At 44.1% G+C, this 135,764-nt stretch overlaps 1 protein-coding gene, 1 long non-coding RNA gene and 2 pseudogenes across 2 annotated transcripts; 2 read left to right on the forward strand and 2 right to left on the reverse strand.

Moving 5' to 3' along the window:
- Positions 1-28,840: 28,840 nt before the first annotated feature.
- Positions 28,841-38,258, reverse strand: LOC116661540 (annotated as a pseudogene).
- A 15,882-nt stretch (positions 38,259-54,140) lies between these two features.
- Positions 54,141-80,429, reverse strand: LOC116661579. Its single transcript, XR_004317523.1, has 3 exons — positions 80,360-80,429; positions 63,019-63,025; positions 54,141-54,153 (listed from the first exon to the last, which is right to left on the reverse strand). It is a non-coding gene; the product is annotated as an uncharacterized LOC116661579 (long non-coding RNA).
- On the forward strand, positions 74,227-96,358 carry LOC116661577 (melanocortin-2 receptor accessory protein 2-like). The gene is given in 7 exon segments (XM_032474001.1): positions 74,227-75,647; positions 79,782-80,160; positions 80,778-80,913; positions 83,385-83,611; positions 91,646-91,728; positions 91,731-92,200; positions 95,288-96,358. Coding segments are annotated over 4 exon segments (657 nt in total). The 5' UTR covers positions 74,227-75,647; positions 79,782-80,160; positions 80,778-80,871; the 3' UTR covers positions 92,036-92,200; positions 95,288-96,358.
- A 9,223-nt stretch (positions 96,359-105,581) lies between these two features.
- LOC116661576 lies at positions 105,582-111,233 on the forward strand (annotated as a pseudogene).
- The last annotated feature ends 24,531 nt before the right edge of the window (positions 111,234-135,764 follow it).

The raw sequence follows: 135,764 nt of genomic DNA on the forward strand, positions 1-135,764 counted from the left end.
GAGCCTTCCTCTCTTGTACGGCACATATAGGCCATTTAAGTAGTATGTATTTTTTAAAAGCCTGCATAATTTTTTAAATTATATATTAAGTAATCTAATAGTTAAGATTCTTTAAATGCTTACTATTGCTTCAGCACACATCTATTTTTCTAAATCCTCACAATCTCCCTGTGGGGAAGGTAATATTATATCTCTTTTACAGATGAGGAAATAGAGCCACATAAAGATGACACAATTTGCCCCAAATAAAGCAACTATTAAGTGAAAGAACTGAAATACTCAAAGAGCCCAAAGACACACTAACTCCCTATAGCACTGCCTCCTACATGGTCTATGAAATCAATTCTAATTCGTTTCAGAATTTTTACAAACTTGACACATTTACATTTTTCTTCCAAGCACTTAATGGGTTCAATATTTCTTAGGAAACAGTAAAGCTTTTCATTCTCCTTCCTCAAGTTTCTTCTTAAACATCATCTTTTCTGATCATAACTTTAATATCTGCTTATTGAAGAAAATTTGAAATTACTCAGTAGTGGACAGAACTGCTGTCCTGGATCTGTCCCCAGTCTTAGAAGAGAACACAGATTTTGCTTTAGGATAAATAACCTCCCTTCTGTTTTTAGTCCTGTGATTTGGGCTCAATTGACCCACTGTTGCCAAGGCACCAGAGGTAAATCCAGTTGGTCTAAGACAAATAATATCCCTCATTCTATTGGCCTTACACATGATTTGAGAATTGGCAAATAACCCAGTAAGAGCCACTGTTATGTGAGGAGATACATGCTGATGCCCATGTGAATGATGAGCTTCCTCTGTCAAGAGAGGAAGCTGCCAAAAGAGACCTCTCTTGGCTTGGATGGATGTGTGATCTGGGATGCTGAGTGCCTAGAAGCAGCATGCTGGGACACCCTTGGACACAGAATGAAGACAGGACAAAACCAGCCCTTGACATCATCTGGGCTACAGTATCTCTCCTTGACTGAAGCCAGACCTCAGACCTGAGGTTTTCAGTTACAGGAACCAGTAAATCCCATACATCCCTATTTTTTGGTTGTTGTTTAAACCCATTGGAAATTGATTTTGTCACCTACAATCAAAAGACTCCAACTCTAAAAATGAATAAACCATAAAAATAAGAAAAATGCTTCTACCTATAGGCATAACTCTTTCAGAACTATGCATTGTTTGCATATTAAAAATTATTTTATATATGAACTTTATTCTCAAGCCTATCATAATCATAATATTTTGACATATCATAAAATATTTTCATGAATTCAACACCCATTTATGATAAAAATTCTCACCAAAGTGGATATAGAGGGAAGATAATAAAAGCTATATATGACAAAACTACATCCAGCATAGTATTTAATGGTGAAAAGCTCAAAAGCTTCCCACTGAAATCTGGGACAAGACAAGGATGCCCACTATCACCACTCCTATTCAACATAGTCTTGGAAGTCCTAGCCACAGCAATCAGGCAAGAGAGAGAAATAAAAGGGATCCACATTGGAAAAGAAGAGGTAAAAGTGTCACTATATGCTGATGACATGTTACTATATGTATAGAAAACCCTAAAAGGTCCAGACAAAAACTACTAGAGCTGATCGAAGAATTGAGAAAGGTAGCAGGTTACAAGATTAATGTTCAAAAATCAGTTGCATTTCTTTACACTAATGATGAATCAACAGAAAAAGAAAGTAAAGAAACAATCCCCTTTAAAATAGCACCCAAAGTAATAAAATACCTAGGAATAAATCTAATCAAGGAGGTGAGAGAATTATACACAGAAAACTATAAACCATCGATGAAGGAAATTAAAGGAGACTTTTAAAAATGGAAAGATATCCCATGCTCTTAGAAGGAAGAATCAATATTGTTAAAATGGTCATACTGCCTAAGTCAATCTACAGATTTAATGCAACCCTTATCAAATTACCCAGGACATACTTCACAGAACTAGAACAAAGCATAATAAAATTTATATGGAACCATCGAAGGCCTAGAATTCCCAAAGCATTACTGAAGAAAAAGAAAGAGGCTAGAGGAATAACTCTCCCAGACTTCACACAATACTACAGAGCTACAGTCATCATGACAGCATGGTATTGGTACAAAAACAGACATATAGACCAATGGAACAGAATAGAGAGCTCAGAAATGAACCCACAAACTTTTGGTCAACTAATCTTTGACAAAGGAGGCAAGAATATACAATGGAATAAAGACAGTCTCTTTAGCAAATGGTGCTGGGAAAACTGGACAGCAGCATGTAAAGCAATGAAGCTAGAACACTCCCTTACACCATACACAAAAATCAACTCAAAATGGATCAAAGACTTAGACATAAGACAAGATACAATAAACTTCCTAGAAGAAAATATGGGAAAATATTATCTGACGTACATCTCAAAAATGTTCTCCTAGAACTGTCTACTCAAGCAATAGAAATAAAAGCAAGAATAAACAAATGGGACCTAGTGAAACTTACAAGCTTCTGCACAGAAAAGGAAACCATAAGTAAAACAAAAAGACAACCTACAGAATGGGAGAAAATCTTTGCAAATGAAACCGACAAAGTCTTGATCTCCAGAATATATAAGCAGCTCATATGACTTAATAAGAACCAACCAAATAACCCAATCCAAAAGTGGGCAGAAGACCTAAACAAGCAATTCTCTAAGGAAGACACACAAATGATCAATGGGCACATGAAAAAATGCTCACTATCACTAATTATCAGAGAAATTCAAATCAAAACTACAATGAGGTATCACCTCACACCAGCCAGAATGGGCATCATTCAAAAGGCCACAAATGACAAATGCTGGAGAGGCTGTGGAGAAAGCTGCTACACTGCTGGTGGGAATGCAGTTTGGTGAAGCCACTGTGGAAAACAGTATGGAGTTTCCTCAAAAGACTAGGAATAGACTTGCCATATCATCCAGGAATCCCACTCCTGGGCATATATCCTGAAGGAACCCTACTTCAGGAAGACACCTGCACCCCAATGTTCATAGAAGCACTATTTACAATAGCCAAAACATGGAAACAGCCTAAATGTCCATTAACGGATGACTGGCTAAAGAAGATGTGGTATATTTATATAATGGAATACTACTCGGCCATAAAAACTGACAACATAACGCCATTTGCAGCAACATGGATGCTCCTGGAGAATGTCATTCTAAGTGAAGTAAGCCAGAAAGAGAAAGAAAAATACCATATGAGATCACTAATGTGTGGAATCTAAAACATACAAACAAACAAACAAACAAAGTATAAATACAAAAGAGAAACAGACTCATAGACATAGAATACAAACTTGTGGTTGCCAAGGGGGTGGAGGGTGGGAAGGGATAGATGGGATTTCAAAACTGTAGAATAGATAAACAAGATTATACTGTATAGCACAGGGAAATATACACAAGATCTTATGGTATCTCACAGAGAAAAAAATGTAACAATGAATATGTATATGTTCATGTATAACTGAAAAAATTGTGCTGAACACTGGAATTTGACACAACATTGTAAAATGATTATAAATCAATAATGTCTTAAAAATATTTTCATGGACACTTTTTCATGGCTGCATAATATTCTACTATGTGAATGGTTTCAAGGACAATGTTTTGGCTGAGATTTTTTATATATACATATAAAAATATGCCTGTGACTTACACCCATACTGACTTTACCGTTCCATTTTGAAATACTACGTGATTAAAAGTTTTTCAAAGCTGAATTAGTGGATTAAAACACATGAATATTTTTGACTCTTGATACGAACTGCCAAAACTGCTTTCTAAGAAGGCCAGAGGAGTACACCAGAAACTAACACAGCATTGTAAACCAACCACATTTCACAAAACATATGCAGTAGCCTAGGCATGAGAGCTGCTGATCACTGGCGCTTCATCCTCAGAAACCCAGAGCTGTGTCACTAGAGAGGTGGAAAACTGTATTTCATTTTGATATGCACTGACAGAACTACCATTGGAGACTGACATCTATTTTTTCCTTTGTGAATGTGTGTTCATCTTCTCTGTCTTCTTCAGTCCTGAGATTTTTTTGGTGTTATCTTTGAAGTGATCTGAACTCCCTATGTATTGAAGGAATTAGCCCCTTGTCGGATTTGTTAACAAATAACATCCTCTGGTGTTTTGTTTAAACTTAGGATGCTTCTGATGCATGGAAATCTTTATATATTTTCCTCTGAAACTTATTGCACATCTAGAGGTTGTATATTCATCCATATTTATTTCTAGTTTTTCTCTAATTGTGTTACTTTTTAAAATGTTTCTGGAATTTATCACAGTATATGATTCACTGTATGATTTCAATCTTTACTTTTCCCCCCAAATAGCTAACAAGTGTTCCATTTATTGAATAACCTTTATTTATCTCCCTGATTTGTAATGCTTTCCATCTCATATATTAAGTTATTATTGATATCAGAGCCCATATTTGGACTTCCTGTCCTATTCTCTAATCTGGCTATTCTTGAGCTAGTGAAACTCTCATTATCTTATTAATTATTATATTACTAATATGATTTTATTCACAATAAACCCCAAATTAATTTTATAAGTTCTGATATTCTGGAGCTATGGTCTTTTAATCTAGTCATGTGTTTAAATCTTCTTTTAAGTCTTTCAGTAGTTTTCAATGTTTTCTTTTCCTTTTTTTTTTTTTTTTTATAGTTCCTGCTAACCTTTTGTTAGGCTATTCTTAGACATTTTACCTTGGTTGTAACTCTTGGAAAATTTTAGAATTCTTAATGCCTCCCATCTGGTCTCTTAATCAGATCCTGGAGAATCCTGAACCACTGATCTGATTTGAACAAATGAGGTGAAAAGAACTGGGGGAAGCACTGTGAGCAGAAGAGACTGTGAAACCTCCAGAGTGGCTCCCTGTGTTGGCTCAGATGTTCTCTGGAAACAGTTTTCTCTATGAGACTACATAGTTCCCAGATTGACTTTCAGTTTTCTCAGCATTTAACACCAGATACTAAAAAGTCTGTGGCAGGTTCTTACCCAGAAAAAGAGCACTTGCATAAAGGGTTATATGTATACACTTTCCCCAGTTGGTAAAGGGAACACACTCTTCCTCCTAGTTAAAAAAAGAAAAAAACAAATTTAGTCAATCAAGGGATTAAACCAATGAAATGATTTTTCTCCTAACTGGTCACTAAATCCTAAGCTTAACTTTTAAAAAAAAAATTAGTTTTCAGACATAGCCTCCTTATTCACAACTGCATGGGTTTCTTTTTGTTTTTGTTTTTTTCTGTTAACTATGTCAAACACACAACAAAACACATACAGTGTTCATTTTAATGCTATTTTTTGAAAATGCACATGTGAACAGTAAACTGTTTCCCTGCCATAGCCTGAGCTTAGGAGTCTGGGTACCTGATGAGGCCAAGCTGTAAGACTCTATTCCTGAGCTTGCATTAGATTTCAGAAGTGAGTGTAGTGACAGCTTAGAGTCTATGCAAGACAGTTTCACAGGTGTCTGCAGCTAACTGGTCTCCACTGTGTGTTTCTTTGTTGAGCTTTATGTGTTAATTAGCTACAACTATGAAGTTTTAGAGTTTCCATTTTAGAGTTTATATTTAGATTTTTTTTAGAGATAAAATCAGTAAGACTCAAGACTTACCTGGATTATAACAAGTGCAAATAAGTATCTAGCCCTCCCTCTGTGCCAAGTGGTCCCCAAATGGATTCTGTACATTAACTTGACCCGTCCTTACCACAGTCATGAGGAAGCTACTCTCTTAGTCTTATTTGATAGGAAACTATGGCACAGAGCAGTTAAGTTGTCCAAGATCACACAGGCAGCAACCTGCTGTGTTCAGATATGAATTTAGGCAGCTTCATTCCCAAGGTCTCACTAGCACACTGTTGGCCTCTCTAAACAATGGAGCATGCATTCACAATTAAAGTAAAATACTTCAATTAAAAAAACTAAAAACAAAATTAAAACAATTTTTTAAATAAGGATGAACGACAGAAAGATATCTGCTGACTGCAAGATAAAGAGACATGAGCCTTCATCTTCAATTTTTCAACAATCATGTTGCAACAGAAATTTAAACTTATTAGTTAGCAATTTTAAATTTAAAATTGGCAGTTTAAATGACCAAAATGGCTTTTCTTCAGTATTTTTTGTATGCTGCCAATATATGTTTTTGTTATTCATGACTCAAAAACATTATGAACATCTAATTTTGTCTAAGTTTCAGCTTTCATCTCTGAATGTACAGTCTTTCACCCACACATGTTTTGACCCCCATCTTCAGTTGTAAACAATGGGAATTATTCATAATGGAGATTGTTAGAAGCTTATTACATTGTAAAAGACAAATGTCACCTTCTGTTGGTAGCTGAACCTCATTTTTTTTTCCATTTATAAAATGAGGAGGTTGACCTGCTCCCTCCAGACCTTTTCAGTGCCAACATTCTGTAGGTCTGTGATTCAATTTATAAAATCTATAGTTGGAGACATTTTCACATGCTCCTGGTAAAAGCATTTTCTTTCCAAGAGTTATTCATGCTCACAACCTACTGTCCTACTGCTGCTGACTGCAAGTACCATCAGCTCTAAATTGTCTCAGCTGATGGAAAGAAGCAATAATACAGATGACTCAAAAAGTCATCTTTCATATCTCTGGAATGTTTATACAAAGATACATAGTTTTATTTTTTAATTTTGCAGCAGGAGTGACAGCAATAAATTTACTTTTCCAATTATATAAAATGCCTAGCTCAGTGTCCGAACACAGTTGGCCACTCAACAAAGATTTTCCTGCTTCCTCTACCCTTTCTCCAACTTTAGGATGAGAGCCACGCTGCTTTGTACATATCCCAATGAGAAGGGGGAGCAGTGATCGAGGCTTAGTTCAAGACAAAAGGTCACCTAGTCTACGATGAAAAGGAGGCTGCAATAATGAAGGCACATGTGAAAAATTGGGAATCAACTATAAAAACCAATGTGTCTTTCCTTCTACATCTATGTCATAGCGGCTAATCTTTTTTTTGCATTTTTTACTGATCTTATGAAAGGACACAAATCAGTGTCTCTTTCCTTATACATTTATATCAGTCTTTTTTTTTTCCCATTTTTACTGTTATTATGAAGGAAGGACCACACTTCTCTTCTGTGTCCACCATTCCCAAGTAGTGATCCTTCACCTTGGCTGCCCATTAGAATCACCAGAGGAGCTTTAAAATATTCCCTGTGCCAGAATGCACCCCAGGCTGCTAAGTACCATCAGAGTTTGCAGGGATGGAATCCAGGCACCAACATTTTTTAAGGTCCCCTGGTGATTCCAACATGCAGCCAAGGCTGAGAAGCCCTGCAGTAAACAGACTAAAGTGCATCTCAACAGTGTCCTCTCTACCTGAGTAATCTCATCTACCCCATGTGGGGACACCACGCCTCCTATTCTGGCCGGGCTTGTTCTTCCTGCTGCAACTCAACCGTGTCCCATTCGTACTCAAGTTCTGCCTGGCGCCGCTTCCAGAGCTCCAGAAACAAGGTGACTAACAGAGAGAGAGAGCAGCAGAATGTGGATCTTCAGTGATGACTGATGCTTCAGAAATCTGTACTTAATATTTATTACCCTTAACACTTTGGTACATGGTTAATAAAATCACATTTTATTTATAGGTGATACTAAAGAGAAACATGAGTTAATGCCTTTTTTTTAAGAAAAAAGAAAATGTAGATAATTTATTGAACTTGTGAAAACAGACTCTAGCTCTCTAGCTCAGGGGAAAGGTAGTAATGTGATGGTCAGAGGCAGGTGACTGTGTCTGATGCTAAAGCACCTGCTACCAGCACATCACACCCACTAAAAACACAAGGATCGGGAGGAAGGGTGGGCATAGCTCAGTGGTAGAGCACGTGCTTAGCATTCACAAGGTCCTGGGTTTAAGCCCCGGTACCTCCATAAAAAAAAAAAAGTTAAAAAAGCACATGTAACTGTCATGATTTAAAAGCAGTGCATGGTCCACCTTCCAAGCCTGCTCCTTGTCACATCCCTGTCTCTTCTGTCCAAAGGACCTGAGGGTGGGGGAGGGGATGAGAATGCTTTAGTAGCCCCTGTATTTCTATTTTCCACCACCCCAGTCACACAAAATTAAAATAATATTCTTAAATATGGAAAACTGTCATTTTTCTCAATCTTCAGTAAAGTAATTTTTAGAAATCATTATTCTGTTTTAAGGCTCATAACTTCAAATAGTAGACAAAAACAACATGAAATGTTAATTGAAAATGTGGTTTCAGGGTAAATCCCCTAAGTCCTTCTTCCAACCAAACTCTTACCCCTAGGCCTTTCCTACAGAGAAATTCCGGAATAACCACTGTTTCCTCTGCCATTATATCTGAGTCTCTACCATGTTCTGAGAATACAGAGAAAAAAGACACAGTCCTGCTTCCAGGAGCTCCTAGGTGCACAGGAGTCATCGTGAAGTGATGGCTGCAGAAGTGTGTTAAGAGGGCTTGGATAAGAGTCAGCACAGTGTGCTCGGGGCACAGAGAGCCAGACTGTAGCCAAGGCTGTCCCAGAGGAGGGGACCACTCTGGTGAGTTTTGACATGCCCTAGAGGTGGCCAGGTGAAGGTAGAATGTTAAGGCCATTTCTCCCTGGGGAGCTGCACATGCAAAGGCGAGAGACCAAAGAGAGCCAGGTCCCTTCCAGGAACCTCAAATAGTCTGGAAGTGAGTGCAGGGTGTGGGAAGCAGGTGAGGCAGCCAGGTGGAGAGATCGCAGGCGCACATCACAAAGGACTCTGTGTGCCTTCAGGGAGAAGGAGACATGAAAGATGGTCTAGAAAGACTAGATAGAGACAGGGAGACCCACTGGCAGGTTCATAGCAAGGCCTGCTGAGGCCTGGCAAGGAGAGAGAAAACAGCATTTCAGCAGGTGGACAGATTGGCCACAGGTGTGATGGAAGGGCAGGAAGATGTTAAAGATGCCAGCCAGCTTTCTGGCTTTGGCAGTGTCCTAAATTCTAGTGCCATTCCCTGAAATAAGAGGGGCAGGAAGAGGGGCAAGTCATGAGAGGAGAAAAAAATTCAGTTCTGACTGGGTGCCTGTGGCTCCAGGAGAGATGTCCAGTAGGCAAATAAAAGTCTAGAAATCGGAAGAAAGTTCTAGGCTGAGCCAAGAAGTTTTCCTATTTCAAGATGCTAACAGGTTTGAGTGGACAAGCTCGTGAGATGAGGTGTGGAGGGGTAGCTCTCACCCTCCTGCACATGGGAAGCATCTGGGAGCTTTTGAAACATAGTGAGCCCCAGCACCGCCCCCACTGTTCTGATTTTACTGGCCTGGAGTGGGGCTTTTGTGTGTGTGTGTGTTTTTTTAAATACTTCTTTCTTTGTTGGGGGGTAATTAGCTTTATTTATTTTAATGGAGGTACTGGGAATTGAACACGTGCTAAGCACGTGCTCTACCACTGAGCTGTACCCTCCCCACCTTTTTTTGGTTTTAAACATTAGCTCTACCGAGCAGTCAGGGTTGAGAATCAACCTGTAAAGAGTAGAGAGCCTTGAAGTAGAGAGCAAGGAGAAGCTGCCCAGAGTCCTGCAGACCCCACCAGGGGCAGCCGGAGACACAGGGAGCCTCGGACAGGCTGTGAGGAACATGAACTCAACACTCCCCAATGGCGAAGATGACAAAAATGTTTCAGGCACCCACTTCCCAGTAGTGTTTGTTCTGACTTTACTAATTTTCCCGTAATACTGAGTGAGAATAGAAATAATCTGGACACAGGGATCAAATTTGAAAGCTGGTTCTGACCATTTCTAGCTGCGTGATTACTGATTAAAAGGTTACCCGTCTGCCACATGTAAAATGGGGGACCTAGAACCGTGCTCGTGGTCTGTTGTGATTGTAATGACATCACATCGATAAAGACCCTCCTGAGTCTCAGAGGCAATTGCTACTACTGTCCCCATTTGGGACACCAAGAAACAGAGTCACAGAAAGCTTCAAACATTTGCCCAAGATGAGGGTTGGGGTCAGGAATCAAGCCAATAACTTCTTGGCTCCAGAGCCCAGGATCTTCTTGTGAACAACACAGCACTGCCCAAGCTCCCTGCTTCAAAACCTGCCTCTTTTTGGCTTGGTTCTGTGGTGCCTGCTCTGCACAGATGTCATCACTGCCTGCCTGCCCGCCCAGTGTCTGACCCCGACACTCCTCCCTCCATCCCACACACTGCCTCCATGGGCACACCAACCCTCACGAGGCCATTGCTGTGGTCACTTGGATGTTTACAGGGAAACGCAGGTGGCAGCCCAATTTTTGCTATAGATGCTGCTGTCAGTGGAGGCAAAGAGCTCACAGTTTGTGGGGGAGGCCACTTCTGGTCTCCTCCTTGGCTGGAGAGCTGGATGGAATCTAGTTCCCCTCTGCAACTTAGACATCCAGCATGAGAGCTATGTAAGGCCATCTGGCCTCTCAACATAGAAACGATGCCCCCGCAGTTGTACTTAGCATTGTAATCTCCTGACTCCACCAGGGAGCAGAGGCCATGGCCTGTTGTCCACCAAGTTCCGTCTCCCTGCATGACAGCTACAATTGGGTGAGTTAACACTGGGCCGTGAAATCTATAAAGCCCTTGGGTATCATTTCCTGACACTTGCACATCACCCAAATAGCCCAAATCCTCCAAGTAAACAACTTATAAGAGAAACTGAGCTGGCTCACCTGTCAGACCCCTGACAGCAGGACAGATTTGGCCTCTCCTGCTCTCAGGATGATCCTTTTTCTCCCTTTGTGTGCCCTTCCCCAACTGAGTCTATTCTTTGTTTATGGGTAAGGGAGTATTTTTGGCTCCCTGACCAGAACTTTCAAAAGTAGAGCTCCTGGTGAGAATGGAGGCATGGTACCCACATCTCATGAGCTCAGATACCCAACAGCCTCATCTAGCCAAGACTGTGGCCAATGCCAGGGGTCCATGCTGTTGAGTGTTGGGTCTGGAGAGCAATGTCTCCACCACTGAGAAGCTGCCCCACCACTTATGCTCTTGTCCCCATCCGGGGGGAGGTGACGCATCCATGGGATGAAAGCCTTGAGGGCACTAGGTGACTGTGGACCAAGCTGTGACTGGCTGGTCCTGCTCCCCATGTGACCCATGTTAGCCTCTTGTGCAGAGAATCCCCAGAGACCCCTGCTTGAGAGAATGAGTCACCTATAAGCCAACTGTCCTCGGGCAGCCTAAGAAGCAACACAGTATTCACAGTGAGCAACCCACTCACTGAAGTCCCCTAGGCTCACAGCTCCCTGATGTGACACCAGGTACCCCCAGCAAACAGAAGGCCCTTACTTTATAATTGACTTGAGAATCCTACTGCCAACACTGCCTTCCACCTTCCACACATGAAGTTCTTTCCACTCTGTCCCCTGCTCTGCAACTGTGCAATCAGTCCAGCACTCCTTCATGAGACAGGAGGGAAGGGGGCCGGGCACAGCCATTAAAAGAATGGGACAGCCATTAGCACCAAGATGGTGGAAAAGTCAACTCCCAGTAGAGCTTGAGCTTCAATACACACTCACTGAAATACAGCAGGATGCTAGATGGCACGCCCACAGTTGGCAGGACAGGTTCAAGGCTGACCATAAAAGGTCAAAGGGTGAGTGGTGGCCCAATTTCTCGGAATCCCAGCACCTTCCCCAAAGCAGTTGGAATATTCCTCCCACTTATTAGCATATGAAGATACTGAGTGCATAAAAACTAACAACCCCGCACCTCGTGGCTGCTTTCCCTGCTGAGGGAGACAGCCCACACTCTGTCTGTGGAGTGTGTATCTACTTTTACTTTAAACTGGAGCACCCAACCCCCACGCCTCATGGCCTTCCTCTTGCCTTCTGAAACAGCCCACTCTGTCTATGGAGTATATATCTCTCTGAATAAATCTACCTTTACTGAAGTGTGGCTCTCTCTCGAATTCGTTCCTGTGCAAACCAAGGACCCATACTTGGTGAGGTGCATCCCAGGGACCCAAATAAGACCTGAGATACGGCCATCCTCTCCCCCACATTCTCCTGTATCGTACATTCCTTCCCAAAGGATCTCACCTTGTGCACTCCAAAATAGACAGCACTCATGTGTCCTGACCTAGATCTGCTTCTGCGTGTATCATTTCTCATGTCCACCAGAGTGTCACCTTCATGAGGACAGGGATTTGGTTCTGTTCACAACAGAAGTACCAGCACACCGCAGGTGCTGGAGAAGTATTAGCTGAATGAATGAGCTGTGGGAAGTTCTGGGAATTCCACCTGGAACTCCTAGCCACTTGGGTCCCAGCTGGCTCCAGCTGCTCCTGGCTACTCATGGCTGACCTCTTGCCACCACTTTCTGCTCTGCCATCACCTGAGCCGGGATGAGCTGAGATGAGCACACATCCCGGAAAGCATGGCGGCTGGTTCATGAGGTTGCAACACACTCACCCCTTGAATGCTAGGGGTTACTCAGGATGGACAAACTGAAGGCAGCACCATGTGCACCGCCCTGCCCCACAACTCACTTGAAGCACCAGGACTGCACACAGGGGAAACGCTGGCCCTTTCCAACCTAAGGAGAAGGACTATGGGTGAGAAGAGGGTCTCTGTCAACTAACAGTCTCTTTACAAGCCCAGTCTTAGAAAAGCTCTTTAAAAGACACTTTGGGTATCATCCTTGTGTTCCTGTAATCCCTCTAGATCTTCTCATTTTAATCTACACATCAGAAATACAGATGCTCTTGAAATCTCTATTGATTTTCAATGAAGAAAATCCTCAATTTCCTTCTCTGCTAAGGAAATTACTGCACTTTATATAAAAAAAAGCAGCTTCCTTTCATGAGTTTCTATCTTCAAACACATAATTTCACAAGAATCAGTGATGCAGGACATGAAAATTGTGCTGTGCTTTAGCACCTACAGGTGGGCAGCGGTGAAACGAATGAGGACTGATCTCATGAGGCGGGAGGGCTGGGGCTGTCTTATTCCTGCTACAGACGGGAGGGCCCATATCTGTGAGGGTGAGGGAGGACTAAGGATGAGAAACCAACATTTTCTAACCCATTTCTATTTTTCAGAGTCTCAGACAAAACAGTGTGATTGTATCAACAAAAACAAGAACATCTGCACCCTTCTAAAAGCATGCTACAATTATACTACTACTACACACGGCACTCTGTCACTGACCTAAAGGCTGATGACATCCAAGAAATTTGCAGGGATCTTATTCTGTGCTCATCCATTTTTGGCTTTGGAACCTCAGGCAATTTGCCTCCTCTCCCTAAGTGTCATTTTCCTCATCCTTCAAATGGGAGTGTAACAGTCATTCATTTGCTCAGTGTCTATTCGACAACAGGAGATGGCTTATGAAAACAAACAAACAAAAAAGCAAAACAGCAATTCTGATCTGTGCTGTCTTCCTCCTCCTCCCTGAACATGAACTAACTGTGTAAAATGGCATCTTTCACTAAATCCCGAACCTAAGGAGCAGTTCTGATAAGGAAGTCACAGGACTGCCATGTAACCGAGAAATGACCTGGTGAAAAAGAATGAGTTGCCAGCAAATCCTCAAAACCCATAAGGGTGCAAACCCTGGGAGCTACAGGCATGGGTGGGAGTTCCTTAGTTCCCCACTTCACAAAGCCGAGAACTTTGCAGGGTCCTTGAAAGACACAGATAGCCCAGTACAACCACACCATGTTTTGGAGTACACCGGGGCCACGTCGCTGCTGACCTGTACTTCTTTGTGTCCCAGAGCAAGAGCCCTGGGCGGGGGTGACTGTGTTTGAGGATAGACAAGAAATTCCTGTTCTGTCTCTTTTGCTCTCTCTCTTCCTGCAATAAAACAACTGGTAGGACTCTGGTGGGGAGCACTGCACCCACATTCTCTGGCAAACCACACACCAGGCAGCTCTAGCTGATCTGAGAGAGGACTCTTCAATGAACATATATACACCAAAGTCAGGCAGAAGTCTGCCTGTGACCTTGGGAATCCAAACCAGCTTGTCCTGTTAATCAGGATATTAGACATCTAAAGAAAGTGTGCACCAGATGAAGACGATGCCCAAGACAGTGTTGGTGGTTGTGTCCAGCAGTGTCTAAGGACAAGTCATGCTCTGGTAGATGGGAGCATTTTGATTGCTTTAAGAGTTTGCTACTGAAGGGCTAGGACATTTCATTGGGCCTTGAAATTCCAGACCTCTTTACCCACAAAGGCAGACAAGGTAGGTGAGCCAGCTCAGCCTTTATTCTAACTTCCTAACCAAAAGGCTATGAGGTTGAAAATATATTTCTCAGACTCTCCTGCAGCAAGGGTTCCAGGTGTGACTTTAAAAACGCCCATCAGAGTTTCAGATTTGCAAATATTAACTACTATGTATAAAAATAGCTTAAAAACTAAATTTCTTCTGTATAGCACAGGGAACTATATTTAATATCTTGTAATAACCTTTAATGAAAAAGAATATGAAAAGGATTTCATACAAATATACGTGTATATGAATGATTGGAACATTGTGCTGTACATCAGAAATTGACACATTGTAACTTACTATACTTCAATTAATATATATATATATATATATATATATATATAATGCCCATCAGCAGCATCTGAGTGTCACTGAAAGCAGAAACCCAGATGAATGGAGGCAGAGGTGGTTGGAGGAGCTACATTATTTTGCTGGGGTGGACGCAGCCGGCATGGCAGAGATCTAGAAGGAATGCTCACAACAGCCACTCACTGATCTGCAAGCAAGTTAGGGTAACAGCTTCCTGAAATCCTCCCCACCCCACCTGATGAGCCAGGTGTCTGATGTTTCCCTGGAAATCATAGCCCCAGCCTGGAACTCAGGTAAAAATTAAAAACTGTAGTCAGGCAGTGAAGAGACTGGCAGGATGCTTTGGACAGAAGTAGGTCAGAAACAACAAGGAATGGGGAGGGGAGAGAATGTGTGCTGATGACCCTGACTTCAGGGGTTGGTTGTCGATGCTGAGGAATCTGAGTCAGTATGAGTAGATGGATTGGTGTGGACTAAAAGTGTGGCCATTGATCAGATAAGTGTGTGATTTGGCCTATATTTATTAGAAGAAGTTTTTTTTTTTTTTTTTCCTTCAACATTGATCATTTCTAGGGAGCAGAAAAATACTCTGCCACATAAAGTCTAAGTGTGAAAGAGATGCTACGGGATGATGGTGGTATGAAAAATTTCAGTTCTGCAGTTCCAAGGTTTCCTTAATGAGGTGCACAGCAGTAGGTACTTAAAATAAAGACATCATCATATGTACATATCCTTAAAGATACACATATGGTGCTATAAGTGGGCCTGAAATGTGTTCTGCATTTTAAAATCCGATGAAATATAATCAGTAGCTCAATATGCTTGTCGGCTCTATAAACATGATGTAGCTAATGATCACAGAAAGCAAGATCAGCTAGGAAATTTGAGACTTGTCTTTTCCAGTGTTAAAATTAATTTTTTTTGCTTTACTTAGAAAGCATTTTTTAAATTAGGGCTGTCAGCATCCATTGGTATACAGGGTTCAGTAGATGGGTTCAGATGTTCTAGACAGTGAATCAGAGTAGACTGAGGTTTAGACAGTAGTTAAATGTCTCTCCCGTGTGATCTGCACCCACATATTGATATACTGAAAATCCTTAAAAGTGAGAACTTCATTAAAGCAAAGAAAAGAGACAAAAAAAAAAAACAGCCACAGACTTGTGGAAGTTTTGTAACATGTAAAAATGACAAAGGGCTATTCATGAGCATATTTTTAAAAACCCCTACACTTTAATAAGAAAAACAACAAACTGACAACAGGTTGCACACTGCTCCCTGTAGGAGAAGCCATGCAGATGGACTTTTATGTGAATGGGGATGGAGCTGTAGAATTAGTCTTGCAAGTAACTCAGTTAAAAACAAATGCAAATGCAAATGGGATACACTTCTAGAATATCTGAGTAAAAATCTTGGAAAACTTACTCCTCTGTGAAGCAATGACAATGGCAAAATTTGTCAAAATTAACCTCTGCAGAATTCTGGAACTTAAACAAAGGCTTCCTGCAATCCTGGGAGTGTTTATTTGAGGAAAAAAACAGCTAAATCTCCATAAAGATAGTGAGTTTTGTGGCATTGTAACTTGATCTACTCCCATCCCCGTATCCTCACCTAAATGGTGGCCTTTAAAAGCAACAGTCTCACAATCAAGGTAGGGGCAGAAGTGATTTGAAGTCACCCAAAAAACCCATCCCCAGAGAGGTGTCACTATTTGACCTATCTCAAACTCATGCTGTGCAAACAGCCTATCCCCAGAGTGTTTGTGGAAAACAATCAGCAGTGAGTATTTAACATTACAACTGCCTGAGGCAGTGGTACCAGTAGAGGCTAACTAGATCTTGACTAGGAAACTTATAAGGCAAAATTGAGTAATAAGACGTTCTGGGGGTGGAGGTAGGGTTAAAAAGCTCCAAAAAATTCTGAGAACTGTAGAAGGCCGTACACATGTGTGGCACATGGCAAGGAAAGTTCTGAGAAAATCTTGAGCCTTCAACTCTGGCTGAACTTGAAGTTCTGCATAAGCAAGAACTAAAGGCTACAGAAGAGCTACAGACTGCCTGCTGGTGCTGAGGGCATCCCTCAACACGCAGACACACAGCCACCTGGCAACAGCTCAAACGATTGGCTCTAGGCATTGAAAGAAATCACTGTCCAATCATTATTACAGTGATGACAGCTAGGCTTTCTGCACACATACTGATCTCATGGCCATGCATGATAAAGAATACAGACTTTACAGAATTTGCTCAGGAAAGTAACTAAATAAATAGCTGCAGCAGTAATGACAATGGAAGCAATGATAAACCCTGGAGATGAGGAAAATCTGGCTTTCAGATCCACCACATTGTAATATTTTAAATGTCCAGTTTTCAACAGAAAATTACAAGATATACAAAAGAAACAGAAAAGTTTGGCCATAACACAGGGGAAAAAGTAGTCAATAGAAACTCCCTGAGGAAGCCCAGACACTGGACTTACTTGACAAAGACATAAATAAGCAATTACACATATGTTCAAAGAGCTAACAGAAACCATGTCTAAAGAATTAAAGTATGTGAACATCTCATTGTACAGAGAATATCAGTAGATAAAATTTACATTAAAAACCAACTAGAAATTCTAGAGATACAAATATAATGACTAAAATGAAAAATTCAATAAGAGGTTTCTCTGTAGATATGAACTTGTTGAAGAAAAAGTCAGTTAACTTAAAACAATTGAGATTATCCAGTCTGTGGAACAGAAAGAAAAAGGAATGAAAAAAAATGAACACCATGTCAGAAGTAGGTGGGACACCATCAACAATACCAATACACACATAATGGGAGTGCCAGAAGGAAGGAGAGAAAAAAAGGGGAAGCAAGAATATATAAAGAAATAATGGCTGAAAAACTTCCCAAATTTGATGAAAATATTAATTTGTACATCCCAGCAGCTCAACAAACTCCACGTGGTATAAACATAGAGACATCTAAACACAGGCACATCAGAAACAGTGTGTCAAAGACAAGAACAAAGAACTCTGAGAGCATAAAGAGAAAAGTGGCTCAACATATACAAAGGCTCCTCAGTAAGACAGTTGATTTCTCATCAAAAACCACGGAGAACAGAAGGCAGTGGGATGGTATCGTCAAAGTGATAAAAGGAAAAGACTGTCTACCAAGTATTTTATAGCCAGCAAAATGATTCTTCAAAAAAAATTAAAGGAGAAATTAAGACACTCCTATGAAAACAAAATCTGAAAGAATCCATTGCTAGCAGGCCTGCCTTACAAGAAATTCTAAGGATAGTCCAGCAGGTGTAAATGAAAGGACACTCACCTGAAAAATAAAGAGCACTAGTAGAGGTAACTACATGAGTAAAACAATAAAACAGTATAAATAGAGTATACATGTAAGTGTTTTCTTCTATTTCATGTAAAAGACAACTGCATAAAACAATACTTATGAAACTGTGTAGATGGGCTTATAAATGCATAAAGATGTAATTTGTATGACAGTGACAGCATGAGGAGGGGGAGGGAAAAGATTGACACCAAAGCAAAGTTTTTGTGTACTATTGAAATTAAGTTGGCATTCATGTGAACTAGATTGTTTTAAAACAAGATGTTAATTATAATCTCCAGGGCAATGGAGAAGGAGAAGAAGAAAAAGATAAAATAAACAACAAATTAAAATAGTACACTTGAAAATGCCTACTTTGTACAAAAAAGGGTAGTAATAAAGGAATGGGAAAAAAAAGACATATAGAAAGCAGATAGCAGCTGTAACTTCAACCTGATAAGAAATTACATTAATGTAAATGAATTAAACATTCTAATCAAAATACAAAAGGCAGAAATAAATGGAATAGAGAATAGATGAACAACAGAGAATAATCAACAAAAAGAAAAGTTGGTTCTTTGTAAAGATCAACAAAATTGAAAAATTTTTAGCTAGTACTGAAGAAAAAATGAGAGAAGATTCAAATTACTAAAATCAGAAATGAAAGGAAGGATGTCACTACTGCCCTTACAAAAATAACAAGGAATAAAAGGGAATACCATGAATAATTATATAGCCAATAAATGAGATAATCTAGATGAAATGGATACATTTCTAGAAGGACATAAATGCCTGAAGCTAATTCAATGATAAATAGAAAACTCAAATAGTCCTACAATAAGTAGTGGCTGAAATAGTAATCCAAAACATTCCCATAAGGAAATGCTAGGCCTGTATGGCTTTGCTGGTGAATTCCATCAACTACTTAAAGAAACAAAAACAAAAACAAAAACAAACAAACAAAAAAGCTTCACAAACTCGTCTAAAAATAAAGAGGTGGGCACACTTCCCAATTCATTCAATGAGACTAGTATTACATTGATATCAAAACCAGACAAAGGCATCACAAGAAAACTAAAGCCTGTCTCTTATGAATATAAATGCAAAAATCCTCAACAGAATACAAGCAAATCCAATCCAGTAACATATAAAACAGACCAAAATTAAGTTGGATGTATCCAGGTATGCAAAGGCAGCTCAACATACAAAAGTCAATTCATGTAATATGCCATATTAATAGAATAATGGATAAAAACTAGGAATAGAAGAGAACTTCCTCAACTTGACAGAGAACATCTGTGAAAAACCTGGAGCAAAGATCATACTTAATGGTGAAAGACTGAATTATTTCCTCCCAAAATCAACATTGTACTAGAGGTTCTAGTCAAAGCAACCAGACAAAGAAAATAAAGCCTCTAGGTTAGAAAGAAAGAAATAAAACTATTTCAATTCCAAATGACATGATATTGTATATTGAAATCACAAGGAATCCACCAAAAAACAAAAAAAAAAGAGAGAAAAAATTTTAAAAAACCTATTAGAATTAATAACCCAGTCCGACCAAAATTGTAAGACACAAATCAATATACAAAAAAGTAATTATATTTCTATACAAAGCACTGAATAATCTAAAAATAAAATGAAGGAAACATTTTCATTTACAATAGCATCAAAAAGAATAAAATACTTAGGAATATTAAGAAAACTGTGTGGAATATTGAGAAAAATGTCTGAAACTTGTATATTGAAAACTAAAATACTATGGATAGAAGTTAAAGATGACCTAAAATAAATGGAAAGCTCTTCTGTGTTCATGGATCAGAAACCTTATTATTGTTAGGATGGCAGTCGTCCACAAAATGACCTATAGATTCAATACAACTCTGGCTTTTTGGCAGAAATGAACAAGCTGATCCTAAAACTAATATGGAAATGCAAGATACCCAGAATAGTCAAAACAATCTTGAAAAAGAACAAAGTTTTCAAGTTTCCAGATTCAAAACTCACTAACAAAACTATAATCCATACAGTGTGGTACTGGCATAAAGGACAGACAAATAGATTGAGAGAAAAGAACTGAGAGTCCATAAACAAACTCTTACATGTAGCCAGTGAATTTTTGACAAATGTGCCAAGACAATCCAATGGGGAAAAAACAATCTTTAAAAAATGATGCTGGGACACCTGAACATACACCTGGAAAGAAAGAAAACTGACCTTTTATCTTAACACCATTTATGGAAATTAACTCAAAATAAATCACAGACCTGAAACTATAAAACTTTTAGAAAGTGAACAATGAGAAAATCTTCAGGACTTTGGATTACAAGTACTTCTAAGATATGACAACAAAAGTACTAACAACAAAAGAAAAAAAGTCAAGTAAACTGGACTTCAGTAAAATTAAAAACTTCTGTGCTTCAAAGGACTTCATCAAGAAAGTAAGAAGACAATCCACAGAATGGGTGAAAATATTTCCAATATTTTCCCTGATATGGGACTTTTATCCAGAATAGACAAAGAATACTTAAAATGTGACAATACAAAGACAAATAAAATTAAAATGGGCAAAGAATTTGAATAGATGTTTCTCCAAAGAAGACATACAAATGGGAAATAAGCACATAAAAAGATGTTCAACATCAGTAGGCATTAGGGAAACAGAAATCAAAAGCACAATGACATGCCACTTCATACCAACTAGGATGACAAATATATATGATATATGATATATAAATATGTATCTATAAACCTGGTAATAAAAAGTGTTGATGAGGATGTAGAGAAACTGGACTCCTCATACATTACTACTGGAAATATAAAATGGTGCAGTCACTTTAAAAACTACTTTAGCAATTCCTCAAAATGTTAAAAGTAGAATACAACCCAGCAATTCCATTTTTTGATATATCCTCAAGAGAACTGAAAATATGTGTTCACACAAAAACTTGTCCATGAGCATTTACAGCAGAATTATTCATCATCAACTGATGGATGGATAAGCAATATGGTGTATTTATAACAATGACATATTATTTGAACACAAAAAGGAATGGGGTACTGATATACACTACACCATGGATGAGACTTGACAACGTCACACTAAATGAGAGATGACAATCACAACAGGCAGCATACTGTATGGTTCTACTTATATGAAATGCTCACAACAGGCAAATCCGTAGAGGCAGAAAGTAGAGCGGCGGCTGCTGGGGGCTAAGGGAAAGGAAGGTAAGGGAGTGACTTACTAAAGGGTACTGGTTCCTTTTGGGGATGATGGCTACACAACCCTGAAATGTACTTAAAACCTTAATGCACAATTTCAAAGGCTGCATTTTATAGTATGTGAATTATATCTCCATAAAGCTGTTATTCTTGAAGCTGAGCCCACCTATGGAGCACCTGGCACAGCACTGACTGCGGCATCCAGAGGGGGAGTGACCCACCCACCCACCTTGAAGGAGAGCAGCAACTGACCCAGTGTTGGAGGGGCGCAATCTTCTTGCCGACAGACACTGTGAGCAGCACAGATGACGGGGCCAACAGGCGGCCTCTGGAAACAGCAAACTGAGTTCATAAAACAGGGCAAAGACACAAAGACCTCTCAATAAAACCATTAAGAGTGCACAGTCTCTAGGAGAACACATCTTTGTTTTTTAAATCTTTTTTAATCTGTTTTATTTTCTATTACCTTTTTAATCTTTACTTTTTAAACAGTTCTATATGTTTACAGTCCTCATTTCATTTTTAATTCTCTTGGTTTTGATCTGTTATTGATTATTCACAGGTTTCAAATATTGTGTTTTGATTTTTTCCTTCTTTTTATTAAGGTTTTTAAAAGACATATATTATTGATTATACACTGTTTTCAAATCTTCTTTTCCTCCATTCTTTTAAAATTCTCTCTCTCTTTTTTTTAAGTTTTATTCCAGCATAGGCTTTAGATAGATAAATAAATAAACTCCTTTTAGGACCACAATAGATAACTGATACACCTTAAGCCACAGTGCCAGAGAGATATGAGCAATATGAAGAAGCAGAGGAACTACTCCCAATTAAAAGAGCAAGAGAAATACCCTGAAAGAACAATCAATGAAATAGACATTGATGGACTACTAGATCAAGATTTCAAAAAAGAATTATTGAAGGAACTAAAAGAGATAGTGTTTAGAGATATAAAATATGTCAAAAACAAAATAGAAGCTATAAAGAAGAGCCAAGTAGAATTGATAAATTCATTGGCTGAAATGAGATCTGACCTAAAGGCTGTACAAAGCAGGCTAGATAATGCAGAGGAACGAATAAGTGACCAAGACAGGACAACAGAAACCACCCAATCAGAACAGCTGAGAGAAAAACAAATAAAAAACAATGAAAACAATATAAGGAACCTATGGGATAATATAAAGCATGCCAATCTATGCATAATAGGGGCTCAGAAGGGGAGGAAAGAACAAAGGGGATGGAAAAGGTATTTAAAGAAATCATGACTAAAAACTTCCCAAACCTAAAGAAGGAATCAGACACCCAAGTACAGGAGGCTCAGAGGTTCCCAAACAGGAAGGGCCCAAAACAGACCCACACCAAGACATATCATAATCAAGATGGCCAGACTGAAGGATAAAGAAATGATCCTAAAGGCAGCAAGAGAAAAACAAAGAGTGAGTTACAAGAGAACCCCTATAAGGCTCTCAGCTGATTTCTCTACAGAAACACTACAGGCCAGAAGGGAGTGGCAAGATATATTCAAAGTCCTGAATGAAATAAAGATGCACCCTAGGATAATTTCTCCAGCAAGGCTATCCTTTAGAATAGAAGGAGAGATAAAGAATTTCACAGAGAAGCAAAAACTAAAAGAGTTTAGCAACACTAAATCCATGCTAAAAGAAATATTGAAAGGTCTACTCTAAATAGAAAAGAAGCAGGATGCTACAGAAATGAGAAACTCATAACTGGAAAGGTGATAACTACCATGAACTACAAATAGAATAAACACAAAATTGTAAAAGAAGACATCTAAATCATTGAGTGGGAGAGGGAAGCAAGAAAACATAGGGTATTTTTTTCTTTCTTTTTTTTTTTTAATTTTTTGTTCTCGGTAGGATGGGTTTGAGACTACATTACTATGTTTAGTACACACAGTTACAGTAATTGGTTAACAGACTTACAAAAAAGTGTAACCACAAGCCAAAAACTTACAAGTGAGTCACAAAAACTAAATACAATCCAAGATAATACAAAGGAAAATTATCATACCACAAAAGGAAGAAGAAAGGAACAAAGAGGAAATACCAAATCAACTGCAAAAATAAGTTCAAAATAGCAATAAACATTCCTCTATCATTAATTACTGTAAATGTTAATGGACTAAATGCTCCAGTCAAAAGACAGAGTGGCAGACTGGATAATAAAGCAAGAACCTTCAATACGCTGCATACAAGAGACCCCCTTTAGGGAGAAGGACACACATAGATTGAGAGTGAATGGATGGAAAAGGATATTCCATGCAAATGGAAATGCCAAAAAAGCAGGTGTAGCAGTCCTTATTTCAGACAAAATAGACTTTAAAACAAGGACCATAAAGAAAGATAAATAAGGACATTTTATAATGATTAAAGGAGTAATACAAGATGAGGATATTATAATCATTAATATATATACCCCTAACATAGGAACACCTAAGTACATAAAACAACTACTAACACAGATAAAGGAGGAAATTGATGGGAATACAATCATTGTTGGAAATTTTAACACCGCATTAACATCACTAGACAGATCTTCTTCCACACAGAAAATAAATAAGGCAACAAGAAATTAAATGATACAATAGAAAAATTAGATTTAGTGGATATTTTCAGAGCATTACAACCCCCCAAAATAGGATATACATTCTTTCCAAGTGCACATGGAATACTTTCTAGGATTGATCATGTACTTGGTCACAAAAGAAGCCTCAACAATTTAAGAAGATAGAAATTGTCTTAAGCATCTTTACTGACCACAATGCCATGAAACTAGAAATCAATTACAGAGAAATAAAGGAGAAAAAAAGGAAAGCATAGAGATTAAACAACACTCTATTAAAAAGCAATGGGTCAATGATGAAATCAAGGTTGAAATTAAAGAATACCTTGAGACAAATGAAAATGAAAACAAGACCACACAAAAATTATGGGACACAGCAAAAGCAGTGCTATGAGTGAAGTTTAGGGCGATACAGGCCTTCCTCAAAAAAGAAGAACAATCTCAAATAAACAATCTAACCCACCAGCTAAAAGAACTAGAAAAAGTAGAGCAAAAACACGCAAAAGTCAGCAGAAGGAAGGAAATAATAAAGATCAGGGAGGAAATAAATAAAATAGAGATTAAAAAAACAAAAGAAAAAAACCAATCAAACCAAAATCTGCTTTTTTGAAAGAGTAAATAAAATCGACAGACCTTTGGCCAAACTCACAGAGGAGAAAAAAGAGAGAGCACAAATACACAAAATTAGAAAGGAAAATGGAGAAATTACAACAAATAACATAGAAATACAGAATATCATACAAGAATATCATGAAAAACTATGTGGTACCAAAATGGGTAACCTAGAGGAGATGGACAAGTTTCTGGAAACATACAGTCCACCAAGACTGAATCAAGAAGTAACTGCCCACTTGAACAAACCAATCACTAGAAATGAAATCGAATTAACAATAAAAAAACCTCCCTACAAATAAAAGTCCAGGGCTGGACAGCTTCACCGGGGAATTCTACCACACATACAAAGAAGAACTCATATCAGTCCTTCTCAAACTCTTCCAGAAGATTGAAAACGAAGAAATATTCCCAAAGTCATTCTATGAAGGCGCCATCACCCTGATAAAAAAAACCAGGCAAAGGCACCACCAAAAAAGAGAATTACAGACCAATATCACTGATGAACACAAAGGCAAAAAGTCCTTACCAAAATACTAGCAAATAGAATCCAACAGCACATAAAAAAATTATGCATCATGCTCAAGTGGGGTTCATCTCAGGGACAAAAGGGTGGTTCAACATATGCAAATCAATGTAATACATTACATCAACAAGATAAAGGACAAAAATCACATGATCATCTCAATAGATGTAGAAAAGCTTTTGATAAAATTCAACACCCATTTATGATACAAACTCTCACCAAAGTGGGTATAGAGGGAACATATCTCAACATAATAAAAACTATATATGAGAAACCTACAGCCAGCATAGTACTTAATGGTGAAAAACACAAAAGCTTCTCACTAAAATCTGGGACAAGACAAAGTTGCCCACTATCACCACTCCTATTCAACATAGTCTTGGAAGTCCTGGCCACAGAAATCAGGCAAGTGAGAGAAGAAAAAGGGATCTAAATTGGAAAAGAAGAGGTAAAAGTGTCACTATATACAGATGACATGATACTATATATAGAAAACCCTAAAAGATCCACACAAAAACTACTAGAGCTCATCAAAGAATTTAGCAAGGTAGCAGGTTACAAGATTAACGTTTAAAAATCAGTTGCATTTCTTTACACTAACGATGAATCAACAGAAAAAGAAAGTAAAGAAACAATCCCCTTTAAAATAGCACCCAAAGTAATAAAATACCTAGGAATAAATCTAATCAAGGAGGTGAGAGAATTATACACAGAAAACTATAAACCATTGGTGAAGGAAATTAAAGAAGACTTTAAAAAATGGAAAGGTATCCCATGCTCTTGAATTGGAAGAATCAATATTGTTAAAATGGTCACACTGCCCAAGGCAATCTACAGATTGAATGCAATCCTTATCAAATTACCCAGGACATATTTCATAGAACTAGAACTAATCACAATAAAATTCATATGGAACCATAAAAGACATAGAATTGCCAGGGCATTACTGAAGAAAAAGAAAGAGGCTGGAGGAATAACTCTCCCAGACTTCAGACAATACTGTAGAGCTACAGTCATCAAGACAGCATGGTATTGATTAAAAAAAAAAAAAAGACATATAGACCAATGGAACAGAATACAGAGCCCAGAAATGAACCCACAAACTTTTGGTCAACTAATCTTTGACAAAGGAGGCAAGAATATACAATGGAATAAAGACAGTCTCTTCAGCAAGCTAAACATAAGACAAGATACAATAAACCTACTAGAAGAAAATACAGGCAAAATATCTGACATACATCTCAAAAATGTTCCCCTAGCAGTCTACCCAAGCAATAGAAATAAAAGCAAGAATAAACAAATGGGACCTAGTGAAACTTACAAGCTTCTGCACAGCAAAGGAAACCATAAGTAAAACAAAAAGTCAACCTACAGAATGGGAGAACATTTTTGCAAATGAAACCAACAAAAGCTTGATCTCCAGAATATATAAGCAGCTCATATGACTTAATAAGTAAAAAACAAACAACCCAATCCAAAAATGGGCAGAAGACCTAAACAAGCAATTCTCCAAGGAAGAAATACAAATGATAATAGACACATGAAAAAATGCTCAATATCACAAATTATCAGAGAAATACAAATCAAAACTACAATGAGTTATCACCTCACACCAGTCAGAATGGCCATCATTCAAAAGGCCACAAATGACAAATGCTGGAGAGGCTGTGGAGAAAAAGGAACCCTTCTACACTGCTGGTGGGAATGCAGTTTTGTGCAGCCACTGTGGAAAACAGTATGGAGATTCCTCAAAAGACTAGGAATAGATTTACCATATGACCCAGGAACCCTGCTCCTGGGCATATATCCTGAAGGACCCCTACTTCAGGAAGACACCTGCACCCCAATGTTCATAGCAGCACTATTTACAATAGCCAAGACATGGAAACAGCCTAAATGTCCATTAACAGATGATTGGCTAAAGATGATGTGGTATACTTATACAATGAAATACTATTCAACCATAAAAACTGATGACACAATGCCATTTGCAGCTAACATGGATGCTCCTGGAGAATGTCATTCTAAGTGAAGTTAAGCCAGAAAGAGAAAGAAAAATACCATATGAGATCACTCATATGCAGAATCTAAAAAAAAAAACAAAAAACAAAAAAACAGAAAAAAAGCCCATAAATACAAAACAGAAACAGACTCATAGACATAGAATAGTGGCTGCTAGGGGGACAGAGGGTGGGAAGGGACAGACTGGGGTTTCAAAATGTAGATAAATAGATAAACAAGATTGTACTGTGTAGCTCAGGGAAATATATATAGGATCTTGTGGTGGCTCACAGTGAAAGAGAATGTGAGAATGAATATATGTATTTTCATGTATAACTAAAAAATTGTGCTCTACACTGGAATTTGACACAACATTGTAAAATGACTATAACTCAATAAAAAAGTGTTTAAAAAATCAGTATTTAATGTAGTTGTTAGTTTCAGAGTGGAAAGTAAGGGGATGAAATTGAACAAAGCACTTCATGGGTAACATTTATGTTCTTTTACTTAAACTGGGAGATGGATCATTATTCTTTACAGCTTAAATACATTTCTACTCTTGGGAATCTACTCAGTATGGAATAAAATTAACTAAAAAGATTTAGGGGGTAGAACTCAGCAGTAGAGTGCACGCTTAACATGCACAAGGTACTGGGTTCAATCCCCAGTATTTCTATTAAAAAAAAAAAAGATTTAAAAAGTATTTAAAATGCATATATTTTAAATAATCAATATTATTTAAAAATTAAATAAACAGAGCCCAAATAGTTTTGAGCACAGAGAGATTATCCCCAAGACACACCCTACCTCTGCCCTCTACATTTTGTGTAAATTAATCTGTGTCAAAGAGTAGGACATTGGTGGTGTGACTGCCATTTCCTAAAATGAACTATAATGAGAACAACTACCATGCAAGAACCTTATAAAAATACTACCTTTTCACTTTGCCGCCGTATTTCTGAGGTGCCTTTTCCTAGTTGGAACAATATACAAAACAATGGAGAAGCCAAAGACAAATTTAGGCAAAAGACATCAACATTCAGCCTTTGGCCCCGAACTCTTTTTTTGGTGAAGAGAGGAGAGTACTTCAGAGACCATCTGCAGCTTTCTAGCTAAGAAGCCATGCTGGGCACACACCCTCAGAATCCTGTTAAACAGAACGGATAATTATGCCTATATATCAGAGTTACCATGTAAGCTTCTGCCTGCGGAGCCAGGCCGATAGGCTCAGGGCTAGAGAAATCTGGTCAGCAGCTCATTGCTGGAGCCCAGAAATGTGGATCCAGCCATCACAGCTGGACAGAGGCCAGATGAACAAGAGAAAATGCCTGGTTCGGTGTTGCACCCCTCTGGAGGTTGAGGCCACCAAAAGCAAAGGACTAATCACACAATTCAGAGCAGTGGTGGTGAAATTCAGGGTTCTGGCACCCACGTATTTCCCTTCAGAGAATGCAGCTGGTATTTTAATTTTGACATCAAGCACAAAATAATTCTTTATCACTTTTTTGCCTTCCTAACACTGTAAAGGCTGTTGGGTTTTTTTTTTAGTAAAACAATAAAATTTTGCTCATTTGAGTTTTTGCTCACATGCATTTCTCCATATATATTAAGAACTCATTTCTAAATGCAGAAAAGCACCAGTTTTACCAGTTTTGCCATTGAACCTGAAGAAATCAGGGCTGCTCTTGGCCCACATATGTAGGGCTGTGTGAAGCATTCCTCTGGGATCCAGAAGTACAAGGATAAGCCTCCCTTGAGACCTCCTTTCTTTTTCAAACAAAGTCTTGTCTTAAGACACTAGGGTGTTTCCTAAGGGTAATATTCCTGTCAGAGGCTGGACTGCATTATCTAAGAATTTTTTTTTCCATTTCACTTACTTATTATCCTCAGGACAAAAGGGATGTATCATCCAAAGCAGAAAGTGCTCTGCAATGAGTCTTCTTTTACTAAACCAGTTGGAGACCCTGAATATCATTTTTTTTTCTAGTCAACTTTTCAGCACGGTAACAAGGAATAAAGAGAAGTTACCTCCAGGTAGTTATTTTGATTAAGATATCCATACAGAAAGCAAGCCACCCCCACGACTGCTGCCAGGAGGAGCATCTGAGTGTAACAGTCCAGCCAAGCAAAGTAGATTCTGACCTTCTCTTTCCTGCAGAAAGACAAAAGGTAGTTTCAGAAGACACACATAATCACTCTGTAGCTTCATACTCATATTAATTTCTTTTTTATCTTTGATTTTTTGGGGGGGCATAATTAGGTTTATTTATTTGTTTTTTAAATGGAGGCATTGGGGATTGAACCCAGGACCTCACGCATGCTAGGCCTACACTCTACCACTGGGCTATACCCTCCCTCCATCATATTAATTTCTGATTCTCAATCAAGGGGGCTTTAAGTTTAAACCTCTGACTCAATTCACACTTAAAACATACGTGTTTTCATAGCAGACCCCAAAGTCTACCGTGAAATAAGAAGTATTTTATGTATCATCGAAGTACTGATCACTGGTTCACCTGCTGAAGCAAGATAAATGAGAACAGAGAAAAGGAGGGGACAAGGCCAACTCTGGAGCAGATGCAGGGGATCATCACCACTCACTGGAAAGCCTGGCACATTCAACAAATCCCCCTAAAGATCTTTCTTAACAAGTGTGACACAAGTGTACATCAACAACTGGCTCAGTCATCTGCTCCTGCCTTATCTCGGGAACTTCCCTGGAGCAAATGCATCGTAAACCACAGATAATAAGGAAATGGCTGATAATGATAACAACTGGGAGTGCAATGTCTCTCTGACAAAATACTTATAAAACTCATTGTGGGAATGGGAGAGGGCAGGAGGGATGTGACTGAGGAAGGTACTGCCTTGTATTCTTTGCATCTAGTACATCTGTTTTTCCTAGGTTTTAAAAACCCTTCAATGTTTCTCAGTTAATCTGGAGTAGGTGGAACAGGCCAGGGAGGCAAGATTAGAAGAAAGGAGGCAGGGCATGAAGCGGTGCCAGGCTGGTCCTGAAAGGGAGACAGACACAGACAGGCAGACACAGAGGGCTTAGGGACAAGGGGGAACAATGAGACGGCTGCTCAGGTGTGTCTTGTTGTTGCTGATACTTTCCTCAACTGGCGCACTGCTGACTCAGCAGTGTTAATTAAAACCTGTGGATTTCCTCAGCTCTGAGTTCTCTCTGAGGCTTCCGGCTCAGACTGGAGCTGGGCTCAGCTCTGTGGGCTTAGCCTATGGGGGACTCAGCTTTGAGAACAGCCTGGAGTCCTGGGAAACTTCACACAGGAATACCCTTGGGCTGGACCAGTGCTCACAGGGCAGCTGTGAGACCAGCTCCATCGTCAGAGACCTGGGCGTGGACCATTCCATAGGGAAAAGGGCTGAGCCTGATGCCAAATCAGATAGGGGGGACAAAGTGTGTTCATTCTCATGTGACTGGGCTTTGTGGCCTGGCTCATGGATGGCAGGCTCAGGATGGTGTCTGGCAGAGAAAACCCTGGCAATTGGTTTGAGATGTCTTGGACTCTTTCTTGTTAAGCTTTTTGTAATATATTCTTATCAACTATCTGTCCTGGAAATGCCACATTCAAAACTGAAAGAATGTTTGAAGTTGCCTACTCCAACTGCCCAATGGTAAACACACCCTGCTACAGTTAGGGAGCTGGTCAGGTAGCCTCTGTCTGGATATTTACAGTGATGGGGAGTTCATTACTTCTGAAGATTACTTGTTGGCAAGAAGGTGAGAAAGAATTTTTGAACCTTAACAGATGTCTGCCTCCTAGTCCTTGCTGAAAGGCTAGGAATAATGAGGATCCCTGCAAATGTAGTTTTGTCTGATTGTTACCTCTCTCTGTCAAAAACACCCCAATTCTTAACATCAATTTTTCAAAATTCAGCTTTGATTTCTTTTTATCAAAGTTATACCACACATTCATTAAAGTGTCAAACAGTTCTAGAACACTGATTGTAAAACAGAGCAGTCCCCAACAACTGCCCCATTTCCTGGCCAGAAGCAACCACGTTCAGCTCCTACTGCTGACTCTTGGAATAATTGCCCCCCTGTCTCTGACTAATATCCTTGTAGCACAGCCTACTGACTTTTTCAGCTTTATGTATTACCTATTTGACTTTCTATTTTGGAAAATGAGGATTAAGCTATCTTTCAAACCCCATCTCATCTACACAACCAAACCTTCATTCTTCCAACATTTTAACACAATTACATTATAATTTTGATCAGCTCAGTATCCTTGCTTTACATTATCCAGACTCTGTACAGACTGTTCACAGCTGTAGCAAGTTGTATGCTAGGCTTACTTTTTTCTTCCCTACTTTGTTTTTCCTGGAGTTAATACTTGTCTTGGTGGTTCATAGCTTAGTTTTCTGGGCACTTAACCATTCAACCCCAGACCTTCTCCTAATGAATAACTTTCTCACTACTTTCTAATACACTGATACAAATTTTATCTCCTTGAATAAATCTCTTCAGATCTCCTTCAACCTGGATTAACGGCATGCTAGTCTTGTCACAGAGCTCAAGGGGCCACCAGTGGGAAGCAACAAGGGAATACATGGACCAGGAGCAGGGAACAGATCAACGTATTTTCCTTAGTAAAACATACTTTAAATAGTGGGAAAACTGTTTTCTTTACAAACACAAACAGACACACAAAAGCCCATAAAGAATGATTAAAGAGCCATCAAACCCATGGCACTGCCATCAAATACTGTATAACATAAAACAAAAATAACAGAAGGAAAACATCATATAAATATGAATCTCAAGGGGGATGGGGTACACTCAGTGGCAGACTGTGTGCTCAGCATGCATGAGGTCCTGGATTCAATCTTTAGTACCTCCATTAGAAAAAAAAAATTTTTAAAAAAGAAAAAAGTATCAATTTTAAATATTTACATATGTACAAACGTCCTCTTTTAAAACTGTGTTCTAAGGATAACCCGGGTTAATGACAAAGCGCCTCTTCATGACTGTGATCTTGCTGATAAATGAGGGAGGAAATTAGAGTATGGCCACATGAAATAAAATCCCTTATGAAATAATGAACCTTGGTGACAATCATTACTGGCTACTGTCATCACAAAAAAGAGAGACAACTGGACATTATGTACCTTATGACAGGAGTACAAAACTCAACGTAATGAGTATTCTTGCACAAAGTTCAACCTAAATCATATCAAGCTTTTAGGGGAGGATCAAATCACTTAGCTAAAGCAAATACATAGGATGGAGAAACAAGTCTAACACCACAGGGGAGAATGAAATCAGCCAAACAGAAAATAGAGAAACCCCTCAGCAATTTCAAGGAAAACGAGAAACAAGAAAATTATAGATTAGAATCCACTTGAGAGATATGTTAGCTGCAATGTCTGAACCTAGTCTGGATCCTGATTTCAACCCCAAAACTACTTGAAAGTGTATTTTTGTGACAATCAGGGAATTATTTTGTAACCCTAAAAAAAAGGAATATTCCAATCGTATTTAAAAGAGATCTTGTCATTTCACTAATGAGTGGTTAAGCTATGTAGGATTGTCTTCAAAATGATCCCGTAGTGGTGGAGGGGAGGAGGCGGAGATAAAAGATGCAACAACAGTGACTCTGAAATTATAATTCTGGAGCTGGATGACCGATGCAGGCAGGCTGGCTGTGCTGTTCTCTCTACTTCTGTACATGTTTGAAACTTTCCATAAAATGTGAAACAAACAAAAAAACATCACAGTATTTTAAAGCTCTCACTTTGAAGGTTAAGAGGTTTGCCCAAGTAGGTGGGCACCTGCATGGGGCACTGAGATTAGAAAGAACAGGGACCTGGCTCCAGGCCTAACTGGGGCTACCCTGACCCTCCTCTTCTCATCCATCCACAGCCAGCCCATAACTGCATCCTGTCAGCTCCACTCCCCAAACGCATTCTCCCTGGCTCCCACCATCTCTCATCTGGCCCAGTCCAAGAGCCTCCTGCCTGGTATCCCTGCTTCCTGGGCCCCTGCATCCCATTCTCCACATTATCTTTGCAAAATGTGAGTGAGAGAAAATTACTTTAGTGCTTAAACTATCATGACTGCTTCTCACTGCACTTAGAGTCTACACTCCTTTCCGTGCTCCTGATGCCCTTCTAAACCTCGCATCTCATTATTCTCAGCAGCACTGGCTCCAGTATCTCCTCAAACCTGCCAAATGCATTTGTACCTCGGGGCCACTGGACAAGCTGCCTCTATCCCTGGGATGACTTTTCCCAGATCCTCAAAATCTGGCCTCCTTTTCACCATCCACATCTCAGCTCACATGTCACCTACTCAAAGATAGCTTTCTTGACTCACTTCCCCCCATGTCTCCCCATCTCAACACTGTGCTATTTCCTTCATTTCAATCAGATGTTTTGTTTCCTTATTTGCCCAGTTATGTTTGTTTGCTCAGTTGTTCTTCATCTCCCTCTCCCCAGCTGCCTTGCCAAACAGCATAATCTCCCGGGGAGCAGCCAACGTTGGTGCTCTGAGAAGACCCATGCTGAGCAAAATGTAACAGTCACGTGGTGTAGTGGGACGGTGTCAGACAGCAGATACAGCAAAGCAGTGAGAATTTCTCTCTTATTTTATAATTTAAGTGAAATCTAACATTTACTCCTGTTTAATGAAGAATTTGGTAGGTCTTTGGTCCCAGTTCCTGGAAGGCACCTCTAAAGCCTTGACATTTCCCAAGATAGTAGTGTCTTTGTTATTCATGGTGGACACCTTAGATGGCTTGTGCTCATGAGATGACTCAGGATGGGGACTGGCCAGCCAGAGACACCAACCATGTGATTAGAGGAGTAGGGCTATGAGCTGTGTGACAGGTGAGTGATCACCAGGAGAGGAATGGGCTCAAGGTTTAGGGCTAAGGAAAGGTTTGAGTTACAGTTAGGGTTTGGGTTAGCCATGTCAGTAGTGACTCAATCATGCCTTTGTAATAAAGCCTCCAGTAAAAACTTGGGGCAACAAAGCTTAGAGCTCCTGTGAGCTTCCTGGTTGGTAACATTCTTGGAGGACTGTCACACTCAGATGCCATGAGGGCAACCCTGAGCCCTTCCCACTGAAGTGCTCTCCACAGCAGCTCACCTGACGAGATCCAAGGGCTGCTTCTTGTCTATGCTTCGAGGAGGAGCCCATTCCCTGTACAGAAGGCCCTGTTCGCTGGGCAGCTGAGGTCCTCTGATGGAGCACTGAAGTTGCACTGGGAATCAGAAGCAGACAGGTGAGTGCCACAATCACCATGTGTTCCTATGTTCTGTTGATAAAATGTGGTGCTAACACTTTGCGGTCATTTGTAAAAAGGGGCCTTCACTTGCCAGAAGGGATGGAAGTACTATATAATTTTTCATAATTCTCACCCAGAGCTGATACTAACCCTTTGAGGGTCATTTGCAAACTTGGGTGGAAAGGAATGCTTGGATGTTACAGTCCTGGAACCACCGTGGGTACCTGGTGAGAGCCTTGCAGATGCTATGTCCTACAAGTGAGCCAGTCTTACACAGCAAAAACAAGGCCAGCCAAGTGCCCAAACTGCTGTAGTGGAGGGACACTTGATGGTCCAGCCCCCTCCTTGGACACCCAGAGGAACCTAGACTCTGGCTGGTTAGGGGCAGGGTCAATTCTAAAACCCAGGCTTTTTTGTCCCCACAATTCAGTGGTTATCCTGTGACAGCACATGGAATATAAACAACAGAGAAACTTGATGTGATGTTATAGATTTAGCTTACTCAAGAGACAAAGTTTAAATCCAGTCATTCTCCTTCCCACCTGACCTAATTTCCTTCCTCCTGTACTAGAAACAGATTATCACCCACCCAGCCTTAACATGGGTCCTGACTCCACTTACCTTCCTCCCAAACACCACATGAGATGATTCCTCAGCCTGGATGTGGGACCAGCAATTACAAGAGGCTTTAGTGGAAAAGGACTTGTGCGCAGATGCCAACTAAACACTGTAGAATCCTGGTGTCCCACATTAGTAATCATGACAGCTGTTTGCAAGTGTCCCCAAAGTTCATTTCAGACTCTGACTGCTAATTTTGCTTGGGCATAAATATAAAACATGTAGACTGCTGGGCTGGACTGCTATGCTGGGTCTCTGATCCAGGAAGCTCAGTGTTTGCTCCCTGCACCCAGCTCCCTGTTCTGTTCATGCATGTGTATCAAAGAGCTGTTTAGTGTCCATTTTAATACCTAAAACAGTGCATTTCAGTATTGTCTTCATCCACAAATATGTGTACCACACAGTAGTAATGATCAATCTCAGTCTTTGCTTTCTTTGGTCTTAGAGAGTCAGATAAATGGATAGCGAAGATAACAAAGTCATGGAGTGCTATAATATAGTATTTCCTTTATTTCAATGACAGGATTTATTTAAAGAGCTTAGATATAACATCCTTGCATTTATGGCATCATTAAGCGTCGGAAGCAGTCACATTTAAAAAACTTCATTTCATGAGAGATGTTATCAGTTAGAGAAGTGCTCCTGAATTTGAGGGGTTGCTGTCATCTCAGACGGAGTCCCTAAAAAATGTCAACACTCTGCAGTATTGACATCATGACAAGAACCCAGACAGATGAAATTTGGAAAGCCCTGTGGCTTTCTAGTGCACAGACAGAAAATGGTATTTCAGAGGGAAAAGCCTGAATTACAGAAAATGATAAATGAAATGGTCTAACATGTATTTCTCTTACAAAGAACTACTACTTCTTTGGTTGATAATAACATCTGTCAGTAATTATTAAAAGAGCTGACAGATGCATAGTACTTACTATTAGCCGGGGCTGTTCTAACATTGACACAGATTCATTAATCCCCATAGCAATTATATGAGTTGGGTAGTATTATTGTCCCCATTTTATTGATGAGGAACTTGATAAAAACAGAGGCTAAATGACTTTCACAAGGTTGACAGTGAGAAACCAACACAGGTGTTCCAGCCTGAGTCTATGCTCTTGGCCACTTCTTCTTTTTTTTTTTTTTTTGGTGGCAGGGAGATAATAAGGTAATTCTGGTAGGGGGTGGGGAGGTAATTAGGGTTATTGGTCTATTTTAGAGGAGGTGTTGGGGGCTGAACCCAGGACCTTGTGCGTGCTAAGCATGTGCTCCATCACTTGAGCTGTACCTTCCCCTCTCGAGTCTATGCTCTTAGCTGCTAATCCGCACTGCCCCACATGGTAACTCTGGGGGAACTACAGTTCATTCATTCACTTGTTAAACTCAGCCTTCCCGGTGCCTGGGATTCAGCAGTGAACAAGACAACATGGTTCCTGCCCTAAATGAGCTTGTCGCCTCCTGACATATTATCTTCATTTTACCCAGGAAGAAACAAAGTCAAGAAAATTAGCCCTTTCCTGTTAACACTGGAGGAGACATGAGGTGCTTTATTTCATCTTTGCCATTTGACTTACACCATAGGGAGGGAAAGCTGCCTTGCAGATCCCGGAGCTCACAAGCCTGTTAATCCTGAATTTTTTTGACACTGTCCCTTACTTGATACTTGATCTGAGAAAGGATGAAGTAAACCTAAAAAGATTCTAAAAGAGTGTGTGGTTTATACAGGGTAACTAAACAGCCAGTGTTTACTGTCCTAACAGGAATCTGTAGGCATATTTATTTTCTTTCTCTTTTTTCCTTTTATGGGCAGCTTTTAAAAAGCCAAACCAAACCAACCAAACCAAATCACTGATAATTCAACAGCAGGTTCTAAATCACACCCAAGACAGCAGCTAAACTCGGTTTAGACTTACAATGTGGCTTCTGGTGTCTGGATTGAAGAATGCATCTCTATCCTGAATATAAAAGTAATTCACGCAGCTCTTCTCAAACAGGGCAGTGAAAAATTGTTGCTCTAGCTTGATGATACCTTCATCCACTTGGAGGACTTTCATAAAACAGCTGAAATTATTGAAGGCTGAGGACCGGGTTTTCAGATCATTGGGACATCAGAGGAAATTTGATGTGCATTATCTCAGCGTATATACACAGCACCTCCCACAGGGTGTGTACTTTTACAAATACAAGCTTGTCATCCAAAACTTATATTGGGAGAATGAAAATACAAACTAGGAAACTATTTTCATATTTTTAGTACACAGATTTTTCTTACATTACTGGTAGTTAAAGCACGTGTGCAAACACACACACACATATGACACTGGTAAAAGTGAAGATATAATAAAAATAGATTTGCAAACCATCATACATTTTTGCCTTAAACATATTTCCTTTGTTGAAATTACTGAAAAGTTATTTAAAATCCTTACAGTTCATTCATAAAATTACCAATGTTTTAGATGAAGAAAAGCAAACTTGTTAATTTGTAGTTCAAATTAGTAACTAAAAATAAAAACACTAAAATATTCTTTGCAGTGGTATTATGATGACAATTTTTTAAATTTCTCAGACCTAGGACTATTTACATATCTGTTCAATATAGCGTTAAACAACCATTAAAAAGGATTTAGAAGAATTATATTTATTGATATGGAATATATAATAAAAGGAAAAAGCAAAAAAGTGAAGTAATAATTTTCATTTTTGGAAGGGAAAATATCTACATTTGAGCAAAAAAAATGTTTAGAAGGATTTTAAGATTCTTTACGGATAATTAAGGTATAGATTATTTTTAATTCCACTATTCTTACATTTTCAATTTTGGGGGGTAAATTTTTATAATAAAAAATCTTTAAAAAGTTCTTGCATAAATACTTTAATAGATATATTTATGACTACATTCTCTGGCTATTAAAAAAGATCTCCTAGCTTTGAACTTGAAACATACATTCCATAATGCAGATTCTGACTGACTCCCCTCCCAGCCCACAGTGAAGGTGTAGCTGCGGTGACGTGTTTCAAATGTCATTCCAGGTAACATGCAGGCTCCCAGCCAATGGCTGCAAAGGGACTGACACTCACTGATCTGGTTGCTTCCAGCTGCAGACCATCACAGATGAGGTTAGACTCATAAGCTCATGTTTTTCTCTGTCAAAAGAAATCAGAAAATGTTAGGCTTTTACTTTCAACAAGGGAACAAGAAGTTGTTTGATTTTGTTATGCAAAAAATAACAACAAACCAATTTGAACCTGATGAAAAGACATTTGCTCAAAACAGCACAGTAGCAATGAAGGTGCTCTGGCTGGCAGGGACTTGTTGGATTCCTGTGAGTGCTGGACTCCTCAAATGAATTCCCTTGGCACTCCAGAAGGCCTGTGGTTGTCCCCATGGGTATGTGGCCATTTGTGGTGCACAAAAGTCTCTGGCTTTGCCACAATTTCAAAGCCTTTTTTGGCTTATGAAAGGCTTTGCACTCAAATGGAGTTTTTTTGAGTCCCACTCACTGATGTCATTTACCAGAGTTATAGTCCAGATCTGACATTCTAGACTTTTAAAATCTTGCAGACATTCAAATGGTTCAGGTTTGGATGTGTATCCACCTCTGCAGGCCTGGGACAAATTCGATAAAACCACCCAGACAAGTTCAGCAAAATGCAAAGAAATTTTTCTCTCTGCAAGACTGAAATGTCTGTGAAGCTATAAAAACTTCTACATCTACAAAAATAGAGAACAAACTCATCAATAACTTATCTATCAATAATGCATGGCCATTTAAAAAAAGTACTGTATTTACTGCTATTAAATTCTATCTGGCTTTTGCCAAATTGCATCCTAAACTGTAAGGAAAGTATATAAAGGTAGAGAATTTTTGACCTTTTAAGAGAAAAAGGAACCCCCCTACTCGGTTGGTGGGAATGTAAATTGGTGCAGCCACTATGGAGGACAGTATACATGTTCCTTAAAAGACTAAAAATAGACTTCCGTGTGATCCAGCAATCCCATTCATGGGTATATGTCTGGAGAAAAATATAATTCAAAAAGACACATGCACCCCAATGTTCACAGCAGCACTATTTACAATAACCAAGACACTGAAACAACCCAAATGTTCACTGACAGATGACTGGATAAAGAAGGTGTGGTATATTATATATATGTATATATAAATATATATATACACACACACATATATATACACATGCACACACACACACAAAATGGAATCCTGCTCAGCCATAAAAAATAAAATAATGCCATTTGCAATAACATGGATGGACCTACAGGGTATTATGCTAAGTGAAGTAAGTCAGAGAAAGAAAAACAAATATTCTATGTGTTAACTTATATGTATATCTAAAAAATAAAACAAATTAATGACTATAACAAAACAGAAATAGACTCACAGGTACACAGAACAGACTGGTGGTTACCAATGGGGAGAAGGAGGAGAGGGGAGGCAGGAAGGGGGTAGGGGATTGAGAGGTAAAAAGTACTACATATAAAATGGATAGATTACAGGGATGTATCATACAGCACAGGGAAATACAGCCATTAGTTTATGGTGACCTTAAATGGAATACAATCTATAAAAATGTTGAGCCTCTGTGTTGTACACATGAAACTAATATGATGTAAATCACTACTCAATTACAAAATATTTAATCAAAGTTTTCTTTTCATATTATTTGCTAATAAGTTAGAAGCCATCACTGTCCAATAGAAACATAATGCAAGTCACAATTTTCCAGTAATCTCATTTAGAAAATAAAAACAAGTGAAATTAATTCCTGTGATAATTATATTTATCCCAAAATATCCAATATGCTATCATTTCAAAAGTGTGATTAACACTTTTAAAACTTATTAATAAATATTTTACATTATTTTTGTTGTACTAAGTATTGAAAATCTATTATGTATTTTCCACTTATAGAACATCTCAATTCACAATAGCCACATGTGGCTGGTGGCTACCATACTAGACAGAGCAGCTTACACCATTCACACTTCTGATAAATTACCTGCCCTCTTGCAGAAAAAGGCTTTAAATATTCCCTATATCAAACAAAACAACCTTGATGTGTGGGGAGTATCTTCATTATAGAGTGAAAAAGGTAAGAGAGCCATGGTTACATGTATGTTAATGTAGCAATACCTTCTTAATTCATTCAGGACTTTACAATCTTTCTTCATATGCTAAGGATTCACTGTCACTGGGCAATGTTTTTCAGTATTACCGTCTTTGGAATTGAGAGGCTTCTGATAACCCTGCTTTGTGCATCTGTACATGAAAGAAAATAACAAAACAGAGAAAAAGACCTTATTAAAAATAATTTAGGGGGGAGGGTATAGCTCAAGTGAAAGAGCATATTCTTAGCATGCACAAGGGCCTGGGTTCAATCCCAGTACTCCTTCTAAAAATAAAATAAATAAATAAAAACCTAATTACCACCCCCTGCAAAAAATTAATTAATTACTTTAATTAAAAGTTAAAAAAAGATAATTTAGTGCAGGCTTATCAGGCTACAAGAGCTACAATGAATACCACCCCCATTAATTTAGAAGAAGTCTCACAGTATTTCCCAACATAAAGGCTAAAATATAATTCAGAACACTTTCTGATGGTCAGCATGATTTTAACAAAAAAGTAGATAATTACCTCCCTGGTGTCAAAGCTCTGTCAGGAATGTGCACAGAAAATTTAGTAAAATGGTTTTGCAACTACCTTTGAAAGAAATGCTGAGAAATGATCTTTTCTGTTGGAAATTAGCCTGCTTTTACATTCTGCAGTAGGCATACATGTTTACAAACCAGGCAGGAACTGGATCATATTTTACACATACTTTAGAAACTGATTTGAATTTTGCTCTCTACCTGCAAGGCTATTTTTTAGGTAATAACATAAGCTGGCCACTATACTAAATTTTGTTTCCCTGTTTGCTTAATCCTCACAACAACTCTGTAAGCTGCTATTATTACCCCCATATAACAGATAAAGAGCTTGAGGCAGAAAATACTTTGGGTAACTTGGTAAATGGTGGAGCTGGGTAAGACTGCAGCCAGTCTGATACTCAAGTCCATTCTTCTCACTGATGTCTGATACTGCTACCTACATTCAGCAATGACTGTTGATTTCATATTTAAGTGTGTCATTTCTAAAAGTGCAAAGCTATATTAGTACTGCTGTGTAAATTATACTTTTGAGATGTGATTGCCAAAAAAATAAAAATAAATAAATTTAGGGTGCCACTGGGGGGAGGGCAAACTGCATATGGATGGACACAAGGGTACTTTTTGAGGACACAGTTGCACAACTCTAGAAATAGCTAAAATGGCTGACTTGTACAATTATAATGTGTGAATTTTATGGCCTGTAAATTATATCTTAATACAGTTATTAAATTAAGAAACTGGGATACCAAATTAAGCCTAAAACACATATACATATCACACAAAGAACAACAGGCAAATATCATTATTTACTGCACCATTTTCCTTCATGCAGCTTCCTTTCCTCACCCGATCCTGAAAGGATGATTCATTTTTAAAATAGTCTTTTAATTTATTCAGCAAATAATTTTTGACAGCCTACTATGTACCCAGGACTATTCTAGGCACTTGGAATAGATCAATAAACAAAACAAAATTCCCGTCCTCACGGAGCTTGGTTGGAGTCTAGCTGGGGTGGGGGGTGGAGATGACAATTCACACAACAGAGCAGCAGAGGAGGTGGCATGTTAGGAAAGAGGAACCATGGAAAAAAGAAAAAAGGGCAAGGTAAAGAGAGTTGAAGCTATGGGATGAGGGTGATGTTGTATTAAATACCAGAGCAGGCCACACTGAGGACTGAGGTTAGAACTAGGACTAGAAGGTGAGAAGTCCCAGGTGGACGGAATAACCATCACCAAGGCCAGCGTGCACCTCACATGTTCCAGAATGGGGGCATGGCTGGGGCTGTGGAGAAGGGTCAGTGCAGATCCTGTAGGGCCTTGGAGGACGTTGTAAGGACGGTGGCTTTTACCTGGAGTGAAATGGGGAGGCACTGCAGAAGGATGACACAATCTAACTTAGGTTTTCAAAGGCTCACTTGAGTGCCGGGTGAAAATAGTCGAAACGGGACAGAGATGAAAGGAGGGAAGCCACTGTGAAGGGCTGTGCAGGAGGAGAGGACAGTTGCTCAGGGCAGGGAAGCAGCAGTGGAGGCAGGAGCCATGGTGAGAAGTGGCTGGGTTCTGGATATATTTTAAAGGCAGTGTTAAACCAGATCTGTTGACAGAATGCATGTGGTATGTTAGTGAGAGTCAGAAAAACTCCAAGTTTTTTGACCCAAGCAGCTGGAAGGATTAAGTTTCCACTAACTGAATGGGGGAGGCTGCAGAAAGAACCAGTTTGGGGAGTAGGAGGACCAAGAGCTCAGTTTTCACACATGTTGGTTTTAAGATATCAGAGTTCCAAGTGAAGATGTCAAATCAGCAGAAGATTGTAAGAGTCCAGAGTTGGAGAGAAAAAGTCTAGTGGGAGACAGAAATGTGGGAATCATGGGTCACACAGGTGGTACAGGAAGACATGAAACCCAGGTACTCAAACATTAAGATAACCTGTCATTAAACATAGAAGTTATCCTTAAGGGCCTGCCTACTAGGTGTGGATATCAGTCCTATTTCCCGACCACCTGAGTTTTAAAAAGGAACTTACAAATGAATTTGTGCAAGACACTGCCTCCAGTGGGTGTGTCCAGAGCTGGAGTGGGAGAATGGGATGGTGCACGCTACTCTCTATGGCAGAATGTGTGTATGTGTGTGTGTGTGTATGTGTGTGTGTGTGTGTGTGTGTGTGTATGCATGTGTGTGTGCACAGGGGGATGAGTTACACCTGGCTTAAGAAAAAATCTAGTAAGTCTAGAAGCCGAAAGATGAAAGAACATCCAGATCTGGTAGAGGGAACAGGGGAAACACTGTGTACTGTAAGACATAGCCCCATAATGCCATTTCCCACCATCCTTTCATCAGGAACACAGTTGGAAAGGGGGGAATTATGTAGATACGTGTGATGTACACAAACTTTCTGACCATGTAACACTGAATATCTACATATGTAGCAAGTTAATGATATTTATATCTGCTTCAAGTTTAATAACAAGTTCACAACAGAGGGAAAATAAAATATTGAGGACTGGTAGAACTATCATAGAAGGACTTTCAAAGCTCAGAATGGAAGCAAAAACAGCTTCACCCCACAAAGAATGTCATTAAGAGTCAAGAATATTTATATTTGCTTAAGAAATTGAGAGTTACAACTTCCTGCTTTAAAGAATTAACTTTAAGACAGATACCATACTATAAGCAACATCTATACTGGTGCTTTCTTAAAGCTATTTTTAGTTCCTGCTTTTTCTGAAGTACTCCAGAAACCCTGCAAAGAAAAGCTTCTGTTCAAAGGCTTAAAGGAATAAAAAAATAAATAACACTGCATTTTTTAAAGTGTTCTCTGTACTGAGAGTCACTTCCAAATACAGCACCCTGCCACAGGTCTTCATTTTTAACAATAAGGTCCTTTGTGCAATTTTTCAATTGCTATGTGACTTTGTGTCAGTCTCTCACTCACAAGCAGAATGGAGTACCAGAAAATGACACATCATGTCTAAAACTACAGATGTGGAAGATGAACGTACACCAGGAAACAGCTAAGTGGGAGGGTAAGGTTTACCTTTTAAGTTACCGTAAGTTAGTTACACCTTCTCCCTGCTTCCCCTGTGAAGTGAAGAGCTAGTTTTTTCCAGAAAAGCTCTCATTCTGAGAACTGTCTTCTTTAAAATATTTGGAGATTCTTTTTTAATGTTCTTTCACTTTTAAGTCTTTCCCCAACTCTACATCCCATAACAAGTGTTAAAATTATCCAATAGCCTTTTGTTACAGAGCTTACTCTACAAAAGCTGAGGTTTCCCAGGGTTTGGATCCCAGAACTCTGCTACCAGATAATCCTAAAGCCTTCCTTCCATAACTGACTCTTCTGCCAATTCCCAGATGCAGGCAAGTTTGGCTTCTCAGACCAGGTAACATTCTAGCTCTGCCTATGAACACTCTACTGCCAGTAAAGGAACTCAGACAGAAAGCAAATAAAGTCCCTAATGAGGGCTGCCTCCTTCAAATAATCAAGATGCCATCACCAAGCAAATATTTAAACCTACTGCAAAACTTCTGAAGACATCTTACAAACAATATAGTTTCTATAGATGCATACTATTTGCTCTGGAATAGTGATTTCCAATGGAGGAAACAAAGGACCACATGACCCAAGCAATTTTTTAAAACTGCACATAACCATCCCTCTTCACGTGAGGATTCAGGCAAGCCCGTCTTACAGGTCTAGGTGTAACAGAATGACAGCACCTCTAGGAGTCAGGTGAAAAGCAGCGAGGTAGGCTTTTAGTGAAAGGGGGTGATGTAATAGGCCCCATCGCCCACTTACCTCCCACCACAGGACGATCATCTCAGATAGAGGACAAACACTTTGGGAAACAGAGGCTGTCTATGTTTTTTATGGTTTTCTGGTGGAAATAATGCCCTGAGTCATGTGAAGTTGTGGCTGCAAAATTGAACAGGGGAACAGACATTTTCACATTCAGGACACAAATATTCAGCCCCTGGGTGGCCACCATATCTGCTCTCCTCTTTGCCTGTTCACCCCAAAAGCTGCAGGACTCCCCTGCTTGCAATGACACCCACCACTTCTCACAAATTCCTGCCAAGTTCATGTCAGCACCTGGTGGTGTCAAAGTCACCATTTGTACTGCTCTGAAGTCCCTCCATTACTTTACATCCCTTCTATTTTCTCTGTTGTCTTCCTAGCTACACTTGCATTCAGAAGCTGGTTACTGCACTAACATTGCCTCTGTAATTGGTCCAGGATATAGGAAGTAGAGATTCAACTTTAAGACTTGTCATGTCACTCTAGTTTCCCAACAAAATACTCTGGCATCCCTCATCTCACCCAAAGAACCACCACATTACTTAGAGGTTGTAAAAGTAGAGGGCTTTCTCCACTGGGAACACTGAGGCTCGTGATAGAGTTCTGCTTTCAGTTTTTGCAACTAGTTACAAAAAGGCATGTTCTGCAAATTCTCTTGAAGTGTTTGGAATTTAAACTTTTATTAGATACAGAGCTGGCAGACTAACTGTAATCTATGAACATATGGTCATATTACCAAATAATGTTCATGTCTGCCCTAGAGACATGTAAGAACTTGAATTACACCTGCAGCCTGTAGGCCTTTAGAATTGGATGTGAAGCATCCTGTGAGATAAAAAAAACCTCCTATCCAGTCACAGAACACCTTACAGACAACATTACATTAATGCCACTGAATACATTAGTATAGTCCATGTATGGTTAAGTTACATCTCCAATTTCTCAGAGCTGGAAAGGAGATGTCTAGAAAAGCTGGAAAAGCTCAATTACCAAAACAGCTCAAAAGTTAAAGCAGACTCCTGCACCTCCCAGAGCAGAGGGCCGAAGGTGGAGGGTGCATTGCCCACCACCCTGTCCTCCCCCAGGACGTGGCGTGTGGTGAAGCAGGCAGGAGTGGGTGGCTGGGACTCAGAGGTGGAGAGGTGATGAAAGCAGGAGTGGAACTGCTCTGGCCCTAGAACAACAGGGCTGTAAAAACTCGGCTTCAGTTCAACCCGCTCCCTCTCCCACCTACGTGACAAACAGAGCACAGTCAGGTACCTTCTGCCCATGACGGTGACGACTAGCAGGAAAGGGACCAGGGTAAAAGCATGTCCTATAAAAGATCAGTCTGATTTTAAAGACTATGTTATAAACAATGATCAGCACTGTCAGAGTGGGACACTTTTGAGGTGCTCAAATAGGGAGGAGGAAGTTGAGGATCCATTTCCAGCACTTCCATGTCTTTTATCACTCCTATTTCTGACTTTTCCTTTGCCACTTTTTGTAGCACTGCCATCACTGGCAGGTAAAGGGGCAACAATGTGACTTGGCCGTTTGGCTGATGGGGCTACATTTCCCAGCACTGGAATGAAGAGGCACTGGAAGAGGATCAGCTGGAAGATGTGAACCACCATCCTGGCCTGTGCCCAAAACTAACCAGGTGACCCTGGGTTAGGCTCTTAGTCTCTCTGGGCTTCCGGCTGTTTACTTATAAAAGAAGGTTTTGTCATTCCACAAATATATCCAATATGAAATGTAACGTGAAAGTCAAACACAATGACATCTCACCTGCTTGTCTCAGGGAACTGTACAAGCACTGAACACAGTGTGAATATAAACACAGAGTTAAGAAAACTGTTGAGGTAAAACGCTAAACTGAACATGGAGATAAAGTTTTATGGATTTTCTTGGCTTTCTTTTTTAATTGCAACACTGAATTAATAGTTATTAGCTATACTCCACACCACCACCCCTGTGAATAAATAAAGTAGGTAAGCACTGCCTGGATGCCTGCTATTGTCCGATGCTAAGCAGGGTGAGGGGTATAAAGGAGGCTGAACAAGGGAGTCTTCTCCAGTTACGAGCTAAGTGAGGAGGCACATTGGAAACCACCCGGAAATGGTACCAAGTCAGTACTCAAAGCCAAGATTACAGGCTACCGATCATGAACAGTGCAGGAATACAAAGAGGAGCTAGAAGTACTTGGAGTAAATAGGGAAGGCTCTATGAAGGGGATGGGGCTCCAACTAGTTCTCAGGGAAATTCTAAGCTGTTTTAACTGAGGACTGGATAGGAAATGGCTGGAGACTTCTGGCTTTTAATAAGGCACAGGTTACCCTAGGAGGCTAAGGCACATAATGATTGGAACACATAAGGTAAGGCCAACATGATGGAGGGTAGAGACTACCTGGCTGAGATCTGGTTGTGGTAAGTCTTTGACTTGACTCTAGATGTTGGAGGGTCAAAACTGTAGGTTGACTGGAAGGGGGGGAGAGAATATCCAAGAATTCAACAGAAGGAAAAATTCATGTATCAGGGATGAAAGCTCTTCATCAGAGTATCAGCAATCAGAATAGACACTTGAAACCAAACACATACAGTTCCAGAAGCTGACAAAATGTGGAGGGTGGTGAGAGAAAGATAAATCAAAGACCATTCCAAGCCTTTGGGAATTCAAGACCGGAAGAACGATTATCCCACTGAATAAGTGGAGATGTTGCAAGAAAAAGATTATGAAACCAGCTTTAGACATGTTGAATCTGACATATGAGCTAAGAGTAGGTGTTCTCTAAGAAGCTCAAAATTCAAAACTGAAGCACAGATCTAGAGTACAGGCTTAAGATGCAGATGGACAAGACATGATAAATCTCCTAAAATAAAACATAGGCAAAACATTATCTGACATAAATCTTAGCAACGTTCTCCTAGGGCAATCTACCCATGCAATGGAAATAAGAGAAAAAAATAAACGAATGGGACGTAATTAAACTCATAAGTTTCTTCACAGCAAAAGCAACCATAAGTAAAACAAAACAACAACCTTCGAATGGGAGAAAATATTTGCAAATTATACGACTAACAAAAGCTTAATTTTCAGAATATATAAACAGCTCATACAACTTACTAACAAAAAGACAAACAACTCAATCCAAAACTAGGCAGAAGACCTAAACAAGCATTTCTCCAATGAAGACATACAAATGGCCAATAGGCACATGAAAAAATGCTCAATATCACTACTAAACAGAGAAATTCAAATCAAAACTACAATGAGGTATCAGCTCACACCAGTCAGAATGGCCATTGCTCAGAAGTTCATGAATGATAAATGCTAGAGAGGCTGTAGAGGGAAGGGAACCCTCTTGCATTGCTGGTGGGAATCCAGTTTGGTGTAGTCATTATGGGAAGCATGGAAATCCCTCAAAAAACTAAAAGTAGACTTACCCTATTACCCAGCAATCCCACTTCTGGGTATATAACTGGAAGGAACTCCAATGTGAAAAGATACCTGCACCCCAGTGTTCATAGCACCACTGTATACAATAGCCGAGACATGGAGGCAAGCTAAATGTAGCAACAGATGACTGGATAAAGAAGTTGTGGTATATTTATACACTGGAATACTACTCTACCATGAAAAGGACAAAATAAAACTATTTGCAGCAACGTGGATGGACCTAGATATCGTCATTCTAAGTGAAAGGAGCCAGAAACAGAAAAATAATAAATGATACCACTCATATGTGCAATCTAAAAAAAGAGAGAAAAAGACACTGTGAACTCATCAACAAAACAGAAACAGTACTTGCAGACTTAGTAAACAACCTTAAGGTTACCAGGGAAAGGGGATGGGAAGGGATAAATTTGGGAGTTTGAGATTTACAAATGTTAGCCACTATATATAAAAATAGATTTTAAATAAAGTTTCTTCTGTATAGCACAGAAACCTATGTTCATTATCCAGCAATAACCTATAATGAAAAAGCCTATACAGCCACCAACTGAGGAAGCAAGAGAAGAAAGGAGAGTTAGTTATGCTGGGCTAGAGCCCACTTCTAAAATCCTTGTCAGCCACTGAGGCTGCCCCGAGTACACTTAGCCCTCCTCCCAGGAACAGGCTGACATGACTTGCATCCTGCGAACCTGGGGCAGCAGAGGCCATCCCCAGGTCTGGCCCTGGGGGAGATGGGAGCAAGTCCATCTGCTCCACCTGGGGCAGCACCGCTCCCCGCAGCCCCCGCCTCCTGACCGCATTGCGCCTGACTCTCAGGAACCCACTGACTTGAAAACAAGTGATCCACGATCCTGGGCAGCGGCGGGGAGATGGGCAACGACCTGGCAAGCTGGTCGATTTGCCCCCATCTCCCCCACGGCCTGTCCAGGGCTAGGCCTCTGCTGCTCCAGGCATGGTCCCCAGGTCAGCCTGCTCCCAGAAGGAGGGTGCGGTGTGGTCAAAGGCAGTGGTGGGTTATGGGGCCTGCCCATGGGAGCCTGTGGATTTGCTTCAAACTCCCCAGCGCATGGCCTGAGCTTGGCCTCTGCTGCCCCGGGTTCGTGGAACTCAGGTTACAGGTCAGCCTGCTCCTGGAAGGCGGGTGCTGTGCTGTCAGGGAATGGCGGCAGCTGCGATGGCAGGATTGGGGCTGCCTTGTGAGAGCGCGGGGGTTGCAACTATTTCCCGCTGCTGCTGCAGCCACCCCAGCACACTGATCACACCGCACCCACCTCCCAGGAGCAGACTGACCTGTAACCTGAGTCCCATGAACCTGGGGCTTTAGAGGCCACCCCCAAGGTCAGGCCACAGGGAAGATGGGAGCAAATCCAGGGGCTCTCATGGGGCAGCCCCCATTCCATCCGAGGCCCCGCGCCCACACCGCACCCTCCTCCCAGGAGCAGGCCGTGGTCTGAGGGCCAGTCAGAGATGCTCCGGAGCCATCCGGTGCCCTCCCACCTCCCGGGGCTGTACCTGCTCTCCTAAACCCGGGTATTAGCGGCAGCAAAAACGCGGGGTTCAGGAACTACTAATAGCGAGGTTACCACGAACCACAGCGGCGGCTGGGATCCGCCTCAGGGTCCTAATGGGACGCGCAGCCTGGACTTCACCTTCGCACCCCTCCCTGTGCGCCTTCCCAGCTGCACAGCCCAGGCGTCACCCGTGGGCTCCCCGAGCAGCGCGCCCCCGCCAGCGCCCCCTTACCTGCCCGGCAGCGGCAGCGGAGCCGAGGGCAAACGGCGGCCCAGACCCCAGGCCGTGTTCATCTTCCAGGAGCTGGTCCAGGAGCAATCGGCTCCCTCAACCTTCCCCGCGTTCTGGGCAGGTTCCGGCGTCCATTCGTCTGTCCGTCTGCGCGTGTGCGCCCCTCCTCCTCCCGCCCGCAGTGCAAACTGCTCGGGTGGGTCTCCTGCTTTACCGGACCTGGCCACTGGGGCCGGGAGGGGCCAGGTGGGGCCCCTCCTGCTCGCCCCGCCGGGTCTCCATCCCCAGAGCCTTCAACCCGCCATCAACTGGGTCCTGGCACTGAACTAGAACCACGACCGCCCTGGACCAGGCCACACCCCGCCAGCCCCACTTCCCCTGCTCAACTTCCCTTCCCTGTTACTCCTCTCCCACCCCTGCCCAGGCCCAGTATCCCACCAGACCTTGAAGACAGGGCTCCTTCTCCTCACACCGAGGTCCCTGCCCTTATATTCCATCTTGCTAGGTCCTAACCTATGGCCCCTACACCCCCAAGTTTACCCCACATGCCTCACCACAGGACCCCCAACATCCTGAAATTGTCCCCCTCACCTCTCAGCCAGGTCAGTTCCACTCTGAGCGGGCCCCTCACCCCTCAACCTGTACCCCTCACCACAGAATCCCCTTCACTCTGAGTGCACCCCTACCCTGAGCTGATTCCCTCACCCCTCACCCTGTGGTTGGGGTGGGGATATCTGGGCTCCAGTAATGATGACTACTGTCACCAGTGGGGGATCCAGCCTAGTGTGCACCTTCATATTTAATGTCTGAGGCTGCAGGGCAAGGCAGGCTGGGCTGAAGATGCTTCCAATTCCCACGCTGGCTCCCTGATCCCCGTGCCCTGTGCCTCAACTGACCCGACGGGTCAGGGTGATCCCAGGCTGCCCGCCACTGGTCTGTGGGCCTTGGGTGGTTGATGGTCCTGATGGTGATCTGGACCCCTAGGGCGGAGGCACAGGCATGCAGACCTTTGAGGTGGGGGAGTTCAGAGGGTGCACTTGAGCCCAGGGGTAGACAGCAGATGGTGGGCTGTGTGCATGGGGCTGTGTGCATGGCCTGGGCTTAGCCCAGGTGGGTGCAGGGTACCTTGTTCATTCACACCAGGCCAGAGGGAAGAGGGACGGGAGCTTTGAAAGTGTCAACGTTAGGAAGCCAAGGCTGGAGAGCAATGTAGGCAGGTGCATTGGCCAGGCCACCTTGGAGCCCGCCTCGACTGCTGGTCCCTTGCATCAGGGGAGACTGGCAGTTGACTGGCCAATGAGACATCCCCTGCTGTGGTATAGTTTACAGGCAATTGAAGGGACTTTGACAGGTAATTTTAATCCAATAATCGTTAATTTCTCTGTGGGAGATCAGGTCCAAAGTCATGGTGAATCTGGTAGGGCTTCTGCCTGAACTCCAGCCTGGGACAGTGGAGGACCCACCCAGGAATCATCCTCTTAGCCTCTCACCAAAAGGCACTGTAATAGAAAAGAACAAATCTGACTCCATATTAGATTTGTTCCTTTTCCTTTAACCCTGTGCCCTGTTTCTAGGCTTAGTCTTGCTAGCTCTGCACCTTTTGTAAAACAATGTTGCCTTTAGCCTGAAATAAATAGGAGAGCCTATTCTCAAAACTCTGACCTTTAAGGATATTAACACTTTTGCACTCCTATAAAGGTAACAAGTTGCAGAATAGAAAAAGTTTGTTTTGTTGCAGGTTTTACAGGAACACCATGATCTGACCCACGTGGACAGCTGCAAAGGATTCCAAGAACAAAGAAATCCTACACCAAGAAGTTTGCAACAACCAACCACAGCCCCTCCCCTTTTTAGTAGAAAAGGAGCCTGAAGTCTGATTTGGGGATGATGGTTCTCCAAGATATTAGTCTGCCATTATCTTGGTCTGCAGCTGTCTACGTGAATCAGGTCATAGTGCCTCTGTAAAACCACTAACAAAACAAAAGTTATTTTCTATTCTGCAACTTGTTGTCTTTATATAAGTGCAAAAGTGTTAATATCCTTAAAGATCAGAGCCTTGAAAATAGGCTTTCCTGTATATTTCAGGCTAAAGGCAACATTCTTTTACAAAAGGTGCAGAGCTAGTAAGACTAAGCCTAGAAAAGAGGGCACAGGGTTAAAGCCAAAAGAACAGATATTATATGGAGTCAGATTTTTTTCTTTTCTATTATAGTATATTCTATATTTATGTTTTAAGTTTATAAGAATACAGTTTAGCCTTTTCCCATTTTAAACTGTGCAATTTTAAGGAGCATTAAGTGCTTTCACAATGCTGTGAGACCAACACCACTTGTTTCAGACTATTTCCTTCCTCAAAGTAAAAGCTTGTATCCAAAGCGCACCCCTCATCTTCCCTCACCCAGCCCGTGACAAGCCCTCATCCCCTTTCTCTCTGTGTCTTTACCTATCCTGGAGGTTCCCTATCAATGAAATCATATAAAAGGTGGCTTTTTTTTTTTGTCTGCCCACATATCTTAAGCAGGGACGGGTGAATTATTTTGTTTGTTTGTTTTTATGTGAATTAGCATTTTGTATTTTGAGAGGAAAATCCAGATGGATTAAAGATGAGACGTACCAAATGAAGCCCTTTTAGTAACTCTGTGCATAATCTCGGGGTAGGCACTGCTGTTCTAAGTGTGAAACCAAAGCCAGAAGGAAGATGCTTAGCTCTTCCTGTGGGAAAATAAGACCAAACAAAACCAGAAAACAAAGGCCAAGAAAGACAGCTGGAAAGACAAACCACAACCTGGAAAAAGCGTTCCTCATGACCCAAGGTCAGAGAAAAGCTTCACATCCCTGTGGTCCAAAAACCTCTTGAAGCCCAGAGTTCTGAAAAGGAATAAAACACACACAGGCAGTTCCAATGAGAGGCCGTGCAGGTGGTCAGTGTGTGCTAGAGATGCTCGACCTCTCAGGTGAGGACACAGGCAGACGGACAGACTGCAGAGACAGCATTGGCCCCCATCACACTGGCAGGTCTTTAGCCTGGTGACAACCAGCCCTGGTGACAATGTGAGCAGGCAGAGGCCCCAGCAGGTGCCCTGGAGGGAAGAGCAAATGGATGCTCCTCTCTGGGGGAACAGGTTGCAGGACACATCAAAGTGCCACAGGTGCATCCCTTCCCCAGTAGTGCTGATCCTTAGAGAAGATCCCACCAAATTTCTTGCACAATTTTCAAAGATAATTTTTCTTCAGTAACATGAATTCAAAATAATCAATATGTCATAAAGGCATTTTCATAAGTGACCTTCCCTGGGCCCTAACAATACACACACATAAATACACACATATACACATAAATATATACACACATATACACATAAATATATACACACATACATCCAGGAAAAGAGACAGACAGGCTGAAACACAGAGAAGCAGAGGGAGATAGAGAAACAGAGAGAGAGACAAGACAGAGAGGCACTGAGAGATAGACAGAGAAAATGAACACTGGAGCTGGGAATGAATGGAACTCACGCACATTCATTTTCACAAGTCAGTCTACATGTCAGAACCCGGTCCCAGTGTCCATCCACCCTCCAGGGGAGGGTGTGCAGATCACACAAGGACGTGTCACCAGAAGGCAAAAAAAAAAAAAGCCATTGTGGGGCAGCCCACCCCAGAGGTCGAGATGCGACACTGGGCCTGTAGGTCAACATCACAGAATGACCTAGGAAGTTGTAGGCCAGAGAGGATGATGTCAGAGTTGTATTTAATTTCAATCCCCCGACTGGGACCTGGGAAGCAGCAGCAAGGAGGGTGACTTTCTCCAGAACCCAGGGAAGACCCTGGTCTGTGTGGCATGTGCTCTGTGCTCATGCCAGCCCTCTGTGGGGTCCTTCCCTTGCTGAGTCTGTACACGAGCTCCCTGTGATGCCAGCACGTGGGGGTGAAAGATGTAGTAGGTGTTTCTTGGTCCAGATACAGGATGGCTTCTCTAAAGCAGGGGCCAGAATGATCCCCACTGTGCTGATGGAGGATTGGGGAGACCCTGAGAGGCATGTGGCTTGTCCAGGGTGACAGCACTGCTGAGTTGGGGGAGCTGAGTGTGAACCCAGCTCTGTCCTTAGAGCTGTGGCCCTGGCTGCATCCAGGCCTCCCCAGGGTTTTGGGGGGGCTGAGATGATGTCACTGTCTGTGAACATGGCATGGGGTGGGAAATGAGAGATCAGCAGCCCAGAAAGGCCCTTGGGGAGCATTGTGTAAGGAGGAAGCTTGGATAAGGGGACCCCAGGAAGTGACCTCACTTCCCTGGCAATAGAGCCCAATAGAACTTGGAATCAAGGTCACCAGGCACACACTCAGTAGAAAAGCCCCTACTCAGCTCACTTGGTTGGAGACAGAGGCATGTTCTGCTGTATCCCAACATCACTGAGGCCGCGGCCTCAGGAAAGCCCTCAGTGAGGGACTGTACCAACAGTGTCGACACTGGGTCAGGTCTCACCCCAGGCGCCTCTGGCCTTTTGGCCAGAGAGACCCAAAGGTAACACAGGGAGGCCCAGGGCAGGCCCGCCCAGGCCGGGCCACCACTCACGTCCCACCCAGGTAGCCCCACGGCCCCATCCCGGCTGGTGGAGGTGGAGCAGTCATGTTGGGGATGGGTTTCTGCGTCAAGCAAGAGCAGGTCAGAGGCCTGGGGGACCGGTCACATCCACAGCCCAGATCAAAGCTGGCTGGCTGGGATGTGGAGAGCCGGGACAGGGTCCTGCTGCCCGAGGTGGAGATCATGCTCTCTGGGTGTGTCTCTTCCCTCCCGGGTGACTGTCTGAACTGAAGAAGGTCCCAGTCTGATCTGGTAGCAGAGGGTCGAAAGGACAGAAGCAGGAGTGTTCCTGGCTGGGCAGGGCTCTGAGACTTCCAGGCCGGGTCAGCTGCTGGTCACTGTCATTGCAGAGCCAGACACCACATATTGAACTGGAGCCGATGAATAAGAACACCCATGCCACCTCCCCAACTGAGGGCCAGTGCAGGCCCCAGGTGAGTCTGGATATGGAGGGGTCCCCACCACGAAGGCCCAGAAATGAATGGGGCAGGCCTCCGACCCAGACATCACCCAGGGTTCTCCCCAGGGTGTTGCCCGGGTCTGACAGGTAGCTCAGCACACCCGGCTCTGACCTGGAGCACCGTGCCCAACTCGCTGCAAGTCAGGTGGAGGACCAGGAGCCCCCGAAGCAGAGCCCGAAGGTCAGAAATGCAGGGCTGGTGCATGTGTGTAGGTGAGGGAGGGGCGAGGGCTGGGCCACACAGGGAGGTGTCCCCATAGGCTACTGTTGGGGGCAGAGCAAAGAATGGCCTAAGACCACCTGTCTGGAAGAATTCAGTCACAGAACACATCGTGTGAGCACTTTCTGGGTGGGAGCTGTCTGGAAAGCTCTGGGAAGGTTTCTGTCCTTGAAGAGGCACATGGAAAGGGAGGCACGTGGGTAAATGTTTCCTATCTCACAGCAGGAGCACTTCCACAAGACTTAAAACTCTCTCCACATCCAACAGTTACAGAGTAGGCAGGGGCAGGGGAAGGTGTCAGAGACCCAAAAAAGGACGATCTGGATCCAGCAGGAGACCGCGAGCTCCCTCCTGCAGCTCCTGCAGCTCCTCCTGAACCTTCATCTGCACCTGGACTGCTGGGCAACGGAGAACCAGTTCAGGCATCACCACCACCTGGGGCAGAGCCCCTCTGCTCCCACCTAAACCTTATTCTATAAAATCTTCTTCAAAATCCCAACATCAGTCCCCTCCCCCTCCCCCTCCCAAACTTGACGTCCCTTCCGCTGGAGATGTTTTTGTTTGGTTTTCCTTTACTTTTCCTTTGTTTGTTTCACATTTTCTTTTTCTATTTAAAGTTTCCTGTAATAAAATATAGACTTTTTCCCTTTTAAATTGTACATTTCAGGAGCATTAGGTGCATTCACATAATGTGCGACCATCACTACCATCTACTTTCACACTATTTGCTTCCCCAAAGTAAAACCCTGGATCCAGAGTGTGCACTCTCATTTCTCTCTCCCCCAGCCCCTGACAACCCCAAGTCCTCTTTCTCTCTGGGTGTCTTTATCTCTCCTGGGTGTTTTTGTCAATGAAACTCTGAAAGGTGGCATTTTGTGCCTGCCTACATGTATTAAGCTGGGGCTGGTGATTTATTTGTTTGTTTTCACTTGAAATAGAATTTTTATTATTTGAAAGGGAAATCCAGATGTACAAAATGAAGCCCTTTTAGTAACTCTGTGCATAATCTCAGGGTAGACACTGCTGTTCCCCCTGTGACACCACAGCCAGAAGATAGAAAGGAGATTTTTAGCTCTTCCTGTGGCAAAAACAAAACTAAACAAATCAAAAAACAAGCAAAAGCCCAGAAAAACAGCTGGAAATACAAACCACAACCTGGAAAAAGCGTTCCTCCTAACCCAAATTTGGAGAATGTTTTCATATCCCTGTAGCCTAAAACCCTCTCGAAACCCAGTGTTCTAAACAGAAACAGAACAAACATGGGCAGTTCCAATGAGAGGTAGTGCAGGTGGCCAGTGAGTGTTAGAGATGCTTGATCTCTCAGGTGAAGACACAGGCAGATGGATACACTATTGAAACAACACTTGTCACCATCACACTGGCAGGTCTTTAATCAGGTGACAACAAGCCCTGGTGACAATGTGAGCAGGCAGAATCTCCAGCAGATACCCTGGAGGGATGAATGGATGTACGCTCCTCTCCGGGAGAATAGGGTGCAGCACTCATCAAAGGGCCACAGGTGCATCCCTTCCCCAGGATCCTTAGAGTTCATCCCACTAAAGTCCTTGTGCACCTATTCAAAGATGTCTTTTCAAGGGTGTTCATCACAGCACTGGTCGACACAGTTGAAATTAAAGCAACACTAAGGTGAATGGAGAGGGGATGGGGCCCATTTGTTCTGGTTAACGTAGATGAGTGAATGCTGTGCAGTTGGAAAAGTGGGTGACTGGTCTCTACCCAATGTCAAGGGAGGCCTCAGGGTGGAAGTATGCAGACCCACCGTCTGCATCCAGGGTCCCATATGCACGACCACATATGTGTGAAATCAACATAGAAGGAAAGAATTTGATCGTGAGTGTGTGAGAGACAGAGATGGAGAGAGACAGACTGAGAGACACAGAGACTGAGAGACACAGAGACTGAGAGATAAGCACCAAATCATTCATGACAGTCACCTCTATGGGTGGGATTTACAAATCTCTTCTCTTCTATTTTAGGTAATATTTCAATTTTTTGTAATGTGTCTGTATTGCTCTACTGATTATAAAAGAATTAAAATCCTATGGTAATGTAACCCATTCATTACTCATCTATGGAGTAATTAAAGTACATTAATCCTATATTTAAAAGAATTTAAAGCCTTCTCAAGACTCAGTTCCATGTCAGCTCCGTGGCAGTAGAGGTTCTCCAGGAGGTCGTGTCTGTTCTGAAGCTGCATCCAATAGAGGTGAGGAAGAAGTACCAGACTTGGACACTGAAGACTACAATAGATAAGAGATTCTGTTGAAAGAAACTAAGACCTACATTCACAGAAAATAATCCCATATTCATGGAGCAGAAGGCTTAATTCTACTAAGATGAAAATAGTCCACGAATAGATCTAAGGATTCAAAGAATGCCTACCCAAATCCCAGGTGGTGTTTTGCAGGAATTGACAATCAATCTAAAATTCACGTGGAAAATCCAGAGGCTCAGAATACATGAGTGAATCTTGAAAAAGAAGAACTAAGTTTAAGGAATGGAAAGTCAGATGAAACCCATGGTTAATACAGAAGCACTTTAAGCTGAAGATACCTGAGATTCAATAGATGTAGAAGAAAACCTGTCATGGAAGCCAATTCTCTCCTCTCCATTTGCCCTATTAAGTTAGGTTGATAAAAATAAGCCTTTAAATTTCACCATTTAACGTGGTAGTTACTTTTCTGGTTGGCTCCTGCATGTGTATAAATAAACCGTTTCTCTCGTTCATCTCCTCTTTACTTCTGTGGGCTCTTTGGGAGGGAATCTGGATGATGGGGACCTGCTCTTTTCTCACCTTCTTTAGTGACATCTTTTGTCCATGGTGAAGTGCTTAAAAAAAAGAAAAGGCTCATTGGTTTTGGGTCAGATTTGGAAAATGTATATCTTTGGAGACCCCCTGGAGGAACAAGGAGGTTCAATACTGCTGGGAGAATTTACTGGTTGTCTTGGCCAAATGCCCAACAAGAGGCTATTTGCAAGGTTTTCTTTTTAAAGATTATATACCCTAAAACAAATACCCTATCTAAACCTCTTGGATGATCAAATAGAAAGAAAAAAGGAGAATCATGTCTGGCCTAAGAACACTTCCTCAACAAAACGGAAGGACAGAATCAGATTCAGAGCAAAAAATAAAATCCATTTATACCATCAACCCTCCCACTCTTTTGTACACTGTCCTCATGTAATCTGCCAGATGGCGCCCTGGAGAAGGCCCTTTGCCCAGAACTCATGCTCATTTTCAGAGCTCGGCCAAGCGGGAGGTTGGTCCCCAGGGCCTGAGAGGGGCTATTTGTGAAACCTTCTCTGCTGAGAACCACCGGGCTGAAGGGAACTGTGTGCTCTGAGGGAGAGAGAGCACACCTCTGTGGGGGCATCCCTGAGATCATCCCAAAGGCACAGAGCTCTAACTCTGGACACGGGAATTTTTGATTGGCATCTTAGTTGGAAATCTCCTGGATAGAAAGAAGCAGATTCAAGATGTTGCAATTGGATGGGCAGGTCGGCCTCTCAAATTTGTCGATGAGAAGGACACGCAATTCTCTGCAGAAGTAGGATCACCCATCCCTGCTCTGCTGACTTCATCTACAGAGAAACAGAGACGCGGCTCAAGGGGGAATACAACACCCACCAACTCTTCTTACCGACATCAACGTCCGCACTTTATTCTCCTGTCAGGTCCCTGCACAAAAACTGTGACTCAGCCCCAAATATCACGTACCCATCACACTGAACCACTCTGTGTCTGTGTCCAACTCGAGTATTAAGGCCTGTGACCGTTATTGTCAAGTCATGTCCCCCTTTCAGCCTGTCTCCCGCCATCATCCCAGCCCAACCTCGGTGTCTTTCTCCAGGTGAGCAGCACTCTTCCCACTGGCTTCTCATCAGCTTACCTTGCCCTGTTTCCATTGTTTATTCCCCATACGTTACCCACAATGGTCTTATTAAATTATGAATCAGATCAAATTGTTCCCCTGTACAAAATACTCTCGTGATTTTCCATTTTATTCAGAAGAATATCCAGAGTCCCTACCAAGGCCCTGTGTGATCCGGTCCCTCACCCGCCTCTGCAGCCTCAGTTCTCACCGTTCTGCTCCTGCCCATCTTCACCGCCCAGATGGTCCCCACCAGGACAGCTGTGTTTGTAACTCCAAGTCTTGTACTTACACTTCTCCTGTCCTGGGAAGCTTTTCTTGTCTGTTAACTACGTGGCTTATACTTTTACTTCATTCTGGACTTTGTTCAAGTTATTTTACCCTCAGAGAGGACTTATCTGAACACAATATTTAAAATAGCATGCACTTATTTCCTATTCAATCATTTTCTCCTCTAATATGCTTTATGTTCCTTTGTGGCAATTATTACCACCAGGTAGTACGTAATATATTTATTTACTTACTGGTTTATTGTCTATCTTTCTTAATAGACCTATATTCATGGAACCACAAATAACTGTTTTAACCAGTAAATTTCAAACCGCCTTTAAATGAATTATTTTATAAGATGAGAATTTCAGAGACTTCCACGGGTTGCTTAGGGGAAAAAACAAAGGATTCAGGTTGAACTATGTTATTAAGGACTTGGGATTTAGTTATTTATTTTATACATATTAGTGTGTATCTGTTAATCCCAAACTCCTTATCTAGAAAAAGACCGAGTTGGTTACATTTATTAAATTTTTTTTCTTTTTAAAGTTGGATTCTTTGACATCTCTTTTCTTCTTTGTTCTTTTTCTTTTTAAAACAGAGTTTCTCTTATTTTTTTTTTAAATTGAGGTACTGGGAATTGAACCCAGCACATACTCTACCCCTTGAACTATACCCTCCCCTCCTAAGACAATTATTTTTATACTTTGACAATACCATACTGAATTAAGATTTTTTATTCCATTTTCCCTTCAGAGAGTTTATAACTGAGGGAGAGAGAGTCAGAGGAATCCCTGGGCCATCCCTTCCTTCTCAGCAGGTTACTACACAGCAGAGGAGCTTGGCTGTCTCCAGGCCCAGCTCACCTTTCTGCTCTGAGGGCCGACTCAGGCCACTTCTCTAAACAGAGGTGTGTTAGAAGCAGCAGAAAGCCAACTAGTGAGCAACAATGACAAAACTGACCCACCTGCAGTTGGACATCATCTGCTCTGAAACGAACCTCTTAAATCTCTTCTTCCTATTAGTGGATGGTTTTCAAAAATATTCCCAAGGAGATGAATCTCACTCTATTTTTCTGGATTTCTTGGGCCTTCTAAGACTTCAACTGCAGGCTTGATTTTCTGCAGAACGTCTGCAGGGAAGCCAGGCAGAACACGTGAACAGACCCTGCAGGCCACAGCTGAGGCCTCCGGTCAAAACATCCTTGTTGTGCAGAGCCTACGTTCATGGGACCACTTTCATGACTGCTGTAATTAGTTCTCATCCAAGTGTCCCACCGAAAATGTTTCTAGATGGAAGGTGGTCTGACGCAGGTGAGCAGTGGGGAAGTGGGATGCAGATGGCAGACAGACTGGAAGGAGAGACGGGAAATATTTCTTCAGGCTTCAGTTTGGAAGATTTCTGATTTTCATATGAACATTAAAATGGGTTCAGGCTGAAGCACCGTTTGCTCTAAGACTGGTGATGTACACATATCCCTACAACTTCTAAAAAACATGTGTAAGCTGGACGTGACAGCCTAGGGGACAGACAGCTTAGACTGACACCTATGTTCCAGGATGCCTATGATCTCGGGCTCACAAAGAGGAAAAGGAATACACATAATTTGCCTGTGTAGTTGTATGTGAAATTATTTTGACCCTTGCCAGATGGTGTAAGATCAGAAATCATGTAGTCTTTCTTACATTGCAAAGACAACAATTCTTGATGAGTCAGCAGACTGTTTCCGATGGCCCGGGGTCTGTGCCAGACATTAGCTGTCTAGACAAATACCACACAGCCCCCATCCCTCAAGGAGATCACAGTGTGTCATGGAAGAGACAAATTTAAATAGGTTTTCAAAACAATGTGGTAAGAGTCACTTGGCATCATGTATACTGTATGTTCAGAGGGGCTCTTGCACTGCCTGGGGCAGGGTTCTAGAAGGTAGGGAAGGTGTCAGAGAGGAAATGCTTCCTGCACTGACATCTGAAGGATTCCAGCAAATCTCTAGACCAGGAGAGTGCGTGCTGGGCACGGGATTCTCAGCAGCTTGCGTGTCTTGTGCAGAGGTCTGGTCGTGTCTAAGAGCACTTTGCACTTAGGGAAGGAAGGTCAGTGAGGCTAGAGGCTGTGGGGAACTAACGGAAGCTGAGGCTGAAAAAAAGCAGCAACTAGGTGATGACAAGATGTAACGTTAAATCAGGGAGCGTGGACTTCCTCACATATGCAGCGGGGAATTCTTTGGGGTTTTAAGGAGGAGAATGACACAGATTAGTCATTAAAAGTGAGCAAAGTGGATTGTTCACTCTAAAGAACAGCACTGGGGAGACTAGCAAGGGGTGTGAATTAATGCAGTGGGGAGTGAGGAGCAGGGACTTTGTTGGGGGACATTAAGGAATAGAATTGTAGTACTGACAGGGGGGTGAGGGAGTGGAAAAGTAAAGGAAAACTCCCAGATGTATGGCACGGAAAACAGAAGGGATACTGATGCCATTGTTTGAAGAAGTTAACCTAGTTCTGAGCGAGTGGAAATCCAAACATACAGAGGTTGAGATTTTTATGGGCTAATCAAGTGGGAATGTCTACTTGTCAATTATAAGTATATTTCTGGGACTGAAATGGGATGTCCATGCTGGAAAAGATTTGACAGTTAATCAGTGGACAGAGAGCAGTTGAAGCCACGGGAATAAATGCCACCTACTGACAGTTTATCAAAGAAAAGGGAAGGAGGGCACTTCTGGTTCAGAAAATATGGCAGACCAGAAACTTGAAGACCCACTCACTGGAGACACATAAAAACGTAGGACACAATGCCGCCAAACTTTTCTTTCTTTTTTTCTTTTTTACAGGCACCTTTATTGTGGTATGATTTCTGTACAGTAAATTACACATATTTCACATGTACTATTTGATGAATTTGATAGATGTCTACATCCAGAAAACCATCACCACAATCAAGATAGCTAACATTTCCATCACTCCCCTAGAGGGGCATTTTTGAATTCCCATATTTATCCTTTCCCATCCCCTTCTCTCCCTGGTAACCGTAAGTTTGTTTCTCTATGTCTGTGTGTCTGTTTCTCTTTTGTAATTTAAGTTCATTTGTGTCGTTTTTTAGATTCCACATATAAGTGATATCATATGGCATTTTTCTCATTTTCTGGCTTATGTCACTTAGAATGACTATCTCTACGTACATCCATGTTGCTGCAAATGGCATTATTTTGTTCTTTTTAATGGCTGAGTAGTATTCCTTTGTATAAACATACTACTACTTCTTTATCCAGTCACCTGTCGATGGACATTTGGGTTGTTGCCATGTCCTGGCTATTATAAATAGTGCTACTGTGAGCATTGAGGTGCATGTGATTTTTGAATTAGAGTTTTCTCCTGACACATGCCTGGGAGTGGGAAGGCTGGATCATGAGTTTAGTCCATTTTCAGTTTTTAAAGAAACCTCCACACTGTCTTCTATAGTGACAATGCAGCCCGTTTTATTAAAGCAGAGCCATTCTTAGAAGGTAACTGGTATTTCTAGGGGCCAGACATGAAGTGCAGTGTTTGTGGCCTGTTCAAGAATCAGAGGGCAGTCTGGCAGGGCTGGAGGAGAGAGACCTGGAGAGTGTGGTATAGGCAGCATTCAGAGCACATGGGTACCTGACAGGCTGGGATAAGGAGCCTGGACTTCCAGTCATCCATTCGTAACCATGGGGCACTGGTTCTAGGGCTCCCCCCTGACGTCAACATCCATGGATGCTGACGCCTCTTGTATAAAATGGCATAGGACTTGCATGGAACTTATGTGCACCCTCCCATGTACTTATATATATATATTATAATATATAATATAAATATATATATAAAAAACATTTTTTATTGAGTTATAGTCATTTTACAATGTTGCATCAAATTCCAGCTTAGAGCACAATTTTTCAGTTATACATGAATATACACGTATATTCGTTGTCACATTCTCTTTTGCTGTGTCCTCCTGTGTACTTTAAATCATCTCTAGATTACTCACGGTATCTAATACAACATGAATGCTATGTAAGTAGTTGCCAGTGTATGGCAAATTCAAGTGTTGCTTTTTGAAACTTTTTGTCCTTTCCCGAACATTTTCAATACACAGTTAGTTGAATCTGCTGGATAGGGAGCCCCTAGATATGGAGAACCCCCAAGCTCTTCCTTTCCACCTCCTAAATTTCCACTGCAAGCACTGAAGGGGTCAAAACATAGAAGAGAACCATCTACCTGCTGGAAATGCTGAGGAATTCCTTCAGCGTATGTAGCGCAGGAGAGAAGGCTTAGGGCCAACTAGTGGGAAAGGGGAGCCTGCCTGGAGATGAAGGAGGAAGGACCACAGTGGAAGCCAGCTCGTACCCTTACTGGAGCTAGCTGATAGCAGTGAGGGATGCCGAGGAACTGGGGACACGTCATGTGGGGGGCAATCCTGGCCGCCAGGTGTAGGGTTCACACAGCTGGGACCCAGTTTGCAAGATCAAAATAACAAGGGGGGAGAGGGGCTGCCTCAGCCCCGGGATCCTGACAACGGCCACAGGGCCGTGACCCCAGCTAATGCGGCTCCCCTAGTAAGCCAGAAAAAGGAAACTCTGAGCCAATATTGCAGATTCCACTGCAGCCACACGGATAACTAGATCTCTAAGCTGACAAAATTAACCACCACAAACAGGAATGTTTCCTTTCCTCTTCCTTTGGACCTTTGGACAGGGAGCCACACATCTCTGACGGGAACCATCTTTAATCCGATAGAGAGCTCACTTTTTCAGGAATAAGCATGGAGGAAAAGAGTGGGATGATGGATTAAAGCAGAAGTCAAAGTGGAAGCCCATCTGAGAAATGGTAAAAACATGCATCTCAATGAATCCGAGTTATGGCAAAAAGAAGGAGGAAGGTTATGGAAATCTCTATTCACCAGACAAGTCTAGCCAGTCATAAAAAGACAGCACTTTAAATCAAGAAACCTTTTTACTTTTTTCTTTTGGTGATGAAAAACAATGCCATATTTTAAAACAAGGCTTGGGCCATCAACAACAAGCTGAGAGTTGTTGAGGAGGAGAACATAAAGCTGCATATAGACATGTAAGGGTTCCAAGTCCACTGCTCAAAAAAAGTTAGCCAATCATGTGTCCAGTTGATTTGAAAATCCCGATAAGTAAATAACTCAAAAGTGGGGAAGACATGGGATTAAATAGTGGTAGTGAGCAATGAAATCCAAGAAGTTTATACCTATATTTTCATTGTTAATGTAACAAACTGAGAGCAACTGTCTAAAAAGAGTAACTGGAGGACACAATTATACACACACAAACACACACACACACACATACAATCTGGAAGAGCAGGGAGGTAAAAGTTGCTAAATTTATCATTATTGAGGAACAGGATCTAATAGATTATTTCATTTTTGAGACTGTTATAGGAATACTGGTCCAATTACATATAAAGTTATGAACTTAGAGATGATTTATAAAAATTTAGAGAGAATTTTCATTAAAAGGCAATATAGCTTCCAAATCATTGAAGAGAAAATTAACAATAAAAAATTAATCAATCCAGCTAATATGGGGTAACAGAGACCATATTTACCATCCTAAAATAAACCACAAAATGGATACAATATATGAAGCAATGATTTTTAAGACAGGTGAAAATGATCATCCACTAGGACCCTGTCCTGCCACCTCCATACCAAGGCTGCTAGGGCTCCTACTGCCATCACCAAGAATGTCCACCAGGAAGTGACATTTCCTTCCTCTGCTCCTACTGCAGAGCCAGTCCTGAACAGTCCTTTTCCAGGTTTTGGCAGGCAGCTCCCAGAAGTGCTCTCGTGGGCCTTGGTCCCTTTTAGCCACCATCAAAGGGATGAAGGATGAGCAGTAAGCCTCCTTACTCATCCAAGACCTAGGAACCTATCTGATTTCTGAGCAGCCCTTCACTCTTGTCTGCTGTCTGGTACTCTCTGCCCGGCTTCCTGAGTCCCTTAATTGGGCAGCCTGCACGCTGGCCACAGCCCATCAGAATCTGTTCCCCCGCCAAGAGGCCACGCGTGATCGTGAGCAGGGCTCCAGGCCTCTGGAGCAGCGTGGCTTGGACTGCGTCCTGGCCCTGGGCGCATGAGCTCCATGCCTTGGTTAAGTCAGTTAACATCTCTAAGCTAAGTTTCCTCATCAGTAAAATGAAGACATATCAATATGGAAAAAAAGTCAGAATCTGGGGGGGAATAAATTTCTGGTGATTGAAGATTATTTTAATTTTGAATTATACAGCGAAGGACATCATACAATTTTTACTACTTCAGAATTCTAAAGGACAGCTTCTACTGTTAAAACAAATGTATGCACGTACACACAAACACGTGCAGACACACTGGCTCTGCTCCACATATATCCCCACACGCACACACACATGGACTCATGTACCACACACACACACAAACACACACGTCCTCAGGTGCACACACATACATAACATACACACAACCACATACATCTCCAGGCCACGTGCATGCACACACACACACACAGTCACAGTCATGTACCACACATGTCCCCAGGTGCGTGTGTGCACACACACACAGTCATACACACTTTGGCGTTATTCTAAATCAATTTACAATTGAGGGTCTCAGTGTCCATTGTTTTATCCGCTCAGAAGATCCTGACTTCGGAGCGTGAAGCAGGAGCCCCTCCTCTCTGGAGACGGTCTTTGCCACTTACAGTCTCAGTAGAGCCAACATAACTGCTCTGGACCTTTGGAAGTGCAGGGCCAGAGCATACCTGGGAGCTCACATCCTATATATCTAAACATTTTAAGTGCAGTAGGTTCTAAAGTCCTGCCTTTACAAATATACATTCATTATAAGGGGGAAGGCCAGGTTCAAATTTAGAATTCCCAGACTCAGGGGAGTCCTGCAAAGAAAGTGAGTGTGTGGGGAGAGCTGATTCCCAGTCTCTGATCACTAGCCTGACCCTTTTCTTCCCAATGCTGGGTCCATCCCTTGCCACAAGGGGCCTTAGATGTGCACAGGGGGACACTCAGATTTCACATCTAGGCTCTGCCTATACCTTCCATGCAAACAGCTGCCCTTTGGCCTCTCTATGAGTCCTGGGAATCTGAAATCTGGGGAGAGCCGGTGCATGACCTAGAAATGGGTCAGGGGCTGCTTGAGGCAGGGCATTCGGGGTCCTGGGTTTCCAGAGCATGGGATGGAGCCAATGACCGTGTCCCCTTGGCCCTGCTGACTCCACCCCATGGAGGGCGTGGCCAGAGGAAGTGTCAGGGCCAGGGGGACCCTCTGTAGTGCAGGACCCAGGGCAGCGGGCCCCCTTGCCGGGGACTAAGGGCAGAATCCCTAAGGAAAGGCCTGAGGAGACTGTAAGGTATCTTCATTCCCATTAATTAAAAAAACAAAAGCTCACCACAGGTGTGAGTGGGAAGGGTTTGTTATAACAAGGGAAGGCACTTGCCAAGGTCTGGCCATAGGGGGCTGGTGGGTTTGCCAGGTTGATGAGGAACCGAGAGGCCGTTAGCCTCCTCTGGGTCTAAACACCGCCTGAATTCCTCCAGGTGGCACTGAAATGCAGTGAGACATGGAACCCTCTCAAGTTGTTAAAATCTTCATGGTGAGCCATGCAACTCTCTCCTCATTCTTGGCTATGAAAGCACGATGAACACAGGCGGGAAACTCATCAGCCTGTTGGTTGGTTCACTGTCCGTCTGGTGCCCCTCTTGTAGGAGCCTTTATCACTATCACCCAGGGCTGACCCTGCTCAGGATTACAGCTGATTTTCTGCAGGTGGCATCACTTGCTGGTGACACGAAGGAGGCATGTTAGCCACCTCCCAAACACTGAGGCTTCTCCTGGGAGGAGCCTGCAGGCCCCCAGTCCAGCCTCTGCACCATGATGCTCCTTAGTGCCACTCCCTGCTTGCTGCCCTGGCCTCTAGCTCTGGCCAGAACCTCACTGGATTGTCGATAAATGTCACCCATGCACCACGTCTAAGCTTGGGGTCCAGATGTGACCATGGTTCTTATTTTCTTCCCATCGATGGATTGTTCGATCTTCGTGTAATCGTGTTGGCAGGAAGGCCAGTACCGCCCTCTTGAGGCCTCCCCGAGCCGCCTCTGTCTATAACTGTCCTAGCGCCCCAGGGGATCGGGTCTGAAGCCTGGCACTCAGACACGAGGATGACAGCTGGAGAGACAGGAATCCACTCCTGCTGTGGCTTCTGCTGAGGCTCGATGTGGCCATAAAAATGGATCCCACAGGCCCTGACTTCACTTGACTCGCTGCAGGGATGCTCCCACACTGCCCCATTCCCCCCAGAGACCGAGGGCTTTCTGCTTGTTCCCGAAGGCCCCACCCCGAGGGGGCACTGGGTCCAGTGGAGCATCCAGCCTGGTTCCCCGCCAGCCCTTAGGGCCTTGGTGGGGCCTAGGAACATCAACTACCCTCCCCTTAGGGGCCCGTTTGTCCTTTCCAGCCAACAGACCTAGGTCATAAGCACTTTAACTCACCTGAGGGTGTTTTCCTCACTTCAGGGGTAGTGAGGAACGGGCTTCTTCACACCCCAAGTGCCCCAGGTCTGGATTCAGACAGCCTGGCTCTCCCCTCAGTCCTGCAGGTCCCCGCCACACCTGCTGCTGGTCACTGAGTCTGTGCTGTGTTCTCTTCCAGGACAAGAGGTGCACTCTGCCCCCACCCCACCCCCACCAGCGGTGGCAGTGGCGGCGGACAGGCAGGTGAGCTGGGGCCTGAGACCGTGCCCGGAAATCAGTGCCCCAGAGGCCGCTGGTGACTAGAGGGACCACGGGGCAGAAGGCAGCATGGGATGGGAGGAGGAGGAAGGTTCAGGATAAGGAGATGAAAGGGGGAACTGGATAGCACTGTGAGGACCTCGACCATGAAAGGGAAGAGAAATCACAGTGACAGCTGGAGCGGTGTCGGCGTTAAAAGCTGCGGGGGTTTTTATTTAATTTGATTAATTACCATTATATATAGTGACAGATTTCTTATTTTATTAAAGATTATGTGCCATGTCATATAACAGGATATAGTATGTTATTATTTATTAAATAATACATAATAGTAGATATACTAGCATATTATGTTCTGTTTATTTATTAGCAGATAGTATATAATACATATGTACTTGTTTATATACATAATATATAACTCATGCATCTATATAATATATAACACATAACACATAATGTAAGATTATGATTAATATATTTTATAACAAGATTACATAACAATAATGATGTAATATTACCCATTGTATGTCTTGGTTCATGACACATTCTCACCTTAGGTGCCTGTCAGAGGTATTTATGTATTAAAATTAATATTATAAGAAACAGTTGTGAACGTATCACCCAGCATCAGAACAGGACTATTGACAGTGACATACTGTGTCCTCTTTCCCTATCCTGCCCTTGGCCTCTTCTCACAGGAAGTAACCAGCATCCTGAATCCTGGCTTACCCTTGTCTTGTGTTATTTTCACACACACAACATTTAAGATCAGTTAAAACAAATGAACTGCAGGTACATGCAGCGAAGTGGATGAATCATACACTCTATGTTAAATTGAAAAAGTAAGCCCTAGAAGGTAGCCTATAGTGTGCTATGCTTTTAACTGTGTATATATATGTCAACTAAACTCACTAAATTAAGAACAACTACAGCTAGAGTCCAGGTGGGAGAGGGACAGATAAAAGGTGAGGTGAGCAGATTTGCTGCAGGTGAGCGAGTTCCTTTCCAGTAACATGTCATTCTCTCTGAAGCAGGAGGCAAGGCCATCTGCTGGGAGTCAGGGAAGAGACAGAGGGAAGGTTAGAGGTGTGCAGAGAGCAGAGAATGTTGACACCACTGAGTGATAAGTGGGGAAATGTGCTCACTAGAGAAATCCTGGAGGATTGCCTGGCAGTGGCAACATGGTGGGCATTGATTTGTAGTCTTAGAAATCTGTGCTGGGAGAGCCTGCTGCCTGCAGGCTCAGAACAAATAGAGCTGGGTGAACCGAGATGGAAGTCGTCCTGGTGAGGAACTGAAAAGATCAAGGGTCAAGGGAGTTTTGTTTGTCATAAAGAGAGTGCTGACTGTGGATGCAGAGCTGGAAGGTGGGGAAGTGGAAGTAAGAGGAACGTGGACAGGCAGGAAAGCAGAGGAGTCAGCGCATGATGCCCCAGTGAGGGTGAAGGAGGGCCAGGGAGGCTGGTGGAGAAGCAGCTGTATGGCTAGATGTGGGCACTTAAAGGAGAGAGGCTGGAGCTGGGGTGGAGACACGCCCGGGTATGAGCCCGGGGGTAGGGTGAATGGGGGGTGGCTGGCTCAGGCTGACGGAGAAGAAGACCCTAAAATGACCATACTGGGTGGTGGAGGGAGAATCAACTTTGACGTCTTGATGGTAGGAGGTGAGGCAATACAGAGCTGGTGGTCCAGGTGCTCCTGACTGAGGCAGATGAGCAGGGAGGCCAGGGTGGCAGGCACTGCTAGGAAAGGATCTGGGTTTTCCAGGTGCTCCCAAGAGAGGAGGAGCAATGATCTGAAGGTGGAAAGTGAGCACAAGGAGGTCAACCCAGGCTCCTGATCAAACGGGGGTTGTGAGGGGGCAAAGCTTCAACTCCAGAGATGGTTGCCCAGGAAGCAGGGACCAAGGGTGAAATGATGGGACACTCAGAGAAGAGAGGGAGAAGAGTCTTCTGGGTATAGGGGGAAGAGAGGCCCCAGGACAAAGGAGCACAGGGGCACAGTGATGAGGATGGACTGGCTCCACGGTGACACTGGCGGGATGGCTGGATCTTTGTCCTGAGGGCTTAGGTTGGGGGACTACTGGCCTCATGAGGATCCCCCTTTCTGAAGTCTGGACAGAGGCTCCCGCTCCTGAGAGCTGTGTGGCCACCACTGTTCCCGGAGGAACTCTGCCTCCATCATCTCCTATCAGGCTTTCCTGCCCAGACCCCAACTGCCAGTGAGGGAGCCTGGGCCTCGCAGCTGTTTCCCATGGAGGGACACAGGCTCCTGGGAGAAGCAGGCTGATCTTAGTTTGCTCCGTAACCCAGGGCCTAGCAAAGCGCCAGCCCATGAGTGGGCCATAAAGGGGCTTGGATACTTACTAAATTAACTCAAAGCAGTAGAATATCAGAGCTGGAGGAAGTGACAACTGAGCTCACAGAGTTCACTACCCACACCCCCATTCTACAAATGAGGAATAGAGACCAAGCGGTGAAGCAAACTTGGCCAAGGACACACTGCTCTTAAATGCTGGCCTGTGTCGGGCATGCCAAGTGATGAGCTGCAGTGAAGGGGCTGAGAGGGGGCTCTTGGGCCAGACAGCTTGGGTTCAAGTCCCAGCCCTGCCATTTACTAGCCGTGTGATTAATGAATGTCCTTACCTGTAAAGTGGAACTCATAGTGGTGCCAACTCATTGGGTTGTCATGAACACAGCGTTCCTGGAACAGCAGGACAGAGTTCTGTAAGGGTTTGCTATTACTTTGGTTACTATTATTATCACCAAGTGAACCCTGAAATGAAGAACAAAGGCAGCAAGAATTTTTATTTTAAAGGATTTTAAAATCCTCTGATGAATGTTTCATTTCATCTATTCAAGTCTGCATTTGACCCTTATTAACAACTACACAATGGATGACTTTTGAGGCAATCTTGCTTCATGTCTTTAATTCTCACTAACGACAGAGGCTATTAAACAGGCAGCAGTTTCTTTTCCAGGAAGAGGGACAAAAAGTTAAAAATAACTCAGTGCCTCTTGGTCCCCAGTGAGTTGGTTGTGACCTGTCAACCCAGCTTTGGGGAAGTGCCCGCTCCCTCAGGGCTCACTGCGCTGCCCCGCGGCCTCCAGGGGGCGCTGTACCCCCACACGAATCCAGTCTCTTGGTTCCTATCTTTGCTTCAGATCCCTCAAGGACTGCCCATGCCCCATGGCCCCATCTGCCCCGCCAGCCTCGCCTGCTGGACTCCAAGACACCATCCTGGGTCTCAACCATCCTCTATTCCTACGCCCGCCCCACTACTCTTCACTTTGTCCTTCAAGTGAGGGCTCCTGTGGCTCGCCACCCAGCAGGGGTCTCCCGTCCTCCACCTCGGGTAACTGCATCGTCCTGCACGGTGCCTCAGGAACCCGTGTGGAGGCAGGAAGAATACAGAACAGGTGCTCAGAGGGGCTGCCTTTCCCACTACAGGGGCCCTGGAGAGCTTTCTCCCAGCTGGTTATTCACAGGTGCTGAAGCTGTGGAATCTCGATCTCACCAATATAAAGGGCATTATCATTAATTACAAAATCAATCATTTCTTCAGGAGCAAAAGGAGAAAAGACTTTGTGTTCCCCGCCTCCAACTTTTTTTCTCCACCTTCAGAAGTTTCTCATCTATGGGCAAGGGTAGAAAGCAACACACAGAATATTATTTTTCAATTTTTTTCCCAATCTGAAGATTGCTTTCCCAGAACTGATGAAGGCTAAAATGGTTTGGCTTTCCTGAACTGAGGATTCAGAGGCGTGGGGGTGGGAGGGGAGATAACTCAGCAATATTGAACCTAACAGAGACATTAAAAGGTTCTATTCTAAACAGAAAGGAAGTAGGATGCTATAGAAACAGGAAAACCATAGCTGGAAATGCAATAACGAGTTACAAGAGAATAAACATGAAGATGTGAAAAAGAAAAAGGACATCAAAATAAAAAAAGGTGGGAATGGTAGAGGGGAGCAAGAAAATATAATTTTTTTCTTTCTTTTTTTTCTAAATTATTCTTAGGATGTGTTGGAGCCTACGTGATTATCAGTCTAAAGGAAATAGATATAGTAATGGGTTGATATAGTTGAAAAATAAGGTAACCAGAAATCAAAAGCGTACAATAGAGTCACAAAAAAAAAAAAACCCAAAAGAAACAAACTCAAAATGGCTTAAAGACTTAAACATTAGACAGGACACTATAAACTTCTTACAAGAAAACATAGGCAAAACATTATTTGACATATATCACAGCAATGTTTTCCTAGGGTAATCTACCCTAGCGACAGAATTGAAAGCCAAAATAAACAAATGAGACCTAATTAAACGTATAAGCTTTTGCACAGCAATAGAAACCATAAGCAAAACTAAAAGACAACCTATGGAATGGGAGGAAATATTCGCAAAAGATGAGACTGACCATGGCTTAATTTCTAGACTATATAAATAGTTCATACAACTTAATAAGAAAAAAATAAACAACCAAATCCAAAAATGGGCAGAACAACTAAACAAGCAATTCTCCAATGAAGACACACAAATGGCCAATAGGCATATAAAAAATGCTCAATATTGCTCCATTATCAGAGAAATGCAAGCTCAAAACTACAATAAGTTATCATCTCACACCAGTCAGAATGGCCATCATTCAAAAGTCCACAAACCATAAATGCCGGAGAGGCTGTGGAGAAAAGGAAACCCTCCTACATTGTTGGTGGGAATGTAGTTTGGTGCAGCCACTGTGGAAAACAGTATGGAGATTCCTCAAAAGACAAAAAAAAAAAAAAAAAAAAAAAAGACTTATCACCTGATCCAGCAATCCCACTCCTGGGCATATATCCAGAGGGAACCTTAATTCCAAAAGATACCTGCACCCCAATGTTCACAGCAGCACTGTTTACAATGGCCAAGACATAGAAGCAACATAAACATCCACTGACAGATGACTGGATAAAGATGTGGTATTTAGATATAACAGAATATTACTCAGTCATAACAAAGAAGGAAATAATGCCATTTACAGCAACATGGATGGACCTGGAGATTATCACATTAAGTGAAATAAGTCAGACAAAGACAAGTATCATATGATATCATTTATATGTGGAATTTTAAAAAATGATACAAATGAACTTATTTATAAAACAAAAACAGACTCACAGACTTATAAAACAAACAGGAGTTTGGGATTAACAGATACAAATTACTATATGTAAAACAGACAAACAACAAGGATTCACTGTAGAACACAGGGAACAATATTCAGTATCTTGCAACCTATAATGGAAAAGAACCTGAAAAAGAATAGACTATGTATATGTACAACTGAATCACTATGCTGTATACCTGAAACTAACAAAACAGCTGTATATCTGAAACTCACAAAACATTGTAAATCAACCACATTTCAATTAAAAATTAAAAAAGAATGATAAGTTCTAAATACCTTTATTCAAAGAAAATCTTCAACCCTTCCCTCTTACAAAAATTAAAATGGGAATCTTGAGCAGGACCAAATTATACTGGATGGGCAGTTACATGTCTTCTGCAGCATGTGGCCCATGCTACACACACATCGTGTTTTCCTACAGGTAAGAATGGCCCTGGCTGCACAGGGAGCGAGTCCTGCTGGGACAAGGCCTCTGTGGCAGTGGCCTCTTTGTCACGCTCCATCTCACCAGGAGGCCAGGATTTTCAGAGGGGAGGGGACATAGAGCTCATACACTTCAAATCGATATCCCGAGAAAAACTATGGGAACAGCAAATTCACCTGCAGTGTGGGAAACATGAGCAGGGCCCCTAAGCAGACCAACAAGCCCAAAGCAAGATGGCCCGATGTTCAGATCGGAACCAGAACAATGACCACCTGTCTCCAGTTAAATGACCACCACCTCACCTGCAATGAACTACTCATACTCAATGTCAGGGATGTTTCTGTTGAGACTTGGGAGATCAAAGAAGTCGGACCAGAGAATCTGGACCTGGTTGATGTTGGGGCTCCTCCATTGGTAGAGGTGGCCCCAAGGGGGGAGCACCAGTACCGACTCCTCCATCTTCAGCAGGGTTTTCAGAAGGAAGGCAATGTGGATGCAGACGTTCCTATGGTGGCTAAAGCCCTCTGGAGGGTTGATATCACACAGAAGGTACCTGGCAGGGAGCAAAGGAGAGTGGGTCTTCAGGGCCAGGCCTCTGCACAGGAATCCCAGCTTAGATATAACAGATAGAACAGGAATCCCTGCACAGCACATGGCCTAGACTCCAGACACGTTCAGCAGCTTCTGGTTTTTAAAGTGGAGGCACTGCCCACCCATCTCCATGTGGCCAATTACTTCGAGTCCAGGAGCAGCTGCGGAAGACATCTTGGCATCCGTCTAACACTGCTAAGCACCTGACTAGCACCTGAGCACCCGTTCTCCAGGGGCTTTCAAACTTCTTGGTCTACAGAACCCTATACACTCTTAACAATTACTGAGAACTCCAAAAGGCTGCTATTTATGTGAGCTAAATCTATCAATATTGTGTGTTAGAAGTTAAATAAGAACTTAAAAAAGTGTATGAATTCACTTAAAAATATTAACAATCTACTATATGTTACCATTAATACTCCTAAACAAAATATAAGTCTATTTTTCAAAACAAAAATCATTAGTGAGAAGAATAGCAGTGATTTTAATTTCTGCAAATCTCTTTTGGACTGGTGAGAGCTGAATTCTCCTATCTGCCTCTGCATTCCTGTTTTGTGATATCACAGGCCAGGTTTTCCCTGGAAAACCCCACAGGAACTCAGAAGAGCAAGAGTGTGCAAAAGGCATTTGACATCCCGGCGTTTCTACGAAAATAGTCTTGCACCTCAGGGGCCTCGGACACACTTTGATAACTGCTGCCCTACCCTAGGCGAAACTCTTCTACACAAGAGCCAGGCAAGGGTCCTAGCTTCTGTAATGAGTTACAGCCACCACATCCCTCCCTTCTCTGTGTGTTTCCCACAACCTCCATTACTGCAGATGAGGATGTAATCCTCATCTGGGGCCTCTAGTCCTAGAAGACTGCTAACTTCGAGAGGGAGGGTCCCATCTACCAACCCTACACCCCGCACAGTCTATTTTGAGTCAAGCCCTAGATAACTGCTAATCAGCACTGACCCTTGTGACTTATTCCTGAGTTTTACTGAAGGAATCAACATCTGGATGGAACTCAAATTTCCCTGCAGATAAACAAGGCTGATAAACCACCCCATTCCAACATCTGATTCTGGGGCTCTTCAAAACCTGGGTAAGGCCCCTCTTCATCTAAGAGGGGTCCTCCGCCTGCCCTTCCCGGGGGGTTCGGGAGGCCGTGGCCACCCAGTGTGATCCAGACTCGCGGCCCCAGACCCAGGGCCTGAGGGGGAGGAAAGCCTGAGGCTGTGCCCCAGCCCTGTCCCCCCCACACCAACCCGCTCCCCGGCACCACAGCCCCTCACCGGCCACCACCACAACCCCGATCCCACCGTGGTTCATGTCCACCCGCCCCGCCGACGGCACAGCCATACGTTTACCATCTGTGGGATGCCGCCCCAGACAGGATGTCGGCGCCGACTGACCAGGCCAAAACTAGTCTCCCGGCCAAGCAAGCCGCCATCCCCAGCAGCAAGCACCGCCATGGTCCCTGGCAGCTACACACTTCCAGAGCCCGCTCCCTGCCCCAGAAGCTCACGCCGGCCCCCCGCGGAGCATGGCGCCTGTAGCCATGGCAACGCCGCTGGGCCCTCCCTTAGCTCTTGAGTCGTGCATCCTCCCGAGGCTAGATGTGCGAGGGCAGAACTTGAGGAGCCAATGGGAGCCGGGGCACGGCCAGGACTGGGGTCGGTGGGAGGCTTATGGGGCAGCTGAGCGAGACTGTGATGGGTGGGGCCGCACGGAAGTTCTCACTTGCACGTGGCGCCGGCCGAAGTCTGGGGCATTGCTGCCAACAGTGGTCGTGTCAGCGGGGCGGGGCACCCTCACCCGTCCGTAGTGCGGGGCTCAGCCTGGGCTCCGTGGCCTCCACTTGCACTGGACGTGGACCCGGGCTGCGGGTGGGCAAGATAGAGGACTGAGCCCAGGCACGCAGGGCTGGCCAGGTTAGGGCACCTGAAGTGCAGATCTGCCAGGCCCGCTGCCGGCCTTGAATTCACGCTGCTGGGCAGTTTCGAAGAAGACAGGGTCTGTCCCAAGAGGGGAGGTAGGGCAGGGGTGCCAGATGCCGGGTTGGGTGCGGTCTCTCAGGAGAGCCATGGTGAGAGGGCGCAGAGTGGCCCCTGTGTTGGCGGGGCTAGGAGTTTGGGGTATAGGGTGGGGATGGTGTGTGCCATGCTCTGTGGTCTCCCCAAGAACCCTCACTCCAGAGCAAGGGGCTCTGCTCCCCGCACCCTTCACTGCACTCCCTGCCTTCCCCAGCACCACTGCCCCTGCCCCCAGAGTGTCCCATGACCTTTCCCCACACCGGGCATGTCTCTGTTAGAGGTACTGAGCTCCTGGTGGCTCCAGCCCGAGGGTGAGGGGCTGTATCTGACCAGTTAGGACGCCTGAATCCTTTACATGAAACCTCAGACCATGATTCAGGCATGCATAGAGGGCCCTCTAACAGGATTCCCTGCATGGCCCTCCCCACCACGCACCCACAGCGCAGCTGCCACACCGGGCCAAGCCTGCCAGAGGACCGCTGGTCCCTCTCCTCCTGTCCCTGATCAAGAGTGCACCGCCCACACTGCTGGGTATTTAGGGGGCCTTAGAAGAGCAGCTGGCATTTTCATGGGCAAATACTTGCTCTTTGGGGAAGATTTGAGTGCAAAGGGATGTAGGGTATGCTTTTTCTGTTGCCCTGGAACTGGTGACTGGGATACAAATGTAAGTCAAAGCAGTTTTTAGAGAGAGCCGCAAAACATCTCACAACCAAAGATCACTGTTCCCCAACAAAGGCAACACCACCTGGCAGGTGGGGGGCCTGGCCTCTCTTTCTGGAGGTTGCGGATTGCACCCTCCAGCTGGGACAGAGCCAAAAACAGCTCTGAACACACTGGGAGTCGCTTCTCACAAGACCTGTGGTCTCCATTGCAGGTCCGGCTCCAGAGCCCAGAGCCAGTATGGTGACTCTGCTCCCGCTGTCCATTCTGGGAGGTCTAGGTGTCCTCCACGGCCCTTCCACCATTGTTTCTTTTGGAAACAGCCCTCCGGATGAAATGGGTCTGAGAACAGGAGAGCTGGATGCCAGCAGCCACTGCCCAGTTTGTGGCCCCAGGGAGGGGCATCTCCTATCCTTGGGCTCTGATCTCTCCTCTTCTCTCCCCATATCCTCACCCCTCTTCTCCTTCATTTCTTGATTGATCCCTGGATAATGGTCCTTACCAGGAATGACCTGGGAGAAGTTTTATGAGTCCTTAAGGAAAAAAAAACAAGAAATCTATAGACGTATTACTGAAAGCAACTTCCGTCTTTCCCAGGAAAGTCTTCTTTCCAATGTTTAAGGCTAGTTGACAGGGTGTCAAGTGGCCTGACCAGTCACATCTGAGCAAGTGTTAACTCTCCCTCCAGCCGCCAGCAGCATCCGTCTGTGGCAACTTAGCCACAAGAACGCAATAAAGCTCTTTCCCCATGCCAGTGCCAGCGTGGCTTTGGAGGCAGTGGAGGCCGAGAGAAAGGGCCCCGCCCTGAGGCTTGGGGGATCTCCAGCCACAGCCAGAGGAACTGGAGGTTTTCAGAGCTGGCCCAGCAGGGAAACCAGGCAAGGCCGCCTGACCCAAGTCTTTCCTGCCCAGAGAGCCCCATGAACTGCCCTGGGCCCCACTCCCCAGTCGGCCTCCCTGCAAAAAGTTACCACGGGATCCACACCTGAGAAGGGAGGAGGACGGCCCTTTGGCCTGGGGTCCCAGCAGATGTGTCCTGTGAGATCCATGGCCACATATCTTCCTTGTCTCCCCAGGTCTCTGATGGGTCCATGCTGGACATTCTGGTGGTCAGGGACACTGGAACAACTCTAAACTCTGAAGAAGGACAGAGAGACCCTTCTGGAAACAAGGATTCCAGGGAGATGCCTTGCCCAGAACGGGGGACTGTGTGCTGAGTAGACCCCTGGGAGGCACTGTGGAGCTGTGGGGTCCTCTTCAGAGAAGGGAGCAGTTGTGATTCCCAGTGAGGGGCCCTGCTTTGTTCAGTCATGTCCTCGTGTGAGACTCACTTACAAACACCTCCCAGTCCATCTAGGGGTGGACCCATGGGTGGGGGCAGAGGAGGAGAGTGAAGGGGGCAGCCTTAGGACCCCTGACCCACACAGGGAGCCAAGGGCCAGTGGGAACATCTTGGGAATCAGGACGCAGGAGAGGAGGACGGGCACTAAGAACATGCCAAGTCATGCAATAAAGTGACCCGTGACCACAAGACACAGGCGGCCTTCCACCAAAGCAGGGAGATAGAAATTTAGACCCAGGCTCTGAGAAACTTGAGTGGGGCTGGAGGGCCCAGGAGCCCTGAGGAGCAGCTCTCCTAGGGGCAAAGACATTCCAATACACACATTTCTCATGGATGCTTTTTGGGGTGCAGAGTGAGTTACCAGAATCCTGAACTTAGTATGGAATCCCATCCCCTTGTTCATCACGGTTCCTGGCAATAAATTGCTGTCATTTGTCCCTGGACATGCACAGGGGAGCTGACTGTTGTGGGGGTCACTGCAGGACTGGAAGCTTCTGGTGTGGGCTCTGTGACCACAGAAACCCAGGGGGATTTCTTAACGGGAGCAGCTGGAGACCATGCCTGCCAGGACCACCCTCATGGGATGGTCAAGGAGCCCATGGTACCCAGGCCACCAAGTGACCAAGTTGTGAGGCTGCCTGGGGTTTCCTGGGAGCGTGTAGATTCCTCTGGTCAGCACGTGGGCCCAGGACAGCAAGACGGTCTGCCCAAAGAGGGGCCTGCCCTTCTGATGATGGCTCCTAACACCTGCAGGGAAACTGCTCCCAGGTCTCCTGGAGGTCCATAGTGAGAGTGGCCTGCCTGCCACGTGGGGTCACCTTCCCCTGATGCAGAGGCACACGTCTCCCCCTTGAGGCCCAGGGGAAACCTGGCTCAGGTCCCACCTGTGTGCCCTGGACACGCAGAGCCCCAGAGCTCTGGCACAGCCTGGGGTGTGGTCGTGTTGGGGCAGGGAAGGCCCAGGAAGGGGCTCATTCAGGGGCAGGGTCACTCTGCAGGGATGCTGGACCTGGCAGCGATGTGGTGCTTCAGAACTCCCCTGGGCTGGGTTTCCAAGCTGTGGGATGGAAGGGTCTCTCCTTCCTGGGGTGCAGTGGGGGGAACTAGATCCATCATGAATGTCAGCCCTGAAAATGGAGGCTGCGCTACATCCATTCCTGGAAAGAAAAATCAGGCCCCTCCATCCCAGGTGACTCAGAAAGTCATTCAGCAGTCCCCAGTTTAGGCTTTGAATTAGAGCTGAGTGGCTCAGGAGGCCAGATCCCCGTCCGTGGCTCCAGGAGTAGGCTTTCTGCTGGGGGACAGGATCCTCACAAACACCTGTGTCTTTGTGGGTCACTCCCCTCTGACAAGCTGGGAGGCAGGGTGCAGTTGTGGGAAATCGTGTTTCCATGAGGAGAGGGCCACCAAGTGGTGGGGGCACAGGAGACAGTGAGAAAGAGTCCCGCAGCCTTTCTGGAATCAAAAAACTGGCAAATGTGAAAAAGTGCATAATTTGTTTTATTGAACAGGCTGCTTATGTACGTTTGGAGGGCCAGGTTCAAGGACTCTGCATCCCTCCAGGACAATAGCCTCAAGAGAAGAACAGACAGAGCAGGAGGAGATCTGGGGTTTCTCCCAGGAATGAGGCAGAACAGGGATTTCTGCAGATTTGCAAGGAGACCCCGACCACTGAGCACGGGGTTACAACCCCACATGACCCCTGTCGTGTTTGGCTTGGGCTCTGGGTCTGGCCTGATCATGTATTCTTCCAGCTGAGTTCCAGAAACTCAGAGGGTAGACTTAGAGAGGCTGCGTTTGGAACCCGGTGTGGAGACGGAGGGTCCTTTATCCTGAGTCCCCTCAGCCTAATCACTGTAGCTGAGTTCCAACACCACCCAGGCCCCCAGGGTGGCCGTGGAGGGAGAGCAAGCCTGGCAGGTGACCCAGGGGTCCCACTGCTGTGCCCCTCCCTTGTCTTTGTTCCCTTTCACCCCGGAAGGTGTGATTGTCTCATGTCATGGTGACAAGCCATCTCTCTTCTCTGTCAGGTGGGGTCCCCACCCCCGCTCAGCCTTCTCTCTGCATGGATGCTGAAGGACCAGGCTCACTTGAAGTTCTGAGTTTGAGCAGTAAGGTGGAAACAAAGAAACCAATGGAAACAAAGAAACAAGTCATTGTGGCAAAGCTCCCCACCACAGAGAAGCTGCCCTGAGTGGAAGGGAGGGTGTGGGCATGCCCATTTGTTTCGTGTCTCCCAGTGCTCTTCGCTTTCTTATTGCAGACCTGCATGGTTACAACAAAATGATCTGCAAAACTGAAAATATTTACTCTCTGGCTTTTACAGAAAAGGCTGACCAGCCTCTGGTTCCCGTACCGGTCAAGTGATTGGAGTACCTTTCCAGTTTGGAAACATCTGGGCAGGCCCAGGTTTGCAAAATTCTTTAAGAGTAGTTATGGAGTTTTGCTTCTAAACATTTTTACGGCTGTATACTTCTGAGCTGAGGTTGTGCTGTGTAATTCTGAGCCGGGATTTTCTCAAACTCTTTCTCATTTCTTATATCAGACACCCATAAATTCCAAGGGGCATGGGATGTTAAGGAAGCCATGGAGTTTAGGAAAAAGATACAGATTTCATTTCCATTTAAGCATCAATGTATCTCCATCCTAGGCAGTATCGGTTCTGTGGTATTGATAGGGGAACTAAATAGCAACCAAATTTATAGAAAATAGTGGGTCATTGGGTACACAAGTTCTTCTTTTCAACATTTTTGTAATGTTTGCAGTTTAAGATGACCATTCCTGAGAAACAGGCAGCCTCTTAGAATGAAATAGCATTTTCCCTGAACCATACTCAATTTTTATTTCGTAGACAGCAGGAAGGGCAATCACACATCCAACACTTGGGGACCTCAAAGATAAAATGTAACTTTCTGAGAGCACACTCCCCCCGTCTCCCTCTGCTCTTTTCACTGTCCCATTGTCCCTGAAGGCTCTTTCGTATCTTCTGCTCATGACTCCAGTAACTCTTCCTCCTCGTTCCTCAGCTGGTAAGTTTACTTTTCTACTTTGACCAAGCAAACTGAAGCCAACAGAAGAGAACTTTCACCAGCAACTCCCAGCACATCCGCTCGCCTTCTGATGTCTGTGACCTCACTCTCGCTGCCCCACCTCTTATTACAGGTGACATCGAAAGCCAGATCATCCAAAAGTCGCCAGGGGGCCCATCCATCCAATCTTCTCCGGGCTGTCACTCCCACATCCATCCTCTCTGTCACTACCTCATCTATTTTGTTCTCCTGCTAGTTGGCTCCTATCAGTATATAAAAGTCCATCCTCTTAAAAGAAACAAACAGCACTCCTTGACCCTAATTCGCCCCCACAAATTGCCACCCCATGTCTTTGCAGCAAATCTTTAATGAGTAGTTTAAACTCACTGTCTGCATATTCTCTTGAGCCATCCCTTTTGCACCCACTCTGGCTTTTCCCCTGATCCCTCGCTCTATGGAAACTGCTCTGTCAAGGCCATCAGTGACCCCACGTTGCTAAATATAGTGGTCAGTTTTTAGTCTTCATCATGCGTGGCCCTTTGGCAGCATTTGACCCAGCTCTTCCATCCCTCCTCCCCCGTGTTCCTGCTTTACTTGGCCCCCAGCCCATCGCTCTGCTTTCGATTCACTGGCTGGTCTTTTACCAACGTCTCCTCTTTTTTCCAAACATTTACTGCGAATGTGCCCCGGAGTTGGGTCTTTGGTCTCTCCTCTATCTCTCTGCTATACTTCTGGTGGAAGCAACCAGACTTGGAAATTGACATGCCATCAATTTCTCGATTTGTCCAATCTCCCTGATTTGCCCTTTCCATTTGGAACTCTCTCCCTGATACTCATATTCTTTTTCTTTCATTCATCTTGCTTTCACATTCATACATATGTTCTACTGTGTAAATTACTTTTCCAAATTTTGAATCAGTCCATACATATCATGTAAAATGCTCAGATCTCTATTATTTCCACTAAGATGCTTATTCTACCTTAGAACCTTTCTGCATTTCTGTATTTATGTCAATAAAGTGAATAGTATTTCTACAAGCCTCATAGTTAAACAGTGTGTTTGTTTGGGGCTATTATGTAACATGAAATAATGATACATCAACATAGTCCTTTTTCATTTAATTTTATGTAACACCAAGATGAGGTTTTTGCACTGAAGACTGGTTTTATTGAAATTTTACCTACGTTATGGACAGTCAGTTTATGTGAAAGCCCTCATTTCTCCCCTTTTCTGATATATTTTCCATTTGGCTATGTATAACATATACCTTGGCATGAAATAAAATTCCAAATCATTCACATAATAAAATCAATACATTTAAATTATATTTTTTAATGTTAATAAGAAAGAAAAAAAACCCCAGACTCCTCTACCTATTAGGCATTTCTGTGGCAATATCTAATAGACTCCTTAACCATGACATTGAAGAACTGAGCTGATTCCAGCCCCTTTCCACCTGCTCAGCCCCATCTTGTCCCATCCCCTGTGGATGGAGAGGACATCCATCCCATTTTCCAGGTCCAGATGTTGGAACCATGTTCTTTCTCTCTCTTTCTCTTACACACACACACACACACAGCAAATCCAGCTTGTTAGAAAATTCTGGCTACTCTGTCTTCATTAACCACCTACTCCCTGTTCCCCACCCTCCTAGAAGCCACCTTCAGCCCCTTCTTGGACACCAAATAGCCTCCTTCTTCCATCTTTGCTTTTCTACAATCTCATCCACACAGAGTCAGAGGGAGCCTATAAAAGCATACATTGAGGGGGTGGGTGTAGCTCAGTGATACAGTGCATGCTTAGCATGCATGAGATCCTGGGTTCAAACCACAGCACCTTCACTAAAATAAATAAATTAACCTCCCCCCAAAAAAAACCAAAACAAAAGCATAAATTGGACATCACCCATCCCATCAAAACTCACTAAAAGGGTCACCATTCCATTAGGAGCCAAAGTCGTCCCAAAGTCTTCCAGGACCCGGCGTGCTCTGCCTCTCCGCCCACACTCTCCCCATCACTCTGGGGGCCTCTGGCTCCGGCTCTTCCTTCTTCCTCCGGATCTATTCTGCTTCAAGTTCATTACTCCGTGAGATCTGCCAGGATTGCCTTATTCCCTCCTGCCTGCCTCCCACCCCACCACCATCACCTGAGTTTGCTCATATCACTCTTATTTTTCCCCAAGCTCTTGCTACCCCCAACATGCTGCCTGTTTCCTCTGCTAAAACTCTGAGCCCCCAGTGATGGGGAGTCGTGTCTATTTTGTTGACTAATAAAGCCCAAGAGCCTTGGGAACGGGTATAGTTACTAGATTCCCATAAGTAGTAGGAGCTTATACAGATTTGCTGAATGAATGCAGAGGTCCTGGTCCAATTCGATGGAGCACTTCTGTGTCCTGCTCAAAGATTAACTCTCCTTTCCTCCTGAGAGGGGTGACCACTTCCTTGGTGATCAAAGGCAAGATCTATTTTCTTTATGCTGTTAACCTTAGGCGGGGAGACTGGGGGATCTTCATTTATATTTTAAAATTTGATTCACTCTGCAGTTTGTCTCCTGTCTATGTATCCTTTTGAGAAACCGTTTATGAGTGATCATTCTTCCATCAGATTGAACAGGATCCAGGGGGAAGTACCAAGCCTGTCCCATCGGCCATCCTGTGTGTCATGTCCTGTGACCCAGTGGATGCTCAGCACGTAAGTGAACCAACAGGAGTGAGTGAAGAGATGGGAACATCTCATTATTGTGGTGGCTGCACTCTGTCCGATGCCTTGAGATTTGGGGAAGGGTTTACAACTGCGGAGGCGAGATGTCAGGTCCTCTGTGCTCTTCCTGAGTGCCCTGGCCTTACCCATTCCCCCAGCCCCCTCTGGGCAGCCAAGCCCAGGAGCTGGGCCACCGGCGATTGTGCTGATCAATAATCCACCTCACCCAAAGTCCGGGGGTAAGAGCGGCCAGCACAACTGGTTGTAGACTCTGGAGTCAGGTCCTTGGAGGAATTCCTCACTGAACGATGTTTTGGACCTTTTATTTTTCTCTATAGCCTCCAGCTGAAGAAACAGATTGCCTTAGATACATGAAAGGTGAGGACACCTACTATCCCCATGGAGCCCAGGTGGGGCTGGGAGTCTGCTGTTTGTACAGCCGGTGGGCTCGTGTTGCTTTGGGCATCCCTGTGCCTGAATTCCTGCAGTACACTCGGTGGTAAGGACGGGGGTGCCTGGCAGGGAGGGAAGCGGGTCGGGAGACTGCACAGCTGGGGAGACGTTAACCTGGGGTGAGCGGGAGCCGGCTGATGCATGGAATCTCGGTGCAGGGAACTCTCCACACTCAGAGAGGTTCCCACTCCCGCAGGGTCCCTTTGATCAGGGTGCTGGGCTGTCAGCACAGCAGGGTCCCTGTGAGGATCATGGTGCCTTCAGGCAGTGGGAAGTGAGGGGTCCAGTGGCACTTAAATTAACTGTGCACCCGAAGCCAACCCCCGTCTCTTTCAGCCTGTTTCCTAATCTGCAAAACTGGAATGATGTTAACCATCCCGCAGGTTCGTTGATGGGCTGGGACACACTAGACAGCCAGGAGCTGGAATTCCTCTGTCCCCTGATTGTTATCCTTCCTTCCCACTATTTGCTCTCACAAGTTCAGTCTCTCTGTCTCTCTCTCATTCACTTGTAACTTTCTCTCCTGCTCTGGTTTCATTTGATTCCCACCCTCCTCCCAATCCCCAGATGAGTGAAATTAATTTCTGTGTGTCAGTTCCAAATTCCCGGGAAAGATGCTCTGTCCCCTCTGGATTGGTTGTCCAACCCATCAGTTGCAGTCAGAGGAGTGAGTCCCTCTGTGACCAGAGGAGGGGCTCTGCCCAGCCCCCCAGCCACCACTGTGGGAGCACATAGCTCTCCGAGGAGGAGGTACTGGCTGTGACTTGGTGTCACTAAGTGTGAATTTATCTCTCCTCTTGCCCCACCTTCATCCTCCTAAACAAAGATGAAAATTAAACACTCCCGAGATTTGTGTCATGGAACACTCAGGGTGGGGGCTAAGAGGGCTGGATTCCCTGCTGAGTGTAAGGGGCTACAGTGACTCCCCAACGAGAGCCTGTAAAGGAAACAGCACCGGCCCCACCGGACACTTAGGGTGCTGAGTCTGCGTGACATTGAGCCAGGCTTCTGACCACAGCTCAGGGGTCTGGTCCGACCGGTTAGTCTTTGAAACCAACCAGCTTTGGATTCCTCAATCCCTCCCTGAGGTTTTACCTGAACCACGAGCTTCTGTATCTCTGAAGACAGATGATGAGGACCCTTCACGTAAGGCATTTGCACAGCCCTGTGCGGGAATTTGTGCTGCACGGTCTGCCCGGCGAGCTGACCAAAGTTCGTATTTTACTGATCTTAGAAATAGTCTGGTTTCCTGATGCACTGTTTCACTGAACAAGCAACAGAAGCCACCTCTGGCTGATAAAAGCAAAAAAGGGACTTAATGAAAAGATACTGGGAGGGTGCATGGAGTGGCCCAGACCAGAGCCGACCCGGGGGCCGTAGGAGATGTTGGGGAGCCCCAGGCACCAGGCTGCGCAGGGTGCTACCGGGCCCCCTGCTGCCCCAGCAGGGACCCCCCCTCCTCCTGACACTCCACCTCACTGCAGGTTCATGTCCCGGCAGGGCCAGGTCACACTGAAGCCACCAGCACACACCTCAATGGGGGAGTTGGCCCCTTCTCAGCTGAGGGCGTGCCTGGTGTGGGGAGAGGCCCAGTTAGAGGAAGGCGGTTCCCCTACTGTTCCGAGTTAATGCGCAAGTCAGTGCCCATCACTCAGGAGAGCCGGGCTGGTCTGACCTCATTGTGGTGACTAGGCCGTCTGAGTTCACGTATTACTTTTTAGGTTGGAAGGCCCAAGAGGGAGAAAAAGTGGAGGTTCTAGTACTTATTTTATATTTCCCATGTACCAGGTGCGGTAAGCAAGCCACTTCAGACAAGGCCCATAACAACCACATTAATAGGCCACGGAGAAAGTCGTGCAGTCAGGCCTCTGCAGCCCCGAAACCCGTGTCCTCATCAGTTCCGTAGTTACCAGTGGAAGTTGTAGGGATTTATGGGACTGTGTGCTCCTGTGGGGGCTGGGATGTGTGTGTTTAAATCCACATCTTCAGAAACTCGGCTAGAACCACAGCCACTGATTGTCTGCATGGAGGCAGAGGAGGGGAGGCTTCCAGCCTCTGGTCCAGCTCGTGTGGAGCTCAGAAGTTGCTCCTTCTGTCCTGAAAACAACACCAGAGCTGAGGGAGCTGAAAACCCACTGCTCTTCTTAGATCCACAAGAAAACTGAGGGGGAAAGCTGCTCCCAACCCAGAGAGGCAGCCGGGCAGGCTTGGAGAGTCACAGCTCCCAGGGCAGAACCCGCTTTTGTAAGAACCCCGGGGGCAGGCAGATTTAACAGGTCCCTGAGGCCAGCTGGAGGCTCAGCGTGGGGAAGTCTGAGTGTGACAACTTCAGGGGGCCAGTCAGAGGGGCCCCCTGCTCTTTTTCATGCATTTTACTTCCAGGACCGTACCCTGTTCTCAGAGTGAAAATCATAGGAAAACTCCTCATGCTTCCTGCCAGGAAAGGATAAAATAGCTCTATTGAAATACACCCAGAACATTCTCTTCCATTGTGGGGGGTTGTGTTTTTTTTTTTTTTAATGAGAAATTATTTTACCAGAGCCTAACCAACCTGGGGGAAGGGAAATACCTTCTGTGTCACCCAAATTGGGGTGGGGGAAAGAGACACACTTGTGGAGGTCACAGCTCAGGGCACAGGCTCAATGAGAACTAATCACAGGAGTATAGATGCCCTGCTCTGTCCCGCTACCCCAACACCTTACCTCCATGTCAGTAGGGCCCCTGTGTGATAACAGGAATAAAACTAAAAGAAGTAAATGTCTCAGTAGTGTCTAGGGAAAACCCAAAGACAGCGGGGAGATGAAAACAAGGACACACAGGCTGGCTTTAGCCTCTCACACCAATAGCTGTAGCAAACTACACACAGCCCAGCCCCAGTAGATTAACAGAAAACCTCACAGAAGAAACTATAAATTTTGGTTCTCTTACCCAGTGCATTCCATGGTGCATCCTCGCCTAGAATTGAGTGGAAGCAAGTCCATCTCAGAAGGGACATAACTGAAGAGGAATGGCTTTCCAGACTCTGAAGGGCAGAGAAAGCACCAGCCTGGGTTAGAGAAAGGTGAGGGGTGGGGTAGGGGGTGGGCTGCCTTCTTCCCCAAATAAGGAACCTTCCTGAGGCCAGCACAGTGGGAGGGAGGGCCATGGGGTGGAAGCAGCCAGACTTCTTCCTGAGAACTGATAGGATGCCTCCAAGGGACCATTCAGGTGCCCATTCAGGTGTCTTGATGGTGGGAGCCAGTCGGTCTGCCTCAGAGCCCAGGACTGAGGTGGGCGCACAGCAGGCAGGTCTTACTTGGCCGGATCCATTTCACTTCTCCGAAGCCCTGTGTAAAACATGAAGCGTGGACGGCCTGGTGAGCACAGCTCTGCCCTCAAGACCGGTTTCAACTCCTCTCTTCCCAGAGAACAGCATCTCTGAGCCCGTCCTGGGTGACCTCACAGAGATCACCCTAGTGGCCCAGGCTAGTGACCGGGAACATGTACCTTCCTGCAGCCAACCCCAGACGTCCACTGATGCATCATATACTGGCAAATATGTGAGTTCCTGTGCATTGGTCTAACAGCAGAGACTCTGCCACAGGCCCAAGAGGTGGTGTGTGGGACATACAGGGGTGCAGGACTGTAAGCAGTGCAAAGGTGTAAGTGGTGGCAGGGGTGCAGGGGCTGTGGAGGGTGAAGGCAGTTCAGGGGTTGTGGGGGTGCAGGCAGTGCAGGGAGTGTCAGGGGTGCAGAGGTACAGGGAGTGTAGGGGTGCAGGGAGGTGCTCAGGCAAGTGCACATCCTCGCAGTCAGCCTGACCACGGGAGGCTAGTGCAATGGTTTGGGGCGGCGGAAGCGGCGGCGGCGGCGGGTGGGAGGCTGCCCGGGCAAGCCGGTCGATTTCTTCTCTTCCCTGCAGCCTGGCCTGGGGGGGCCTTGGCCGCCGGAGATTCGCCAGATGTTGGACTCCAAGTAAGCTTGCTCCTGGGAGGTGGGGCGGTTAGGTCAGCAGGCGGCGGCAGCGGCAGGGGGGCGGAGCGGGGCTGCCCCTGGCGAACTGGTGGAATAGCTGCCTTCTCCCGGCTGCCGGGCCTGGGAGCAGCCTCTGCTGCCCCAGGTCGCCGGACACACCTGTCCCACTCAGCTTGCTGAGTGGGGAGTGGAGGCGGTGCCGTTAATGTGCGGGGACCACGGGGGTAGGGGGGCTGCCGCGGGGAGCCGGTCAATTCGCTCCGCTCTCCCCCGCGGCGGAGCCTGGGGGCGGCCTCCGCTGCCCTAGAGGCGGGACGCCGGTCTCCAGGTGAGCTTGCTCCTGGGAGGCGGGGGCAGCGGCGCCAGGGGGAGGGGGTCCGTTCCAGGGAGCTGCTCCATTTCTTCTCTCCCCCGCGGCCTGGCCTGGGGGCGACCTCTGCCGCCGGAGATTTGCCTGAGGTCCGACTCCAGGTGAGCTTGCTCCTGGGAGATGGGTGCGGTGCGGTCAGGGAGCTGGTAAGATGGTGGCTGCGGGGATAGGGATGGCTGCCCCGGGGTAGCTTGTGTATTAGCTCCATGTCTGCACCGCATGGCCTGCAGGCGGCCTCTGCTGCCCCAGGTTCCGGGACACCCCTGTCCCACTTAGCTAACTGGGGGCGGGAGGCAGGGTAGTCAGGGTGCAGGGGTGGCGGGGGTCGGGGGCCTGCAGCGGGGAAGCGGGCCCATTTGCTCCCATCTTCCCCGCGGCTTGTCCTGGGGGCGGTCTCTGTTGCCCTGGGTTACGGGACACGTGTATCCTAGTCGGCCTGACCCCGGGAGGCTGGGCGTGGTACGTTGGGGGTGGTGGCAGCAGCGGCAGGTTTTCCCATGAAGCTGGTCCATTTGCTCCCATTTCCCCTCATGGTTTGCTCTGGGGGCGGTCACTGTTGCCCCAAGTTCGCCGGACGTCCATCTCCAGGTCAGCCTGCTCCCTAGAGGCGGCCACCGTGAGGTCAGGGGGCAGGAGCGGTGGCTGATGCGGGGGGATGGGGATGCCTTGGGGAGTTGGTGGATTGGCTCCCGTCTCCCCGATGGCCTGGTGTGGGAGTCGGCCTCTCCTGCCCCAGATCACCAGACACACCTGTCCCATTCAGCCTGCTGGGGAGGGTCGCCCTGGGCGGTGCCTTTAAGGTGCGAGGGTGGCGACGGCGGGGGTAGAGGACCTGCAGCGCGGAGCTTGTCAATTTGCTCCCCTCTTCCCCGCGGCCAATCCTGGGGGTGTCCTCTGCTGCCCAAGAAGCTGGATGCCCGTCTCCAGGTCAGCTTGCTCCTGGGAGGCGGACGCGATGAGGTCGAGGGGCAGGGGCAGCCGGCCGTCGCAGCTTCCTAATGGGGCCACTTCTTCTCCTTTCCCCTGACCTGGCCTGGGGACGGCCTCTCCCGCCCAAGATTCGTCTGACACACCACACCAGGTCAGGTTGCTCCTGGGAGGTGGGCGCGGTGAGATCAGGGGGTGGGGAGGAGAGGGGTGCTGCCTATTGTGAGCTGGAGGATAACCTCCCATCTCTCTGGAGGCCTGACATGGGGGCGGCCTCTGCCGCCCCTCGTTCCCAGGTCACACTTCTCAGGGTCATATTGCCCCGGGGGTGCGTTAAGGTGCGGGGGTGGCGGGGTGATGTCGAAGGTATGGAGCCTGCCGCTTGGGAGCTGGTGGTTTAGCTCCCATCTCCCCAGCAGCTTGGCCTGGGGGCAGCCTCTGTTGCCCCAGGTCGCAAAGCACAGTTTCCCTGACAGCTTAGCCACCTGAGGTGGGCAGGATGTGCTGAGGGGGCGGAGGCAGCCGCCAAGGCAGCGACGGAGGGGGCTGTCCCAGGCCAGCTGGTCTATTTGTTCCCATCTCTACCTTTGCTGCCCTAGTTTCGCAGGACGTCCTTCTCCAGTTTATCCTTCTCCTGGGAGGTGGGCGCAGTGCATGCAGCCCAAGGTCTGGGCTCTCCCCTGGGGAGGGGCAGAACTCTCTTGTTCTCCTTTGTCTTTATTCTTCAGCGAAGGGGTTACTGGACCCAATTCTTAATTCTGAGAAAGTGTAGCCTGTGTTACGGAAGAGCTGCTGGACAGTGAGGTTTCTGGGTGGGTTTTCACATCAGCTGATGCCCCAGGCAGGCAGGAAAGCTATTACTCAGAGCTTCTTAGTCTGGAGTTGGGGGATGGCCCCGCCATCCTCACCATGCTTTTTAAAAATGTGTTACTCCCCTCTTTTTCCTAGGTGACATTTTAGGTTATTGGGTCACAGATTGCTGGCACAATCATCCCTGTTCTCAAACATCTTTTAAACTTGGGTGAAGTGATAAGTAGGGGAAGAAGATGATTTACTGAAAGGTAAGAATACTTAAATTTGCATTAAAGCTACATTCTGTCAATCTTTCTCAAATGATTTTTCTCTGATTCAAAATCCACGACCTAATGAATGTTGTACTCCTGTGTAAATCATTGATCTTCACATCACATTTGTTAAGTGGTCAATGAGATTTGTTAATTAGATTATTCCTGAAAGGAAAAGCTCAGGCTTTTGAGAATTCCTTGTCTGATGTCACCCAGGCAGTCACAGTAGAAGACAGAGCTGATATAAAAATCCCTCAGCTGCCTGAACTGCAAAGCTTCTGGGATTACTGATCCCTGAAATGCAGGTGACTCTTGATGATATTCTGGGGGGTGGTTTACATGATCAGATTCTTCCAGTCCTGTAAATGGGTTCCGTGGCCCCAGCCCCGGGAGAGCTGGTCATAAGGGCCATATCGTGAGGGGTGGGATGGGAAGGCAAGGTCTAAGAGCTGGAATCACTGAGATTCCACACTCGCTAAACACAGACTCCAGAGCCTAATTGTTGTCAGGTTCTGTTCTGGATTTGAGAGTGTGTTCAGACATGATTCTTGCCCTTCAGGAGTCACTGCCTGGGTGGAAGTAACCTTTACATAAATCTGGGAAGGATGGCAATTAAGTAGATGGGCTGTTATGGTTCTCAGTGTGCCCAGGCTCGCTCTTCCAGGCACTCGTGGGACTAACGAGAGTCATGTTATTCACTCATTCACTGATTTATTACCCTTGAATTGATCATTTGTCCCATAGTAAGTGAAACAAGGGATCAGGAACATGAGTTTTGTCCCCTCTCCCATCACTGATTGTATCTGTCAGTCGGGCGCCCTGCGTATGCATTGTGAAATGGTGGTATTTTTTGCCCAATGGGGCAGCACTGTCAGTTCTGAGAATCAGGGGAGTCTCGTGGGTAGGACAGCACCCTGACACACATGGCAACCCGCCCACCATGTGAGACAGCATTGTCGATGCTCAGGTGACCCGATGTAGACCGCGGTGCTAAACCTGAGCGTGTTCAGTGATCTCGGCTGCTCTAAAAATACAGACTACAGGTCCCTACCTCTGGAGACGCTGAGGGTCTGCACCCCAGAATTCTGCATTTTAAGAAGCACTTTAACTAATTCTGATGAAGATGATCTGAGTGTCCCAATGAGAAACACTGGTGTGCGATTCAGCAATACTGAGGATTCTCAGGGAACGATGTCTTTTCAGGATGGTCCAAGGTCCCTCACTTGAGACTTTTGCCTTGGGTTTAATTGTATGTGTTCAGAAGTGATGTCTCTCACTTCCAGTGCTTGTCAGCATGCTCTGTGCAGGGACTTGCACTCAGTAGATGGCAAAAACTATGATTCTTCAGGTCACCGAGCTAGAGTGTGAGCGATCTTTTATTTTGGTTTTCTTTATAGCAATGCAGAGTCTCCCGAGAAGAGATTCAGACTGAACAGCTTTGTGTCAGACTTTGGAAGACCGCTGGTGCCCAAGGTGTTCTCTGGCAGGGCAATGACGAATCTAGGTCCCTCTTTCACTGCTACGTCAATGAAGTGGGCCACTTGGACAAGGCCAAATCTGCTATCCCAACCATAGCCCTTGACAGGGATGTTCAGCTCCAGGAAGCCATCAGATGCAGCAGGTGGCCAGAGGAGGAGCCGAACGGGCTCATGAAATGTGACATCCCCAACTTCATCAACACGGACCAGAACTCTTCCTTTGGGGAAGATGATCTCCTGATTTTGGAACCACCAATTGTTCTAGAAGATAAGCCAGTTGCTCAGACCTCACACAAAGACTTGAATTGAGAAACGTGCTTTGTCAAGTGTCTTTCTGAAGATGTGAATTCTGTCTTTGTATGGCAGGAATTCCCCTTTCACAAAATTGTATGTGTTTGTGTCTGAGAGAGAGAAATGGAGACAGACAGAAAGACGGAGACAGAAGAGAGCCCCCTCAGAAGAGAGCTAGTTAAGGTGAGTTTTGTGCCTTTAAAAAACATTTGGGGTTTTGGGGGGAACAAAGTATTTACACTGTCTCATTCTCCTAGTTGGAAACCTTGGCCCCATACTCAGTGTTAGCGGCCTTGAATGGGGATTGGCACGGTGCATTTCATCTGGCGCTGCCACATCCATGCTCTGCCTTTAGCACGTTGCTTTGCCTCTCAGGGCTGCCACCCTTTTAACTGTAAGGAGAGGAGTCTGGAGTAGGTGATCCATCCCAGCTCTGCTGTTTTGCAAATTTCTGATTTCGTATTCGGATGAGGCTGGGATACACCCAGAGCAGTATAAACCAGGCCCTACCTCCTGTCTCTTGCTGGGGCATCCCTTAGGCCTGTGCCTTCTACCCAACCCTTTACTGAGCCCAGCTTTTGTCAGGAGCCCAAGAGCCTACCGAGATGGCAGGGGACGTCTCTCGTGGTCACGGTGGCCATCATTTCTATTGGTTGTGCTGAAACAGCTCTTCTGAGATCCTCCGGCCACCCTTGCTCCAACCTGAGGACAGCCCTACCGTTCCTTTCCTAGGAGGAGGATCAATCCATGGTGCATTTTATGACAATCCTGTCCCCAGGAATGCACGGAAGGTTATCAGCTGAGTGAGGGGAGGTGCCTCTGTTTCTCTGCTGTCCCTGTATCTCTGTCTGCTCACAGTGCCCTGCCACCGGCTACTGAGCAAGAAAAGTGCTATTCACCATGATGGGTGTTTTGCAGATGTGTAGGTGATGGTCGTGTAGCTCATGTGTGGGCTTTGAGCTGGGATGGTGAAGAGCTTATAAATACCTCATCAACATTTATTCGAGGTGGCCTGGTGCCACACAGACTTGATTAATGAAGGCATCAAGCCTGCACACTGGTTTGGAAACAACTTGGTTTTGATCAGTCACACTGCATGCATGACTCGCTGCTAATCTCTGGGTGGTTTTTTTCATTTTAGATTTATTCACCCTGTGTCTTGCTTAAGCTGAAAAATACATTTATTTCACCAGAATATTCTCTGATTCTTTGTTTTCACTCATCCAGTTTTTTAATTCCTTTAAAAATTGTTGTGTTTATAATGCCTCCTTATTTCTATCATCTCTAGGTTCCCAGTGGCCTGAGCCATGCAGCAGACTTTATGTAGGAACTGTACCACCAAAAGAAATCCCCTCGCCATAATATCTTTTGAGGAAAATATTATTCTTTAAGACTCTAACACTAAATCGTAGAAGAAAGCATGGAACATTTCTTGTAGTTAATACATGTTCATGCAAAAAGAAATTTGATATTTTCATTGAAAAATGTTGACTTTAATAACTTTTACTAATGTGAATATTATTATTCATTATTTAATTAACCAAATAATACCACAGTTATTTATTATTAAGATTGAAAACTATTTACACAGTCTCTCAATTAGAAGACTGAAGTGTATTTAAAAGATGGAAAAATACCCATGATGACACCATATTTTTAATAACTAAATATCAAGAACTGTGCAGGGTTAAGATTTGACCCCCTGCAAGCTGCCAGGTTAGCATGAGGTAGTCTGTGGATGCTGCCAGAACACAGGACACTCCCCCAGGATCAGAGACAAAGGACTTCCTGCCGGCACAGCAGGCAGCCTGGGGTTCATGTTCATGTTGCTTCCTGAGCTCTTTTCCTATTGCTGTTGTAACTAAGGACCACAGACTCAGTGGCTTAAAGTAACACACATCCATTGTCTCACTGTTCTAGGGTGCAGAAATGCAAAGTCAATGTCAGTGGGCTAAAACCAACGTGTGGCCAAGGCTACGTTCCACACTGAGGCTCTTGGGAGGGATTCATCTTACTACCTTTCCAAGCTTGCAGAGGTGCTCACACTCCTTGGCCCAGAGCCCTGTGTCACTGTGACTTCTGCTGCCACATCACATCTCTGTCTCTGACCAATCTGCCTCTCTCCTCTAAGGACCTCCGTGATGACGTTTGCTTCCCACAGTGATCTGCCATCCCAAGGTCCTTGACAGTCACACCTGCAGAGTCCCTTTTGCCATGCACAGTGACATTCCTAGGTTCTAGGGATCAGACCGTGGACATATTGGGGGCCATTATTCTACCGAGTTCTTCCCTTTGGCCCCACTGGTTCTTGTCCATCCCACATGAAAAATGCATCCACCTCATCCCAACACCCTCCAGAGTCTCATTTACTACACCATCAACTCAAAGTCCAACATGTAGTCTAACTATTATCAGCTCAAAAGCCTAAGTATTTTCATCCTCAACACCTAAGTCAGGCATGATTGAGACCCTGGGTGTGATCTTCTCTGTTCAAAATCCTGCAATGGCTTCTCATTTCACTCAGTGAAGAAGCGAGTGTCCTTATGGTGACCTTACAGCTTTCCTCCCCCTCCCGAAGCTGAGCTCATCTCCGGTTTTCTCCCTGGCTCACTCCGCTCCAGCCACACTGGCCTCCCTGCTGTCCCTTGGGAATATCAGACATGCACCCACAGGCCTGTTGCCCTGGCCGGTCTCTGTCCAACTCATATGCTGAAGTCCTGAACCCCAGGACTACAGAACATGACCCCACTTGGAAATAGGGTTGTTGCAGATGTCATTGGTTAAGAAGAGGTCATTAGGGTGGGCCCTAATCCAGTATGACTTGTGTCCGGATAAATAGGGGCAATGTGGACACAGAGACACGTGTACATGGGAGATGACGTGATGAGATGTGGAGAGAAGACGGTCGTCTCCAAGCCAAGGAGAGAGGCCTGGACCAGCCTCTCCCTCCCAGCCCTCAGGAGGAGCCTGCCCTGCTGACACCCTGCCTGCAGACTCCCCGCCCCCAGGGCTGTGAGACAGTGAGCCTCTGTGGTTCATGTCACCCAGTGTGCGGTGCTGTGTTAGAGGGAGCTCAGCAACTAGCACCCCGTTCTCAAGGTCCTCAGTGAGCCCAGCTCTGGCCATCTCATTTTAACCTGGAAACTGCCTTCCCCTTGTCTCTGCCCCAGAAACCCCCTCTCCCTGATCATATTATTTCTATCACCTTCTAGAATACCATATATTTCACATGACTGTCAAGACTGTAGTTTATGTTCTGCTCCTCCTCAGTCCTACAGGGACAAGGATCCTTATTTGTTCACTGACGGACCTCAGGTGGCTTGACCTGTACCCGTGGCACAGCAGTCAATACAAATTGGCCGGATGGAAGGAGGGATCGTTCCTTACATTCACAGGTGAGTGAACGAAGATTCCGGGGGACTGAGAGTTTCGCTCAGGCACAGAGCTGGTAAGTGTCAGGCCAAGGTGGGTTTCAGGTACCTATGAACCTGAGGGAGGCTTGAGTGATTCCCTTTCCATTGATTAGTATTTCTCAGGTGTCTCTTTTTCTGGCTCTAACTTTTGACTTCTTTCTGTTATTCTTCTAAGCTTTCAACCAGTTTTAAGTTTTAATTCTGCTTTGTCTCAGGTAAACAAATGAAATCTGTAAATCTTTTAACTCATTATTTATTTCATCTAAATACATTGTGATTAGTGATGATGTTTTATTTCTGGCATCTTGTTTTGTGATTTCTATTTGCTTTGCTCTGCTTTTCTCCTGCCTGTTATATACCTTGCAGTCATGGTTAAGAGCATGGCGTCTAGAGACAGCCTATCCGGGCTTGGTTCCCTCCCTTGCTAACCATGTAACCAGTATATGTAATCCCTTTGAGACTCACTTTCTTCATATACAAAAAGTGGTACTATCCACCTCAAAGACTGTGAGCATTAAGTGATAAAATAGATGAAGAACTTAGAATAGTGACCGGCCTATTTTGCATTCTTCATTTTGACTTCTTTATTTTTATTCTCTTTTTAAACAATTACTTTAGAGATTACTGTTGAATTTTAATGAACACCCTAGATATTGAAGATTAAAATGTTACTTAACCCATACATTGAATTTTATATACCAAATGATATCTGTATTTTGTTTCCATAAGTTCTGTTTAGTTCTTTAAAAAATTGATCTGTTTTCTTTTTCATGATGTCCTGATTGTTCATTATGTTATATAAGATTCATTTTATCTTTTAATGATTCAGTCATACTTATTTTATGCTCTCTCTTAGATTGTTTCATAATTTTAGGCTCTGGAATATTAATCATCCTGTGTTTTACGGTTAGCTCTTTCTTCCCTGTGGCACTCATTTCCTTCTGTTTTTAGTTGTGTGTCTGTGTGTGTGTAGAGTTGTGGGAGCTTCTCTATAGTGAGTACATATTTTTTCCTATGATTGTCCCTTACATCCTGGTTTTTAAAGTTTCCCTAGAGAACAATTTTGTGTTGCTTATCCTAAGGCTCCAGGTGATATGATCAACCTTGAATTATTATATTTTTGCTTTGGGAATTCCTGAATTAAAAGTGGAGTATCAATTTGGAGTCCACATTCATATAAAGCAGGGGCGTGGAGATTAGATTTTTTTAAGGGAGACTTCGTTTTTTCCTAGAGAACTGGTTCTTTAACCCCTTTCCTGTGTGCACACGTGGAGAACTTTCAGTCTCCCTTTCAGTGAAGAGGCAAGTCTTCCAATACTTCTCATGCAGAGGTTTCTATAAAGGAAGACTCTTCTACATCTGGTATGGGCCCTTTTTCCTAAATGGACATTGTATCCCTATTTATGTGCAAATTAAAACCCCTTCCCTCCAGGGTGCTGTAGCATCAGCTCACAAGATGACCATTCTGGCCTTAAGTGTCCTCTTTGTTTTGTCACCTGGGAACTTCTCTCTCCATAGTTAGCTCTGTGTTACTTTTGTTGTTGTATTTTATCCGGCATTACTGAAAGTTTTACTTAAAAGGGATCCTAATTAGCTCTGTTTACCTGTTTCCAGAGCTGAAAGCTTCAGTTCTAGAGTTATCTGTTTGATTTTTCTTAAAAATACATTCCAGTATATTTCTCTGGTGAAAGTCTTGACCCTGTTATCTACTCTCCCATCATTTCCTTATTTTCTTGAATCTATTAAAAGTATTTTATAGCCTTTATTGGTAACTCTGATGCCTACATCACCTGGGGTTTGCATCCTTTGTCTAATATTTCTTATTCTCATATTATCCATCATATAGTCTTGACATGTTGCATGTCTAGAAATTCTTTATTACATGGCAGACATTGCAAATGAAAAATCCATATCTTATCTTCCGTAAGAGGTTTTCTACCTTCCCGTTAGGCAGACAGGGTGAGGGACTGATCATCTCACTCCAATCAGGCGCTGAGGTGTGTCAGGACTGAAGTGCCTTTTTTTTCTTAAAACAGCTTTGAGGTATACTTGGCAAAATAATTTTCAAACATTTAAAGTGTACAACATAATACGTTTTGACATAGTATATCCCCAAGAAACCATGACCACACTCAAGACAGTGAACATACACGTCACCCACAAACTTTTCTCCTGCCTTTTGTTGTCCCTCCCTCCCTCCCCATATCTTCCCCTGGAAACCATTGATCTGCTTTCTATCAAACATATTGGTTTGCATTTTCAAGATCCTTGTATGAATGGATTCATGCAGTATCTACTCCATGTTGTCTGACTTCTTTCATTCAGTGTAATTATTTTGAGAGTCATCTGTGTTGCTGTATTAATAGCTTATTTTTCTTATAGCAGAGTATTGTTTAGTGCTGAGTTTTTCCTGAATAGTTTATTGTGAGCAGTGTTTGGATAGACCATCATTTGTTTCTCCATTTACTTCTTGATGGATGCATGGGTTATTTACAACTTGAGCTATTATAAATAAAATTGCAGTGAATATTTGGTTACAAGTCTTTGTATGGACATATGCTTTTATTTTCTAAAGCACCAGATGAGGAATGTCTGGGTTATATGGTAGATAGGTGTTTACCTTTCTTAAAGAAACTGTTAAACAGTTTTCCAAAATGGTTGTGCTATTGTAAATTCCTCGTGGTGTGTATCAGTTCTGGTTGCTCTACTTCCTTGCCAGCACTTTGTAAGGTCGGTCTTTCTAATCGTATACATTCTAGTATGTATGTGTACTAGTATCTCACTGTGGTTTTCAAAAGCATTTCTCTAATGACTAATGGCATCTTTAATCAGCATCTTTTCATATGCTTATTATCCATCTGGATATCTTTACTGAAGTGTGTTTTCTGGCCTCATTCATTCATTCAGGTGTTTGCATTATTATTGAGTTTTGAAACCTTTTTATTCTGGATCAGACACAAAGAGAGACCTTTACCAGATATATGATCTGCAAATAGCTTCTGTCTATGGCTTGTCTTTTCATTTGCTTAGCAGTGTTTAGAAGAGCTTTGAAGAGTCTTCATTTTGGTAAAGTTCACACTATCAGTTTCTTTTTTAAAATAGATTATACTTTTGGTGTCATAGCAAAGAAATATTTGCCAAACCCAAGGTCATAAAGCTTAAGCCTATGCTTTTTCTCCTAGCTGTTTTATAGTTTTAGATTTCCTATTAAGATCTATGATCCATTTGAGTTAATTTTTGTATATTTTGTGAGGTGTGGATCAAAGTTCATTTTTTTTTTTGCATATCACTTTCTAGTTATTCCAGCACTACTTGTTGAAAAGATCCTTTCTCCGCTGCATCCTTTTTGAGAATCCATTGTCTATATAAGTGTTGGTTTAGTTCTGAACATTCTATTCTGTTCCATTATTCTATTTTCCTGTCTTACACCAATACCATACTTTCTGATTACTGTAGCTTTATTAAAAAAGTCTGAAAATCAGATAGCTTAAGTCTTCCAACTTTGTTTTTCTTGTTCAAAGTTGTTTTGGATATTTGGGATCCTTTGCATTTTTATATGAATTTTAGAATCAGTTTTTAAATTCCTTACATCCTGTTCTGCCAAAATTCCACCCATGTCTTTGGCCATCTCCAAAGCCACATTTTCTGAAGAAGTCTCTCTAGATCCCAGGTGAAAGGAATTTCTCTTTCGTCTGTGCTCCATTCACATTTCATAATATTTGATTACATTTATTCATATTTGGCTGTATGTACTTCTCTGATCTTTCCTGCCATATAGTAAACCTCTCAAGATTAGGAATCTTGACTTGGTTCCTTCTGTCTGCTGAGAAAACTAGTTCTATGCTTTGCAGGAGTGAGCCCTGCAGTAAGAGGTATCTGCAGCACACATCTAGCTCATTGCTTGCATATTGTCAAGGAATCCTGCAGATTTAGAATTGTTTATTGATTGTTGTCTCCAAGACGGCTCAGTCTTTTTTATTTCTATTGCTACTGCTGCAGTTTCAAAGAACAATGGGCTAATTATTTTCCAAATATAAAAACATACTGTAATTGAGTTGTGATGCAAATTATGTGCTGCTGTGTCTTAACAACCTGCTTAGTGTTCACAGGCTCCTTCACTCATGGAACTTTTGGGAGAATGTCATATCCTTAGAGATAACAATGCTGTCTTTGGCGACCTGAGCAGCAGTATCTGAACTCACTCCTGCTGTATTTCCAGTGTCCCCTCTAGCCCTCCTCCAGCCCTCCATGGGGGGACCTGCAGTTCTGCCCTCGAAAAGCCTGTTGCTTCTCAGGAAGACTTCCCTATGTAACATAATCATGTCCTTCTTGTGGGGACATTCAGTCCAGAGACCTGACAGCAGGGGAAAATGTTTAGTCTGTTTTTGGTAGAGCCTAAACTCTTACATACTTATTAGAAGCAAATCCAACGAGGAAATTGTGTTGGCATCTAACAAATCAGCATAAATGTCTGATGAGGAAGATCAGCTTCCCCATCCCACTCAGGTGTCATGTTGATGTGACACTCACCTTGGCTAACATTTTCTCCTGTAAGCAACCTAAGCTTCAAGACGTTATGAATGGCTATTTGTTTTTCTTTCTTAGTCTTTCCACATTCACTGTGTCTGGTGAGATTCTATGAATCCTGCTTATTTTCAGCCCAGCACTAATCTTTTTTAAAGGATCACGTGTTTAAAAGTCTAGTGGACAATTTGTTAGAAGATAGAAATCCTTAGATTTTGGTCCTAGAGTTGAATCTTGGTTAGTGGTGAATGAAAATTCCCGTTAAAAGTTTAAATTCAGTGTTATCAAGTTTTAATATTAGTTAAATATTAGTCAATTTCATTAAACACTATAGCATTTATTTACTTTTAAGCCTGTTTCTGGGGCAATTTTGTAATGATTCCCTCCCTTTATTGATTCCCTCTTTATCAGAACCTTTGAGAGGCCCCTGTCATCACTGTCAGTATCATCATCATCATCATGGAACTGATTCCTCTGGAAGATTCTAGGAAAATAAAGAGATGGGTGGGGTTATGTGTAGGTCAGTGTGTGCATATACAATAAGAACAGTTGTCAAACATTAGATCCAAGATATCCATTTTATTTAGAGAAGAATGTGGTCATGAAATCCTGATGTGGTGAATGAAGGAAGCAGTGGGAACAGGATAGTCAATGGAAAGGAGGAGGAAGTGAGCAAAGAGGGGAGGATAGATCCTTGGTTAGGTGATCAGCACACTGGTGTGAATGAGGGGAGTGTGGTGGCAGAATCATGTTCCTCCCCTGCCACAGGGTAGCCACCTGTGACATGTTACTGTACATGGCAAAAGGGATGACAGATATTTTAGGAGAAAAATCTTAGAGGATTTCTGTCTTCTAAATTGTCCTATTTGCATTTTAAACCCATGATACATTATTAAAGATTAGTGGAGGGCCACAAATACAAAGGATTCATATAATCTCACCACACATACTGAATGTAGAAAGACTAAGGAAGAAAAACAAAAGGTCATTCATAACTGCCTTGAACCTTAAATTGCTCATGAGGGGAAATGTTACAAAAGGTGAGTGTCACAGCCACATACATAATGCCTGAGTGGGATGGGACAAGGGGATCCTGAGATGAGACAATAGGGTGAGTAGCCTGGATTGTCCAGGTGGGCCCAGTGTAATCACAGGGGTCCTTAAAATGGAGGACATTTCCCAACTGAGTTTAAAATCAGAGGGAGGTGTAGCCATGGAGCAGTTTTCAGAAAGGCTGCTGGTCATGAAAATGGAGGAAGTCGTGGGGCACAAGCTAAGGAAGGTGCGTGACCTCTGGAAACTGGGAAAAAACAAAAACAAAAACAAGGAAACATTCTCTTGTAGATCCTCTAGAAGGAAGGAACCCTGCTGGTACCTTGAATTTAGCCCAATGAGAACTGTGTTGGATCTCTGACCTTCACAGCCATAAGGTGATAAATCTGTGCTGGTTTAAGCTATTAAGCTTATGGAAATTTGTTACAGTGGTAATAGAAAAATAACATAGTGAGCCGTAGTGTAAGGGATTAAAGGTCTAGGATGAGGTGTGGAGAGGATTCTGACATTTTCATACTAAAAAACAACCAGGTGAAGTGGGAAGTTGTTTTAAGGAAGGCCTACATGGCAGGGCTGTTAAGCAGACTGGAGTGAGGACAGCATTGGAGTAGAGGAATCAATTAAATCTCTACCAGAAAAATAAGGAATAAAATCTAACAGGGCTTCACTGTTAGTGGATGTAGGAATGGAAATGGGCAGACAGAAGTAAACATTACTTAGAAATCAGCTACAGGTTTGATGACTGCAAGTTGTGGAGAGTTAGCCGATGTGTGGACTGAATGTTTTCATCCCCTCAAAATCCATATGTTGAAACCCCATCTCCCAGGGTGATGGTATTGGGAGGCGGGGCCTTTGGGAGGTGATTAGTAAGATAAAATGAGTTCCTGAGATTAGAGCCCTCATGAATGGGATTTGTGCCCTTATAAAGGGCCCCAGAGTGCTTGCTTCTCTCTGCTCTCTGGACCATGAAGATAGTGGGAAGACAGCCATCTTCAAGCCATGAAGGCTATCCTCTCCCAGATACATTGACCTCAGCCTCCAAAACTTAAAGAATATGCTGGTTGTTTAAGCCACCCGACCCATGGTAATTTGTTACAGCATCCCAGACTGATGAAGACAGTGGAGAATGCCTCTGAGTTTGACACTGATTGCCTGGAGAATGCTGAAACCCAGGGAAGTGGGCAGCACAGACGTTTACTCATTTAATCCTGCCAACACAGTAGGGGATAGAGTCTACATATTCCTCGCTACTTAAAAGGTAAGGAAAAAGAGGCACAAACAACAACAACAACAACAACAACAACAACAACAACAACAACAACAATAATTTGTCCAAGATTCACACAGAACCCCCTGGAAGCAAAGTGAGAATTTATACTCAGGCAGGCTGACCCCAGAGCCTCTGCTCATAACTACTAAGTCAGATCACCTTGCTTATGTGGATCAGTTTTTATTTTTCAACTGTGATATGAGGGTACTGTGCCCAGTAACTTATAATTTCAAAATACCTCACTGTAAGGGAATCATTAGTCACAGGCATTACAAACCACAGAAAGCTAGATATACAAAAATAACTCAGTTAGGGCAAGATAACCAATAATGTTTTTAAACATTATACCTGTTGAGCCTTTGCAATAAAATGTTTATTTATAATTCTGTCTGGCTACAGAATAACTTCATAATCCTGCATATGGCTGGTGGCTCCCATGGTGGACAGCACGGGCCTAGAGAACTTAAATGACTTGCCCAGCCTCGCCCAGGAAGCTTGTGGTGGGATCAGAGCTATAGTCTGGGACTTTTCCTTCCTATCCAACAAGTCCCTCATGGAAGCTTAGAAGCTTCTCCTTTGGTGCCCAGCTGTCTATCCGTATTATGACATCTTGTCAGGTGTCCCAGCCTGCTCCTGAACATCAGCCAGTACCCACTTCTGCTCTTTTCTGGCCGGTAATGCCTCTTAGCGACTTCCACTGCTTTCTTGGCATCAGTTCTTACCTGGAAGGGTAGTGGCTAGAGATGGAAATGTGTCCACATGACAGGTTTTTCATAAACATAGCAGGAGTGGTCAAGAGAAGAAAACATCAGGAAGACGAGAGGAAGTAGGTCATTTAATATACCAAATGGGTACTTTCAATGTATGTTTGTGTTTCCGAGTCCAGACTTGTTCTGCTCGTGCATTAAAGGCCAGTAAATCGGGAGACCAGGTTTTGGGGCAAGAAATAGCGACTTTAATTTGGAAAGCCAGCTGAGAAAATGGTAGACTAATGTCCTGGAGAATCATCCCCCTAAGTCAGAATTCAGGCTCTTTTTATATTAAAAAAGGGAAGTGGGAATGCTTGGCTGTTGCAAACTTGGTGTATGAATTCTTTGTTGTTAGAATCCTTTGTTCTCGCAGCTCTTCACCTGGGTCAGATCCGTGTAAACCTCCAACAAACTAATGTTATTTTCTATTCTGTAACTTGTTATCTTTATATGAATGGAAAAGTGTTAATATCCTTCAAAGTCACAGCCTTGAGAATAGGGTCTCCTGTATATTTCAGGCTCTAGGCATCATTGTTTTACAAAAGGTGCAGAACCAACAAGACTAAACCTAGGAAACAGAGCACAGGGTTAAAGTCAAAGGAACAGATCTAATATGGAGTCAGGTTTGTTCTTTCCTATTTCAGTAGTGCCATGGAGAAGGCACTTTGGGCAGCTTTTTGTAGGGTCCTGGAGGCTTTCTCTCTCAGCCTCTGGACGCCTCTACTGAAAACCCTTCATATCTGTCTGGCCTGCTGGAAAACCACTCCTCCTGTTTTGCCCTGAAGATGTGCTCTGTTCATAACTCATCTCTACTCTTTGGAAAACAACTCAATAAAAACTCAGTTGGTTTTCCACCAGCCCTGGGCAGGGGTGAGGGATAGCATGTTATTATTTTATATAATAATAATAATAATAATAATAATAATAATAATAATAATAATAATAATAATAATAATAGTCTTAAAACAGCACTGGGCACATAGGAGAAAGTCAATAATTGCTTCCTGGCTTAAATCAAAATTGATGGCTCAGTGATTCCATGGATGCTGTATTTGCTGAGCTAGTAACTCCTTTGCTCCATTACACTTTTTTTTTACCTGAAAAAGAAATACAAGCATATGGTTAAAAAAAAATTCAAACAGAGCACAAAAATACACAAGTGAAAGAAGTTTTCCCTCATTCTCTATTCTTTCAGCCCTCCCTGGAGATGCCACTGTTTACTATCTTTGTGTGCTTTTCCAGATATGCTATGCACATTCCCACCCATGTATGTAAATTCCTTTAAAGTTTTACTTATTTTTAACTTAAAGGGATTTAAATCCTCAAGTGGCTTCTGCCCCGGTAATAGAAAAGAACAAATCTGACTCCATATTAGATTTGTTATTTGACTTTAACCCTGTGCTGTCTCCTAGGCTTCATTTTGCTTGTAAAACAATGTTGCCTAGAGCCTGAAATATACAGGAGAGCCTATTCTGAAGGCTCTGACATTTAAGGATATTTAACACTTTTTCATTCATAAAAAGATAACAAGTTGCAGAATAGAAAATAACTTTTGTTTTGTTGGAGGTTTACAGAGATTTGATGCAGGCAGATAGCTGCAAGAATAAAGGATTCTAACAACAAAGAATTCCTACACCAAGAAGTTTGCAACAACCAAGCACGTAGGAAAGGAGCCTGAATTCTTACTTGGGGAGATGGTTTTCCAGGACATTAGTTTGCCATCTAGGTCTACAGAAACTTGTTATTCCATGCCCCAACACCTGGTCTCCCAACTTATTAGCTTGTCCTTCAATGAGGAGAATGAATTTGGACTCGGTAACACTCCTATGTACCTAGAAAGCTGGGCACTGGAACTGAGGACAGCTCTCCCACACCCAGGGACCTACTGTGAGCCCTTGATGGTTCCACTAGGGTGGGGTGTGGTTTATTCAGGAGGGATGGGGACTATGCACCAACACTCAGGCAGTCTGCTCCCTCTGGGGCGCTGATCTTGTACCTCCCGCTCCCCGCCAGCACAAAACCTGGGACAGTGGAGCTAAGGCAGAGATCGTGCCTGCCTGTTTCCCAGCGTGTAAAAGGGGAATATGTACTCTTCCCAAGGTAGTTCTGAGCGACAACACTTGCGGGTGCTTGGTTCCCGGAGCACCAGGAAACCCAGCTCCATGTGGGAGCAACGGGTGTGATCCCCGTAGGGGTTCTGCAGAGGCCTCGGCTGGAGGGCTGGACTAGGGAGGTAAAATTTGAGCTGCGGGACTTGAAGGGTTAGAGAAGGGTGCAGAGTGAGGACTGCGGCCTCCTTCGGAGTGCTCCCAGAGGTAAAGCTTTTTCTCTCCATCTCTGCTACTCCCCTCCCACCCCCAGATCCCTCCCTTCTCTCTGATCCTTCTGTCTATCTGTCTCCCTCCACTTTTCCTCCTCCTCTCCTCCTTCCATCTTCTCCCTCTCTCGCTTCCCCAACTTCTCTCGAAGAACCCAGAGGATCGCTGGCCCTCCTGCGCATGCACAGTCAGTGCCAGCTGGACCGTGGTTTGGAAGCTCCAGCTCCGAGCCGGGGATCGGCCCAAAGGCTGCTCAGCTATGTCGCCCAATAGGCCTTTGGGTCCTGTCCGGAGCCGGGGCCTCCGGCAGTGGAAGTGCAAGATGGGGGGCTCACGGGAAAGGGGTCAGGCGGCTGCGTGAGGGCGGTCCGCGTGTCACAGCCTGCGAGGGCGCGAGTCAGCGTGTGTTCAGCTGAATAGCTCGGGCCAGGCCCCTCTGCCCGCGCCACCTGCCCCGGCGCCCCGGCCACACCTGTCCAGGGCCAGGTGTGCACCTGCCGCCTCTCGCCCCAGCCGGGCTCCCCTCAGTCCGCGGCTGGCGTCCCTTCCTCTCTCCCGCCAGTGAGTCCTCTCCTCCCGGGCTGCCTCTCCTCGGCAGCCGACACGTCCCCGCCCCTGGGCGGGCTGTGTCCCGGGCGGGCGGGGTCTTCGGACCCAGACTGGGGCGGGCGGCTGGGGCTGGGGCTGGCCTCCGAGCGGGGCTGCAGCCCGCGTCACCCCCCCCCCCGCTTTCCCTATCCGGGGACCCCGGGGATGCCTTCCTCTCCCTTTCCCGCTCCCTGAGGTCCAGCTCAGCGGCGTGGGCGCTGCTCCCCGTGCTGAGAGCTTCCGGCTGTAAAGCCCAGCTTCTGGTGGAGTCGGGAAAAGGGAGCGTCAGTGCTGAGCGAGCTTCCATTTCCTCCCTCAGCGTTTCTGCCCCAGGTAAGTACCTTGAACACTTTCAGGTGTTATGATGGCAGTGCTTGAAGATGTCACATGTTTTTATAGTGAGAGGGATTACAGTGTTGAAAGCAGGGCTTGGTTCAGTTAAAAATGAGCTGAAGGCATGAGGCTTTGACATACTCCAGGCTTCCCTCTCCCAGGGTGAAAGGTGTGACCGTCGATTTTAAAAAGATAGTTACAGTCCCTAACTAGCCCAGCCCAGCTAGTGTGTGTTAAGAGGAACAGCACCACCAGAGGCGTTGGAGACCTAGGGATATTGCAGTCCTAAAGAGCCCCTGGCACAGTTTGGTTTGTTTTGGTTTTTTGTTTTTCTTAAATTGTGGGGCAGTCTAGTTGTATAGAGGGAAAAGTAATTGTCAAGAAATATTTTTTCATATAAAAGCTTTATTGTGATATTGTTCACACACCATGAAATCCACCCATTTAAATGGTACAATTCAGCAGCTTTTAGCATATTCACAGTGGTGCAAGCATTATTATTCCAGAACGTTTTCATCACTTCAGAAAGAACAGTGGAAATGAATGACCTATCCACTCCTCCCCAGTGGTGGTTCTAAAGAAGTTTCTTGGCTGTTCCTGACCATAAATTAACTTGTTACATTCCATGAAAAATCTTGTAGGAATTCTAATCAGAACTGCATTGAATCTGTCTATCAAAAGAGGAAGAATTATGTCTTTATGGCATAAATTCTTCTACCCATGAATATATCTGGGACTCTATCTTTACATCTGTCCAGAGCCTGGACCATGGGAAGTCCTCACTAATTGTTGGGCTTCTGAATGATGAGATTCTATACATCGCTAGTTGCAGCTGTAGCCTTTCACAGAAGAGAAAAGTAACCTCAGTGAAGCCAAGTGACTCTCTGATGGTCAGAAAGAGTGACAGTCAGTGCTGGAGTGATTCAGTGGACTTGGTGCTTGCAACCAGAATTCTCCACCACCTACAGCTAAGGGGATTACAGTGTTCTTTTATTTTTTCTTAATGGCGTTGCTTTTATTTTTACTTAGTTTTTTAAATTATTTTTTATTGACGTGTAGTCAATTTACAATGTTAGTTACAGGTGTACAGCAGAGATTCAGTTATAAACATATGCATATGTATATACATATGTTTTAGATTGTTTTTAGTACAACTCAATACAAGAACTTGAATATACTTCCCTGTGCTATATAGTAGGTCCTTGTCATTTATTTTATTTTTATTAATGTGTATCTGTTAATCCCCCCTTTCCTGCCTGCTAACCACAGTGTGCTTTCTATGTCCATGAGTCCATTTTTAGCAGCACCGTTTTTCCTAGTAATATATGCTGGTTGGCTGCTTTCAGTTTCAGTAATTCCATCTTATCTGTGGACGTTTTCCTTCTGGTGGGCCTGTATGTGGTTTGCACACGTAGTAATAGAGGTTTGTATTTGGGAGAACTCCAGGCCTTGTGTAGTCCCTGGTACAGAGCGCCCACTGAGCTGATGCTTGAACTGGGAAAAAAGCAAAGTAAGTGTTGGAATTTCCACTATGGTTGAGACTTCCAGGTTTATATAACCTGTTTTGCCCACCTTAATGTTGGCTGCACCCATACTGGGTAATTAGGTGGAACTTCATGATATGGTGATGTAGAGACAGGGCCTTGTATGATTCTTCTCTTTCCTTTTTCTAACACTCATTCTCCTGGGCCTCCCAGATCCTCCCCCAGCAGTGCCCAGGTCTGGCTTGGTGCTGCACTGAGGCAATATTTGTTAATAAGGCCCTTTCCTCATCTCTTCTGAACCTCCGTTTCCTTCTCTGCACAATGAGGGCTTAGACTAGATAAGTGCTTTTCAGTTTCTTTTAAAGCCATGTTTCCTTTGAGAAAAAGAAAATACAAATCTCTCCTCCCATCCCAACTCTTTAGATTTTGATACGTCCTCCAAGGAGTGACATAGCTCTTTGTGGAAAATTGATGTGTTTGTGATTCCAGGTGGAACAGAAAAGACTCTTCAGAGATTTATTGCAGGGAGAGGGCAGGAAAGGGGCAGTATGTCACACTTTGTAGTGTGAGCACTGGAGCAGGGGCTTGGGTTTAAATACGGTGTCTGACGTGGCCTCTCTCTAATCTTGCACAATGTGATAAACCTCTTTCCCTCAGTTTCTTAATGTGTCAAGTTGGGGTGATAATATTTTAGGGTTTTTGTGAAACATTATACACATGAGCCATTTGTGTCTCGGTAGAAACTAGACCTGCTACGGAGTCAGGGATTTCTTAAAAAAAAAAAAATCTTGTCCATAGCACTCTGTGTGTGTGTATTTTGAAGTTCCTGGAGGGTGAGGGTTGAGTCTAAAGTCCATTGTGGGACAGGTGGCCCATGGATCTGTGTGCCCCAGATTGCCCCCTCCTCCCCAGTCCTCTTCCTCTCAGTCCAGGATGATGTTCCCTAGTAGATTTACACAGAGGTCTTGTGGAAATGGCTTTTCATATTATTGTTTCATCAAGAAGGGCTGCCATCATGATCTCTGTGGTCAGGTTTTGGTGACCTGAAGGCTATGCAATTGGGGGTTTCTATTTAATAAAAAGAAAAAAAATTACAAATACAAAATTAGACCTAGGGTGGTGACAGGGGCTGTTGGAAGTGGGGACCATTAGCTTTGTTAGCTTCAGGTGCAGTGGCCTCTGGCCACGAGGACCCATTCTCATGCTCTGAAGTTGGAGGGACCAGTGGGTTCAGTGGGAATGTTAACTGAGTGTATCTCATGGGCTGGGCATTGTCCTATTTGTACTGTGTGTTCCTTATTTGAGACAGTGAGCTCATTTAATCTCAATAGCGTCTTTAAAAATTAGACTTTTTATTTTGAGATGTAATGTAGATTCCCATGTAGTTGTAAGAGATAATATGGAGAGGGCCTATGGACTCTTTGACCAATTTTCCTTAATGGTTTCATCTTGCAAAGTTGGGGTACAATTCATTACTGACTCACTAACCCTTTGAGGTTTGTGTTATTGCCCTCATTTCTATTCATGATTTAACTGGGGTTTAGAGAAGCACATAGGCCTGCCCAGATCACCCACATGATTAGTGTAGAGTTGGGTGGAACGTGGGCTTGGGATTTCCAGGCAGTACCATTATGATTGTCTGTGGCAAGGGGCAGCATTCACTTTGCTTGTTTATTCATTCATTCAACAGACATTTATTGAGTAACCTCTGTGGGTCAGATGCTTTCATAGGGTTATCTGATTCTTCAGCAGTATGGAGAATCAGGTAATGTTTTCTTTTTTTAATCTGAGAAAATTAGCTCTGAGAGGTTATAACCCCCCCAAAGGAAATGTAGCTCATAAAGGAGGGATAGTATATTTGTACAGTCCCCCCTTTTTATGCAGGTGGTACCCTAGGCATTTTACATTTGCAAACTTCCATAATCCAGATGTATTCTTGTAAGGCAAGGTTTTTTTTAATTGAAGTACAGTCAAGTTTACAATGTTGTGTTAATTGCAAGGTGTTTTTTCTGAATTTTGAATTAAAAATATTTTTGAGGGGTGTAATTAGGTTTATTTATTTGTTTCATTTTCTAAAATGAGGTACTGGGGATTGAACCCAGGACCTCGTACATGCTAAGCATGTGCTCTACCACTGAATGTATCTGCCTCCCCAAAACAAGTTTTATTATCCATTATTCTGCATCTTAGAAGTTCAAATAAGTTGGAGTTGAAATCCAGACCTTTTGATCCCACTGTGGTTCTTTTCATTATATCCTTCTGAGGGATTGGGAAGCAGTTCCTTTATTCATTCTTTTATTCAGCAATTTTGAGCACTGACTTTGCATCAGGGTCTGGCTATGTGCTTGGAAACAGAAAACAAGAAATGACCCTTTTCTGCAGGGGCTGGAAGCCTAGACCAATAGCTGCGTAATGTGATCTGAGCTATGGCAGCCATGTACAGACTCTGAGGACAAACTGTACCCCCAATTTGCTTCGGCTTCCCCTGCATTCTGACTGGTACACACCAGGTCACTGCAACCCACAGGGGCCCGCAGCCCGCAGCACAGTATATACCTTGGTCTCCTCTCCCCTCTTGGCAGGGCCTGCAACATGAGAATCCCTGACTACATGCAGTGTGCTGAGGACCACCAGACTCTCCCAGTGGTGGTCCAACCCGTGGGGATCATCTCAGAGGAGAATTTCTTTTGCACATATAACTGAATCTCCTTGGTGAGCCAGATCAGCCCGTGCAGCTCCCACTGGGCACTCTGTATCAACTACAGGCACCACTATGCGCCCGAGAATGGGTGGAGTGACTTCCAGACTCACCGCATGGTCGTGGGCCTTGTCACCATTATCGACTGCCTCTCGGCCAAGACCTTCTAGAAGCTCCACATACAGAGGAGCTGTATGGCACCACGCTCTATGACCCTCAGCTCTTTGTCTTTGGGCTGCATGGGGAGGTAGCCGAGCAGCCGCGCATCAACGTGGCCTTCAATCTACGAGGAATGCAGGGTGTTGGAGAAGAGGATCGAGGACTTCACTGAGTCACTCTTCATCATGCTGAAGTCCAAGTGGCTGGATGGGGCCCCCGACAAGTCTGGGGACAAGATCCCTCTCCTCTGCATCCTGTTCGAGAAGGAGGAATTCGTTGGACTGCACACATACAGCAGGAAAGTATACCTGTTGGCCTGGCTGCCCTGGCTGTGTGCCGGCTTGCTTCCCTACATCCATAAAGGGATCAGCAAGGAGGAGGGCTGTCTTGTAGCCAAGGAGGGAGGGAGGTGCAGCCCGCCGGTTTTCAGACGTTTAAAAGTGAATCCGCCTTTGTTTCAGAGAGATCCTTTAAGGGTTAGTATGGACACTTACTCCCCCTTTTCAGCCAGGACCCTTGATGGGACCCCTGGAGTTGCTGTCCAATAGAGTAGCCACAGCCACTGATGCTAGGTGTGCTGGGGAGGAGGCTGATCTTAGCTGAGACGTGCTGTAGGTCAAATGCACATCAGATGCTGAGACTTGTCTAGAAAAAGAATGTAAACTATCTTGTTACTTTCTATATTGATTACATGTCAAAATTATAGTATTTTACATACACTATTATAAGTAAGATCTGTTCTTAAAATCAGTTTCTAGTATTTGTTTGTTTGTTTTTTTAACCTTTTAAATGTGGCAACTGGGAAACTTTCTTTACATGGCTCTCATTTCATTCCTGTTGGGTAGCCTATCCTGGGACATCCTCATCCCTTTGCTTATAGATGAGATGCTGAATCCCGAGACCAACAACGAGGCGCTGGTTGAGCTGGGGGTGGAGCCAGTGTCTCCTGCCTCCCAGGCCCAGGGCCCAGCACCTGCATGGCTCAGGCCCTCTCTTCCTGCTTGACAGCCACCATGCCAAGTTAGGACATCCGAAACACCGCCAGGGACTTCCGAATGAGCTCCTTACGCAGGGAAAGGCGTGTCATGGAGTATGGGAGAGAGCAGGGAAAGATTCGTCCTCACTTTGTCCCTGTGATTAGGTCAACGGCCCCACTTTGCCTCGGAAGTGCAGACGAGCTCTTCTGGGCTGCCTACCCACCCTGCTCTGTTTCCCTGTGTATCTATCGTGCTGTCCCTCGGGCAGAAGAGGGTGAGATGCCCTTGCCAAGAGGTGGACCCCTTTGCTGGGGAGAGTGAGGGAATCTGTGCCCCCCCGGCCTACAGCCTTGGGCCTTGAGTCTGGAGAGCACTCATGGGGGTCCCACAGGTGACGGTCGGAGGACCTGGCATGTGCTGCTGGGCTTGCTGTGGAGGCAGTGCTCTGTGATTCTTGACCTTACCTAAGGTCAGATCCTACTTTCTGGTTGTTGGTAAGTTGGAGGAGAAGATGCCAGAGAATTGATTAAAAGAAAGTGCAGACCAGTCCTGTGAGTGACAGACATAGGGGACCGGAGTCCCACCTGAGTGTGGTGCCTGGCGGGCTCTGGATGAATTTTCACTTCCTCCTCAGACATGCCTCTATGGATTAAAGAAGGGGCGACGCATGTCGTGGTCATGATCTGTACTTGTGCTCGCAGGGCCCTGTGATCTACACACCCGTGCTCCCCTTCTGCTCCTTGGAGATGAGCTGGCAGGTTTAGTGGCCTGGGCAAAGCTGAGGGCACAGCTGCCAGCACCGGGCCACTCCCAGGCTGGCTCCGTTCACCTCACCTGTCACCTCCTGCTGAGGCCCCAGGTGCTAGTCAAGGTAGGTGCATCGGTATAACATAAGCAGGGACCACGTTCTCCCCATGGACAGACTGATAGGTGAGCAGTGGAAGCCTGGAGCCCTGCCCCAGCCCCCTGGCCAGTGCATCCTCTTTTGTCATAGGAGGCACTGGTGACATTTTTGTTCAGCAACTGATTGTCTCTGAGTCTGCAGACCCACCAGCGAATGCCAGCTTGTTTTTGCCTTTTGAAGTCTGTCCTTGGGATTTGGCGGAGTAGCTGTATGTGTGCTTAGCCCATAGTGGTTGACACTGTCACCATTGTTTACCCAGAACCTCGTGTACCAGGCATGGCTCTCGGCATCAAAATACAGCAGCGCATTAAACCTCCGTCTGGGTGGGTCTGTCTGTTCTGGTAACATAAGCGCTCAGCCAGTATCTGAAAGTTAGTGAGATAATGAGGCCAGTGAGCTTCGGGTCAAGCACGTTCTCCTCCAGTCACTTTTACTCCACTTGCTTTTACTATTCCACAGGCATTAATTTTTAAAATAATGCTTTTGTGCAGGAGCAGAGCCTAATTCTCTCCTGCTACTCTTGGTGGGAGTGAGTAAAACTGTCCAGCTTGAAATGCGACCACATTTTATAGCTCAAAAGCTGTCTAGACGCATGTAGGTAAAGTTTTGATTTGGGGAGCTGACCACGTTGGGGTCCCCCGGTAGCACTGCTCCCCTCAGGCCCCTGTCTTCCCTGGAGCAGGAGGTGAGGGTGGGTCTCACCATCCCCGCATCCCTGTCCTCATCACACTCACGTAAATTCTTGTACATGCTGTCAGTTATTTTTGTTCTCATGTGTTTCTAGTTTTCGCTTGCTCCTCTTTACTTTTCCCTATTTTCCTTTTTCTCTTTTACTGCCCTTTGAGCATGTTGTTGGGTCTGAAAAGGTGGGCTGTGCACACCCTGCACTGGAAATAGCCAGATCGCCCTCCGTGCTGTCTCCATCACTTTAAAAAGCAAACACTTAACAGTTGACTTGATCCATATATTATCCTAGTCATGTTTTTATTTTCTAGTTTTTTTTTGGAATTTTTGCTTTGTTAGCACATCACCCACTGGTGTTTGATATCTTAAAATCCTTGCTTTGAGGAACCTGTTTGGTCCTCCTTATATTTGGTGACAAATGCGCCCTTATTAATTTTGTTTGTTTGTTTTGAAGAAGTGAGATGCAAATTGATATAGGCGGCTGCTGAGGGATTTTTTCATGGAGTATTTAAACTTGTAAAGTCAAAGTCTGCAGCACCTTGCTTCATTCTGGCTTTTACACAAACGTGCTTGGCACGTGGTTCCTGGCTGTCTCTGTGTGATGTGCGTGATGGCGCTTCCTGGCCGCTGGTCACTGGTGAGGAATTGGCCTGCTTGGGGGGGGTGAGCAGCTGCAGGGGACACTGTTGGAGGAAGCAAGTCATCTTTTTTTTTTGTTTGCATTCACTTTCCCCGTGCCATTAACTTTACTTTGCCTTCATAAAGGGGCAGAAGTGGGTCTAAAATCCATGCCACTCTTTTGTTCACTTTACGAGGCTGGTTTTTCTGAATACCGGGACAACATGGCCTTCTCCTAAGAGGCTGGCTCACTTGGATCTAGTGGACACAGGGACCACTAAAGGGGACCGTAGCTTCCTCTCTGTTTCAGCCAGTGGGCACTCAGAGCCGGGTCTGTGGTTTGCCTCAGCAGCCGTGCAGGCCTCCCTGCACCAGCCTTTACTTTTAAACCACGTTGGCAGTAAAGAGCTGACTCTGTGTTTGTTGCAGCTGATGTCCACCACTGACGGCCGTGCCATTAGTTTGCGGTAGTGAGACTCCAACACCCCAGTCAGCCATGAAGGGAGAAGCTTTGACCGACCTAGGACCTTGGATTCTCATCCCCACCCTGGTTCATCTCACCCGGGGGAAGGGTTGGGCCACCACCTTCATGCTGACCATGAGGCCTTGTTTCTCCTTTCATGCTCTAGTCCAAATGTGGATACTTCATCCTTCACTGACTTGGTCTCGCTTGAGACAGGCCAGACTTTCTGAAAGAGTCCATCACATTCTCGGGGGGAACAGAACAGAAGTAAATATCGCAAGTAGAAGAAGTCTAGGCTGTCCGGGTTGGCAAATGCAGGCTGGCATCTGTGATGGCTTGGCTGTGTCCTGGACACAGGCCTTTCCCTTGTCTCCTGAGAGCCCAGGGGTCGGAGTGAGAACAGCCTTGCCTGGGTTCCTCCACCCTCATCTGCTTACTGGCAGGTGTGTCTGCTAACTAGGCGCTCTAACAGACCTCAGGCCCTTCAACGTTCAGACCACGGGAGAACCTTGAGTCCCTTCTCCTGGGCCTCCTTTGAGAGAATCCAGTGCCTTCTGAGGTGACCGGTGGAAGGAGATGCCTCCCACTCCATGGAGCACCCTTCGGAGAACTGTGACCCTCTGCTTTGCTGTGAGCTTGTGGGGTTCCAGCCGTAGTCCCTACAGAACCAGACTTGAGATGGGCTTAGTGACGGAAATGACAGGACTGATTCCAGGGCAGGGCGGGGTGGAGGGAAAAGGGGAAATTGAATATGACCTCAAACACCTATGTGGGTGCTGGGGCTGTTGCTAAAATGGGGAGCCTGGGAGGTACCTGTCAGGAATCGAATTCCAGATTAAGTGGTGGACATGAGGCATCTTTAAGATGCCATTTGTCATCCAAGTTAGGACTTCAAAGAAGAACTCGTGTCTATGAGCCTGGGGCTCATGTGAAGGAGTCGGACTAGAGATACACGTTGGGAGTCGTCATTTTTAGCTGGTGTTCACAGTCTTACATGTGGATTAGCTCATCTCGAGAGGTGCAGACTGAGGCTGAGGGAGGGCAGGGCTGTGACTTGGTTGGAGGAAAGCCCAGACCATGCAGCTTTGGTGTGTCAGTAAGCAGCATTTGCGATTTTCAGAGCAATGCCATTTATCCTTAAGGGGCCGGGGGGGTGGGCAGGGCCACCCAGGAAGAAATCTGATGGGAGGGTTGTGGCCACATGTGCATCTTGGGAAGATGCAGAGGCTGCAGGGTCCTGGAGGGGAGACTCCTCTGAAGCTGGATTGGGAGTAAAGAGTGGGGAGAATGTAGTCACAGTCACCTGTGAGGGAGGGAAGGAGACCTAGGGAGTCCCCACCCTAGCGGACTCACTTTCCCAAGAACAGAAGGCAATCAGACAGAGGATCTGAGGTGAGAAGGGATGGGCGCTGGGAGGGGAGCCAACCTAGAGAATGGTCCTTGGACAGTTCTGGAATAGTCTCCCTGCAAAATAGAGTTAAAAAAACCCCAGACTCTTAAGAATATTGATAGTGACTGGGGTGGAGGCAGTTGTTTTCCTGGCCTCCTAAGGGTGAGGCATGTATCCGGGGATACACAGAAGAATCGGGCAGTCTGTTCCGGGGTCTTGATCCTTACCGGAGGAACAGTGCAAGTTTAAAGGGGGAGAAGGGCAGCGGAGGGAAACTAGCCAGGCCCCGTGTCAGGTACCAGTCAGCCGCCCTATTTCCGTGTTGCATTCACATCCATGCCTCCCAGGTGGGCGGTGGCAGCCCCCTTTTTTAGATTGGCAAGCCTCAGAGGGGTTAAGGAATTGGTCCATTTAGTGGCTAGTAAATGCTGTAGCAGGATTCAAGCAGGGCCTTGTCAGACTTCAAGGGCGTGTTTTCTCTACTAATTCCAGTACCTCCCTGTTGTATGTCGAATGGTGAAGTGGGTCAGTTTTGGAGCCTTTCAGAAAAAGTGCGATTTAAGAGCCTCAAGACTGTTTCACAAAGGTCAGTGTTCTTTACTGGTTAGGAAGCACGGCAGTGCTTTTCACCCCACAGAGGTAAGGTCTCACTCCTTTGACGACGACGTGGTTGCAAATGACGTACAGGTGCAAGCCAGACTTAGCAGCTTCTGAGGGGAAACTCTCCAGTTCTCCCTTGGTCGGCTTTCTTCCACGGATGTAACTCTGCTGCAGCGTAGGCCTGAGCTTTCCGTATGTAGTGAGGGTTTGATATCCAAAGATAGCATAAAATTGTCAGATGGAGAAAATCGACATTGGCAATTTATTTTTGGGTTTCATTAGACAAGATGCACTATCAGTTAATGGCCCATATAACGTATGAAATTAAGTACAGAACATTGCATTTCTTACTTCCTACTTAGAGCTGTCTTCCAACATAAGATTGTCTGCTTTGGAACTTCAGCTCAGCCACTAGGGTTCCTGCCAGTGTGTTGGTGTGATTGTATGTATGCAGTGCATGTGATATATGCTTCCTCAGCACCAAACACTCCAGTGCAGAATTATGGCCTGTAGCCATCACTTAGTCATACAAATACTTCTAAAACTATATGATACCCCCCCAAAAAAAAGGAGAGATCGAGAGAGATTGCCTTTATCAAAGTTCCTTTGGATTTTAAATGCAAACTGTTGTTGAACAGCTCTGGTTTCCTTTGGATATGAATATATACATTTCTTTGCATGTAACTTGGTTTTTGGACTAGAACACCAAGCTCTTGCTTTCCATGAGCCACAAAAATCGTAGCCAAATGACACACGTATGAAACATTTTATTCTTTTTTGCTGAGACAGAATCCTTGAATTTGGGACTTGGGCTGTGATTTTGCTTTTTGCTCTTCCCACCCCTCTTGTCATCTCACTCCTTTTTCCTACGTGGCCTCCAAGATGTCATGGTCTCAAAGTAGTGGGTAGACAAACACCAGTTGGTCGTCATGCAGTGCTGCTGTAGAAGGAGTCCAGCCAAGAGCTAAAGGACATTATTAGAGAGGACTTCCTGGAAGAAATGGGTTCTACATTCAGTTCTGAGGACAGAGTAAGAGTAAGCCAGAAGAAGGAGTCAATAGGGTGGCTCAGGTGGCAGGAGCAGCCCAGGCAGAGGCCTGGAGGCTTGTGGGGTTGGGACTCGCGGAGAGTGCCTTGTGCAGTCCAGGGTGGAGGGTGCCCCTCCCTCCTGCTGGGGAGGACACTGGAGAGGCCCTGTGGTGGAGGGCTTTGGAGGAGCTTTGTCTTTATAAAACTGACACAGAGGAGGCAGTGAAGGGTGTCAGCAGGAAGTGACCCTCAGGAGAGGTACTCCGGGTTTTGCTTCTGATGTTCTATACAAAGAAGGGGTCAGGATGGGCAAAAGCAGCTCTGTCTGTCCCTTTGAGACCCACCTCTTCATTCATTTATTCATAACACAAACACTTTTGAGTGTCTAAGGGAGAGGGGGTGGACCCACAGTAGTAAGCAAAATGTACTTGCTTCTTGAGAGCTTAGTAGTGTCAGAAGTTGACTTAGCGTAGAATGTTCTAGGAACACAGCAGGGGCACCTAACCCAAAGTGCGGAGTTTGGAGGGATAGAAGGCTTCCTTGAGAAACAGTCAAAATGAGCCTGGAGGCGAGTGGGAAGTAAAAGCAGGTCAGGGAGGCCCTGAGGTCACTGGGAACCTGGGTACTGAGGTGAGGCTAGGCTAGCAGATTCAGGGTCGGGGTGGGGCTAGAACTCCACCAGGGAGCCTCTGAAGGGTTTGAAGTGGGGGTAGGTGATGTAATCAAATTTGTGCTTTGGGAAGGCTGTCCTGGCTCTGTGTGTGTGTGTGTGTGTAGCAGGGAAGAGGGGGAGGGTGCCACCAACTGGGAGGGTCATTAGAAGTCCATTCACAGGCTGGGAGGTGACCAGTGGGAGAGGAGCAGTCAGGGCTGCTTGGGGACGGCAGGGGCAGGGTGGATGACGGATTTCCTTATGGGATGGGCTTGTTGGGGGGCCGCCCTAGCGGCTCCTTGTGGCTTGGAAAAAACAGATGGATGCCGCCAGGTGGACTTTCCTCTCCTCTCCTTCCCTGCCTTGTGTGATGATCTTAGCTCAGCCAACATTTGGAACAGAAGAGCTAAGTTCCAGTGTAGCCCAGGACTTTGTTGAGCTCGTTTGAGTGAGATCTGATAGGATTTAGGTTTGAGTTGAGATCTGCATGTTCACTTACCTAGAAAAGTCCCGTCTTTTGGATTTCCATAGGGGTTTTTATTCTTGATAAAGATTGCTTTCTTGGTGAGAGGAAATTTAATACAGCTGCTGTCTTTCTCAAAAAAAAATCTTATCTTTTAAGAAATTTAATATTCAAAAAATAGGAATATTTAAAAATGATAAAGTAAGGCTTTGGTGTAGTTTCTTTGGTTTCTGAGTTGATGTGGAATTGAGACTTTGCATTACTTAATAGCACATCCTTGTCAGTATTTAAAGAGCTGTTAGTGAGTGTCCCAGGCCCCACTTCTCAAAGCATCACTAAAGTTTGCTCTGAAGTAGTGAAGTCATACAGTTCTTGTTTGCAGAAGCCAAACAGTTGGTTTATAATATGCAGCATAGCTACATTTATAAAATAATAATAGGTTTAAAATTAAGAAAGTGGAAGATAATTGATTTTTTTAAGCTGAAACATAAACTTTCTTGTGCTAATGTTGCAACTGGAAATTTTGAGAAGAAAAATCCTACTGTTATATCATCTACGTGAAATACATATATGTCTATCATGTTTGAGAAGTAACTGTGCAGTGGTTTTTGAAGTCAGGACCATTCCAGCTCAGATACTGGCAGTGATGGTTGCTGGTTTTCAATGGAAGAGCCTAAATTTGCCTTCTAAGCTTTTTTTTTTTTTTTTTTTTGTAGTGAGAGGGTTGAGTAGTGCTTTGCCAGCATAAATTTGAGGCAATTTTGGGGCAGATGTTGTGCATCAGCAGTGAGATGTTTCCATGCATTTTATTTTCTGGACATCACCAGGGCAGATGTGGGGGTTTGTGCCTGCAGGTCGGAATACTGCAGGACTCCCTGGTCCATCACCGTTATGTCTTGGAGCTGCTCCAGTCAGTGAATGACTTTCTGTGGCTTAGAGGTAAGGTGATCTGATGCAGATGATCAGATGTGTAGTTAAAGTAATGTTACTTGAAATAAGAAAAACCTAGAAAAAATGGCACTAAAATACAGGATGAGGGAGGAGAATTGGCTGAACTGCTTGCAGTGGGGAATCTTCTCAGGTGACTCCCTCACTGTGTCTCCTGTCACTCTCCCCCACAGCTCTGCACGGCAGTCCTGCCGAAGCAAGCATGCACTTTCTCAGAAACGAGCTGAATTTCCTTGTGTCTCTGTTTGTTGGCTTTTTCTTTTTAAAGCACATCTTGCCCTTTGCTTAAATGCCATCCCTGCTAGTCACTTCTTACACTCATTCTTCTGGACCTCGTCCATACATAGATGCTGAATAGATGAACAGAATGTAGTATCTCCATGTACTGGAACATTATTCAGACATAAGAGTGAATAAAAAAGAAAAAAAGGAAAATAAAGGGGAAGATGAAAAAGGCCACCTGCTCTGAGAAGTCCTCCCTGACTGCTCAACCCACCCTTTTCCCTTTGAAACACCACAACTTATACTCCTCTCTACTCTTTTTGATAGTACTTACCACCTTCTAATAAACTGTAACATTTTCAAAAAAAAAAAAAAAGAGAGATGCTGATACCACTTCAACATGGACAAGCCTTGATAACAGCACGTTAAGTGAAAGGAACCAGACACAAACGACCACATATTGCTGATTTATGTGATCTGAAATGCCCAGAATAGGCACATGCAGAGGCAGAGAGCAGGTGATGGTTGCAAGAGGCTGGGTGGAGGAGAGTTAGGGAGTGACTGCTAGTGAAGGGGTTTCCTCTGAGGTGATGAAGTGTTCTGGAAATGGTGGTGAGGGCTGCACAACCATGAGTGTGTAGAAGACTGCTGAGCGCTGTCTCTGGGAGTGCCCATTGTTGGGGGGGGCTTTATTATGTTCTCACCTTGCAATGTGAAGAGTCATCTTGTGCTGAGGCCATTCTACTCCTATGAGTGGTGAGGCAGAGACTTTGGAGAGTCATGTTTCTTTTCTCCCCCTTGCTAAGTGTAGGTAAAAAAGGTTTAAGCCTGAGAAAGTGCTCCATCTGCAGAAATGTCTTTCAGTTTTGCATTGTGTAAAAATCTTGAGAGCTTTTTAATCATTGAGGAAAGTCTGTGGGGGGAAACAGCCAGTGAAGCCTGGGTGAGATCCAAAAGAGCCGCGCTTCCCTCACTGACACGGGTGGTGACTTCACCCCCTTCAGGCAGTGAAGTGCCCAGACCCGTGAATGGAGTTGACAATCGTGAATATTTATAAATATCCTCTGCTTCATCTTGGATATTAATTTTAAGCTGAGTCAGTTTGTGGTGGCAGCCTAATGCTACATCAGGAATTTATAGTATCTGCTCTTTGAGGTGAAGACCAGACAGACTTGATTATTTAACAGTCTCTCTTGAATTGATATCTCAGATTCCTTTGTCAAAAGCAAAACAGCAGAAATACAGACGTCCTTTAATGCCAATGTGACCTGGAACGGGTTTAGTCTCTGTGCCTCAGTGGCCTTATCTGCAGGTGGGAGAGATGATAACAGTGCTTCCCTCAGAGGGCCTGGTGAGGGGGGAGTGAGAAGCACAAAGGGAGGACTTACACGAGATGCTCATGAATGACAGAATTTAGTGCTCTCAGCCTGGTGAGGCCTCAGGGGCAGAGATGTCAGACCAGAGCAGTCCTAGACGGAGCTCGATCCGTGTTGGCAGCTGTTATGATCAGTATCACCACTGTGGGTTATCAGGTAGTTTTAAGACTTGGTAATATGAATTCATGAATAATGTTAAAAGACTAGACATCTCAGATCCAGTTTACATAGTTCTCAAGATTTCCTCTGAGAAATGGATGTTTTTTTCCCCATCTTAAATCTGAGATGAGTCTCTAAAAAATTCTGTATTCCTCCATCTTTTTGCTTTAATTCTCCATTTCTTAAAAAAAAAAAGTTTTTAAATGGAGTTACTGGGGACTGAACTGAGGGCCTCATGCATGCTAAGCACATACTCTCCCAAATGAGGTATAATCTCCCCCCTGATTTTTTTTAAACTTTATTTTCTTAGTATTCAGAGGTTAGAGGCCTCTAATTCTTTTTCTGGAGACTTGCCCATGAACCTGTAAATCTATAATTAATGGACAAAACTTGGTTTATTAAAAAAATCAATAGAATATTCTGCTATCCATCCAAAAGGAAATGCTTACTGACTTAAAATGTTTCTCCTTTATGGTGATTTCTACTTTTTGGTCTAGCTTAATTTATTAACAGCCATCCTCATCATCATAATGACCAAACTCGCTCTGAGTGGACACCTACCTAAGGCTAAAATGCTTTCCTCATGTTTTACTTCATAGCAGGTGTTTGAGGGTAGGTATCAGTGTCTCCATTTTTGCAGCTGAGGGATTGAGAGATGGGGCAGCTCATCCCAAATCACACGCAGCTGGCGGTGGCTAGCCTGGTGCTGGAACCCAGGCTGCACAGGATGCATTCTTAATTGCTCCTCTAATCAGCCTCCCGTTGAGTGGTTTCCCGAACTCCTGTGAGTCCATAAATGACCAATTTTACTGATCTCAGCCCGATGAGGCCTTCAAAGGAGAGACATCAGTAAGAATGTGAGACAGAGTGGCACAAATTAAAATTGTACATTTTCACAAATGTTTTATTCTCAGGTAATGACTTAAAAAGTTAATTTTTTTTTTAATTTTAGTACTCTGTAAGCACTAAAAACAAAACATTAAAAATAATTGTAGTGAAAAAGAGAAGTGGGCTTTGAAAGTCCAACCATTGCTAATGATGTTACTTGTTTTTCTCTAGTGGCCCTTATTTACAGAACAATTTATGAAGACTGAATTGGTTTTATGTAGTCTTAGTATGGAAGGAAAGATTGTCAGTGAATATTGTAAATAAAATCTTTACTCTTTTTTTCCTGATGATGAATATGTAAGTTGTTTTCATGGCTTAAGTATATTTCCTCATTTGTAAAATTTGAGTGATGTCGTTTACCTTGTCTGAATGTGAGAGTTAGACGCCTTGTTTACAAAGCACCCAAGAGGTGCTTAATAAAAATGTGCTGTCACAATGACAGATAGTTTGGAAGGATCAACTCTGAATACTAAAAACGGTGGCTTATTTCTGATGCATATTCAATATGTATATATATGATATATATGAATATGGCTTAAAGTAACAAGGATTCAGGGTTGTTTTTTTTTTTTTTTTTTTTTTTAGGGCAGTATGAAGTTTTAATGAAACCAGTAATATTCTAGTGAGACAGAGACTAGTGAAATTACCTTAGCAGAAGACCTTGAAGATTATTTACACAGAATGTGTATTGTTACAACTCAGAATTCATGTTGCCGTGTAACCATCCATTCAGACATTTAAATTTGTGGGAATCTGACCAGAACCATTAAGTTTAGAAAAAATCCACATTGATCATTTTCAGGGAATAAGCTTCTCTCTTTTGTGATTAAAGAAAATTTTGATTTTTTTCTGCACTCTTAACAGGTTTTAAAATATCAAAACATTGATTTGACATGTCACTTTTTTAATAGAGAGAATAAAGCTCATGCTGTTTTAATATGTAAATAAATGTTTTTGTATTTCAACAAACTTTTATGATTTCCTGGCTCTTTGAGAAGTATTTTGCAAGATACTTAGATTACCTACTGTAGGAAAAATACAGATGTGACTTTTATGTATATAGGCCCAGTACAGATCTGTTGGTTTTTGCTACAGTGCAAGACATGAGGCCTAGGAGAGCTTTTCTGTTGATTGCCAGGAGGACAGATCCCAAGTCTCAGTCACCCATCCTGTAAAGTGAAGTGGCTGGACTGGATTCTTTCCTCTTCTAAGATGAGTTTCCATGAGCCTATGTCGTTTGTTTATATTCAGGAGTATTAGCAATATCAGATTAAATACTGAATACCCCTCCCTTCCTCCAAAGCAAAGTGCAGTATGTGCTACATAAACTTTTAGTTATCTGATTCTCGTTTCTGATCCTACAAGGCAATTTTTGTGTTGCATCTTTCCTGGCAACCTGGAAGGTCTTTTTAGCCATAGGTGGCGCTGTTGCACCTTCTTACAGTCTTAATATTCCTGTTTGTAAAAGAAGGCTTAAACAACGTTATTTTATTTTGATTTCTTTGCTTAATGCTTCAGAATAGCACAATGTCCATTATGTCTGTCTACCTGGAAAAATTATTCTGCTTACATCTTAGTTTTATTCTGTCATCTCGCTGTGAACATTTCAGACTTGCTGTGCAAACAATGGCAAAATCGGTCTTTTCTTCCAGTGTTAGAAACCAGTGAGCCGGGATTTTATAAAACAGGCTAGAAGCGGCCTCTGGAGCACCTTAAAGCTGAAAAGTGTACTTGAGTTCCCTCAGTATTGACCCCGCTGCTATGTGTTAATTGGTGGGTGGTGATTTGGTATATATGGGGAAGGGTGTAGTTTTTGACTTGGGTTTGCACGCATGCACTGCCACTGAGCCACGTGAGCCTGAGCCAGTTCATTCTGAGTTTTTCCCTCGTCTGTGAGATGGGGACACTAGTATCTGCTTTGTAGAATTGTGAGAATTAGAAATTATGTAAAGTGTTTACCACAGTGGGTATGTCAAGAGGGCTCATAAACTTTAGCTGCTGTTTTGTGTGAAGCCATCATTTTATAGTCTTTGGCAATTGTTAAGAAACAGGAAAATAAGAAAAGCTTGTTTTATGATGAAAGATATTTGAGGAGGTTCCATAGTTCCTATACCCATAATTTAGCATCAGCAGAGTCAGAATTGTTACATAGTCGCCCTGAACCAACGTTAAGCCACAGAATTTTTTGTTACATCATATATGTTGGGGCTTAAGGGGATCCAATACTTATACACATGTTGCCTCCAGCAGCCAACTGAGAGATGACAGAAAAGAGTAGGCAGGGGATAAATGTCTTCTTTGTTACTGATGAAGCCACATTCTCCATGAACTTCAGGGCTGTGGGAAAATGAGAGTCATGATACTTTGTCCCAGAAGTAGAGACTCACCCTGTCCCAGGTAGCTCTGGGCCACAGCGAGCCTTCCCTTGAGAGGATCTGCCGCATCATGCACAGGGTTGTCCTGCCATGGAGCTGAGCATCCCAGGTGCTTCCCAAGGGTGGCCAACACTGGAGGGAAAGGAAGGGTTTCACATGCCCTGCTTGTCTCCCCAGAATCACAACCCACTCTGTTAGTGTGAGGAGGGCTAGCTCTGGGCAAGGGGTCAGGGATGTGAAGGGAGAAGCACTCTCCATGGCCCAGAGGGGTGGGGAGGAGGCATCCCCTCCCTCAGTTTAAACAGGTGGTGGGATGGAACAGAAGGGTGCTCCCCAAGAGTTTATAAAAGGAGAAATAAGGATTTCCTTTGGGACTTTGACTAGCCAGGAAACACAGAAGATGATTAGAAAGGAGACTTGTAAATCACTTTAATATTAAGTTGACATTTGTTGAGCACCAAAAATGTGCTACATTCTTTTCTGAGCATTTTACAGAAATAAATCCTTCAATCTTCACAAGTGAGTAAGGAAGGTTTGATTGTTATCCCACATTGTTATTCCACATTGTATTACAATGTGGAAATTGAGACATGGAGAGAGTAAGTAAGTTGGCCAAGGTCACAGAACTAGTAAGTGGCAGAGCTGGTATTTAAACCCTGGCTGTCTGGTTTTGAGGCTACCAGAGATGGGCTTTGGGTATTCAGAGGTATCTGCATCCCTGGATCTCTGTACCTCTGTGCATCAGTTATCCCAGAAAGGACAGGGAAAGGAGAGTTACACAGGTGCTCACAGTCATGTCTTGGCCACTGTCCACGAAGAGTGCACAGTGATTGGCATTGTTTTCCAGGCAGTAGATCTGTTCGTAGAAGAGAAATTTAATCCATTGAGTTAATCTAGAAACCCTTCCTGCTCTGCTTCTGTCCATGCTTGCCATGTGACTGCCTGCCCGTGATTAGGCCATTAGGGAGAAAATGTACTCATGGTTGAACTCTGATATTTCAGTCTGGTTCATAGATTCACATCTCCTGTTACATTAATAAGTTAAATTTCTGGTTTTCTTGCAGCAGTGTCTCTTGAGTTTGGTTAATGTGAAACCAGTCCATGGGAGCCCAGGGGTGCTGACAGTATATTTTCTGAGCACGTTGTGGCACTTCTACCCATGCAGACCTGCCTGGAGAATGTCCGCCTTCCTCACTGATTTCTCCCAACAGCAGGGTCCTCTCCCACCCCCGGATGTGAGGCTGGGAGCTCTCTGAGTAGGCCAGTCAGAGGCCAAGTCCACCAATCAGAAAATGATGAAGTACCTGGAAGTGGGTTTAATAGAAGAAAAGGGCTTCCAGGTAGTCCGATGGGCTGTTCGAGGCCATTTGGTGAAAAGATGTCCACTGTCTGTGGTTGAGCTGCTTCTTTGCTGTCCAAAAGTCCGGATTAGATGAAGGGATTTTAAAAAGCAGAAAGGAGTGATTTCAGGTGGTACATCCACACCAGTGAGAAGTGATGGATGACTGCCTGTGTGAGGCATAGACAGAGTCTTACAAACTTCATAAAACAGCTTTAAAAGCTCTGCGATCTGAGTGCACTTCATAAGGGGTCCAGATCATCACTGGTCATGCTGAGAGGGCAAATAATTGATGATGGCAGAAAGGACACAGAGGCATCAAAAAGGTCTCAGTCATGTTCCCTGTTTAAAGGATGTGGCACAGTGTAATATATTTGAGCTGGTTTTTCACTGAACAATTTTTAGTGTTTTCTGGGACTCCCCAGTCCCTCAAGGTTCCATGCAGCTGGGTGTCCCCTCAGTGCAGCTCTGTCAGCGCTTGTCCTGGGCTGACGTGGTGTCACGGGGAGCAGGACGGTCAGCTTCCCCAGCTCCTCCGAGCTCCGTCTCCTCATCCGCAGTGCCGGATTGCTCATCCATGTCTACTTAGTAAGGTTGCTGAGAATCACACGTGATGGTTATCAGGTGTGATTTGTGGTTGTCTCTGTGATTGGCGTATAGTCAATATTTGATGGAAACACTTGTTTTTTTTATTATAATTGTGGCTCCTAGATTGCAGGGGCTTTTAGTCTGCATTTTTTTTATAACTTTATTCTTATTTTTAAATATGCACTTATTTTTATTTATTTTTTTGGAGGTACTGGGAACTGAAGCCAGCACATTGTGCATGCTAAGCAGGTGCTCTACAACTAAGTAATACCAACCTTCCTTGTCTGCACTTAAAAATAAATATTGCAATACACAAAATAGCTCTTAAATACCATTATGGGATCTAGTCTCTGTATAGACAATAGAACACGTATGCTATTTCAATAAGAACAAATATTGTTGGGACATACATTTCTGAATCTGTTAATATGCTTAAAAACGATCATAACTAGTGATAAACACGAGTCTTGGATCTAGTACTTCTTAGGATCTGTTTTGCCATCACGGGAAATTGCATTCTACAGAGAAGGCTAATTGGGTCTCGTTGATATTTTGATGGTTTAGCAGATGATCAAGGCTTTCAAAATCTGACCGTTTTGTATTTTAAACTAACTACAAAGTTATCTTCTAGAAGTTGGAAGTCCTAAGCTTGTGAAGTGCCCAGTAATTCAGGGGGTATGTGTCTGTGTCTGTGTGAACGTTTGTGTGTGTGATTTCAGGAAGGTAGAAATAAGTTCCATATAGACTTCTGATACCTTTCTCCTCCAGTTCAAGGTGTAGGCATATATTTACACAAATAAATTGATTTTCTTTTGTCATTTGGCATATTGGTGGGAATAAGTGGTCCTCATACTTGTTTCAGAAGGGTTGGGGGGCATGAGCTTAGAAAATGGGAGGAGAAAGAGGCCGGGAGGCACTTCACACTTTGTGCAGGGTATGAGAAACAGTAGCTTTTCTTTTCTCTTTTCTTCTAAAGCAAACTGGCACTGAATTGTCACCTACTATTGCTCAGAATTGCTTTTCTAATCAGGTATATGTGCCTCAGATTTTTCAAGGCAACATGAATGATGAAATGTGTTTTAGAAGTTATCTTTAAAAGTAGTTTTATTTTTCAAAAGGCTATCACCTGTTCTTTCTTCCAGCGGTACAAGAAGTTCTCATTGATCTATGTACATGATCAATGTGCTTAGTTTGTTTGGGTTTTTTTTTTAAGTGCTTGTTTCATTGTGGTGTGAATGAATGTTTAAAATTTCTGGATTTTGATCTTTAGAACATGCTGATTTATCAGAACTTCTAAAAACCTGATTGTTCTTTGGTCCTTGTTTGGTGGGGCACCCTATTGATTTCTGTTGTCTGTTAAAGAGGGAAATTCTTCCTCTAGCCTGCAGATCATTAAGTGAATGGTTTGCAGTGTGCCTTTAAAATTCTTTGAATGCATTGAGCATGTTTGTCCAGTGAATTTTGAATTGACTCATAGTAATGACTTTGCTTTGATTCTGTGGCTTTTGCTCCTCTCCACAAGAATTTGAATTCTCTGTTGCATTTTGTATAAGTGTTCTTAACAGGGGAAGAAATTTTTTATTTTTTACAGAGGTGGGTTTTCCTATCCCCTATGAATGCCTTCTGTAATTGATACAACAAAAATCTGTTATTGCAGTGCTTATTTCATAAACTATTTTTTGGCTTAAAAATGATCAGAAACAATGACAAAGAGTGATAATAAAAAATAGGAAAACCTTCCTTCCTTTGAAGAATAGAAATCAGGTGGTCAGGCTCACGCATGCTTTGTGCCTGACACACTTACTCTCATTTCATTGTGTATCATGATTCGGAGATGGAGTTGCTTCAGGTTTATAGATTTTTGTTTTAAGATTTGTGTTGAATTCTTTCTCCAAGCTGAAGTTGTGAAGGAAAAACCGGGCTGGTCTAACAATATAACTCACAAGTCTAGGAATGTGAAGGAGAGGCTGGGCTGCTCTAAAAAGATAACTCACATATCTAAGTATTGGAATACTGATCTGAGTTCTGCTAGACTAATTTGTAAATCTAGGTTAATTAGTGTTGGTTTGCTGTTTATTTTTTTTGCTAGCCAGCTGGATTTTCAAAGATACGTATCTGGCTTTAGAATGTTGGTTTGCTGCCTCCCCACCTCCACTTTTGTGATGATAATGCTGCTAAAGCTGTTCCATGCCTATTGGCCAAATACCCCAAGCTTGTACTTTACCCTATAAAACCTCATGTGCACATCTTGAAGGTGCTCAGAGCTTTGGAGAAGAAACCCCTCTGAGCCCGCTGGTGTAATACATCTGAGTACTCCAACCCTCCGTCCGAGTGGTGCTTGTTTTTGACTGGCCTGTCGTTTCCATAACAATGTTTCCCGTTGGGTTTGTGGAAAGGGTAGAAGGGAAACAAATGCTTTGTTTTGTTTTCAGGAGGCCTGAGTTGCTGATGAGAAAAGAGTTGAGGGTGGGCTGAGGAACAGAGTGACACTCCCTCTCCTCGTGGCTTTAATTGATGAACACTGAAATCAATTAAGTGTATCGGTATTTTACCAAAAGAAGTTAGCCCAAACTGGCCGGTTATGCCAATGGAAAGTACTGAATTCACCTGCAGAATTAGGTGCTTTACCAAGTCGAAGCAGCTTAGAGTAATAAAAAAAAAAATCAGTCCTATGATGAGATATAAAAAGAATATAATATCTTTTATTTCTGAAACTTTTCTACTTTAAGTTGTGTAGAGCTAAAATTAAGTTTCAAGAACCAGGATTTAAGAGTGCAGGTGGTTCTGTGGGATTGTTATTCAGGGATGTGTCTAGACTCAGCTAGAGTGGCTGAAGCTGGCAGGAAAAGACCCAGAGCCAGGATTTGTCATCCTAGGTTGTCCTCCATAATGGTTCCATGTGGGAGCCCTTGATTGGGTTAACAAATTGTAACAGACCCCAGCTGCCTGTCAACTTTAAGAAGAAAACAATGTGCTTAGTAACTGCTTTGCGAGCAGGCACCTGTGCATCCTCACTCCTGTCTCCTTGCCTTAAAAAGCAGAGACAATTCTTTGCTTGTATAGTTGAAGTTTTAGATAGCACTCTGCTCATTGCAAAGCAAGGACCCAGGCCCTCAGCTATAAAAGCTGGGCTTGTGTGCTGTTAGTCTATTATCCCCAAAACAAGGACCTGGCTGGTCTGGTGGTCTGCTTTGTAATTAACGTATCTAAAGAATGTATCCTGTTCCCCTCACACCATGACTTCCCTAAAGATACACTAAGCCTTTGTACTCATTGCAGATTCTACAATCTCTGTCTCATCCTGTTTTCCCCCAAGTTCCTGCTTACTATCACACAACTGTTAATGACTTTTTCCTTTGATTATACACAATAAATATGGGAGCATTTGAGAGGCTCTTGGAGTTGGGTCCCTACTCCCTCTCGCTTTCTTGACTTTTTCCACAGAGTCTTGAGTAATTCATTCCGTGTCAGTAAGACTTCTGCCAGCCAGAGCCCACAGTTCCAGGTGAGAAGGATGCAGCCTTTATGTCTCCTACCCGAGGGAGAGAGAGAAGAGAATTCAGATCTGCTCCCCTGTGGTCCCTTCCTGCCCCAGGGCCACTCCAGTTCACCTGAAGCCTTCTGGCCTCTGCTCACAGGGCCTCTGTCCCAGGACTGACTGCAGCCTTTTCTTCCCTTGTCAACATTTACTGTGCCTTTCAGAAGTTGGTCTCTTCTTTGCAATTCAACCCTGGCAAATGTGATGGTGGTCAGCGTGCTGGTGGGCAGTCACTTGGGGTCTCCCAGGAGCCATGCTGATTCTCCTGATTCTCTCATTCAGGGTTACAGAACTGTCGAGCACCGGAGGAAGTCCATTCACGTGAGGTCAACACAGAATTGCATCACTTTCATTTTATTTCTGAATTTTCAGTGGAGAAAATATTTGTAGCAAACTGTTCCAGATTTTCGGCCGCCTGCTTTCCTTGGTGGCTCTGGTGCTTGTTTTAAGAACCAGGTTTCTTCTCTGGTCACTTCTAGCAGCTGGGCTTGCCGAATCCTTGATCTGCATTTGAAGCATAATGCTTCTTCGTGATGTCAAAGTGATTTCCCTTGTCATTTCTGAATATTTCGTGTACACTCAGCAACTGTTTCAAGTGAAATGCTCTTGTCCAATTTCGGTTAACTCACATTTGCTGATCTCCTGCTTTCATACTGAGGGCAGGTTCTTCTTCCTTTAATAAAAGTTAGCAATTTGCATTTACTATGGAAGGTACTGGCCTGAGGTGCTTTTGTCCTTAACAGTTTTAATACAATTCACCCATTTAAATATACAGTCGTTTTTACTCTATGCCCAGAATTGTGCATCCCATTTAATCTTAGAATATTTTCATTCCCCCAACAGGAAGCCCCGTATGCATAAGCAGTCATTCCCATCTTCCCCATCCTCCCCCAGCCCCAGGGAGCCACTCTTCTCTCTCTGTGGATTTGCCTGTGCTGAACATTTCAAGTAAATTGAGTCACTTCATGTAAATGGAACCGTCTATTGTGACTGACTTCTTTCACACTGAGTAACGTTTTCAGTGTTTGTCCACGTTGTTGCCTGGGTCAGTACGCTATGCTTTGCTATTGCTGAATAATATTCCACTGTATGGCTGGGCCCCTCTGTTTACCAATTCATCAGGTGATAGGCATTTGGGTTGTTTCTGCTTTTTGGCTATGATGAGTAATGGCACCGTGAATATTCCTGTAGGAGTTTTTATGTGGACATTTGTTTTCAGTTCTCTTACGTTTGTGCCCAGACAGCAGAATTGCTGGGTCATTCAGAAACCAAATGTTCAACTCTCTGAGGACCTGCCAGGCTGTTTTCCAAAGTGGCCACGCTGTGTTACGTCCTCACCAGCAAGGGCTGCGAGCTCCGCTTCCTCTGTGTCCTCATTAGTGCTTGTTACTCTTTTTTTGATTATAACCTATTGTAGTGAGTGTGAAGCGGTTTCTCCTAGTGGTTTTGACTTGATTTCCCTTACAGCTAATGATATTGAACATCGTTTCATTGTGCTTATTGGCCATTTGTATATTTTCCTTGAAAAATACATTTTCAGATCCTTTATTCATTTTTTAATTCAGTTGCCTATTTATTGTTGAGTTGTAGGAGTTTTTTTTTTATTTGGAGATACAAATTCCTAATCAGATAAGTGATTTGAAAAAATTTTCTCCTGTGTGTTGTTTTTTCACTTTCTGGATTGTGTTGTTTGAAGCAAAGTTTTAAATTTTGATGAACTCCAATTTATCTCTGTTTTCTTTGTTCCTTGTGTTTTTGGGGTAATATTTAAAATCTGAGGTATTTTACTTAAACTTTTATATATAAAATGACTTAATTCTTAGGACTGTTCTAGGAGATGGGTGCTGTTGTTGTCCCCAGCCTATGGATAGGAAACTGAGATGCAGAAAATTTCACTGACATATCAGTGTGACAGCTACCCAGTGCTGTGGGAGTTCAGACCCTCATGTTTGTCCCCAGCATCTGTGCTCTTCACCACCATGCTCCACTCCTTTCTGGAATCATTAATGAAAAAGTCTTTCCTTTTTTGATTTCTTGTTTGTTTTCTCACTGGGGACCTCATCTCCTCATTTTCCTTGCAGAGCTCAGTGTAGGTTTATTTAGGTCTCATGTAAGCAGAAGCATTGCTATCAATTAACTTCTTTATTACTCACTCTCCAGTGATGATTGTTGCTAGTTGACCTAATCAAGTCATGCTTAAGTCTTTCCTGCTCATGACACTAAAAACAGAGTCATGACTTACAGAATGCTCAAAGGAGAAAGTACTTGATTGATTTTATTTTGCTAACCAATCAAACCAATCAAATAAAAACCCCGGTGTTGACACAGATTATAAGCCCTCCAGAATAGGGTCACTGTCTTCCTTGTGTTTCATTTGTTTGGTCACAGTGTCTGGATAGTGCCTTGCTGTCCAGCAGTTTTGTTAGGATACGATGCTCGTGAATCATTGTAAGGACAGAATTTTGACAACAGACTGTGTTGTTCATTTCATGAGGGAAAAGATAATATAGAAATACTGCTCAGATCTATTTTAAAATTAAGCTTGGAATTTTGAGAAGAGTTCAAGAAATCATACAGATTTTTTTCACTAATTTTAGATCTATCTTAGACACATTTTGGTTACATATTATGGTTATCAACTAGATTTGACAAGAGGAGTGTATTATTGATTATTTGTTTTAGTTGAAATATTCTACCTGGGATAAAGTAATCAGTGCCCATAAATGAACAAATATGTTTGTATTTCTATGCAACATGGGAGCAGACTTCATATGTTTCTATATAATATATATGACTGTGTGTTTTAATCTGTCAGTGTTTTTATAGTTTTTCAGCAATGTTGTAACTTTAAAAATCTTCTAAGAAAATCACCCCCGATTCTAGTGCAGTTTGTACTGTGTATCCTGTCTTATGCACGGGATTCCACTGTCCCCTCAGTGAGGAATTTCCTCTCCTATTGAGTTAGTAGCAGAGTTAAAGGAACTGTGATTTCTAGGCCTTTGCTCTCCATGTGTTTGCAGTTGGGTCTCAATCACGATTTTCCCTTTCTTGGGTTTTCATTGTTAAATTAGAATCTTTGAAAATAACTATTAATATGTTGCATCGGTCTCACTAGAAACTTGATGTTTGTGCTTTTCAATTTTCAATTTATGAAAAATGTAAATGCACTCTTGTTTTTAAGTAGTCCTTTTTCACTAGATATTTGTTTACCTCTTTATAGTTAAAATATTTTTTCCCAATGAATGAATCGCTGTGCATGTTTTGAAAGATACCTTACTTTTTACTTTTCTTATTGTAACAGTTATAGTCATTGTAGAGAATTTAGAAAATAAGGATAAACACAGTAATAACTTAAAAATGGCCTCTAATCTCACCTGGAGATACAGTTGTAAGTTTTGAAATTGAGAATTTCAAGTCCTCTCACATTGTTCTTCTTTTTCAAGATCATTTTGGTTACTGAGACCCTCGAATTCCCATATGAATTGTAGCAGCAGCTAGTCAGTTTCTGCAGAGGAGCCCGCTGGGATTGTGATTGAGACCACGTTGAATGCACGGATCAATCTGAGGAGCACTGCCATTCCAGGAGCGCTGTCTTCTGATCCAGGAATATGCATGGTGTGTCTGTCCGGGTATTTAGGTCTTTAATTTTTTTTCAACAATGCTTTGAGTTTACAGAGTATTATTTTACTTTGTTTTCTTTGTCTTTATACTGAGGACAAGTGTGCAAGGTACCAGGATCAGAAGTGTATTTGAGTCCCGCCACTTGCTGCCATGATTGTCGCTGCGCTCTTTCTTTGCCCTCTGTACAATCTTGCACAAAATTGGACCTCAGTAATTCTCTCTTGAATGAATGATTATATGATTGTTGGAGGATGCTTGAGAGTCCTTGTGATGATTTTTTTTCCCAGCCTTCCCCACTTCTTAACTATGCCCTTTCTCTTCCTAAATGCCAGCCTGGGTTTCAGCCTGCCTGTGGCATTGATTTTTCTTATCTGTGGACTCTTCCTTTCATTGGTTCACAATAATGTTACATGTGGGCTGTGGAAACTTGCTAGATGTCAAGAAAGAACAAATCCATTGCATGCTAGTATTTTTAGAGTGTGTTATTCTTTTATTGATTGAAATTAAATCAGGCTGACCCCCTGAGCCCTCCCATGAGCTCTTTTTGCCTTCCTACAGGTGATACTGCTCTGGTTGCTGGGGGTGCCCTTCCCCCAGCCTTGGTTTTGGAGTTGAGTAAGTCACCATCAGTGGCCCCTCTCTTTAAAAGATGAAGAGAACGTTTGCTCCTTCTCCCTGGTTGGGGACTTGGATGAGATGAGGTACCAGATAAAGAATGGAACCCCGCCTCATTCTGACCCCCTCTCTTTCCGTTCCTTTCTCCAGGGGAAAAGGGTACAATTCAACAGTATAAAGATTGATTGTGAACTAATGAGATAGACAAGACAATCGATCATTTATTAAATATCCTTTCATGCCAGAAACAAATGTATTATACACACAAAAAGCACATAAAGCACGGTAATACCGTGGTTACAAACATGGGTCCGAGTTTGAGTCCTGCTCTGGAGTGACCAGTCCTGTGAGATGGAGAACTGGTAGGTCCACTTAGCCTCTCCAGGACTTGTTTTCTGTCCTGCAGAGATGGGGCTCGCTAGGCGTCCCTCCCCCGTAGAGGTGCTGTGGGGTGTAAGTGAAGCGCGTGGGCAGCCCGAGCACAGCTGCTCGTTCCTCGTAAGTGCAGGATAGCATAGCTTTTGCAATGACGGCTTTATGACCGCCCCGTGTAGACTCTCAGTGCTCCAAAAGGATGCCTTGTGGTTTGGAGGTGGGATTCTCACTTCTGTAAATACCCAGGGATTGTGTTATTGGGCCCTTCTGATTTGAATGTATTTTTTAGAAAGTAAATAGTGTAGATATATTTTTCAAACATGCGTGCTTTTTTCTTTTATTATTTATAGTTCTACCCTCTCATCTCTTGGTGTGACTTTTCATGGAATCCAGGAAGTAGTCCTAAGCCACCTGCCTCTTCACACTTCTCCTTGGTGATTTTCTTCCCTGACTAGAAGAGGGTTCTGCATAGGAAATTTTCTTTGTTCCCCTTTTCTTGGAGACTCTCTGTCTGTCTGCCCATCTCTCACCTGTCCATCTGTCCATTTCTCTACCCACTCATTCTTCTGACATGTTCCAAGAAACATTTCCTGCAGCTTACAGAAGAACAGATACCAAATAAACAGGTGAGAAAATGGGGCCAAGTTCAGACAGTGAGGCTAGGAGGCGAGCCTGTGTGAGGGTTGCAGGTGTGAGACACACGCCTCTGCCCTGTGACTTATAAGATCGACAGCAACAGTGTGCCTGAGGCTCCCAGCAGACACAGGGAAACAGGGTTTGTGGGAGATGCTCACTGGCTGTGAAATAAATAAGTGGCTGAGGAGAAGCCCAGCCTTTCCAGCTACTAAGGCTTAGGAGAATATTTTGAGTGTCTTCCAAAATCAGAGTATATCATCTTTTCTTTTGTCAGAGTTCTACGTATAGTTAGTTACATTCCATACCTGGAAATTACTCCAAAACTGCTTCCCACATGAGTCCCATGGCTCGGGAATGGGGTCATTCTGCTCATTGATGGGGGTTGGCCAAAAACAGAAAATGACAGCATCAAAGGAGTCTGGGATTTGTCAGTTATGTTTTGTCAGTGCTGTAGATTTCAGAAAATGCTTTCACAGTTTCTCTCCATCTGAGGCGGCAGCATGCTCTCTTACCATCATCAAGACCTCAGGGCCATGGAATGGTGGGGGCTGACTGCACTGCCGTCAAGACAGCTGAGCTAGTCACTGCAGGTGTGGTGCTTTTATGTAGTGCATTTCATGTTCTTTAATAGAAAGTTTCAACAGGGAGTTAATTAACTGAGTTAATTAACATTTAGTAAATATGATGCTTTGTTGAAA

Source organism: Camelus ferus, chromosome 35, assembly GCF_009834535.1.
Source record: "Camelus ferus isolate YT-003-E chromosome 35, BCGSAC_Cfer_1.0, whole genome shotgun sequence".
NCBI lineage: Eukaryota > Metazoa > Chordata > Mammalia > Artiodactyla > Camelidae > Camelus > Camelus ferus.